At 57.1% G+C, this 140707-nt stretch overlaps 1 protein-coding gene and 1 long non-coding RNA gene across 6 annotated transcripts; one reads left to right on the top strand and one right to left on the bottom strand.

Annotated features, from left to right (window-relative positions):
• Positions 1–65019: 65019 nt before the first annotated feature.
• LOC123931034 lies at positions 65020–104487 on the bottom strand. 2 transcript variants are annotated; one of them, XR_006816205.1, is made up of 3 exons: positions 104214–104487; positions 102852–102981; positions 65020–65152 (listed from the first exon to the last, which is right to left on the bottom strand). It is a non-coding gene; the product is annotated as an uncharacterized LOC123931034 (long non-coding RNA). The 2 variants fall into 2 exon arrangements; XR_006816206.1 differs by lacking the exon at positions 65020–65152 and adding an exon at positions 100472–101111.
• Positions 99927–120312, top strand: LOC123931033 (serine/arginine repetitive matrix protein 1-like). Of its 4 annotated transcripts, none has more exons than XR_006816204.1 (9): positions 99927–100460; positions 113673–113748; positions 113851–113890; positions 114056–114233; positions 114381–114730; positions 115339–115441; positions 115646–115739; positions 115879–116071; positions 116300–116338. XR_006816204.1 is itself a non-coding variant. In XM_045987677.1 (9 exons), the coding sequence occupies exons 2-9, from the start codon at positions 113673–113675 to the stop codon at positions 117586–117588; spliced, it is 1386 nt and encodes a 461-aa protein (XP_045843633.1). In that variant the 5' UTR covers positions 99927–100460; the 3' UTR covers positions 117589–120312. The 4 variants fall into 4 exon arrangements, 3 of the variants coding, with proteins under 3 accessions (XP_045843633.1, XP_045843634.1, XP_045843635.1); XM_045987677.1 differs by lacking the exon at positions 115879–116071 and adding an exon at positions 117223–120312 and having other exon boundaries at positions 116300–116478; XM_045987678.1 differs by lacking the exon at positions 115879–116071 and having other exon boundaries at positions 116296–117207.
• The last annotated feature ends 20395 nt before the right edge of the window (positions 120313–140707 follow it).

Here is a 140707-nt window from a genome sequence, read left to right as displayed (position 1 = left end):
ATCTGGCATGCTCTCTGTGGGGACAACTGAGGCCTCTCAGGGAACAGCTTCCCAACCGAGCATCTCCCACGGCCCTTCCCTGCCTTTCCTTTCCTGGCCAGCGCTCCCCAGACCTCCTACTAATGAGGGGTCGAGGGGTCGGCCTCCTGGGGGGCCCTCCAGCTCCACACGTTCCGGAGTCACTTGCTGGAAGGTGTGCCTCTCTCCTCCCTGGGAGGTGGGGGGAGGGAGGCGAAGGTTCCTGATCGGCAAACTAAAGCACCGTTTTCCAAACCCAGACTGGGCGGCCTTGGGCCCAGACCTGCTGGGCTGTAATCCTCGTAGTTCAGAGAGAACCAGCACCCTGTGAAAGGCTCTCTCTCTCTCTCTCCATTATATTTCACCATATTTCCTACCAAACCCAAATTCTTTCCACCTCCACCCCGACCTGGGCAGGCCCGTGTTTCCTTAATGCTCAATTTCACCTGCCAATTTGCGAGACAAGAGCCCCCTATCCTGTGGGAGGCAAACAGGGCCTGCGGAGGCCCCTGCACACCCGCCCTCTCCCCCCGAGCGCCCCGCACGGCACACAGGCTCCTCTCAGGGGCGTCTGCAGAAGGCGCCTGGGATTTCCGAGCTCTGCTCCCGGGCAGGCAGGAAGAGCCTTCCTTTGCCCACACTCCGGCATTTTCTAAGAGGCTTTTCTTAGGGGAGTAATTGGAGCAGGCCTCCTCGTTTCCCCAGGAGCGGGCCGAGCAATTCAGAAAGGCTTTATTAGGTCAAACGGAGAATGCCAGGCTTGTCTGACGGGCTGGCGGCGCAGGGCTCCCATAATGAGATGCGGGAAAATGGTCGGGCTCCAGCCGGCAGACACAGCGTGTGATCAAAGCCCCCACCTCCCCAGACGCGGGCTGCGGCTGCCCTTGGAGGAGCCTTGCCCCTACTGTCACCTGGGGAGAGCCTGCGGCTCTGGGCCTCTAACCTCCCCCGGGGAGTTGGCCCCCTGCCCCAGCTTGGCCCAGAGGGCGGGACCTGGCAGCGGAACCCCTCCGCTCCCTCTACGCCGCCCTTCCCCAGAGCGGGTCCGGCAAGGTCAGAGGAGGGATCTTGTGGGCACTTCCAGGGCCCTCCTGCTTCTCATCCCTCACGGGTACGGGGACCATGTGCTTCCCGAATTGGCCGCCCTGGGCGTGCAGGGCGGCCGACTGTGGCTCCGTGCTCTGGGGGGAGCTCCCCTTGGCCTGCTTTCTGCCGCTCGGCAGAGGGTGGAGCTGCCTGTGGGCCAGGTAGAGGCTGTGAGCTGAAACAGGGCCCCAGAAGGTGGGGGGGTCCCTCCGTAGGAGTGAGACAGGCTGCCCCTGGCCTTCCCCTCATTAGCTAATTAGAGGAAAACTCATTTTTACACACTGTGCCGGAGTTTTCCGTTTTGTGCTCCAGGTTCCTTGGGGTTGGAAGGAGCGGAGAAACGTCACTTTGGTTTTTCCAGAATCCTGGTCAATTCCATAGGAAAGGGACCATAATCGGTCAGAATTGTCACCCTGGGTCACTTCACTGGGGAGCCTCCAACCTGAGCGGATCGGAGGGGCTTTAACACATCTCGTCCCAGTCTCTGCGCTGGAAGAGCCCGGGGGCGCCAGGAAGTGCCTGGGCAAGGGACTGGCAGCCCCCATCGGGGAGGACCGGCTTTGAGCGTGAGGTTCCCGCCGTCCTGGGGCTGTTTCCTGTCTGTACAACGGGGACATAAACCTTCTAGGTGGACGGAAATTAATAAGCCGATGACTGTAAAGCACTGTTGTGGGTTGGGCTCCCCCTGCAAGGTGTGTGCAAGACTGAGCCGCCTCTCCACCGTGTCTGTGAACGCGTCCTTCGGAGAAGCTGGGTGTTTGTAGAACCCCATCTGTGTGGTGTTCCTACAAGGCGACGGACATGCACAGAGGGATGACGGCCATGGGGAGAGGGGCCAGACATCAGGGCACTGTACCAACAAGGCCAAGGAGTGCTGAGGATTGCCAGCAGCACCCAAGGCTGGAAGAAGCAGGAAGGACCCTCCCTGAGGGCCTGTGAGAAACAGCCAAGACTGGTGACACCCCGATCTCAGACTTCTGCCCCCAGAATGGTTATCTGTGGCACCGAGGCAGTCGTCCTGGGGAACGAGCCGTGGGTGCCCTGGGGCCCCCTGCTTTCAGGGCCCGTAATTGCAACCAGACTCTCCTGTGGGCCTTCAGGGTGTCGGGGTGTTGGCTCTGCACAGAAGCCATGTGTCCCACCTCTGGTCCTTGCCGTGAGCAGAGTGCTGTGTCCAGGCCTTGTCCAGGGGGTGCCCAGACTCAGGCCGCCCTCTGCTGTGGGAGCCCAAGGGGCCGCACACAGCCGACCATGGAAGATGGAGAAGGACAGCTCTCCGTGCTCTGGGCACTTTCCCAGTGCGACTGCCCCTTTCTCGTGTGGGTCCGGGGAAGAAATCATTCTCACCAATTTTCCTTAGCATGAAGGGTCTCGGGGGTCATATAGGTGCGGCCCAAGTTCCAGAACCACATGGACCTGTATGGGCTCCAGGAGCCACGTGTGGCCACCGAGCACTTGTAATGTGGCCGTGGGACCCAGGAACTGACATTTCGGTTTTCTTTCATTTTAAGTAATTTTAACTTGAAAACGGACCCGACTCAGGAATGCCTATGCAGGTGTGAACCAGCTTGGCATGCGAATCTACCTTTTCAGGTGCAAATTTTACAAGCTCTAAATACAGATTTTTTTCCAGGGCTAATTTAGCATCCAAATGAAGACGTGTTAAGTGTAAAATACACACCAGATTTTGGACACTTAGACTGAGATGAAGAATGTAAAGTATATCATTATATATATATTTTTTAATTTATTTGACAGAGAGAGATCACAAGTAGGCGAGAGGCAGGCAGAGAGAGTGAGAGGGAAGCAGGCCGAGCAGAGAGCCCGATGCGGGGCTCGATCCCAGGACCCTGAGATCATGACCTGAGCCGAAGGCAGCGGCTTAAACCACTGAGCCACCCAGGCGCCCCTATCATTATATTTTTAACTTATGTTACATGTTGATGTTTTGGGTATACTGGGTTAAAGAATATATATTATTAAAATTAACATTCACACCCCCTCCTTTTTTTTTACTTTCTCAAATATGGCAGCTAGAGAGTTTAAAATTACACATGTGGCTCATATTATTTGGGGGGGGTGGCAATGCTGGTCCAGGTGGCCAAACTGGGAGTTTGAAACCAATCTGCTATCTAATTTTGACCAATAACAGGGCTCTGTGACCTTGGGAAAGTCCCAGGTCCATTTGAACCTCAGGTTCCCTTTAGGCAATTGAGAAGGTTGGACTGGACCAACCTGTCCTGCAGAGCCTCCTCGGGGCCCAGGGAGCAGGAGAGCTCCCCTGGATCAGTGGGTTTGGGGAACTGGAGGGAGTCAGACTTTCAAAACCACCAGACTAGATGACCTCATTTCCTTCCCACTATGTTTCTATGGTTGAGTTGAGGACTAGCTCACACCATTCCCACTCCAAAACTGAGCAAAACTTAAAACAGGATTGCTAGGCACAGTTGGGCAGGTTGTTGACTGCATAAGAGAATGTTTCTTGATTTGTCAAGATTTCCCCCAAGCATAGAATGATATATGCATAACATTTATTCAATTTTAAAGCACTCACCTATAATCTAGATATTAATAGAGTAAGAGCCCACAGTTTCCTGAGGCCACCTGAGAATCTGGAAAGAAGCTCTATAGGGTAAGGAATAAATTCACAGACGAGGAGGGAGGGTCATTGTTGGATGTGGCGAGTCAAAGAGAGTTTTCTCCTTCAGTCTATACTTAAAGAGACTTGAGGCTTCTAAACAGCGGCCTCAGGCTCCCAAACTTGGAACTGCTCCTCCTTGGAGCCGCCGATGGGCTGGTAGCAAGCGCCGCTGCTGTGGGATGCTGCATTCGGCAGACCGTGCCTGGTATTTAATGAGTCCTCTAGCACCCAGGGGCAGGCTGGAGATGCAGTGCTCTCTCCTTCCTGGGCACAGGGGGACAGCTTGCCACAGCCCCTTCCTCTAGGTGGGCCCAGGTGACCTGTTCTTACTGGAGGAGTGGGAGCTGAAGTAACGCGGGCCGTTCCAGTCCTCCTGGTTAAGAACAACGTGCCTTGCCCCTGCCCCTGTTTGCTGGCAGGACACAGAGCATCCTGCAGAGGAAGTTGGCCACCTCCAGGGACACTGAGCCACAGGTGGCAGGAGCCTGGGTCCCTGAATGAGCACGTGAAGCCATGCTGATGTGCCCTGGCTTATGTCCAGAGTGAAACATGGACTTTGGTTGGGTGAAGCCACTGAAATCATAGGGCTTGCTTGTTACAGCAGCAGGTGCACCGAGCGACACAGTCCTGGGGGAGGGCCGGGGCCACCCCCGCCCCATCTGCACTAGCAGGACAGGGGATGGAGGTGGGTGGCTCCGTGAACATATCCAGGTCTCTCCTGCAGAGGCTCCTCCGGGCCTAGGGAGCAGGAGAGCTCCCAGGCTTCCGGTCCCTGCTCCCTGTGACACTGCACACCCTTCTCAGGCTCCGCCCTGCCCTTCTCCACACGTGGGTAATTATAAGCTGCTGGTTAGAGGCTGGCCAGGAGCCAAGGCATTTTCTCTACATGGGAAAAGAAGAAAACAAGGTTATAAGTCCCAAGCCGTGGAAACCACCTAGAACTCCAGAGCTGTTTTGCCGAGCACTGTTCTTACGGAGTCTCAGAGGGACTGCTGGCCTCCAAACACCAGGATGACTGTCCTCCCTCGGTCTTCAGGCTCCTCGCTCCCTGTGGGCCCTCATTTGGCACAAGAAGGGAGGATGGAGGATGCCGGAGGCTTCTGGACTTCCCAGCGTGCAGAATTCCGGAGCCGGTGGGGGTGGGGAAGGAAGGGGGCTGGGCAGGGCCAGTGGGAGAGTCCCTGAGGGCCACCATTGCTGCACCGCATGGGGGGGGCTCCTGGAGGTCTCTCCCCGCGCCGGCACTGCCGCCTCCGATCAGCGTGTCACCGTAGCCACGTGAGCGAGCGGTCACAGTTACACAAGAGTGGACTTGTCGGGCGTGGAGCACGAGTCCAGGTTGGGAGGGTCCCTTTGTGCAGCCCAGTGACTTGCCTGAGTAAGTCCTAGGTAGGCGGCAGAGTCGGGGTCCTGGACTCTATGTCCCATGCTACAGAAAACACAGAGGGAGGCACAAATGTCTTCTTTCTTAATTGGAAAAGAAGTGGACGCTTGTACAGAGCCAGACAGCACTAAAGCCTGTCTAACACGGTGTGTGTAGAGCATGGCCCCCGCCTTCTGAGCCTGCGGTCACGGTCGGAAGGGATCTCGGGCTCCAGCCTCGTGACCACCTGACCGAGGGGGTGCATGGGCAGCAGGCTGGGGACCTCCGAGCTTGGGGCAGAAGAGCAGGCAGCTTCTGCTAGGCTCCGTGGGGACACTGACTCTTTGGGGACTGTCGTGCAGAGGGGCCGCTCCCGTGCACAGCCCAGCCTGGCTCCCGGAGGGTGGCTTGCGTGCCCAAGCCAGGCGACTCCCACGTCCCCGTGAGGCTTCCCCTGACCTTTGCGTGGGCAGGGTGCGTGTGTGAATCCATCCACTTACGGACTCTGTATCTGGTCCTGTCTCTTCAGGGAAAAGTGATTTTCGTGTCATGGGAATGAACACACTGAATGACCTCGGGTCAGAGAGCTTGGGGTTCACCATCCGGGGAGAACGCACCAAATTCACAACAACAGAAGAAAAGGAAAACCAAAAACCAGGCATGTGTTTTTCAGAGACTCTGGGCTTTAGGATTGTAGGCCAGACTGGATTTTCAGGCTGCCTTCCATTTCCGAAAGGTGAGAGTTGTTTCCCTTTTCTCCCGGCGATGGGCACTTTCCTTCCTAAATAAGATTCTAAGTTATAAGAAGTTGAGTGAAAGAAACAGATTGGATAAGCCAAGGATACAAGTAGCGTGCAGGCACAGGAACAGCGACAGTCTCGCTCAAATGACCTAAATTTAGGGAGGGCAGATCTAGCCCAGCCCCACGCTGACGTGGAGAGAGACCCAGACGAACCTTTCACTTCCGTCTCGTGGGAAACCACAGCTGATAGGCACACAGTCTCCATGGTCACAGTGGGAACGGTCCCAGGGGTTTTACCTGCGCTAACGCATCTAATCTTCATGGTCACGGTGAGGAAGGTGCTGTACGATCGTCCCCATCTTAGGGGAGAGGAGCCTGGGATGTCGCAGGGGAAACAGCCGGCCTGGGATGCTCGCCTAAGAAGTGGGTGGGTGGGGGGATGAGTGTGCTTACCCATCGCGCTGGAGCTCACACCTCTCACTGGGGGACAAAGGCCTTGGTGCTGGGGCACGTGGGGAAGCTGAAGCGGTCGGAGAGGACACGGCTACGCAGGTGGATACAGGGCTGTGTAGTGTGCACATGGACAGCGATCTAGAGCTCTACAGAGGGATGGAGGGACTGACACGTAGGTAGAGGGACAGATCTATCATGAGGCAATGGTTTTCAGTGATATGGGAGCCAACCGTGGCTGATGACGGCAGGGTGGGCAGTGGAGAGTGGAGGATGGGCAGGCTAAGACCCGAGGGGCTTGGGTGAAGAGTGGTGTCCCCGGGGGGCAGATGCAAAGAAAGGAGGACCCAGACCTAAGGGAGAGCAACTGAGAGCCTGTGACTGGAGTCTCTCTGGCAGGGAGGACCTACACCCTTTCATGAAAACTCGCCTACTGATTAAGTCAGGTCCACCCAAGGTAATCTTCCTTAGATTAATTGACAGTAAACTGGTGAGGGACTTCATTCACATCTGCAAAACCTCTTCCAGCAGAACCTCAACCAGCATTTGGCGAACAAGCAGGAGAAGGCGTGCACACTGCAAAATGACCACAACACCCCTCTGTCCTGGACTCTGCAGGAGACCATCAGGGACAGTGGCTTCTGGCCCCAGACCTGTGGGCCTCTGAGGCTAGTGGCAACGCCGGCCTCCTGTCTCAGCGCCACAGGGTGGGGTGGACACAGAGCTTTGCTTAGAAGCATTCCTGCCTTGTGGCGCCTTCCCTGACCACCTCTGGGCGCGTGGCCCTGGGCTGGCGAGCAGAAGGCACTGTGGCCACGTTCCCGAGAGTTCCATCTGCTCTGTGCCTGGACACATCAGCTCCTGCAGGGTCCTTCAGGAAGGCAGGCGTGGGCGGTTTTCCAGGTCTTTGTTCAAGCTCAGTCAGGCTGCATTTTTAAACGTGCTTTAAATGTCCACTCACATTTTACTGAAATAGCTGCATTATGGAAAATCGCACACTGTGAGGGCAGCGCTCAGTGACGCTCACCCAGGAGTGCGCGCCTGTGACACCAGCTTCCGGGCAAAGGCATGGAAGCTGACTCAGCCCCCAAGGCCCCCACACCCCCGCTTGGCCCCGTTCCCACACCCCCCATCTCTCCCCACCCCTCCGGCTTTGTGGCCAAGGAGCGGTGTCCCTGTGCCCGGCTTCTGATCACTATTACGTTTGTGGGTCTGTGGCTGTCGACTTTCGAGTTTGTCGTGAGTGTGCCCAGGTTCCCTTCTCTGTTTTGCCGTCACTGGGCGTTTGGGTAGAGCGGCGTGAACACGCTGGCGGGCAGCCCCACCAGGTCCCGGGTCGGGGTGCGCGTTCACTTCCAGGGATTCTGGGGGCCATCACCTTGTTCAAGGGCAGCTTCGGCGGCCCTGCTGCCTCGTTGCTCTGAAGACTGGCCGACCCCCTGCCGCCAACAGGCAGCCCTGAGAGGACTTTTCCTTTGCAGCTTTTAATAGCCATGAAAGTCTTGGCGACGTCAAGTATGCTCCGGAGGGGTTAAGAGGAGAGCCGTGTGGGTTCTTGTTCAAATAAATAGCCTGCCCTCAGAGCGAGAGGCGAGCTGCTCCTCACACGGCCGGGCTTTGTCCTCCGCCCCGGCGCCCTGTCCCTGTTTCTCAGTCCTGGGCGGAAATCGGGGCCCTGCCAGCCGCGTCCCACTCGCCGCGGGTCTAGTCCCTTCGGCGGTACTGGCTTTCCCGGGTCCCAGAGAAGAGACCGTACTTGGCCCGACGCCCTCTGGAACATGCCAGGCTGGAGGGGCAGCGGCCGGGCCGCCCGCGGGGGACAAGTCCAGGCTGCTCGCCACCAGGGTCGCCCTCCCCGCCTGCAGAGGAGCGCCGACTGAGGCTCACCGTGCAGCAGGCGAGTGCGCCGCACACGGGGTGCCCTGATGACCCCCTGCGGGCTGAGCGTGGCCCTATCAGGACGGCCCCAGCCCCCTCTGCCCCCCCCCCCACTTGGGCAATCACGCTCCCCACTCCTCACAGCCCCACGAGGCCGGCCGTGTCTGAGGTCCATTCGCGGGAGTCATGGAGCATTTACTCTCCCGTGTCTGCCCCTCCCCGGCGTCACGCCCCGGGAGGCACTTCCGTGTGGCATGTTGTGTGTTGGGACGGGACGCTCGTGTCCACAGGCAGCGTTGCATCCTGTGAACAGGCCCCGACTTATTTCTGATGCCGCTGTGGATGGCCATCTGGAGAGTTTCCAGGTGAGGGCCATTGGTGTCTGCACTGCAGTGAACATTCTAGAACGTGTCCTTTGGGGGACACGTGGGCGCCCTGCTGGGGGCAGACCTATAGTGCAGGTACCCTGCGGGGATGGCGCCCGTGCTCTGGGGCAGGAGCTGCGTCTGACCCAAGTCCTTGTACCCAAGCCGGGGGCTTCGGGATTGCTGGCCGTGTCCCTTCAGGGTCTTGGACACCCGGGTGGGAGACTTCCCTTCGAGTTCTCTGAGCAGAGGGCTGCTAATCCGGCGAGGACCCCAGGATGTGAGGGTCTGGCGGAGCCTCCCACGTGCTCGAGGGGTGAGGGTTTCATGGGACCTCACTGTCCCCCTCCTGTGACCTCTCTGCTCACTCACTGGCTCACACCACAGCCCGTTATCTCCACAATCAAATTCCTGCCTCTGAAGTCAGGCTGGGACTTTGATCTTCTCCTCAGCGAAGATCTGAGGTCCCGGGACGCCCTGGTGTCTGGACCAGCCTGGGAGATGACTCGGTCTGGTGGGCTCCCTAGGGAAGCGCTCAGGGCAGCGGACACAGCCAGCTGCGAGGCCGCTCTGTGCGCCGGCCCCAGGGCCCAGGCACTCCATCTAGGGGTGTCCTCCTTCCCCAAGTGCCAAGGTGGGAGGAGTGACGGGCGGCCCAGGCTTCTGGGGATCACCCCCCCAACCACTCCAGCCACATAGCCGGGAAGACCCTACCGGGGCTCATTCACGTGCTCTAAGGACCTCCGAGCGGGCAGAGTTCCGAGACAGGACCCAAACGACAAAGGCGGTGCAGGGGACTGCATCAAAATAAAACACCCCGGTGTACCAAAAGACACCATCAAGGAAGTGAAAAGCCGAGCCACAGACTGGGAGAAAACGTTCTAAGTACACATGTCTGATAAAGGACCCCGTCTCGGGTGCATGAACCAGGGAAACAGACAACTGCAACGAGCATGGTGTCAGAGCCCACAAGCGCACTTCCGCAAAGACACACACCGGCCAGGAAACACACGGCCTCCTCCAGGCATCGGCACTCACCAGAGAAAAGCGCATTCAAGCCACCGTGGGACCCAGCTCACCCACCAGAACGTCAAGGGTCGGCAACGGTGCAGGGGGCTGGAGCCCTTGGACGCTGCGGGGGGGACCTAAGCCGATTCAGTCATTCCCCTCCTGGGCATGTGCCCGAGAGACCTGTATGAAAACGTGCCCAGTGGCTTGGCCAATGAGACGGCCACACCGGAAGGAAGTGGTGTCCTGTGCTGGTGGAGGGACGAGCTGGCGGCGGGATGTTCTGACAGTGGGTTACAGCAGCAGCAGAGGGGACTGGAGAACCGACACCAGGGCAGGCGAGTCTCCAAACCCTCCCACGCGTGGCCACGGCCCGCGCGCCCGCAGCCGTGACCCTGCGTCGATGTTGCCCGGACATGCCTGGCGGGTGGGTGGCCCTCTCGTCCCTGTGAGCTGTGGGTCCTACAGTGGCTTGTGTGGCTCTGATGGACACTTTGCTCTGCCCAGACCCGGCCAACGGGGGCATGTGTGACCTCGTACACGGAGCCTCTCAGACCTCGAGTTGAACGTGGGCATCACTGGTTGTGAGAAAGGAAATGATGACTGGGAGGTCAGTCTGTTCTTGTCCCCACGGTCCTGATGGGGAAGAGGACATCGGGAAGCCTGTCCAGCAGCGTGTGGGCAGTGAAGCCCGTCTACGGCCCACAAGCCCATGCTCTCGATCTCTGTGTTGCCTTGACCTTCAGGTCACTGGAGGCCGGGGATGAGGGTGGACAGCCGGCCCAGGCTCTGTGTGGGAAGAGACCTAGGACTCCAGAGGGAGGAGGCCTCAGATCCCCAGGAGGGAGGGGTGGGGGGTGCCCAGGGGACTTTGCCACCAGGCTGAGAGAGGACCACGTCGGCACACGAGAACTCGGCATGGAGCAGACAGCCCTGGCCGGGGCATCAGGGGGGCTGGTTGCCGTCCCCGCCCTGCTCTCCGTCAGCCTTGTCCTGTAAAGCTGGGCTCTGGTGATAACGATGGTGAGGACGGGCAGCACCCTGGCCACGGGGATCGTTACGCCCTATTCGTGTCCTTGTTTGCTCAGCAAGTACTTGTGGGTACAGAAACTGTGGGAGTCTCTGTGGTGTCCTAGTTGGAGACATTTGCGGCCAGCCTGCTGCTCATCAGCTGTGTGACCTTGGATGAGACAGCAACCTCTCTGTGCCTTCGTGTCCTCAGCTGTAAAATGGGGATACAGAAAACATCACACACTCCCGTGCATCTGAGAGCCCGAGGGGCTGGTGCCCCATCCTGCGGAGGGAGCCCCTCTGTGTGCCAGGCTGTGGGCTGCAGGGAGACCCCCACGCTTAGCCGAGCCCGACTGCGGGGACGGCTCTGTGGCACCACCCACCATGCACCCGGCCGCCCGGGAACACCGCCCATCAGAGCAGACAGAGGCGCAGGAGGAAACAGCAGCAAAGCCTCAGCCCACAGCGTTTGCTCGTGCGCAGGTCAGCCCCGGGACAGCTCCGACCTGGGGGACAGCGCTTCTCCTCTGCCCCGTCGGGCTGCACTGGGGGCGCTCCCTTCTCTCCTGCTGTCTGTGTGGGCCCTTTGCTCGAATCCTCGGGCCCTGCTGAGTCTCCACAGGTCAGATAAAAAGGCGGAGAGTTCTTTCTTTGGATAAAAAGGTGCTGACTGTTCGCATAGCTCAGCAGAAGGAGCCAGTCTCTTCAAGGTGTGTTCATGGAGCAGTTCCAAAACTTGTCTAATGGGCGCAGCGGCAGCTTGGAATCACGCATATCCTTTGAGCATCATTTCCGTGCCAGGCACAGAGCAAGGCATGTGGGGCGAGCGGCCGCGGAGCCCCCGCCCATTCCTGGGTGTGTGCCCCGGGACCTCACGGCCCGACTGGGGCAAGGGGTGGACAGAGGCGGAGCGATGGTGGAAGGGGCCACAGAAGATGCTCCCACACTGTGCCCGTGTCCCCTGCGCTCACCCACATTCCCACGGCTGGCCACATGAAATCAGGTTTCTCCTGTTGGGACTTATGCCTACTCTAAATCCTGGGCTTGTTCTGGCTGATGGGGCGGCCCCTGGGCAGGGCAGCTCTTGGCCTGTTCTCTGGGCACCTGCAAGGCCCTCCGGGTTGAGACAGCTGTAAAAACACGGTGGCGGGGAGCGGCATCCGGGGTTCTCTGACAGGCACGTGCACGCACAGTCTGCTTGCACACCGTCCTCTAACACACCCGCCTGAACCACGTGTGAGTGTGTCCTTTCCGGCATGCGGCCTCAGAGCCCTGCCTGGGTCCTTCAGCAGGGCGTCTGGAAGGTGGGCCCTGCTCTGTGGCCAGCCTCACTTGCAGCCCTGCTGCATCCCAGCAGCAAGCGATGCCCCTCCCTCCTGGCCACCCTCTTCAAGACGCCCACAGAGCACCCCCAGGCAGGTACTCCTGTCTTCAGCGTCTCCTCGCCCCAAATTCCTGCAGCACGTCCCACATCTCGCTTGGCGACACTCCTACCTTCGTGCGTGTCTTCTCTTGCTTGGATCAGTGCAGTAGCCTCCAAGCCACTCTCCACCTCCACACCACTAATGATGATCTTTCTAAGCAATAAGCCTTTCACGTCACTCCTTGCTTAATAACCTTCCACGGCTCCCCGTTGCCTACAGGACCAAGCCCAAATTTCCCCACAAGCTGGGCAAGGCTCTCCAGGCCAGCTGAAGCTTCTCTGTCCCGTTTCATAGCTTGCCCTGCAGCCTCCCTCTCCGCCCTCCATTGAACCTGCTTCTTCCACCCGGAAAACCTCCTGCTCCTTCCCCAAAGCCAGTGTTTCCCCGCGAGGGCTAATTCTGCTTCCAGGGGACGTTCGCGGCTATCTGGAGACATTGCTCATTGTCAGAAATTGGCAGTGTGGAGCCTACCGGTCAAACGAGGGGTGAGGCTGCACAGCGATGGGGCACAGGACGGCCCCCATGACAAAGAGTATCTGGCCCCAGATGTCAGCCGTGCTGAGCTCAGCCTGATGAGCCCCAACCCGAGTCCATCAGATGTCATGGCTCCGTGGTGAAGCCCGGTCAGATCCCCCGGCGCCAGCAGCCCCGTCCCCCTCTGCCCCGCAGCCAGCGATCCTGTGGTCTGAGAGCTCGTGGGCTGCCGTTGCGGGGATAGCCCAGAGCTCCCCAAGGGTAGGGACCGAGTCCTTCTTAGTATCATCATGGGTTAACCTGGGGCCACTGGGAGCTTAGAAAATACTGGCTCCTTGGGACAGAGAATGCAACTTCCTGCTCTAATTAGAAGGACTTTGCTCTGGGATCCAGGCAGGAGGGTCAGAGAAACAGGAACCTCGGAACTGTAACACAGGGAGGGGGTCATGACTCTGGGCTCAGATCCAGGCTCCTCCACTAACCAGCTGTGTGACCCTGGGCCACCCACTTAACTTCTCTGTGCCTCGGCTGTGTCATCCGTGAAATGGAGACGATAGGGGTCCTCATCTATGGTCGATTTAAAATATGTCCGCGCACTGTCTGACCCTCCTCCCATCTGGGGGTGGGATCTGTCTCCGGCCCTCGAACCTGGCCAGGCGACTCCCTCAGAATGCAGGAAGCCAAGCTGTGCGACCCGAGGCTTGGCTGGATGAGGCAACATGGTCCCCGCCACCTTTCCCCAGAATCCGAGTTCTGGAAGCTTTCAGCTCCCCCTGAGAATCCGGCTACCCTGATGCCTTACCAAGGCCCCATGTGAAGACCTCTGGGGAGGGGGAGCCTATGCGCCCCAGGGACTCCCATCCTGACGACTGGTCTTCCCAGCCCGGAGGCAGACAGGTGAGCCATCGTGTTTTCGTGTGACTCAGCCCAGCCCCCACCTGCCAGGATAGCTTGCAACCCCACGGACAGGTGCCCCTGCAGCAGCCCCCACGTCATGAGGAGACGGCACACTTAGCCCGGCGGGTCTGGAGCCCCCCCCCCCCCCCAAACGAGCAGGTGCTTCGTGAATGCAGCTCTGGTTACTCATTCTTTCATCCAACAGGCATTTCCTGAGTCCGGCCGCCCGAGGGGCACAACTCTGGCCTCGGGGGACAGGCCGAGAACACGGCAGGAGCAGGTCCCGCCCTCACAGGGCTCACAGTGTAGTCAGGAGCGGTGGCCGGACACGTCTTGGTGTCCCCTGCTGCTCTGGGGGCCGTGTGTGTGCGCCCCACGGGGGGTAACGGGGCTGCGGTCACAGTCCTGTGGCCCTGGCAGTGCGGGTCCCTGTCCCCAGCTGTGCTTTGCAGACAAGGATGGCTGCTGGGACCAAACGGGGGACGTCCAGAAGCCAGCAGCCGCGTCCTGGCGGGCAGCCAGTATGCAGCTCACGGCGGCAGGTGCTCACTCTTCCCAGCGGGGCTGTGCCCACCCTGAGAGGCGAGGAGTCACCACAAAGAACGGGCTCTCCCGGTCACTGCCTCTGAGCTGCGGAGGGTGGCGGGGTGCAGTACCCTCAGGGCCCTTACGTTCCCAGCAGAAGCGGGGACAAAAGCCCCAGCGGCCACCCCATGAGGGCCAGGCCTGCGGGGCACCAGCCTGACTCCAGCCGTCGGGTGCACTCTGTGCCTCGGTTTCCCGCCTCTACGGGGCTCCCAGGAGAATCGGCCTCCTGGCCGTTTGAGAGGACCGGGGAGGTGGTGCCGGACAGGCTCCACCAAGGCGAAGGCTCTCGTGCTGGCGCGTCCTGTGCTCGGGGCGAGGTGGCTGAGATCAGCCCCTTTTGTTTCTAGGAAACTCGCGGGCAGCCGGTTCTAATACAGCTGGGTCAGCTGGGCCCCGGCGGGCGGGAAGTGGGGTGACCCGCGCTCCTCCTGCGGCCCAAGCCCCCTTGCGAGGCCTTTGGGGCCAGATGTCTCCCTGGCCTGGGGTGGCCCGCAGCAGTCCTGGGCGAAGGTCCCCGGGACCAGGGCGCCTGTGCTGGCCCTCTCCGTCCTCCTGGCTCTGCCCGTTTCCTCTTCTCCTGAGCCAGCTGCTGACATTGTGAGGAATTGCTCCCCAAGGCAGTGAGCAAAAACGAAAGGATGTACTTCAGCAGCAATAAATCACACTTTCTGTCCTCGGTCCTGCAGAGGATGCCGTGGATTATAGAGTTTTCTGGGGATTAAGGAACCTGATGACAGGCGGGGTCTGATGCTCCTGTGGTCAGCTGGGCCGACGGACCTCCACGGTCACGGCTCCGTGAGGGCCCCTTTCCCTGCAGCGCTGCAGAGGACGGATGGACGCTGAGGTGGGAAGTGGCTAGGCCTCCAGATCGCTCCAGGTGCCCTGGGGACCTTCCCCGCCTAGCACGCAGGAGAGCACTCTGGAGGGGAAGGGCCGTGTCTCTCTGCCCTCGGCTGACGCTACGTGGCTGGGCTTGAGGGTGACGCGTCACGGCGGAGCTCAGCCTCCCTCGGTCATCCGGTACCTGTGATGCAACCGGCACCCAGGGTACTAGGCTCCGGCACCTACCCTGGGGGACCGGAGCCAGCCAAACACACGAGGATACCCACACTAAGAGAATGAGGGAGAAAAACCGTACGGCCGTCTTGGTACAACCAGAAAACAAAGAATTCAAAACCAGTTCGTGGGGCGCCTGGGTGGCTCAGTGGGTTAAGCCGCTGCCTTCGGCTCAGGTCATGATCTCAGGGTCCTGGGATCGAGTCCTGCATCGGGCTCTCTGCTCGGCGGGGAGCCTGCTTCCCTCTCTCTCTCTGCCTGCCTCCCTATCTACTTGTGATGTCTGTCAAATAAATAAATAAAAATCTTAAAAAAAAAAAATTAAAAAAAAAAAAACAAACCAGTTCGTGATGAGAACTCTCAGCAAACTGGAAATGAGGAAGATTTCCGGAACCCGACAAAGGCTCGTGCACGAATGGGCGGAACAGGCGGACCGTGCCCCAGGGCCCAGCGCCGAGGAAGAGCCGCCCGCCACCCCCGTCCACTGCTGTCTGCCTCGCGACGCAGCTGGCGTGAGAAGGCCCCGCAAGCAAAGAGCGATTGGAAAGAAGGAAGAAAATGTCTTTCTTCATAAACAGCATGCTTGTAAACACAGAAAATCCAAAGGAGCTCACCAAAACACTCCTGGAAGTAACAAGCAAATGCAGCGAGATAGCAACGTCCTGGGTCACTTTGTGAGAAATTCAGTTGTGTTTCTAGAGTCGATAATTGGAAAATTAAAATCTGAAAGCACCACGTGGAATAATTTCAAAGCCACAAAACCTATTTAGGGGTAGGTCAGACCGTTAGGGATTGCCGCGTAAAACGACATTTATGGCTCAGAGGATTCACTGTTTCTAAGATGTTGGCCTTCCCCAAATTGACCGATCGATTTCATATAATCTTAATAAATCTCAACAGGCTTTAACAACAACAACAAAACGTTAGAAGCCGACTTGAAAATTAACACAGGAATGGAAAGAACTTAAGATGACAAAAACACATTTGGAAAGCAAGGATGAAATTGGAAGACTTACGTGGCCTCAATTTCAATGGGTGGCGTGGCCGTGGCACACGGACAGACATGGGGATCTGTGGGATGGTCCAGGGAGCCGCACACACATCGTCCGACTCCCGACCACGGTGCAGAGGTAAGCCGGGGGAAGAGAGCTATTTTTGACAGACGTGTTGGAACGGGTGTCCATGGGGACCACGGCTGTCCCCTGAGGCCTAATGCAAGCCACGTAGGTGATTTTAAGATCCTGGTAGCCAAACTGAAAAAGCAAAAGGAAATAGGCAAAATCAATTTAAATAAGTAGTTCCATTTAAGTCAATACATCTAAGACACTGTCATTTTAATGTGTAATCGATAAAATCATTACTGAGGCATTTTACATTTTTGGGGGTGGGGGTTTCCAAGTCCCTGACCTGTGTTGTGCGCCTCACATGGGCAGCCCATCTCAATGCGCACCAGCCACATGGTGAGGGCACAACCCCTGCCTGTGACCACGGGCTCCCATTCGGGACGCTGTAGATGATGGGGGAAAATCCACCTTGAACATGAACCCACACCACTTAGAAACTAAATTGAAATGCATCATACACCGAAATACCCAAGCCCAAACTCTAAAACCCTAAGAAGAACGTGTAGGAGAAAATCTTGATAACCTTGGGATAGTCAGAGACTTCTTAGGTAAAACACAGTCTAAACCACAGAAGGAAAACGTCAATAATTGAACTTAACCAAAATTTAAAAGCTCGGGCTCCTCAAAAGACACCATACGAAAGTGGGAGAGCCCATCCCAGCCACTGCTCAGGGGAAGATATTCACGGTGTGTGTATGTGACGAAGGACGTTATCCAGTGTACTGACTCCAACAACAGCACCCCCCCCCCCGAAACGTGTCATGCTGGATCATAATTCAGTCCCCTGGAAACAATGAGAAAAATCTTAGAAGGTACTTTACATAAAAAGATGTCACCAAGCACGCTGGAGATGCTCGGCGGCAAGCGTCCTCAGGGAAACGCAAATTAGAGCCACTGCGAGAAGCTCTCTGGTCAGGACAGCTAAACCAGAGAGACTGACAATACCAAGTGTTGGGGAGGAGCAGAGCACCTGGAACTTTTGTCGCTGGTGGGGACGTACGTTCTACGATCACTCTGGACGACAGTTTCAGAGTTTCTCCTGGAAGCCAGCGCACATTGGCTGCATGAACCACCAATTCCTCTCCCGCCTGTTCTCCGGAAGAAAGGAAAACCCGCGCCCACAGACGGGTTTGAACGTGAATGCTCACAACTACGTTGTAATTGTCACCGCAGACGGGAAGCCAGACAGATGCCATCACGGGGGGAGTGGGTGAACAGGGCGGCATACCCACACGGCGGACACTGCTCAGCTGTAAAGAGGGAAAACCCCACTACTCATATGCAGGAGGCGGGCTCGGCATCATCAAGCCGGGCGAGAGAACGCAGACCCACAAGACAATGTAGAGTGTGGCTCCACTCATAGAAAGGTCTAGAAAAGGCAGATCTAACTTAGTAGCAGAAAGCGGAGACTTGGTTGTTTGGGGGTGGGGTTGGGGGAGGGTGCAGGGGTGGTCCAAAGAGGGGCCGAGGGAACACGTTGGGGCGGTGGGTTGTTCTCTGTTCTCTTTGTGGTGGTGTTTCCACGGCTGGACGGACGGGTCAGACCCTGGTGAGCTACACCCTTGAACGAGTGCTCTCTTCGTGTATGCAGATCACACCCAAAGACGGTGAGGGCAGTTACCACTTCACAAAAAATTAGAGTGCGCTGATTAACGAAGTACGAGGTACATGCAGCCCTACCCTTCAGCCCTAACCCCGTAAATATTGTGCGGTAGGGCCAGGACGACCTCGTAGATGTTTCCTAGTATGTGTTTGTATACAGGCGGGGTTTGACAGAGTCAGAGTCCCGTTCCGTCTCCTAGTTGGTAGCTCCCTTGTTCTCTTTAACAGCAGCTGGAGGGTATACTTCCAGACCACTCCTTCCGTGGCCGCACCGGCGTTCACACGGCCGGCCCGGTTGGTGGCATACGTAGGCTGCTCCCCAGTCCTCGCTGTCGTAGACAGGCCGAGCTAGACGTCCCTCCTTGGTTGCTTCTGGGCAGCGGCCTGGCTGGGGGGGAAGACGCGGACATCACGAAGGCTGTTGATAGGACCTGCCCTCGGCGGCCCCGGTTGGGTCAGTGTGGGAATCTGGACGTCCTCCATCCACACGTGAGATGGCCCGGAGGGGTAATTCGGAGAGCTGTGGGATGTTCTCTTGTCAGTTCCCCACCTCTGGGTGCCCCCCACCCCCGCCAGTTCTGCCAGAGACAAAGAGCTCATGAAAACCTGCGCCTCCGCTATTCTCGGACGTGCGGGGATGGCGATGAGCTTGGTGGGGGGGGGAGGGCGCTGGCACCTGCGGGAGGCGCGCAGGCAGGCCCGTGGGTGGGAGGCCCTTCTCTGGGCAGGACTGGGCGGCTGGCCAGGCCAGGAGACACACTCCCGGGGCAAATACCAGCCGGGTCAGGCTGTTCCTGCAGCATTCGCTGGGGCACTGCCGGGAGACCTCGCCTGGGGCCGGGGCCGGGCGGGGGTGGAGCTGGGGGCCTGGAGCCAGAGCACACCCCGGACCAGAAACTCCCTCTTCCTCCCCGCCTGGTATCTGACAGGCGAGGGCAGCGGTCAGCATGAACGGTGAAGCCTTCCCAGGGTGTGTGCCCGCTGCCTCTCTACGGGGCTGGCCGCAGCAGAGGAACGAGGTAACAGAGAGGTCTCTGGCCTTTCCTAGCTCATTCCGATGCTCTCCCTGCACGGCGGAGGCTTGGCCCGGGATGTCTGCTGTGTGATCAAATGCGGACAAAATAAAAATAAAAATTTGGCTGCAATTTTCTAAGAGGCTATTTTAGGCCATTCCCCGTCTCTCCCCCTGCCCTTTTCCATTCAGGCAGATGCTAACGCTCCCCTCCCTCGGGGACAGACGTCTATCCTGTGGTCTCTGCCCTCCAGAGGTTTATATTAATTTTTCCATCTTTCAAAGTACTGTGAAGAGGTCACGACTGCACAGGGCAGAGGTAATTCGAACACCGACAAGAAGAGCAGGTGAAGGAGCTGTCCCCCCGCCGTCCTTGACTCTGGGCCCCCCAACGCCCCTCCCAGGCCAGGGAGTCCTTCCGGTTCCCAGGCAGGTGTGAGAAGGTGCAGACACACTCGCGTGTCACGGGGAGCCGGTCCATGTGCGCTCCCTCGGTCTCGCCGGGCTCACACCCCTTCAGCAGGGGCTCTGGCGGATTCTGAAGTCTTCCGGGGTCACAGAAACAGTTCCAGGACAACTTCCGGGCTGAGGGCTAAGTGTTGGAACACACAGCTTCCCCTCGCTGACACGTGGGCCCTTGCCTGTGCAACAGGGACGGTAACAGTGTGCGTGGCGGTGCCTCTGGTGGCCCGAGAGGATGCCCACACGCTCCTGGCATCAAGGCCGCTGCCGGAAGGTGTTGGCTTCTGTCATCCAGAGAGGGGGGTCAGGTGACAGCAGATGCCAGACTGAGTGGAGACTCAGGAGGAAGGACAGTGCAGGTGTCTCGGGGCCGCAGCTGGCTTGCTCTCCGGGGGGTGGGGGGAGGGGTCCCAAAAGTTTGAAGGAGGGAGGGCCAGCGAGGCCAGCTTCATCTACTTACATGAGACACATCTCTTGTCTTAAAAAGGAGTGAGCTCCCCACTCCTAGGAGCATTCAAGCTGGACGACTCAAGGATTGGACGAGGCATGCGGCTGGACTAGAGTCTGGCCAAGTCAGTTCTTCTCAGCGGTGGGTTCCCTCCGGGTTGCTGACATCAGTGTGGAGCCTTATTCCCTTTGTTCCGCTCCACGTTTCCTCCACTGAAAACACTAGTGGTACGGCCACGTGGAAAACGTCCACCCCTAAGTCTGTGCGCGCCAGGGACCCCGGTGGCTGTCCTGTGGGGGAGGGACACATGGCTCTGTCTTGGTGGGTGAAGCTCATCCTTTCATTTCAAAGGAGACCCCTCTGCCGACCCTGGTCACTGTCGCCTGCTCCTGTCTGGTGAGTGGGTGAAATCCAGGTGGGCTGCCTGGAAGGAGCAGTGGGAACATGGGACTGAGGGTGGCCTACGTGTTGGTGGAGGATGGGCTGGGGGTGACAGGGAGCAAAGGGCAGGCAGGAAGCCGGCCGCCCACCCAGACTGCCTGCACAGGCTGCGGTGGGCAGAAGCGGCTTCCTCTCTCACCCGGCGTGGGGAGAAAGGAACTACACTCAGTTCCTGCGTTGGGAAGGAGAGGAAGAGGCGAAGGTTGTGACCTATGGAAGGCGCTGCACTTTGCCCAGTGCCGGGAGCGACTTGCATGGGAACCCACGAGGCGGAAGCGATGTTTTAGCAGCTGCTTTCCAAGGTTGATGAACAGCAGAAGACATGGGAGTTAGGACAACAGACCCAGATCTCCGGAGCTCAAGACCTCTTTCCAGAGAAGAGGCCAACACTGCGTGTGGCACCTGGGAGTCTCCCAACAACATCCAGAGCTTTCGGGGGTGGGGGGGGGGTTGGGAACCACAGGCAGACCTGGCTTCCCACTGCCCTGCTAGCTGCGTGCCCGGGGGCCGCTCCCCTGTCCCCCAGCGCCGCACCTGCTTGCCCCCTATGATGGCATCACCGTCCGCGGGGCTTGTCTGCAGATTAAATAGAGAGGATGTGCGGAGGGTCGCTACCGAGTGTGATTTCAAATATCTGGGTCTTGGAACTGAATCAGACCTTTCTAAAGGCTTCTGGGAGTTCAGCCTACTCAGCTGGAATGAGCAGACCCGTTAGCACTTGAACAGCTTCCAGCAAAGTGACACCAATAACAATGTCACTTAGCGTTTGTACCTTGCTTACCACGATGTGCCCCACTGTGCTAAGTGCGTCCTACGGATGACAGCGGGTCGCCATGAGGATCCCGCAGGGCTGGGCTTATTATCAGATCTGTGGCACGGAGGACACTGCCCGGCTACTCAGCCTGCAGGTGCGCAGCCGAGATCCCCGTGCAGGCGGGTGTGCCCCGTCTCCCTCCACCAGATGCCGCTGCCATCAAGCCAGCAGATCTGAACGGCACGGTGCATGGTCTCAAAGGGGGGTATGGATGGATTCCTGGGGGCCCAGAACTGTACGCCAATTAATGTGAATATGAAGTAGTTCTCCCCGGAAAGCAGGTCCACTGATTTCGTCAGAGTTCTTAAAAGCCTCCTTGGGAAGGTAGCCAGTTGAGTGTTTTCTACTGGGCTCCCTACAGACAGGCCTGAAGCAGGATTTGTGTGCCAATGGTAAAGGCCATGGGCCAAGCCACTAGGGGTGAAGAAGGACGGAAAGAAAGGCAAGACCCCAGCCCAGCAGCGATTTCCAGCCAAGTCCTGGCATCAGCTTGATCCTGCTGGAGGCATGGGGTAGGGGGTAACCAGGCTGCCAAGCCAGGTTTCAGACTCCCCCACGGTAAGTCAGGGGCTCCAGGAGCCCTTGGAACCTCACGAGAGTGCAGGGGCACAGCCATCGAAGCAGAAACAGAGAAGCTGGGGGGAAGGACACCGGAACCATACGCCTGGGGGGACGCCATCCTGTTTGTAGGCTCAGCGGCTGGGATGTTGGGGTTCACAGGGCCAACACGCGTGTCCCATGGAGCCGCCAGGAGCTGGGCACACTTAGTACCTACCTGCTGGTGGCTAGGGGCAAGTCCATCTCTGATCTGTGGTTCCCCACGGGGTGACACACGCCATCTCCACCGACTGCGTGAACCCAGACCTGCAGCGGAGGGGTTCTAGCCGCTCTGGCTGAGAGCTCTGGGTCACCCTGTCCCCATTCGGCTGTGACTCTGTCCTAGGCAGGTCCCTCTAAGCCAGGTTTGGCTGGCTTGTGTCTACGGATGCTGTCGGGGGCATCGCCGAGGTCCTTCTTGCCAGGCAGGACGGGTGTGGCATGAATGCCAGGCCTCCGTTCTCTCCACTACGGTCCCGGCTCATCCCGGAGCTGAAGACGGGGCTACTCTGCCCGCCGGAGCCTGGTCCGGGGAGTGGGGCCATCAGGGTGCTCCGGGGACACCGCTCTGGAGTGAAAAGCTGAAAAGAACCAAGTGTGGCGCGCAGTCCTCCCACCGGGTCCTGGTTTAAAAGCCAGCCACAGAGGACGTTTTGGAGACAAATGGGGACATCTGAGTGTTGACCAGGCACCAGACGATCAGGGAATTACTGCGAGCTCCGCTGGGCGAGCTCACAGCACGGCGATACAAGGAAGTCTTTCTCTGATCAGGGATGTCTGCTGTGGTATTCAGGACCGGATCGGCGGCATGTCTGTGAGTGACTATCGGCCGGGCAGAAAACTTGGCAAAAAGTTCATCGCCGAGTCTAAGTTGTGGATATACAGGACACGTTTGCTTTTACTACTAATTTTCCCCGTTTGAACAATTTCATAACGCAGTCTCGGAAACGTGGAGGAAGGTGGAGGGCCCCTCAGCAAGTGTGTGCCTGTGCTGAGCGCTGGGCATGGGGGAGCCTTCTGATGCCCGAGTCCCGGCTGGCCAGGCTGCCCCTCTCCTGCCAGAGGAAGGGCCCTGAACCACGGCCACACCTCATCCCCACGGTCCCGCTGCTCCAGGGGCCGTCCCAGACCCCCGGCGGTGGAGCCAGGGTGTCTCAGGGCAGCGGCCCTCTTCCTCCCCGGCATAGTCATGCGTCAGCGCTTGAGAATTGCTTTCCTCTCTTGGGGGCCGCTGGAGAGTGCCGATGGGTGGGGGCTAATTATGGTCCCACTGTCGCCTGGGGGGGCGGGGCAGGGCCGGGGGCACTTCGGGAGCTGCGGTCAGCCCAGAAGGCCAGGTGCAGAGAGGTGACAGGGCGGGGAGGGCCATGCCAGCAGGTGGCTGCGGCCGGCAGGGCACACAGGGGCAGGGAACGTTTATGACACAGAGCCTGATTTTGCGGAAATGGTGGGCCTGGGACTCTGCATTTTCTCAGGTCTCTGGTGATGCTAATGCAGCTGGCTGAGGCCCCAGGATGTCCTCTGCTTTAAGGGCAAGGCAGCTGCAGGGGAGCCTAATAATGGGGTCGAACCCTGCCCTGCCCCCTCAGGGGGGCCAGCATGCCGAGCGAGTGCAAGCCTGCCGGTGTCCGGCCAAGCCCCGCCAATGCTGCCTGGTGTGGGTGCATGCCCGTGCCCTCTGACCGTGGGGCCAGGGGTCAGCTGTCCTCCATTCGTCATCATGACCTAAGCCGCAGGGAGGCAGGGCCCCTTCCTGAGAGGAAACAAAGTGGGGGCCGCAGTGGCCTTGGACCCAGAGGTCTTTGCTCAGCACAACAGGCCCGGCCTGGTGGGAAGGGGGGTGGGTGAGGGGCCGGCAGGGGAGTCCACGCACGGCACACCCCAAGAAGCCGGCCTCTGCCCTCCGGCGCTTGGAAGCTTCCAGAAGGCCGTGTTCTCTCCACTCTTGCTTTCCACAAGGGCTGCCTGCCCCCATGGGCGCCCAGGCAGGAATCCCTGGCCCCTGGTCCCATATGAGGGTTGGGTGTGGCTGACCCCACCACGGCCGTGCCTGCAGAGAGGCTGGACTCCCCGGCCCCGCGCTCCAGGTGCGCTGTTAGCCCGGCTCCTGCGTGACCCCGCCCCCCCCCGCCCCAGGTCTGGTCCTCAAGGTGAAGGTGTCACCTGCAGGTGGGGTGGTTTTCTGACCTGCTCGCTTGGACACGGGGCTGTGGGGACAGCATGTCCTGCTGCTTCACCTCGGTCCCTCCGAGCCGGGCCCGGGGCCTCCTGCTCTCCGTCCCTGGCCTGGAGCTCCGTCCTCCCCATCGCCGCCTTCAGGTGTGTGCTCAGAGCGGCTGGCCCACCGGCCGCCGCTTTCCTGCCTCGATGGTTTATCTCACAGCATTTACAACCACCTGGACGCTGTTGCTCGGCCTTGTCTGTGAATGCGTTAAATTGCTTGTTGTCCGTGCCCCGGCTGCCGTGGGCAACCTGGCGGAGAGCGGGTGCTGGGGAGAGACGGGGGTGGGGGGGGCGGGGAGCCCAACAACGAACAAGACGGAGCAGCCCTTAAACGCACGTCTGGGTTCTGAGCAGCTCTTAGGGATGGACGAAATGCAAACCCACCTGTGAGCAGCGCAGCCGCATCCAATCTGGGGACTGGGCCGGCTCTGAAACGTCCTCGAGCCCCGTCCAGAACCCAGGGCCGCAGACGGCGGTGCCCCCGTCGTCCAGCAGAGGGCAACCTGTCCCCGGCGGCTGGGCGTTCCCGCCATGCTCCCGGGGCTCATGGCCTCACTGCTTTTTTTTTTTCCTTCTCTTTGAACTTAATTTTTGTAATGGGAAATCTCTTTTTTAAAAATCCCACAGTCCACACGAGGGGGGAAATGACTTGGTCTGAGGCACAGGCAATTGGGAAATGGGTTCCCTCTAAGTTTCAGAGCAGCTTCTCTCTTTTTAGAACTCCAAGAGACCCGGGACGCGGGTCAGAGTTTGACTTGCTCAGGGACGAAGCCTGGCACCTAAGGACGTCTGAAAGCCCGGCGAGCCTGTGACAGCCCCTCACTACCGGCCTGCCTGCCAGCGCCGCGGTCGCGGAGCCCTGTCTTTGCAGCAGAGCGCCCCTGGAGATGTCTGTGCAGAGTCCAGGAGCCGCCCTGGCGGGGGAGGCAGGAAGCCTTGGCTGTGTGTCTGGTCTGGTACTAATTAGCTGTGTGACCTTGGGCAAGTCACTTAACCTCTCTGGTCTGTTTACTCTTCTGTTTAAATGGGGTGGCGGATTAGCTCATCGTGAAGTTCCTTTGAGCAGCGAAGTCGGGGGGGGGGGGCGGAGAACAGCCGTGGAGACGACTTCCTCAGCGCCATGACCCACGTGGGACACGGAGCCGAACGCCGTCAGTCTGCGGCAGTCAGTGTCTGGCTCTGACTTTGAGCACAGCTGAGGCCGACCCTTGGCCCCGATGCTGGCTCAACGCATGGCCTCTAGGGGCTTGTTTCTCCAAGCCTCAGTTTACCCATCTGCAGGCTGGGGACACGGTGCACCTTTGCAGGGGTGCTGTGAGTTTTCAGCGTGGTAGCGGATGACAGCCTGTGAGTGTGTGATGGGGCGGACCCCGGAGAAAGACTCTCGTTCGTAATCTTTTCTCTCATTGGGCCGAAGGTCACATAACACACAATTAACTATTTTAAAATGTACATTTCAGTGAATAATCTTTTAAATGCAGCTTAAAAACAGGAAAACAATGGTGCGAACCCACTGTCTGTCAGGGTCTGTGCCAGACGCTCTGCTCACGTCGTGTCATTTCATACAACTCCACGGGGAAGGGACGTGGCAGATGAGGAAATGGAAGCTCAGAGAGGTTGAGCAACTTTCCCCAAAGCACCCAGCCAGGAAGGGGGAGAACAGGAGTCGAGCCCAGGGCTCCGCGGCCCAGATGCAAGAGGCAATGCCCCAGCCCCTCACGGTCGGCCGCTTGGCCACCCTCCCCCTCGCCCCCCAAGGCCCAGCTCAGGAGCCCTGCGAAGGCGCGAGAAGGCCTGGGCGGGGCCTGGGATGATGGGCAGGACGGCAGGAGCCGAGGAAAGTCACTTGACCTTGTCATCCCTTCATTTCCTGCTCTGCCCAAGAGGAAATGTTTACACAGCGTCCCCACACAGACGCTCCGCAGGCCTGGACTTGCAGTAATTAGCCGAACAATGAGGGTCCAGCGGCTACAGAATGGCCCAGGCACTGGCCCGGGGGTCAGGTGGCCGGGGGCCTGGCTCCTCACTCACGGACTTGCCCTGTGACCCGGGCACTGCCGGCCCCGGCCCCTGCTTCTCCCGGTGGGAAAGGCAGAGCCCGGCGAGCGGGCCTCCCGGACCCCTCCAAGCCCTTAAGCGGTCAACGCACCTGGTGGTGACGAGGGGCCTGGGTGGCAGGGCTGTCCTGACGCCTTCAGCCACGGGGGTCCCCGAGCCAGCGCAGCACCTCCCCCACCGCTCGTGAAATCGCTTTTCCGGGTCCGCTCGTTCTCAGCTGGCGCACCGGCGAGCGAATCGAACGAGCGTGCTGGCGCAGAGTCTTCACTATATGTGGGTTGTGGAATATACATCAGTCTCTTGTGAGTTGAGTTATCAGGAGTCTTTGTGCATTGGGTCAGCACATTTAGGAGTCATGGTGTGCAAAGCTGAGACCCTCGCCTTAGGCAAAGGCGGACAAGGCAATGTTCATTGGTGACGCCCCTTCTTCCCCGGCAGCCGACGAGCCCATCAATGAGAGGCATCCCCGTCTGCACACAAGCCCTGAATCTGGGCCCATGTTCTCTGCTATACACCCCACCAGGCTCCCAGCAGGTACTCAGAAGTCTTTAAGAAAGGTTGAGCGAAGTTTCTCGGTCCCTGTCCTTGGAGGTATGTCCAGATGGCACGAGACGGTGTCCTCATTTCACTCCCGCACCAGGGGTAGACCCCGAGCTAGGGTTTGGGTGCTCGCTGCCTGCTTGTGAGGACATCGGCAGTGTGGTGGGGAGGTGAGACAAGGCAACCGAGACAGTTATCAAGGTGGTGCCCTGCGGGTTCCGAGAGCCGGGTCCTTCGGGAGAGAGTGTGACACCGTGAGGGGTGAGGCCCCGGGTGTGTGCTCACTGAGTCCCATCTCCCCTCTGCTGAGGACGGCTCCCGTGGGACGTTACTGTCCCTGACGGGCCACCTGCCTCCCTTTCGGGCTCAGCAGCTGTTTCCAGATGTGTAGGACGGCTGCCACACACCGGGGGACTGAAAACAGCGGAGATGCGTTCCCTCATAGCGCTGGAGCCTGCAAGTCTGGGATCGAGCTGCCGGCAGGGCCACACTCTCTCCTTGCCTCGTTCCTGGCTCCCATGGGGTCCGCTGACCCTCGGTGCCCTGGCTGGCTGTGGTGTGGCTTAGGAAATGGAAGTGAGTGGCCCGGCGTCCCCCAGCTAGGGTGTGGAAGAGCTGGGTTTGGTACCAGGTGGCCAGATTGTGCTCCCAGTTCCGGGAGCATAGGAAAAACCTTCCCTCTCCTAGAGAGGAACCCCGTCCTGTAGCCCGGTCACCTCAGCCAAGCTGGGAGTCCACTCAGTCTCAGGTGCCCCGGGAGCCTGGGGAACCCCAGCTACGGGAGGCAGAGGGACGCTGGGAGATGCAGGGAAAGCAGCCAGTACTGTCTGTTCGGGGTCTTTCCTTAGGTGAATAGGGCGTCAGGATCAACTTTGAGGCCAACTTGATATTCCAGAGGGGAAACTGCAGGCTCCCCAGGAACACTGGCTGATGGGGGTGTGCTGGGACCCGCGTGGGCTTGGCAGCAGCATGAGGTCACGTGCCACACAGACATCCCACACGGGCTCCTTAGCAGCACGGCACGAGGGGCTGCGAGGGCCGAGAGGCACCGTGCATTTCTCAGGGTGGGTTTGGGTCTCTCAGAAGCAGAGCCTGAGGCAAGGATCTGGGTACAAATGGGAAAAATTGTCTTGGGCCACCCGAGCAGGCACAGAGTCACCACAAGACCCTTGAAAGAAGGGAGAGGGAGGGTGAAGGCTGCACGGCTCCTGGCTTCCACCGATGGGGGGAGAGGCCACCGACCCAGGACGTAGCGCCTACAGAAGCAGAAAAGGACGAGGGAACAGGTTCTCTGTACGGGGTCCAGAAGGAGAGAGAGCAGCCTGGCTGACATGTTGAGTTTGGGACTTTTGTTTCATGTGGTCCTAAGTCAGGAAACTCGTGGTCACTTCTTGTCCACACAGAGTCTGGGTGAAGGCATGGGGAAGGGAGACAGGCAGGGAGTGAGGCCAAAGGGTTAGTAAGGAAAGGTTACTGATAACCGTGCAGGCTCCTGCACAAGCCCCACGGGGGGCGCTCGGAGGAACCATCCTCAGGATGCCCACCCGCGTGGCGGAGAGGTCCCGGCGCCCCTGGCTTCCCCCGGCGGGGCCAGCGTGTCCCCTGGCCCAGGCTGAGAAGCAGGGAGAGGTGGGCACCCACGTTGGTGGGTGGGACTCAGGGGGGCAGAGGGGCTGCGGGCGGGACACCGACCCAACCACCAGAGGCCTCGTCTTTGTTTTACATATTGTTTTACAGATACTTTCCTTTAAATAGCACCGCCATAGAAAACATTTAACTTTATAAAAGGAAACTCAGTATCAGCAATAATTCCTGAAAAATGACGAATTTGATACTTAATTCTGCATTTTTTTCTAATAAGCCTTGAAATAAATACATTTACCATTAAAATAAAAGGTTTGCCCACTGACCACCTGAAATCACTTCCCGTTACCGTCCAACGATCCCCGAGTTATCTGTGTCCCAAGAACAACCCATTTTGTGGAGAGGAGCTGGGGTCGGAGAGGTTAGGGGATTCTCTTAAAGACACACGGTAGGCGGCCGAGCTCCAAGGTGCCCCAGTCTCCAAACCTCTGATCTTTCCACCACCCCGCACGCTGCCTAAGAACATCACGGGCTCGTGGAGGCTTCGCGCCTGATGCCAGGCACTGTTCTAAGGCCTCCGAACTCAGCAAGGCTTCGCTTCCCCGCTGCAGCCACCATGGCCCCCCACAAGCATCTCGCGTATTATTTGATGGCACGGACGCGACTTCGGGCTATTTTGCTTATGGCCGCGGCGCATGTCACTACCTCCTCCTCTCCGAGGTGGGAAGGAAGGCGCAGAGAGTTCGAACCCACTGCCCGAGGGGACACGGTGTGGCTGGTCCCTGCAGGGTTCCAGGTCTCGCCTCTGTCCCCAAGACCCAGAGTTTCAGGAAGCAGCTCTCCACTGACTCCGCCCCGGGGAGGACCTCAGTCTTGTGTTGGGGGCGCATGGACAAGCGGCATCCGAGACCCCGCCACAGAGCTGGCCTGGGGTCCTCCGGGCGCCCCCGCCTCGAGCTTGCTGCTCTTGAGTACTGGGCCTCGTGAGCACGACCTGGGCTGGCCCCGCCCACGGCGCTGGTGGTAAGCATCCGTGGTGGCCCGCGCTCTGGTCATTCTTGCACACGGAGCTTTGTGTCCCCACGGGTGCGTTCATGCCGGGCATGTACCCGGGAGCACCAGCGCCGGTTCTCGGGCTGGGCACACACTCGGCTCCGGTGGAAGCCGCCGCACATACACGGGCTGTTTCCAAGACCCCAGTGTGACCACCCCCTGGGCCGCCTGACTCACACGGGGTGTGGGTGACGGGGAAGGCGTTATTTCTGAGAGCGTTTTGATGGGAGAAGGTCAGACCCTTGACAGCCAACAAAACCGCGCATGCGCTAGACAAAGAAGCAAGGACACCGTCTCGACGGGCACTTTGCCCCGTGACTGCGTGTTTGACGTGGGGTTGGACGCAGGGGTGGACGGGCAGGGGACATCGGACGGCTGGGCAGCCGAGAGCACCCCGAGGCTCCCGGGGCGTGGGAGGAGGGTCCAGGTCCCCACGGGGCTGGATGCCCGCCGTGTCGGGGGTGCTTCCTCTCCACGGGTAAGTCTTGGTAGGAGTTTGAATGTGCCAGGATGAGGGAGGGTGAGCTCCGCTGAGGTCACTGCAGTCCTGACACCAGGAAGTCAGGACTCTCCGTCTCAAGGGGCCTTGTCAGGACCGCTTATCGAGCCGGGCAGTGAGGGCCTCGGGCTGCTGACGGACACAGTAGTTGTGCAAACATGCGATGACGTGTCCCCCGATGGGCTGCAGGTGTCGAGGGGGCGGGCCAGGCCGCGTGGCCAGAGGCGAGGACGTGGGTCCGGCTGTGGAGGGACCGTGACAAGCAGAGCTGACCCCCCAGGGGAGCAATCAGGGGCACACCGCACTGGTGTCTTTGACCAGACTCACAGTTCCTCTTCTTCCTCAAAAGGACACAACATAAAACTTAGGAAAAGCGGACCAGGGTGGGAATGTTGCGGTGGGAGCAGCAGGTACTGGGACCCATGTGGGTTCCCACGTGCCCAGCCCTGCCGGCCGCCCCAGGGGGCTCCCAGCTCCCCGCCCGGACCGTCCGGGGGAGCCCTGCCCGGGGACCAGCCCACTTGTCCACACAGTCTCCTGCTCTGGAGGCATCCAGCACACAGCTGTCCCCTGGGGTCTCACCGCTCTGCCGGCTGGTGCTCTGGTCAGCCCCTAGTACGCTGCTGGCTCTCAGAGCCTGTGTCAGGGTCTGCCCGCGGGGAGGCTGCCATCTGTCCTGTGCAGGCCACCGGGCAGTCCCAGCCCACGGTCTGGAGCCCTTGTTCCCGTGGGGGCAGCGGGGCTCCGGCACCGGACACGCTGGGGGGCCATCGTAGCCGTCGCTGAACTTGGGGCTTCCCATGCAGCTTCCGGTGCCCAGACTAGCTTCTCCAAGGGCAAGAGCCACGCTTCGAAACGGGAGAAGCTGTAAATCTTTCACTGTGTTTTTCTGCCGGTGGCGTGTTTGTGCGGCGCTGCGGCCTGGCAGGTGGCCGGGCTTCTCCTCCAGGTGCCGGAGTCCATCCTGGGCCTCTCTACCTATCTCTCTTTTTCCTTGCTTTAACATTTTGGCCTCGGTTCAAATGCAAAGAAGAATACAAATCAGGACAGCGATGCCAACCACTGTGTCCTCCAATAGCCCAGTCCTCCCCGTGCTACAGACGGGGACACTGAGGCCTGGAGAGGGGAGGCCCTCCCCGGACCACGGATGGGGACACTGGGGCCTGGAGAGGGGAGGCCACCAGGGCGGAGCCAGGATGTGCACACGGGCAGTGCAGGCCGAACGTCCTGCGGGGCAATAATGTTCTGTTTGCATCCAGGTCTCTTGGACTCCGAGGCCAGTCCCAGGGTAGCTCGGGATCAGGCGGTCACAGGTGTACGGCGGCCTATGTCAGGAGGCTGTGTGGAGCCGCAGCTCCCCCGAGCCTGGCCAGGGAAGACGGGTCTCCCTGCGGGACGGGGCTGGTGCGATGGAGCCCTTCCTGCGCCACCGAGCCCCGGGGCAAAGGGACTCATGCCTCCCTTCCTCATATCCTTTCAGGGGAGGCGTGGATATCCCACCTCTCGGGGTGTGGATGCCACACTGTGCCTGGCTCCGTGTGGCCCACCAGAGCCACGAGCAGGGGCGGCCCATCAGCCCCGCCCAGCCTCCCCCCTCCCTGGACGGGGCAGTGCCAGCGAGGCGGGCGCGGGGAGGAGGGGAGGGCGGGCGGCGTGGCTCTCCGGGGGAGGCTCCCTCCTGGCGATCTGAATCCCTGGAGGCAGAGAAAAAGCTGACCCGGGGGAGGGCCTCCCGGGCGCCTCCTGCCTCGGGGCCCTGCATTCCTGAGAGGCCCCTGTGCTCCCCGGCAGGGTGGTCTCACCCCCCCACCCCGGGCCCCACGCCCACCGCACGGCTTGCTGGGTGACACCCCCCGTGCGGTGGGAGGAAACACGCGCACCCACCGCTCTGGAGGGGCCGCCGCGGGGGACGTCCTGGCCTCGGTGTTGCCGTCTGTGCGACGGAGCCGACGGTGCTTGGTTCACGGGGCGTGGCGGAGGCCGCTCTCACCTCCCCGTCCTCCTCCTCCGTGTCATCGTCACACCCCCAATTTTAAAGCAAGGGAACTGACCGTCCCAAATCAAGACTCTGGTCCCAGGCCCACTTAACGCCGGGCGTGGTGGGTGACCGGGTGCGGGCCAGCGGGTCTGACGCAGCGGTTCTGGGTCTGCCCGGCGCCGCTGCACGGCTCCCCTGGGCTGCGCTGTGGCGGGTGGGCTGCTCTGGGCCGCGGGGACGAGGACATGGCCCTCGTGATGGCCTGGCGCACCGTGGGTGTCGTGGGGCAGTGCTCGGCCTCTGTGCCTGAGGGAAGGGACTTCGGCCAGCTGGGGTCCCCTCTTACAGGCCCAGCCCTCTACCACCTGGGGCCAGCTCACGAGTTTTCTGCGCCTTGCCTCCTGTCCTTTCCGTGGCCGCCCCTGAGCGAGGTGAGGGCCACAGCCACATCCGCTCCGCAGGTGAGGAAGCCCAGGCCGAGGCTTGCAGCCACATCGCTAGTGCAAGCAGAGCCCTTACTAGGGACGCGGGCTGATGGTCCCCAAATGCCAGTCTATGGAGGGCCCAGGACGGCTTCCCCGGCTCACGGAAGGGCCGGCTTCTCCCTTGGGTGGCGGGGAGTTGTGACCGATAACTCTTTGCCCGTGGTGGGGTTTTACTGGACGTTGACTTTTAATGGAGCGAATTTTTTTTTCTGGGTGGATACCCCAAGAAATGTGGTTCTTATTAAGATGTCAGGCCGGTAACAGTGATGCGGCCTGCGTCTGACTGTCCTGGAGCTTCCTGGGAAGTCACACGCTCAGCCTCCCCCACCCCCCAAGCCCTGGTGCGGAAAGGTCTGTGTCTTCCGTGAGGAGACACTCGTCCTGCCCCTGAGTGGACCACAGTGTTTGAGCCGGAATAAAATCCAGGGGATGCTTCGGAAAGCACTTTACCGATGACTGCCACACGGAGTTTCCGCAGCCCCAACCCGAGTGTTTTTATAGCCAATCAGAGCCGAGCCGGATTTGGCTCAACAGCTCGGCGGGCCAGGAGCGAGGGTCGGGCCTGAGTCCCCGGCGGCGGCGCAGGCCCGAGCTGCCGTTGTGCGGCATCGGGGCAAAGCGCAGAGGGAAGGGCCGAATCGGGCCGGTTCCCCGTCCGGGGGCAGCTGTGCCCAGCCCTATCCTTCCGCTACGCATTTGCCTCTATTGTGTGGCTTCCCTGGCACACGGGCAGCCCTTGCTTGGCCACCATGTTCTGGAAAGGCGTTCTCACGTTTTTTCTTCCAGGATGGCCTCAAACATAAACAGTCCCCATGGTGGGCATCCGGCCTCCGGGGTCCCCTGGGTTCTATCCGGTGTTTGTCATTTCCCCGGAGACGGCTGGTGCCGAGGGCGGGGTGGGCGGCGGGCATGGATGGTCCGCGGGGTGGTGGGGCCGGCCGGCCGGCCAGCTCGCTGTTTATCTGGCGCGGCCCGGATCGCACATCCATCCCGTAACCGTGGCACGTGAGGCTCCTGTTTTCCTTCACAGGAAGTTTACGGCTTGGAGGTGGAGGGCTTGGCCTAGGGCTTCGTCATCGCCCCCCTGCTTTGACCGCCTGGAAGGGCCTGGGGGACAGGAACCCCGGCCAGCTTGTCCCAGGAAACAGGGCCCGAGACAGCTCGCCTCGCCCAGAATCGCTCTGTAGGTGCCCTGGGGCCTTGAGCGTGACCCCTGTGAAGACCGGCACAGGGTTAGTACGGAGCTCAAGGTCTGGCCGTGTGATCTTGGATAAGTTTCTGAGAGCCGGGCTTGCCAGGTGCCATGCGTGAACGGCGGCCGACGTAGCACGTCTGTGTGCGTGTACGTGCCTGTGCTCAGGTGTGGGGCCAAGCGTGCGGCGCTCCGGTCTGGGGCTGGGCATGCTCCCTCTCCCCCGCGAGGAGAACCACGCTGGCGGGCTAGCAGGTGGGCTCGGGAAGGCCCTGTGGAAGGTCTGCCGGAGGGGGTGGGCGGTCGGCTCCCGCGGCCATCCATCACCCGGCGGGCTGACGGGGTGTTAGCATGGCTTCAGCAAGAGATAGCGGAGGAAAAACGGCCCGCACAGACGAGGGCTTATCTGGCCCGATGTCTGCGAGCCCGTCCAAGCGGGGGCCTCCATCAGTCAGGCAGCTGCCCTCCGCTCCGGCCTCCGCATGCCCCGGCTCCTCTCCCCGGCCCCCCTCGTCCCCTGCCCGCCTGCTCAGCTCTGGGTGAGACTTTGTTGCCCAACACGGTCCCGGGGCTCATCTGTGCAGGGGCCGGACCAGTGACTCCAGTGACGGCTGTGCACTCGGACGCACCATGTAATCGAATAAAAGAAAGCAATACTGTTCCGTAAGCTGATCGCTACTGGCGGATGGGCCCCTCCCCCGGACAGTGGGCAAGAGCATCATCATCGTTATCGCCAGACTTCCCTCGCGTCCGACTGTCTGGTGCAGCGCCCATCGGGCTGAGAGGGACGACAGCGAACGGGCAACTAGCTTCCCGGTTGAAGAACTCCCGAGAACAAACAGCTGGTCGCTGGGGTGGGGGCCAGACCTTCAGGTGCAACTCTCAGGGGCCGGCGTCCCACACGGAGCACAGAGGGCGACGGGGGAATGGGCAGTTTGTAACGTGCCGAGTGGCCAAGGGGACCCAGCATCTGTCCTCCGGCTCGTTACTGGAACCTGGGTGGCGAGCATCTCCTTGGTGCCTGGTGCCGGCCTGCTGACGGCGGGGCGGGGAGGCGTGGGCCCCGGGGGAGGGTGGGACCTGCACAGCCCCCGTGGGACAGCTTAATCCCTGGGGGGTTTCTGGCCTCGGGCCGATGACATCGGCTCTCATGGGGACCATGTTGGATGAGCTCCGGGTCCCGGTTAGACTTTGTCTCCCAGGTGGAGGGCCCAGCCTGGGGACTTCCCAGCTGCCCCGCGGGGGACCTCCACCTGCCTCGAGCCAGTGTCACCCCCCGGCCCAGCAGAGGATGCTGCTAAGGAATCAACAGTGTGAGCAGCAGCAGACCCGCCGCAGACGCTGTCCGTCAGTCCAGCCCTGGAGGCTCCCCGGAGGGCGCTGGCATCCAGCCCGGGGCACAGCCCAGGGAGTGGGGGCTCTGAGCACGCCCCATGCCCAGCACCCAGCACCCGTGTCCCGGCTGCCAGGTGTCTGGGACGGGGTGCCTTGAACCCCCCGGCATCTCCCATCTCGGAGACGCAGCTTCTCAGCCGTGCCTGTGTGGCAGCCACCGCGAGGGCCATGAAGTCCCCGAGCACCGGCCCGGCCCCTGGAGTCACGGGTTCACGGAGTCCTGGGGGGCGGGGGGGTACAAGAATCTGCATTTCTAGCCAGTTCCCAGGTGAACCTGCTACGGCTGGCCCAGGGACCCCACTCGGGGGGCTCGTCTCTGAACAATTTAATGCAGACGGGGCAGTGGGTTCCAAAAAAGGTGCCCCTTTCCCTCCATCTTGGAGCCAGAATGAGGCAAACGCCATCTCCAGGGCCGGCCTCCTGCGGGGACTGTCTGTGGCGGGGCCTGGGCTGTGCATGGTTTTGAGGTCTGCAGCAGCACGGGCCTGCGAGACCGGACCCCCTTCCTTCCTTCGCCTCTTGGTTCCCAGGCCCGGGGGGCCCTCGTACGGGGGCGCGCAGAGATGCTGGGGGTCAGGTGTTGTGTGGGGTGTGCCACACTCCTCACGGCCCGCTGCTTCCAAAACACTCAGTTCCCGGCGCGCCAGGCCGTGCTCCTCAAACCTCTCCAGCTCCGCCGGCTCCCCGGCCCCGAAGCCTGTTCCTGAAGCCCCCACGTCACACCCTGGGCTGCTCCCAGAGCGCTCCCTCCGGCTGCAAGTCAGACGGGAGTCTGCTGTCAGCCAGCCCGGCCGTGGGGGACGACTTGCCGGTGTCTGCACCGGTCTCAGGGAGCAGCCTGGTGTCCTGGTGAGGACAGTGCTCCCTCAACGTCCACAGACATTTCCGGGCTTTGAGTCACGCCTGGCGGACCTGCCCTTTCTTCTCCGGATCGGACTTGCCCACCCGCGGGGTCGAGTCAGGAGGAAGAGGCTCAGAGGACAGCTGGGGTGACTCTGTCTGACCGGGGCAGGGCGCGGGGGCAGGACTGCAGAGATCACCCCCGAGTGGGGAGCCGGACTCGACCTACGGTGTCCTGACTCTCCTGCCTCCCTGGGGGAGGTCTGACGGGACTCAACACTGCGGCAGGGAGAGTGGGGACGCTGCTGTGTTGTCACTGCCCGTTGGCTGCTGGGCTAGAAGCTTCTGGGAGCATCGCCTCCCCTGACGCCTTGCCCCATCTCACTGATGAGCAAACCGAGGTCCCGGGAGGGTATGTGACTTGTCCGAGGCTGCTCAGGCTCTGGACCCAGGCCTGTTCCCCACCCGGAAGCCAAGCCTGCACCCACAGGTCACCTTCTGGGCGAGCTCTGGGCTTCCCGGGGCTCGTTCTCACGGTGCCTGGGGCCACACCCACAATCTGTGTCTGAAAGATGGGAACAGGGCGGACGCCATGGCTGCTTCTCCTGGAGAAGCCTCTTCGGGGTGGGTTTGGCCGCCCCCAGTCCCCGCGCTGCTCGGGCGATCCCCTCCGGGTTTGCAGTGGGAAGGCCGTCCGGAGTGCAGCAGCCCCGTCCCGAGGGGCAGCGGGGCTGTGAGCCAAGCCCCACTAACTTGACCCCGGATCGAGGCGCGTTATCAACCCATCTCTGCAGCCAGGGCGAAGCCTGCTGAGTTATGGCGGGGAGGTTATCGCGGACAGACGGTAGTTCTAAGCAGGGCAGCGGGGTCTCGGGGTTAATGGGCAAAGGTCAGCACCTACCAGGGCTCCATGTGGGATGGATTAAGTCACCCCCAGGCTTGGTGGCGGGTGGCCTGCGGGTGGGCTTAGCCACTGCCGGCCCAGCCTCTGAGAGGCCACCTCCCTGCAATTGCAGGGCTCAGGTCCAGCAGGGCTGACTTGATTTTCGTCTGGGACCGAAAAGCTCGGGGACTCTGCTTGGAATCAGGATGTCCCCAGTTCGAAGAGTATGCTGGTTCTGTCCTTGCCAACGAGGACCTCCAGGTCTCAGAGTCTCCAGGGTCTCAGTCACCTGACTCTCTGGTCCAGAGGGGCAGCTTGGAATCCTGCCCAGAGCTCTCCGTGGACCCAGGGAGGTCCAGGCTTACCTGCTGGAACCCCGTCCCTGTGGGTTAAGGCATCCTCTGACCACGAAGCTCCGTGGAAACAGGACTCATGCTTTCTAGCACCTGGGCGCCTTCGTGTGGGCAGCCCAACGCCCGTCCCCGAATCCCAACTTGCAAACCAGGCAGAGGCCTCAGGACAGACCCAGATGGGAGGGAAACGGAGTTGGCCAGGGCTCTGGCGCTCCTTTCCCGCCACCCCGGCGTCCAGTTAAGGTTTGTTCTGTTCTAGATGTGTCCACGAGGGAGTTGAGCTAAAAGGCCTGAGGATGACCAGGAATAGTCACAGTGCGGCGTTATTCACGGCGGCCCTGACCACGCTCACGGCTCACTCCACCGTCCCCGGTTCAGGCCAGGGGGCCCCCGGCGAGGGTTCTCGAGACCCCCGTGAGTGCGAGCCCCCTGCCCACGAGCTCCTGCCGCTGCCGGCACCAAAGCGGGGGCTCCCAGCCCCGAAACATGCTCTCCCGGTGTGGGAAGGCAGACCCCTGAAACCCAGGAGTCCCCCGGCTGTGCTCCCTCCAGAAGCCCCAGGGGAGGGTCCTTCCCACCCCTTCCAGCTGCTAGGGGCTCCAGGAGTCCCCCGGCTGTGGCCGCGTCCCTCCACCTCTGTCCCTCCCTCACGTGGCCTGTCTTCTGGGTCTCAGCTACTCCTCTGTCCTGCTAAGGACCCGCTACGGGATTCAGGGTCCACCGAATCTTTCAGGATGATCTCATCTCAGGATCTTTAACTTAATCACAAAGACCCTTTCCTCAGACAAGCTCCCATCCACAGGCTCTGGGACGTCATGAGGACGTGGACTCGTATCTTTGGGGGCCGCAAGCCCATGACAGGGGCTGAGCACTCTGTTCAAACTCTTCATCCTCAGAACGACCCTCACCCTCTGTGGGAGAGGAGACAGCTGAACCCGGGCACTCAGAGGCCTGCCGGGGCCACCGGCAGCAGGTGACAGGGCCCGGGTCCCAGGGACGTGGGCTCAGTTCACGCGCCTGCCGCTTTCCCCCAGGTGGCCCCCTCAGCCTCCCCGGGGTGTGTGCAGAGGTCGGAGGTGGGGGGCCCAGGCTTCTCCCGAGTTTCTCCTCCTCACGGAGCCCCTTTAGCAACAGTCACGAGGCGGCTTCGGCGTGGAGGCGGGTCAGGGAGACCCGCGGGGCAGCCAGGAGTGTGTGGCCCAGCAGCCCTCCCCTCCCCCTCCTGAGTCTGTTTCCTCACTGGCCGTTGGCAGGCTGTCACTCCCACCGGGCAGCGGGAGCGGGGCCAAGCGTGCGGAACGCTCCAGGACGTCCCTAGTGTGCCGGGCACACGTGCACGCGGGTGTGTCGGCGTCACGGCCCTCGGAGGACAGCCGTCGTGACGACGCAGGGATAATGATGGCACCGATCAGGGGCAGAGCAGCTGTGGGCCCCGAGTGCTGCTGGGAGCTGCGCATCTGTGACTCTGCTTTTGCGATGACCCTCCCAGGAGGGGCTGCCCTTGCCCCATCCCAGTCGCCGACTGTTTGCTCACTTCCAACTTTGCAGTCTGGAGAACTCTGCCTCTGTCCGCGCTTCATGCCGCCCCCTGCCCTCTCCCCTCGCCCCCGACCCCCCCATGCCGTGCCTGCTCCCAGAGCAGGTCTGATGGGCTCTTCCCACCCAGAGGGAAGCGACTGTTAAGTCTCCGCGACAAGGGCCAGTCTTTCGCATCTCCCGGCTGCAGGAATGGGTGCCTAGTCCCAGGGCGTCCAGCCAGGTGGCGTTTGGGGCTCAGGGGATTCTGAAACCCTGGACACCCTGCCCCAGCCAGCCGGCACGGGGACGCCCCTTCGTGGCTCTGCTGTTTCACTGACAGACCCACGCGGCGATGACATAAATGGGGAGTTAGGGGAGAGACGCACGGGGTCTGGAGAGCCTCTCGTTATGCTGCAGACCTGTCGCTGCGTCCACTGACCTGGGTGACGTCGGTGTCGACTGTGAGCCGCGGCGTTCTTCCCCACGCGGTCTTGCCCGCCGTGCTGGCCGTCATCACAGTGAGGACCGTGGGCTCGGGTGAGGCACAGCTCGTCCTGCCAGGATCGTGGGTGCTCCGGCCGGTTGGCTGCCGACGTTCCTCTCCCTGCCCCTACATCGCCAGGGAGGGCTGGGCCCCCTGCACAGGTAATGAGAAAAGAGGCGTCAAGACAGCGTGACCTGATTTCCTGAGCCGATGTGACCTGGAAGGCCTCCCTCACCCTACCCATCAGGCTGGGTCCTGGTGCAACGGCGAGTGACCTTCTGATCACGGCGGCTTCACCGTAGCTTCCTGCGAACCAGCTCTCCTCCCCCACGCTCCCCACGCAAGACAGGAACCCTTCTCCCTGCGGTCCCGCAGCGCCCCCGCTGACAGAGCAGACACCACCTGGACTGGCCGGCGCCCCTGCCCAAGGGAGGTGGGAGCCCGGGGGTGTCCCACCCGGAACGGCACATGTCACATTGGCCTACGTGGTGGTAGCCAGAACGAGTCATGTGACCCATCCAAGCACGAGAGTGCCACCCCGCTGTCTGCAAGCCACAGGATGGAGGGGACCAGAGTGTGGCAGGAAGAGCCCTGACGAGGGCTGCCTTCCCCGCGTGTGAACGCAGAGGGTTAGTGGGTGCCATGTGGAAAGTGGAGCACCAGGAACCAGCAGCGCCTGCGCTGCGTCCTCTGAGACGGGGGCAAGCCCCTGACCATCTCTGGGCACCCCAGCCCCTCCTCTGTAAACGGCAAGAATGGGGTCTTGTTCCTTGTTTCTCTCTTCTGTGGCCACGTTTGGATGAGGACAGGCGGATGAGATCCGTGGAAACAGGCCGAACACCACATCGGATGAGATGAACGTGGGGGGCGGGCGGACAGTCACAGGGACGACCGAGAATGCTCACCAAGGCGCCCTTTATTCTGGAGCAATTGTAGACTGACAGGAGAGTCGCAAAGAGAAATACAGAGAGTTCCTGTGTGCTTTTCACTCAGTGTCCCCGCACTGTCGCCTTTCACAGCCCAGGGACATCGACCAAAACAGCAGGATTCGCACTGGTACATGGCGTCCACTCGGCTATGGACTGTGTCCAGACTTGACGCGCTTCGGCATGAATGCTCCTCACCTGGCATCACCCGGTGCCCCACAGAACAGCTCCAGCACCCTCAGAATTCCCGCACGTGTCCCCCGTGTAACGCATTACTGCTCCGTCCCCAAGTCCCTGCCACCACTTCTCTGTTTTCCACGCTGTAATCTTTCCTTTTCCAGACTGTCCTAGAAACGCCATATATAGTAGGCAACCTCTCGCTTCTGATTTCTTAAACTTAGCAAACTGCACGTGGGTGATTCCTGCGGCAGGAAGCGATGACAGACACATTCCTTTTTGTTGCTGGGTGATGTGCCCCGGGACGGGTGTCCTACGGTTTGTCCGCCCACCCGTCTGCTGAAGGACGTCTTGGTTCCCAGTTTTTGGCAAACAAGGCTGCTATAAACATTCACATAAACGATTTTGTGTAAACAAGAGTTTTCAGTTCAATATAGTGAACGTACGTTTAACTTTATAAGAAACTGCCAAACTGTCTGCGAAGCTGACTCTGCCATTTTGCGGTGTCGGCAAGGAAGGAGAATCCCCAGAATCGGGGTTTTGGATTTTAGCCATTCTAACAGGCATGTAGTGATATCTCACTGTGGTTTTAATTTGCATCTTCCTAATGACAACTGACGTCGGATATTTTTTCAGATGCTTCTCCGTCATCCATCTATCTTCTTTGGTGAAGTGTCTGTTCAGACCTTTTGCTCATTTTTAATTGCTCTGTTTGTTTTCTTATTGTTGAGTTATAAGAGCTCTTTATATATTCTGGACACAAGTCCTTTTTTTTTTTTAAATCAGATATCTGATTTGGAAAAATGTTTTCCAAGTATGTTGTTTGTATTTTCATTCTTTTAATAGTGCCATTAAAAAGGAAATGTTTTTAGTTTTGATAAAGCACAATTTACTAATTTTGTTCTTTTATGGATTTTCTCGATGCCGTATCTAAACACACTGCCAAACATGAGGCGCTGATGTAGATTTTAACACTTTTTTTTCCCTAATGTTAGAGTTTTACATCTTACGTTTAGGTTAATAATCCTTTTTTTTTTAAATCTTAAAATGTGATTTTTAACTGTAAAAATTGTCTTTGGTAAATACAGTTCTGTTGACTTCTCTGCACACAACTCGGTTCAGATATACGGAGAGAGGACATACACAGATGCGATTGGTGCTGCAGAACAACATCAATGAAAGATACGTTCACCCTTAGCTTCAGGATGATTCCAGCCTTCTTTAGGCCATTGAAATGATCACCGCTGAGAGGAGAGGACAACACGTCTGTAGGCACCGGTATTCAGGGTTATGTTTACAAACCGTCTCACGAACTCCATATTACAGGGCAAAAGATCTCAAACAAGACTGTCTTCAGTGTTTCTTATCGTTGTGACTCGCGGGGTGTGGGGTTCACGGCCCACGTTCGGTCCTTTCTGGGTAAAGGGTGAGGCGTCTGTCAGTTCTTCACCCATCTCGACCTTGTGTCCTGGGGCCTTGCTAAGCTCATTTACTTATTATAGAACTTTAAAAAAAAGGATATTTGGGATTTTTCTAAATAGATAATCTTGTCACCTGCAAATAAAGGAGAGTTTTATTTTCCCCTTTCTGATCTGCATGCCCCTTATTTCTTCCTTCTTACCTGATCTCGTGGCGAGGGCTTCCAGGGGGATGTGAACGGGGGCGTTGAGAGAGGGACATCCTTGCCCTGTTTCCGCTCTGGCCGGACCCGCGTTCAGGCTTGCCCGAGCAAGTCTGACGTTACCTGTAGGGTTTTCAAGGGCCTTTGATTAGGGTCAGGAAGTCTCCTGTATTCCTAGTTTCCTGAGCGTTCCTTTCTGGCCATGCATAGATGCTGTGCTTTGTCAAATGCTTTTTCTGCATCCACTAAGATTATTATGGTTTTTCTTGTTTAACCTACTAATGTGGTAAATTAAATTCACGGCATTTTTGGCAAACAAAAAATGACATTTTTAAAAGCCTCATGTGCCCATTATTACTAATGGCTTCTAGGCCTTTCTGGCTGAATGACTTTGGATAAATTACTTAACCTTTCTGGGCCTCAGGCTAGCTTCTCCCTACTTTGGGGCGGTGGTGGGCTGGATGGCTGACTTCAAAAGGGCCCTGCCGTTTTGGTTGTGGGGATGCTGGGAACGTGGACAAGAAAATGCCTTTCCGTGGCTGTGCCTTCGTGCTGTCAGCCAGCGCGAGACTCTGCACTGGCCGGTGTCTGCAGTTTGTCAGACCCCAGGCGGGACCCGTGAGCGTTTCCTCAAATAATTCCTACACCAGCACTACGAGACAGGCGTTGTGATCTTCCCCTGACAAACGGGGAAGGTAGGACACAGAGAGGTTAAGCAGCTGATCATGGCCACACGTGCAGTGTGACAAGCGGGGGGAGGCAAGGTGGGGCACAGACCCACGCCGCCCACTGTGGAGGCCACTAGCCACATGTGGCCCCCCTCGCATTGGGACTGGAGCTCCCCGACACTGAGACGTGCTGTTGGTGTGAAAATACAGTCTGGATTTTGAAGAGTTGGTACCCAAAAAACAAGCCATGTAAGATTTCTCATTGGTGATATGTGAATATGGTTTCATTTGAGGGTAGTGTTTCGTATCAGTCGGGTTCAGTGAAGTGCAGGATGGTGCAAATTCCACGGGTTTCTTTCCACTTTTTCTACTGTGCCTAGTGGAGAGGGTCAAAGTACCTATGTCGCCCGGAATTTATTTCTGCCGCACAGACAAGGAGTCGACGGACGCCAGCACGTGCGTCGAATGCGGCTCAGCACCCGTCACTGTTCTGTTTCGCTGGTAGTTTTATTGGTACGTGGCCCGTCCGCTCACAGGCATGCGGTCCACGCTGCTTCCGCACTACGGCAGCTGAGCTCAGAAGGGACCATAGCACCCACAGAACCCCAATATTCCCTGACCGTCCTTCCACAGGAGGAGTGTGCTGACCTCTGCTCCGGATAAAAGCCGGGGAGGCCGGTTCCCAGAGCGCTGACCATCCCTGCAGGCAGGTTATAGGCGGTTTTACATTTTCTTTTTTCTTTTTTTTTTGTATTTGTCTTTTCTAAAGTTCCAGGAGTGAAAACATCACTTTTGATGATGAGGGAGAAAGCGCATCCGTGCTTTCTCACTGCCAAGTAATAAATTCTGAGATGGGGGACCCAAGGTGTGGTTGGGGCTGACCCTGAAAATGAGCCGTCCCCTGAGCCTGCTCCCCAGGAAGCCCTGGGAGGACCCCAGGAAGCCTCTGGCTTGGGCAGCGATCCAAACACACTCTCCTTTCGGGGCTGTTTATGTAGGGATGAGGAGGGGTGCAGGGGCAAAGGCAGCCAGTCAGCCGAGGGCCGACCCCAGGAGGCTGGGCCGCGCAGCGTGGGGGGCTCGGGAAGCCAGGCCCATCTGGTTTGCGTTAGGTTTATAAGGTTGATAGCAAATAAGGGTATTAGAGCTAATTTACTTATTTAGAGAAAGACGACTCAATCGCAGAAACTGATTGGGACGGAGCAGTCCCCTCCCCCACTGCCTGCAGAGATGCCCCACGGGAGGAGGGGTCTGCCAAGCCAAGGCCCTTGTGCAAAGCTTGGTATCTTTTAAAAAACAGCCGTGCAATCCCGTGTGGCCTCGGGGCTGGTCCGCGGACCTTGCCGAGCCCATTCCCCTGCCCCCCTGGCCTGGCCGCACATCCCTGAGGAGGATCGTGGCCCGCTTGGACTTGGGGCGCACGGCAGTCAATGCAGCTTACAGCACGACAACGAGGAGTAACAGCAGCGTCTCTCGGGGCCCAGAGCCCCTCACCCAGCCACCTCAGCCCCCTGGATCCCCGCGGTCTGCAAAAACATCACAAGAACCCCGGCGGCCCCCAGCCACACACTGAGGTTTCGGGAGCCTGCTGCGGCCGCAGGTTCCCGGGTCCCCGTCCGTTTCTCCCAAGCCAGGAATGATGTTCTGGGGACCGCCTGCACAGGCTCGCGCTCGGACCTGGGGCTCTGGCTCTTGGAGCTCAAGCTCTACTCGGAGGCAGGGCTCCCTCTGACCTCGTTTTCTGGGCTTCAGAATCAAAGTCTTTCCTCCTTTCCTCCCTCCCAACCTCCTCCCCTCCCTCCCTCCTACCCTCTTTCTCTCCTCCCTCCCTCCTACTCTCTTTCTCTCCTCCCTCCTTCCCTCTCTCCCTCTTTCATTACAATTGTTATAATCAGGATTTTGATTTGGCTGGTTTGTCCACCTGATTCTTGGAGCCAACAGCATATTCTAGATGTACAAGATTGCAGTCCTCCTTCAGGCTTCAAGGCTGTGACCTCAGCTGTCCCCACGGCAGCCAGCAGACCCTACTAGATCCCCTTCAGGACTCCCGTGTCCCTCATGAGAGAAAGGGGTCATTCAGTAGGTAATTAATACACGCCAGCCTCCAAGCTCCGTCTTCGGAGCTCAAGCTGCAGCCAGGAACAATTGTGACGAATACATACCGCCCTCCCAGATAAATAATAAATAGAAAGGAAAACGGACATTTTAAGGAGCAGGAGCGACGGGCACAGAAAGCGAACATCGGGGAAGGTCTACAGCACCAGCCTTCAGCTCTGGCTGCACTTCGGACGCGTGAGGAGGTTTCAAAGAAATACCCACACTGACCCATCCCAAACCCGATGGGTCAAAATCTCAGAGGTGGGGATGGGGACGGGGGCTCAGGTCGGAAGCGATTCATGTCGAGAACCTTTGGCTTCTTATCAACCTCAGTGACAAATTCTGGGTTTTTATGGCTCTGCTCTGGTCATTCTCAAAGTGGGGTCCCGGAGCAGCAGCATCTCCCAGGAACTTGTTAGAAATGCAGGTTCTCAGGACCCCCGGATCTGCGGAGTCAGAAGCAGGGTGCCCATCGGTGATTCTCATTCCAGTCTGAGAGCTCTGCCCTAGTCCACAAAACAGGTTCACTGTTCTTGGCTCGGGGGCTCCCCACCTCACCCCAGCTGGGCATGGGCCCCTGGAGTCCGGCCTCCCCGAGGCTCTGGGGCAATTACAGAGGTCTCATCCCCTACACCCACTCAGCCCACGGGGCGGCTTCTGAGAAGCAGCGTGCAGCTTTGCCCAGGAGGAGGGCGGAGATCAGAGCGCGGTGTCTGGTGTGGACAGCCGGGGAGCGGCCCGCTCAGGGTCTGCGATGTGCATTTCCAGGACACGTTTCCTTCCACATCTCACCAAGGAAAGCCCACGTTTCCTTCCACGTCTCACCAAGGAAAGCCCACGAGCACGGCCATTTGAAGGACCACGGACTGAGATTCCAAAGGACGAAGAGCGCGTCAGCACTGCGGCGCTCCCCCCGAGGAACGTCTCCTCCACCGCCCGCCCCCCGCCAGCTTCCACGGCCGCGTGACTTCTGTTTTTAATTCCTTCTCTCCTTTAAAATAAAATACATTTCGGGTTTGATGAGAAAAGGGATATATCTTCACGATAGAAAACTGGTAAAATGCTAAACAAAAAGCCATGAGGAATGAAATGAAAATTGTCTGAAATCCTGCCTCCCAGAAGTAATTCCCCGTTAACGCTGGTTTTATCCTTCCCGTTCCCGTTTCCCTCCTTGATGCCGGGAGAGGACGCTGACCGGTTTCACAGTGCGTCACCTCATTTCATTCATTTAAATAAATACAATGAGATGCTCGTGGCTTCACTGAGAAAAGGAAGGGCCCCGGGGTCATCAAGAAGCTTCAGGAGAGGACAGCACAGTCAGTGTGGGGGCCAGGCTCCTGCCTCACCCTTGTATGGACGAGGAAATGGAGCTGGAGAGAGGGGGCATGTCTCGGCTGCGGCCATGCAACTACCCGTGGCAGAGCGGCATCGCCCTCATCTGCCTGGGAGAGGCGAGGCTGGAGCCACAGAACCATCTTGGAGGAAGTGACGTCAGGATTCTATCTGCACATGACGTTCTAATGGGGTTGACTTGCCGTCAACCTGTGTCATGGGAGTCAAGACTCAGTTTTCAGTGTTAGAAACTCCATGTTTAAGTAATCAAAACTAGAGACTTTGCCACTCATAAAATAGAAGGTCCCCCAACCCAGGAGTTCAGGCATAGTTGGATCCAGGCACTTGGATAATGTGATGGTCTGTCCCTCTCCCTTCCCTTTGTTCTGCTCTGCTCTAGGTTGGTTTCATTTTCTCTGTGTACTGGCCTCTGGCAACTCTGGACTTACACATACCAGTCTGGTCAGGTAAGGGTGAAGAACGTGGTCGTTTCTCCACTGTTCCAGCAACACCACAGCGGTGACTCCTACAGGTCTGATCATGTGACATCTCTGAAGCACTCACTGTGACTTGGGTTGTCTGGGTCTGCGTTCACCCCTGAAACTGGCGGCTGGCGTCACCCACACCTGGACCTCGTGGAGTGAGAGGAGAGAAGGAACAGATCCCCGAGGAAACCAAGAGGCTAACCCTTGAAGCACGAGTTATGGAGGTTGGCTGGTCAAACGTGGGCTGTCCCATGCAGGGCCAGAAATTCTGCTATTTGATACATTTCCTTCAAGACTCTCTGAAGACCAGGGTCTGCTTCCGGTGTCCTAACCCTTGGGCTCCTCCGATGCGGCGGCGGGGGGGAGGGGGTATCATTAGCATATTAACAGGGATCGGGGTCCAACACTTGCAAGAACTTGAGGTCCTGGAACAGGGGACAAATAAGCTGGGAGGGAAAGAGAATTCTGGAGCATAGGAAGCCTGAGTGGGAGGCTCTGGCATTCAGAGGCTAGCGTGAGAACCCCTGGTGTGGGTGCTGGAAGTTTCCAAACAGAGAGAGAGGTTTATGGACAAGCTGCATGATTTCACAATTTTGCTCCTGGGTCAGCCCTGTCACGGCAGGACTTCTGAGCATATTCTCAGTCACTCCAGGCCAAGCTCTGGCTTCCATGTGCAATGACAGCTCATTCCAGGTGGAGCCAATTCCACGACCAACAGATGTGTCTCTGTTTATACTTGTTGGCTCGTACCACTAATCCTCCTAGGTTCAGCTTTCACGTTGGTCTCCTCCTATAGGCCGGAATTTCCACGAACACGAGGAGCATGTGTGGTTTGTCCATTATCGTATCTTCAGTGCCTGGCACACAGCTGGTGCTGGTACTCAGTGAGGGCTTGGATGGAAGATGGCTGGATGGCTGAGTAGATGCTGGATTGAGTGGCTCGGTGGATGGTTGGGTGGGTGGGCTGATGGATGGATGGATGGATGGTTGGATGGATGGATGGATGGTTGGATGGATGGATGGATGGATGGATGGATGGATGGATGGTTGGATGGATGGTTGGATGGATGGATGGATAGTTGGATGGATGGTTGGATGGATGGATGGAAGGACTGATGGATGGAAGGATGGACAGATGGAGAGCTGGGTGGGTGGATGAGTGGGCGGGTAGCTGGATGGGCAGATGGATGGGTACGGACCTGGATGGGTGGATGGTAGATGGTTGGGTAGGTAGATTGATGGTTGGGTAGGTGGGTGGATGGTTGGGTGGTTGTGTGTGTGGGTGGGTAGTTGGGAAGGTCGGTGGGTAGCTGGTGGACGGGTGATGGCTGAAAGGATGGTGAGAGGACAGATGGCTGTAAGGAAGGTTAACTGGGGCAGAATCATGTGACTGTTAAAAGCAGGGTCCTTGAAGCCAGACTGCCTGGATTTAAATTCCGTCTCTACCATTTGCTGGTTAGCTGACCTCGACTAAATTTTTAGCCTTGTTGGGACTCCATTTTCTGATCCATAAAATGTGGAGACCCACCGGCACTGTCCTCAAAGGCTGTTGGGGAGATGACCTGAGATGCCCTGTGCACAGCCCCAGACACACATGCAGGCTCAGTGACTGTGACCTCGCCTGTCCTCTTCCATTTGTTTCCCAGCAAATATTTACTGACCACCAGACGCCGTGTTGCTGGGCACTTTCTGGGTGCCGGGTCACAGGGGGCAGCGGTGGGCGGATAGCAAGGCACTCCTGCCCACTAAGGGCTCACATTATCATGGAATACATTTTCCCCGTTTGCTTTAAAAGCACTTATTATAATTCACATGTGTTTTTAAAATTCTTGTCTTTTTTTTTTAAGAGCTTCCCCCGCACTGGGCTGTACCGTCCAGAGGCAAGCGCCTTTACTGTTTTGTCCACAGCTGGATATCAAAGAGAATACACGACTACTCTCCTTCCAGTTGCTCAGGCCAAAAGCCCTGGGGTCGGCCTCCTTCTTCCGTCCTTCACAGGCCACATTCACAGTCCTGGTGCGGATCCCGCTGGCCCCGGACCCAGCCCCGTCTGCCACCTCCCTGTTGCCTTGGGTGGTCTAAGCCCCGCTCTGTCCTCACCCCGATACCTGCTAGCTTCTCTCTGCTTCTGCCCTTGCCCCACGCTCTGTTCCCACGTGAGCCAGAACGCTCGCATAAAAAGCTGGAACACATCCACCCAAACACCCTCCCGTGAAGCCAGCAAGCTTAGCACGACCGCCAGGCCCCCAGTGCCCGGCTTCTTCCCGCTCCTGTCCTTACACCCCAGGTGCCTCTCTGCTTCGGCCGTGTGGCCTGGCCGACCCTCCAGCGTGCCAGGCTCGCACTGGCTTCAGGGTTGTGCACATTCTATTCCCTCTGGAATGTTCTCCGCAGGTCTCTGCAAGCTCCTCCCTCCCCTCCTTCTGGGTCTACTCAATCACGACCCCTTGTCAGGGAGGGCTTCCGAGTTTATGACTACCCCTCTCCTGAGCTGTCTGTCCCTCACTTTGTCTTTCCTTCTTTTGCTATCGAACACGCAGGACATTTCATGGTCTGCTTCTCGGGTGAGAAGGAAAGTTCTGTCGGGAAGACACGTTCTGTTCTCGTGTAGCGCTGCGGCGACGTAAACGCTCAGTGACTACCCGATGGGCTACTGCTACTCCCGATACTGTTGTGACTAGTATTTTGAGCACTCTTTTCCTTTCCGGGGGTGCTCTAACTGGGGCGCTTGCCCCCACCCTGGATCTCGTGCACCTGCACCCCAGCTTCTTGTATAAATGACTTGTTTTGCAGCCTTGTTTCCAATTTGTAAATGGGAAGGGGGTTGGTGGAAGCCGCTCCAAGGTCTTGCCCAGCTCCGAGAGTCTAAGGCTATGTCGTGGGTTCAAAGGTGGCCCCCAAAAGATAGGACACGTCCTAATCCGTGGAATGTGTGACTGTGCCTTTATTTGACAAAGGGGTGACTATTTCCTTGTACAGCCAAAATATGCAACCAAGCGAAGGGTCTTGAGAGGAGGAGCCGGTCCGGGGTGACCCAGGCGGGTCCCAGCTCTGATGGAAGGCGCCCTTGCAGAGCAGCACGGAGGGAAAGAAAGCAGAGGAGGGGACCGGATGAGGGAAGTTGGGCCTGCGTCAGGGGATGCCCGTTTGCTGATCTCTCTCTACTGTGCTCAGGGCCTCTCGTCTTCCTGGCTGTGGGCCCCCTTCTCCCTTCTGGGAGGACAGGTGTCCGTGACCGGCTCCTGACTTCTGCTTCCTTCTGAGAGTGGCTCTGAGCACCCTCCCTGAACGTGTCACCCTGAAATCTCTCTGGCTAAGGAAGGTGAAGCCACAGACAGCAGGGAAGCGTGGAGAAGCTCCCCAGGGCACGGCCGGACCACGGATGAGGAGGCCACCACACCCACTTCCGTGGCTCTCTCCGTGGTCTCTCCAGGGTCCTTCACACCACAGACCGCCCTCCTCTCCCCGCAGGGTAACTGGTCACTCTCCTGTCCCACCTGTGCCCAGGAGCTGTCTGGTGAGGAGCGACTGAGCCTCACACTCATTTCTGCACCGCAGAAGGCCCAGGGAGGTTCTGTGACCCCTGTGGCTCACGGCCGTCTCTGAAAGCCGTAGTGCTGGCCCGGTGTCAGTGCCGCGTGACTGGCCCGCGTGGGGCAGGTCCCCATCCCTGGTGCAACCATCTCCAGCCAAGGGGAGCTGTCACAAGAGACGCGGTGACTCTGCCAGAAGCATGGGACTCCGACGGAGCTGGGAGGTTCCTAGCCCTGGGAGAGGCAGGTGCGCAGACCAAGCAAGGAGACCCCCGGCAGGCCAGGATCTCCTGCTCATCTCCACGGATCCTGTTCTGATTTCAGACCCGTCCAACTGGCCCTGGAGCCTTTTTTTTTTAGTCCAGGTGAGATACATTTTCGCACCCCTTCCCCCCACCGGTGACTCTGGATTTCTGCCTGGGGACACAACCTGTCCCACGGCTGAAACCTGGCCAGCCCTGTGAAGAGCCTTGGGATGAGGTGAGCAATCATGGCACCTGCAGGCCTGCGTTCGGGAGGCCAGGATTCAAGGAAACTAAGGGCTGAATCCAAAGGTCAGGAAGGACGCAGGGAAGAACGGAGGCCGGGGGCGGGGGGCACGCGCGTGGGGGCGGCGCACCTGCCCTTGTCCCGCGCTGGAGACTCAGGGGTGGGCCCAGCCGGTTGAAGGAGCAGGTGCCGGCCACTGGCAAGCTCCCACCCACGCCATTTCACAGGTCTGGGAGGTGTCCAGGCGCAGGGACACCGCCAGCTCCGGCGGTCTGGAGGGCCTCTAGGTCTAGGAGAGTTTAAATCCTACGATCCTTCCAGAAGGACGCGCCCAGCAAGCTGGGGTACGTGGGCCGTGGCACTGGCGGGAAGGGGGGACAGAGAAGGTTCAGGGAGCTTCCCGCCGGTGGGTGGGGGGACACAGTTACCCTGAAGCAGGGTCGCGATGCACACATCTGCACGTACGTTTCTTTGTAAGTCAAATTGACTGCGGAGTATTTGCCCGCAGCTCAGCGCGTCCGTGTCGAGGGTGCACCCTGACGACTCCTGTCGAAGGCACCCTCCTGGGTCCCCACAGCTCCCCGGCGAGCTGTGACGCAGCTCCAGGCTCCTGGAAAGCCCCTCCCGCCCGCAGCAGCCCTGCCACGCCCTGGCCGCAGGCGGCCGCAAGCTGCTTCCCCTCGCTCGGTAGTGGTTTTGCCTGTTCCAGATTTTCCCGCGATGCATCATACAAATGCCCTCGCCGGCTTCTGCTTTCTTTCCCTCACTGGGCTGTCCTGAGGTTCTCCCCAGCCGGCGCGCCCGAGTGCCGCCTACGTGTTGACTGTGGCCAGTCCTCTGCGGGGCGAGAGCCCTGCTTGCCCCTCTCTCCCCCTGCAGAGGGACCTCGGGGCGGGGGAGGGGTCCTCCAGGGCAGGACTCTCAGGATTGAGGCCGTCGTGAAGGTTTTGTGACTAGTCTTCTGTGCAAATGTTTTCATTTCTTTTGGGGGTGGAGTCCACCTGGCTGAAGCGGCAGTGGCGGGGGTCAGCCAGCTCTTCCCGACTCATTTCCAGCCTCACCCCATTTCCCAGTGGCCCTTGCCATCCGGTGAGGCCACAAGCCGGCCGGTATCCACGGAATGTGAGCAGAAATGACGGAGGCCACGTCCAGGCCAGACCTCCCCACCGTGCTACAAGCCCTTTGCCCTCCCGCCAGCCTGGGTCAGACCCACGCGTCGACCATGGAAGCCAGTGGCGAAAGAGGTGGAGCCATGAGGGGGGAGGGACACGGGTGCTCGAGCGCAGTTTGGATGTGGCCCACCGGGCCCGTCAGGGTCACGCATCTCGGACCCCCAAGAATAAGAAGCGGCCCTCGCCCCTGGAAGACACTCCTCCAAAACCAAGGCAGGGTGGGGTCAGAGGACAGAACTTAATGCGGACAGCCGCCGTTTGACCCCAGGTGGTGCCTGGCTAGGAGCGACCCCAAGTGTGTCCTTGAGCTTTCTGAACCCGAGTTTATCATCTGGAACACAGGTGGCCACCCCCGAAGCCCACTCTTTCCTAGTTTCTGGGAAGGAGGGTGGGGGGTAGGGGAACACCGAGGACTTCTCTGCTGATTTCTGGGTGTGGCCCAGCTGGGGCACCCGGGTTGATCCCGGTAGAGGCTCTCTGAGCCGGGTCCCAGGCTTGGCAGCAACAGCTGCACCTGGGAGCTTGCTAGGAACGCAGGCTCTGAATCAGAAACTCTGCGAGTCGGGCTGGCCATCTGCGCGTGAACAGGCCTTCTGGGTGACTCTGAAGGAGGCACAGTTGGAGAGCTGCTGGTCTAGGAGGTTCTCAGGAGCTGGGAGAGCACACTCCTTTCACCCCTGAGCAAGCCCCAGGAGACCCGAACAGGCCATAGAGTCTAGCATGGGCCCCTCTCCCCCGATGGTTTCCAGGGAAGCAGCGGGGCCTGGGAGCCTGTGGGACAGAGCCCTTCGGGAGGTTCAGAGGCTAGCGGAGGTGGTGGGCTCAGAGAGGAGCTGACGGGAGAAGGGCCTCCCAGTGGACCCTCGGCGGCCCCCACGGTCCCCCGCACCCCTCCTAGGGCTCTAGCAACAGAGTTGTTCTAAGCTGCATCCTCTCTCACTCGGCAGGTGCTCCTGTCCCCTCCCCGTGGTGGCCCTCGGCACACTAGGGTCGCCATCCGCACCTGTGGACAGGAAGGCCTGGGGTGCCCGTGCCTGCCTCCTTGCGAAGATGCATCTCTCCTGGGCTGTCGGGGGCTCAAGTGCCTGGGCCCAGGCCAGGCGGCCTGCAGGCCCATTAGGCCGCATCTGGATCGAATCAGCGGTGGGGCCTCCACGAGCCAAGGGCTGCCTTGATCATCCCCGGAGCAGAGTCCAGACGGGAGAGAAGCGGCTGGGACGTGCTCGGCTTCCTGCGGGGCGGGGAGGTGCCCCGGGGTGTCGCTGTGGAATCCGCAGTGGTTCACGGTGGGAGGGAGAGCCGGCCTGCATCCCCCTGCCAGCTGGCCTCACGTCCTTCCCGGGCCCCACGGGGTGGGAGTGACGATGGGGCGCGCCGGGACAGCTGGCGGTGCTTCAAGACACACGCCATGAAAACAGTTTCTGATTGCACCTGAAAGAGGCTGTGTTTTCTACTTAGAACCTTCTAGATCAGCAGTTCTCGGACCCTGGTGCGATCAGAATCTCGGGGGTTAATATGCAGACGGCCGGGCCCCACTCAGAGAGTTTCTGATTCAGAATCTGCATTTCTAGCAGGCTCCCAGGTGCTGCTGGTGGGGCCAGTCCTGGGGACCCACCTCTGAGAGCGTCTGCGCTCGACCCCCCCAGGCTCCCCAAATGGGCCGCACACAGGAATCACCCGCGGCCTGGATCCCGCACCCTGGCATCTAGCTGGCAGTAGGTGTGCACCGGCTGGAGCACGGGGAATGTTCAAGGTCACGAGGTGATTCTAGCGCACGATGGAGTGTGAGACCATGGGAGTCATTCCTCGTAGGTGTGTCCTGATCGGCGGGCGCTGCGCCAGGTCCTCCTGCTCCGGACGTGGGTGACAACGAGGAGAGGTAACAGTGACCCCGCACTTCTGTCCCGGGGCTGCTGATGGGACACAGGCCGCTCATTCACCCCCTCAGCGCTCGCCCGAAGCACAGGCTATAGCCACCCCCGCCTTAGTGATGGGGACACTCAGGTGGAAAGAGAGGAGAGTAGCTTCCCGAGGTGACTCAGTGACAGTGACCCCCACATGGGCCACCCGCTGCAGCATGGGGCGAGGGGCTCCCCTGGGAGCTGCAGTCGGGCGGGACAGTCTGCTCCGGGCCCCTGTGCACCGTGGGGTCTCAGCACCCGCTGTCAATGCCGCCGAGCCTGACAGCCAGTGGTCGGAGGAGGGGCAGGACAGACTCACAGAGCCGTGCTCGTTTCACCACGAAAGCCCTCCCAGTCGCCGCCATCCACCTAGTTTTTGAGGTTCCTCGTTAACGCAGCAGAGCTCATCAAAGTCAGAAGCCCACGGACCCTGTCGCAGCCGGCATCCCGCAGAAATAGAGCCGCACCCGAACAGACAGGAACTTCTCTTCCCGCTTCTAACCAAGTGTCAAAAGTAAATTGAAAACGTTCCGGAGTCGTCACCATGGGTTCAAAACCCAACCTGTGCGGCTTAACGCTGGCTGTCGGTACTGGTCCCACAGCCCTGCGCTCCCAGCTTCCGGAGACGCTGACATGGACGGACGGATGGATAGACGGACGGGCAGCCAGAGAGGCCAGCAGCCTGCGGTGAGGGCCTGGGGGCCAGTTAGCAGTCAGCATGGGGCCTTTGTTTGTTCGGAAATTCCTATTCAAGGGTGAGCACAGGAGAAGGAAAACTATTGCCTCAAGGGAACAGCAGGCTGGACCACTTCCTGGAGGCAAAGCCCCAGAGACTCGGAGGACAGCAGCCCACCTTGCCGAGGTTCCGCACCTGCTCCTCTGTCCTGCCTCTGATCATCTCACTCCACCTAACACGGGCACCGCGGGGTTTTTGGGTTTTGTTTTCCCGCTGTCTCTTCTCTCCAGAGCGTCTGTGCCCTGCGGGCAGGGATCTCGTCTGCTTTGCTCCCAGTGCGATGAGTGACGCGTGGTCGTGGAAGCCAGCGTACTGACCCACGCTCACAGCCGTGGCATCTGGAGAAATTCAAAGTATGTCCCAAGCCCTCTGAGAAATGTGCAAGTCATTTTGGGAAAAAAAATTTCCATAAAAATGGTTGCAACAAAAGAAGTTTTGTTGATTAAAGCGGCACAAATAACGTGGGGGCCTGATTAAGTGGCTGTCGGCGCGCGGAGCGGTCACGGCTGGTTCCGTTGCCCGGGAAACCAACCACCAGGCTTGGTGGCCCAGGTTACACCCTGTTCCGAAGTCAGACGCTGAAGAAAACAACACGCGGCATCCCCCTGGTTCGGGCTGGGAGCTGCCCACGGGCTCAGCTCTCGTCTCTGCCTCCTCCGCCGCTCCCTCCCTCCCCTTCCTAACGGGAACCGGGAACCGAAGGTGCGTCTGGTGTGACCGTGACCGTGTCCGCCCCAGCGAGGCTCTCACCGCAGCAGCAACGTCAGCCGGGCCCCTCCTCGAATGTTAAACGCAGAGTGTCAAGGTAGCATATGGCTTTTTGGCTGAAGGTCACGCACCAGATTTTAGCGAGGGAAAGAACAAAAACACGACCCATCCAGCGGCATCAAATTGGGAATTTCCTCTGTGTATTTAAAAACATATTCTGAGGTCATGACCCTCTTGGGGGTTCATATTTTTCTTTGCCAGCCCCACATGTGGCATTAAAGCCCGCATTTGCAATGAGGACTGGAGACCCCAGGGCCACTTTCTCACACGCTCGAACCAGCGTCTTCCTTCTCGGCCCCCTCCTCCCCCTCCCCTTCCTCCCATCCCCCCTTCTCTACTGCCTGGTCCTCCACTTAGATCTGGAGAGCGGGGGGCCCGGCTCAGGTCCAGGGTTGCTTCTGGTGACCAAACGGTGGTGACGAAAGCTGACACCGGCCGAGCCCGCGACGCTGGGTGCATGGAAGGCTCGCGGTTCCTGCAGGAGCCAGCTGCGTCCGTTATCCGCGTTTTTCGAAGAAGGGAAAGGAGATTCGTCAGGTCAGGAAGTCACGCAGCTCGGAGGTGACCGTGGACCCCAGAACTGGTGCTCGTGGGGCATCAGGGGGAGGCAAGGTGAGCGCGTTCCCACGCAGTGTTCTTCAGAGCTGGTGGTGTTCTCGGACAGCCTCCTGGCCGGCCACCTCCCGTAACAGATGACAAGGCTGGGGTGTGCGAGGTCTGCCCGCGACCAAGGGGCGGGGGGGGGCACGCTGGGTTCCCTGACCCCGTCTGAATCTTAGCTCCTTGGCTGGGCTTCCTTGACCACCTTCCCTGGCCCTTTGTCTCTCTGTGCTCTCCCAGGCCCGGCCATCAGCTTTCTCCTCTTCTCCTGTCCTCAGGGTGACCGTCAGAGCTGCTGGAACGGACACGCTTGTGCTGAGGCCCCGGGGGAGGCCGCTCACCATCGATACGTTGTCCGGGCACAGCCCAGCATGTGTCCCCGGTCTCCAACTCCTCTTCTGCAAGACGAGGCTGGATGGGACAGGCTGGGGACAGTCCTCAGGTCCTGGCGGGAGAAGGAGAGGAGGACCTTGCTGCCAACGGTGGTGGGTCCTCCCAGGCTGGGAGCCCGCTGATGTCCCTGGATGGGCGAGCTGAGGACGCAGGGGAGCCCTGCGGGTGCTTCTGTGCCTTCCCCATTGGCAGACGTCCCCTTCCCCTCTTCTCCACTCTGCAGGCCACCCACAGTTTCAGGCCCTGTCCAAACGGACCCAACCTGATGCCATGTTTCCAGAAGTTTCTCCAACCTCCATTCTACCACACTTGTCATGTGTCTGCCTGGATGCCTGCTCCCCTCCCTTCTCCCTCCTGGCGTGGGCCCTCGGAAGCTGCTCCCTTCCCTCTCCATCAACAGCAACCCTGCTTCTGTGGACGGAGGCAGGCAAGAAGTCAGCGTGAGGGCCAGGATGAGGTGTGGAGTGTCCGCAGGGGCTCCCCAGGCTGCCTGTGGCTCTTCCTGCCTTGTGCCTCGTGTGCTGTTCCTGTGGGCAAGCCGGGAGTTCCTGGACACCTGCTTCCCAGGGCTGCTTAGGACTCAATCAGGGGAACAAGGAAGGGTCTAGAAACTGCCCCGTACATGGTACCTCCTCAAAAACCAGTGTCAGCTGTGAGTGTCGCTGTTGAAAGAAGGTATTTGGTCTGTGCTAGGAGTGGAATTCTGGGTCACAGGATTCCTCCTGGCACCTGCCCAAGAGAAACACAAACCCACGTCCACATGGACACTTGTACACAGACGCTCACGGCATCGCTCACAGCAGCCCGAAGGTGGAGACAACGCTCACGTGCATGAGCGCGTGCGTGGAGAAGTAACACGTGGTCTGTACACCCGGTGGAGGATCACCGAGCCGGGAGGAGGAACGAGCCTCCGACACCTGCCGGACGTGGGTGAACCTGGGAAACATCAGCCGAGACACACAGGGCAGCTGTGGACGCCGACGTACCACGTGTTCCACCCACAGGAAGGTCCAAACCAGGTATGTGTGCAGAGACGGGAAGGAGGCTGGCGGTTGCCAGGGGCCTGGAGGGCAGCGATGGGATTTGTTGCTAGTGGGGACAGGTTTCCTTCTGGGGTGATGGGAATGTTCTGGAATCAGATACTGGTGACAGTTACACAACGCTGTGAATGCACTAAATGCCCCGAATCGTTCACTTGAAAACGGTTAATTTTCAGTTACATGCATTTTACCTCAATGACACCATATGGCTTCAGGTCACTGTCAGGCTCACGCCATCTCCACCACCAGAGCTGGGCCCCCAGAGTCCCCGCTGCTGCCCAAGACGCCAGCCCACACCGCCTTTATGTTCAAACGCTCCTTCCCAGAGCCTCTGGGTCTTCCCGCCACACGGAGCCCTCACTCTGCACCTGTACTAGGAGAGCACTGTGCACAGGTCACCTGGGACCCGGCGTCCTCCTGACCCGGGCTGAGCGCCCGGCAATTCTGCTTGTGATGTGGGGCCCCGGCACGGAGCATCCAGAAAGCGCCCCCCAGGCACTGAAGCACGCCCAGGGTGGAGAACCCCGCTCCGGAATCCGCCAGCGCTGGACGTCGGGCACCACTGGGCCACTATTTCCACATCTACAGAATTCCTACTCCCATGTTTCTCCAAACAGAAAACACTTGGAGCAGCAACATTTCAGTTAAGATAGTGTTATCTTGGGGCGCCTGGGTGGCTCAGTGGGTTAAGCCTCTGCCTTCGGCTCAGGTCATGATCTCAGGGTCCTGGGATCGAGCCCCAAACTGGGCTCCCCCACAGCCAGCCCGTGTGGCCCATTAGCTTCGCCTGAGCTGTGGGAGAATCTCCTGCCTGGCTCACGCCTCCCCGACTCACGTTAGGAGAGACCTGCAACCGCGGTCTACACACCCCAACATCTCCGTCCTGCCACGCCCCAGGGAGCAGACCCCTCTGGGTCCGGGAAGTTCTGGGACAGAGAAGGTGTACTTGCTCTGGCATCTGCTTTATGTTTAAATCCCAGCTGTGGGACGTCGGCGAACACTTGTTGCCTCCTGAGCCCCAGAGTGTCAGCATCTGTTCGTGGGGACACTGCCCACTGCAGAGACAGGCGGACATGGAGGGGTGGGGACGGGGGGTGGGGACGGGGGGTGGGGGCAGGGCAGTGAAAGGCAGAGACACGACAGCTCTCAGCACGGGGGCGGGGCGGGGCTCCCAGCAGAGTCCTAGTCTCAACCGTCCGCCTGGACCCAGGAACGGGAGGAACTGGCCATCCCAGGACACCCCCTGTCACAGAGCGGCTTGCAGGGCGGGTTAGGATGCGCCAAAGGAGACCTAACAGAATCTGATGGAACTGTAACCTTCTCTCCACCAAAAATCTCCAAGGCAATAAGCTTGGGCTGCAGACCGAGGGTTCTCGGTGTTGTTTGATGAGCAGACACCCTCTCGGGCCAGTTCGGGCAGGTCTCCCACGGCCCCCAGGCCCCAGCTGGAGTCTGTGTCTGTCACAGGACGGCACTGGCCACGCCCGCATCCATCGGTGGCCACCCCAGACCGGCACGATGCACCTTAAAGGGGTCTGAGTCTTTACAATTAAAACACAAAATAGGGGCGCCTGGGTGGCTCAGTGGGTTAAGCCTCTGCCTTCAGCTCAGGTCATGATCTCAGGGTTCTGGGATTGAGCCCCGCATCGGGCTCTCTGCTCAGTGGGGAGCCTGCTTCCTCCTGTCTCTGTGCCTGCCTCTCTGCCTACTTGTGACCTCTGTCTGTCAAATAAATAAATAAAATCTTTGGGACACCTGGGTGGCTCAGTGGGTTAAAGCCTCTGCCTTCAGCTCTGGTCATGATCCTGGAGACCCGGGATCAGGCCCCGCATCGGGCTCTCTGCTTGGCAGAGAGCCTGCTTTCCTCCTCTCTCTCTGCCTGCCTCTCTGCCTACTTGTGATCTCTGTCTGTTAAATAAATAAATAAATAAAATCTTAAAAAAAAACAAAAACACAAAATAATTCTTTTCTCCCTGACAAATGCACCACTGAGAAGATGGCAGTGGGGAGCGGGGAGCCCTGAGCCACCATCTAGACTGGAAGGAGGTGTTCCCATCCTCCCTGATGGCTCCCGTCACACGGCCACCTACAGCGGCCGTCCTGCCCGCGAGTGCTCCCATGGCCCGCAGGAGCACGGCGTTGGTCAGTATCGCGATCCTGAAGGTTTGTAAAAGCCTTTAAAACAAATGCATACGCTGGAGGGAGACCTAACAGAAAAGCAGGCAAGGGCACGCGCGGGAGGTTCGCAGAGGATGCAACCAGACGTTAATACCCCGCTGAAAGGTGTGCGTTCTCCCAGGCAGACAGGAGGCGGGTAGCGGAGTCACCAGTCACTCCTCAGGCTCATCTGCGGTGGGACAACACCGTGGTGAGACTGTCGCTTCGAGCACGCTTGCGACATGCGATTCGGCCAGAGCTAGTAACCCTGCAGACGGGCAGCTTCAGGACACACTTTCGGCTCCTGGGGCCATGCCAGCAGATGCGTGCTCCCTGTGTGTGAGCGTGTGGGGAGAAGGCCCACGGTCACGGTCTGCCCGTGGAACCGCCGGCCACCTGTGCCCCTGGACAGCTCCTCACCCTGCCCGCTTCCGGGAACTCACAACGGCTTATCCGCAGGAGACTTCGTGTGCGTATCCACAAACCCCCCAAACAGACTTCGGCATAAAATGGAGAAGTTCCAAAAGGAAATGTCAACCGGACGCTCTTAACTCCTTTTTGAAAACACAAAATCGAGCTCCACGTTGTTCTTGGACGCCCGTGAAAGGAACGGTGAGGTGCGCAGTGAGAAACAAAAGAGCTTCTGGGAACGACAGTGGGACTTTGTCGGGGGGGAGCGGAATCCGAAGCTGCTGGGGGCAGACTGTGGGGTTCAGCGTGCACAGCACGTGGGGACCGGTGCCCGGCGCTCGGGCCCACGAAGAGAAGGCTCCCTCATCCTTCCCCGGTGGGCGGGGCTGCAGTGCGGGTCCTCGGGCCGGATGGAAGCTGTTCCACGGCCCTGGCCGAGCTTTTGTGCTCAAACCGGTGCCGGGGCAGCCCCCCTTGCTCAGACCTCGCCAAGCCCTGGCGGTCAAGGTGGGTGCGGGTGGCCCGGCGGGCGGCCACCAACCTGGAAAGGGGCCGTGTTCTCCCAGAAATGGTCTCCAATGGAGCGTAAATAGCCAAATATTAGCCTGCCACATAACAGGGGATGAGAAAATGTCGGTCTGTTTCTTGTATTTGATGCAGAAAAACTATTTAAATCTATGAAACTTGAAAAAAAAGCCCGTGTGTGTTAGAGGGGAGGGAGGGCGCATGTGTCTGACGGCCAGACTTCTGTGCGTTGCCTTATTGTGGCTGCTTGAATTCTTTCCAAATGGGCCTTTCTTTCCTTTTCCCCCCAGCTCCCCCCAGCCCCCCCCCACGGAAAAGGGCCCCTTTTCATATTTTACATGTTGTGATTTCACTGAGCCCTTCCAATTGGTCGTCAACAGTTCATTTGTGCCAGGACCTTCTGTAAACTCTGCACGCGGGTCTCCCGGCCTGACCACCCACCGAAACAGGCTGTCTAAACAGCGTGTGTCTGGGCCTCAGACACAGCAAGTGAGTTAAAGATGGATCCTGTCCAAGCGTTTTTTTTTTCCCCTCCAAGCAGAGGTGGGGGTTGGGTGGGAGACCCTGGTAGCACCGGGCCCTACTCAGAGGCGGCCTTTTGAAGTTGGAGGGAAATGGTCTTTTGTCATTTTTCTCCGTGGAAGTCCTTGAGCTCAGACGGATCTCTCTCACCTTTTTTAATTTGGGGAGTGGGAGCCATCTCTGTGTCGGGAAAAACACAGGGACTGCACCTTCTTTCAACCTCATCCCAAATACCGTAGGATCAGGGCATCCCCTCCACCCAACTCCTGACTTCCCAGGCTATAACCTTCAGAATACACTTCCCTTTGGGTCCTGAGTGGACTTTGCCCTGTGGTTGGCAGCATCAGAAGTCACCAGGGGACACGGAGGCAGCCCTGGCATGTGTCAAGGCCCTGTGGCCAGTGCTTACGCTTGCTCATGTTTGACCTTCACAGCAGCCATAGGAGCGAGGCACTGTCAGCGTCCATGATACAAAGGAGGAGAAGGGAAGAGCAGAAAAGCAAAGCTGCTCATGTAGGTTGACATGACTCATACCCAGAGGAGGGATTAGGGTCCGGATGTGTCTGAGTTGGAGACCGTGTTCTATACTTGTCACTCAGTTCTCCTGACCAACCCTGTTCTCCAGTCTGCTGGAAGGACAGGGAACGTGCTCCATGAACGTTTCCAATGTGATTGCTGCGTGTGTGTGTGTCTGTGGGGACATCTTTATGGAGGTATCATTTACGTACCGTACGGCTTGTTCATTTAAAGTGCACGACTCAGTGGTTTTTAGTATATTCGCACAGTTCTGGGGTCCTCAGCACTTGTTCTAGAATATTTCTACCACCCCCAAAAGAAGCCCCATACCCACGCATGGTCACCCTTCCTTCTTCCCTTCCCCCGTCTCCTGTAGCACCGCGAGTCTGCTCTCCGTCCCCCTGGGTCTGCCTGGTTGGGCATTCCCTGCCCACGGAACACTCCGACACGTGGCCTTTGTAACTGGCTTCTTGACTCGGCATACAGTGTTTTCAGAGGTCATCTATCCCGTAGCAAGTATCCGTACTTCATCCCTTTTTACAGCTGAGTGGTACTCCCCAGTGTGGACGTGTGGCATTGTCTGCCTGTCCGTCGGCTGGTGGACATTTGGGCTGTTTCCACTCTGGGCTACAGATACGAGCTGTAAAGGGCATAAATTTTGCTGCCGTGAACATCTGTGGACAGACTCTTGTGAACATGTGTGTTCACTTCTCTCGGGTAGACACACTGGAGGGTAGGATTGCCGAGTCAGATGGGAACGTGGTCTTTCACTGTTTGAAGAGCTTCCGGATTGTTCTCCAGAGTGGCCGCCCCATTTTGCACTCTCACCAACAGTGTGTGGGGTTCTGACTTCTCCCCGTCTTCTCTGACACCTGTTATTACCTGTCTTTCTGATTCCGGACAGTCTAGTGGGCGTCCGGGGTTAGCGACTTCACTGTGATGGGGTTGGCAGTTCCCCTAGTGACTAATGATGTGGAACATCTCCTGCGCTGATTGGCCGTTCCTGTATCTTCTTTGGAGAGACCTATTCAGATCATTTGCCCATTTTTGTGTGTGTGTGTGTGTTTTGTGTGGGGGGTATTTTTAAATTTTACTTAAATTCAATTAGTTAACAAAGAGTGTATTGTTAGTTTCAGAGGTATTCAGTGGTCGTCAGTTGCACAGAATACCCAGCGCTCATTCCATCACGTGCCCTCCCCAATGCCCATCCCCCAGTCACTCCATCCCCACGCCCACCTCCCCTCCTGGAACCCTCAGTTTGCTTCCTGTAGTTAAGAGTTGGGCTGTCTGTGACCTTCCACTGCCGTCCTCCCCCGTGTCATGGTGGACAAAGCAGCCGGCTCCTTGAAGAGAGGTTTGGTTTCTGCTTCTCGACGGGATGCTTCCTGATGTCAGATCTGGGCCACAAAATCTATCCTGAGGTCTGGTCGCAGCCCAGTTTGTAGGCTTTTCTAACCTGTTTCTGGAACCAAAGTTTCCTGACTTTGAAAGGCCCTGACAAGTCTCAAGTGATTTCCACAGGAAAGAAGGGGAGTGGGAAGCAGAGATCGGAACGGCTGGCGGGCTGGTTGCCGGGGGGAGGGCGGCTCGGGTGAGGGTCCCTCGGGCCGGCAACTCCGGTGTGGGGGAAGACACGGGTCGGCCAGTGCTCTAGGGCAGCCCACAGCGGGCTCATCTCACCGCGCAGCAGACACGAGGTGGGGTGTGGGCAGTGAATGCCGAGCACCTAGGCTTGGGCACTCGGGCTTCCGATCCACCACGTGGAACTGGAAATAGAAAGATCTGGTTCTTCCCCAGAGATAGTCTGGGAACGGCGGATGGCATGGGCAGGTCACATTGCTGTAAACGTGTCCAAGCAGACCAGCGCTGGTGCCCCAGACACCGGCCGTGTAACCTCGGTCTGGAGAAGTCGGGAGGTCAGCCCGACGTTGGACTGTGTCCTCCATAAAGATGTGTCCCACTCCCAATCCCCGGTGTGTCACTTCACTTGGATCCGGGGTGTGAGCGGATGTAATTCAGTTAAGGTGAGGTCGTACAGGACTGGGGCGGGCCCCGACCCCGTGACTGGAAGCCTTATGAGAAGAGGGAAATCGGTGCAGAAAGAGGCAGAGAGGCGTGCGTCCGCGAGCCAGGGCGCCGACAGTGGCCGGCGACGCCAGAGGCTGGAAGAGGCAGGAGGAGGGAGCATGGCCCCGTTCACACCTGGACTGTGGCCTTGGGGCCTCCAGACTGCGGGAGAACACATTTCTGTTCTTTCAAGTGCCTTCTCCCCCCACTCCTCGCCCCCACTTCCCCCGGCTTGGGGTCTTTGCTATTGAAGCCTTGGGAAAACAGCTACTTAGTGACTGGAACTCAGGTCTCACGGACCCCCTAGGTCCTCCCTTCTCCTCAGCTGTGAGGCCCCTGGGGGCAGTTAGGACAGATGGCTTGGGGGACGGGTGGGCTTTGCCACATCCCTTGGGTCCCTTTTTGAAGGTTTCACATGGGCCTGGTGCTTAGATCATTCTCCTTTTGCCTTGAGCTCTGTGGGTTCAAAGCCAAAACCATAAGCAGTTTAATCATGGTCTGTCCTGGAATTACCCTCACCAGCCAAGCCAGGACCGTGCTGGTCGTCCAGCCCGCGAACCCTTTGTTCTCCTTGAAAGCCTCTTCTTAAATGCGGTCAGAGGATGATTTAGCCTTGTCCCAGGAGGCATGACGGTTGCCTTCCCCGCCCCCCGGGCACCGGTCACATGAGGCTGGTATTCCTGACAGAGTCCTTGCGGCATCCTTCGCAGAATCATGTTTTCCGATGCAGGCCCCCCCCCCCACTCTAATTGCACACATCTGCAGGGCCTCTGTGAACAGGGGCAGCACGGGGTCGGGCAGCGGGGGGCCCGGGTTCTCCACGGCTCTGGGATTAAGGGTGAGAGCCCCCACGCATGCTCTGAGAACACCGAGAGCAGGTGGCACTTTCAATGACGCTGAGGTGTGCCCGAGGTCAGAGGTCAGAGCTGATAGACCTTCCAGAGTCATGGCCTAAAGGAAGGACGAGAGGCCTGGGGCTCATGAGGCTGGAGATGAGAACAATAATGTCTGCCGCACGGACTTAGCGAAGAACATCAATGACATCGTGCCTGTGAGTAGCGTATGCCAGGTCTGGCTCGCGTTAATCCCTAGCAGTGGTTAGTGGCCGGCACACCAGCCACCCCCAGCCCTGCTGCATGGCCCGAGTACCTTCCCCCTCTGCCCTCTGCACCCCTTCTCACCCCCGACAGCTTTCTCGAGCATTCGGGGAGCTCTGTTGGTGTACATGAAGGGCGGCCCAGAAATGCCACGATGTAGTCCGTCCAGGGGGAACCCTTGATTGGCGAGGGGCGGGATCTGGCGGGTAACTTCCCCAGACTGCCCATCCTTCCATAGGACAACTCTGAAGTGTGTTGCGCCTGGTTCCTCAGAGGATGGACTTCTATTTTCTCTTCCCCTTCCCTGACTTACTTCCCCACCAGCTGACTTTCGCTTCCTGGGATCCCTCTCAAACAATGTCAATCCTTGTCTCAGGCTCTGCCTTCCGGGGGACCCACACAGGAGACAGCTGCTATGTGGAAGCAGGGAGTCAAACATTGGGCAGAGAAATGACTATCTCAAGAATTCAGAGAGCAATGGACAACATTTTAAAAACAAATTAATGGCAGCAAAGAAAACACAAATTCATGGGCTGGGAGGTTGGCCCACATTTCAGGAGAGCGAGACCCAGAAGAGGTGAAGAGGTTGCCTTATCACTGCCTTTCTTCCTGCCGAGAGCTGCTCCCTGTTTCTGGAGAAGGAAGGAACCTCTCTCCAAACACAGTTAGGCTGAGCTGAGCTTGTAGACATAAATGTCGGAGAAAATCTCTGACATCGATCCTTGGGAGATGGCCTTGAGGGGTCCTGGGGCTCATTTCTTTATTTGACAAGGTCCTTTGGAAACTGCACCCTGCCTTGTGATTTTTTTTTTCTTTTTTTTGCCTGTGCTAACTAAACATCCCTCAGTGGGATAAGATTTCATGTCTTTGAGCCCATTTTACCCCTAGTCATGTGCGCCTTTATTTGGCTTCCTAATTCATATTACCCAATGATAATTTAACAAAGTTAGTCTTCTCGTGTAAAGGAGACCTTTCCCAAATGTGCTTTGGGTGGGAAAATCGTGAAAGACGGCTTTTATGTTGAAGGCAAATCCCAGAACCCCCTGATTCAATCCGATATCCCTGTTTTACAGAAGAGGACAACTGAGACCCAGAGTGGCTAAGCGGTCTGCTTTACGTTACGCATCTGCACAACAGAATGAACACTCACACACATTTCAGAGCGAGTTTTCAAGGCAAGGAGACTGAACGACGGCATGGAAGAATGAGTATTTATTTCTTGCTCATGCATCTCTGAGGTCGGCTGAGACCGGACGAGGTTGGGCTGATACAGGGTGGGCTCAGCTGTGCCAGGCTTGATCAGGACATGTTTGACTTGTGGGCAAAGGCAGGACTGCAAGAAGGAAAACCCAACAGTGTGAGCACATATCATGCCTCTGCTGGTGTAATGTCTGCTTAATCTCTCGGCCGGAGCAAGCTGCATGGCCCAGATTAAAGTCAAGCTCCCAGGGTACCTGGGTGGCTCAGTGGGTTTAAGCCTCTGCCTTCCACTCAGATCATGATCCCAGGGTCCTGGGATCGAGCCCCGAATTGGGCTCTCAGTTCAGCGGGGAGCCTGCTTCCTCCTCTCTCTCTGCCTGCCTCTGCCTACTTGTGATCTCTGTCTGTCAAATTAACAAATAAAATCTTAAAAAAAAAATAAAGTCAAGCTCCCATGGGGGCTGGGGCTCAGGAGGGAATGAACGTGCGACGGGCAATGATCTACCGCGGGGGTGAATCTCATGAGTACAGAGGCAGCACGAGGCACACCCCGCAGGCATAGGTCACGGGACGGGGGCGTGCCTTTCTATCCAAAGCTTACCCAGGGCTTCCTAATCTAGATTGGCTTCCTCCTTCGCCAGCTTCCTGCAGCCATGACGGCTCCCTCTTCTGATGAGAAGTCTGCGGGAACCCTCACCTGGAGCGCCTCTGAGCTCAGTGTGTCTTCTTCCCTCTGCATTTTCAGTTTCATACTTTAGGTCGCTGGTTTTCAGCAATTTCATCAGGACGTGCCTTGGTGTGGGTTTCTTTGTGTTTATCCGACTTTAGTTTCATTCATCTTCTTGGATGAGCGGGTTTATAGTTTTCATCAAATTTGAAAAAATTTTGGCCATTATTTCTTCAATAAATTTCTCTCTCTTTTCATTTTCTCCTTCTGGGGCTTCAATTACACGCACATCATTGTGTTTCATGTTGTCGCGGGGAACTGTTTTGGCGTATATGGTCTGCCCTGTTATATGGTATGGCCACAGGTTCCCTGATCTCTTCTTCTGCAGCAGGAAGTCTCTAGAAGCCCACCCAGTGGGAAATTTCATCTTACAAATGGTGTTCTCCACTCTAAACTTCCTATCAGTCCTTTCTCATGCCTTCTGATTGTTTCTCCATTACGTTCACGTTTTTCTTTAAATCCTTTAGCGTGTTTATGAAAGCAGCTTAAAGTCTTCCATGCTAATTCTAACACTGCTGTCACTCTTTGGCTCGGTTTCTTTTGACTGATTTTAATTCCAGTTAGAGGTCACATTTTACTGCTTTTCACATGTCTAATAATTTTTGATTGGATGCCAAACATTACAAATGCTTGTTATTGAGTTGTTGGATTTGGTTGTCTTCCTTTGAAGAGGGTTGAAATTTATTTTGGCAGGAGGTTAAGTTACTTGAAAGTCAGCTTGATCCTTTTGAGACTTGTCTTTAATCTTTGTTAGGGAAGGTCTAGAGTAGCTTTGCCTCTAGGGTCCCTTTAGCCCTACTGCTGAGGCATAGCCCTTCTGGAATCTCTGCTGAGTGTTCTGGTTTACCCATGGCTCCAGAGGACAGCCCAGAGTTAAGAGCCCTGGATTCTGACTCAGCCTGCAGACTCGCTCTGTCGTGTTACCCAAATGACCTCACATCTCTTAGTCTTACTTTTCTCATGGGTCAGGTGTAGAATTTGGTCTCGATTAGTGGTTTTCATGCTGGTTTATTCAGTACTTGGGGTTTGCTTGGAGGTACCTGAGCAAACGCTATGCTGGGGAGAGGGGAAATAGAAGTTTCAACCAGAACTCCTCCCTCACCCGATTTCTATCAAAATGGCTTCATAGTTATTGGCTTCACATACTGAAGTTCTACACAAGGCTTCACAGGATGAATTGTTGTTAAGTGAAAAATCTGGGAAACCACTATATAAATACGTGTGGGGTGACATGTCAGCTCTACGGGGACATCAGCAAAATCAGTGTGTGGGTCTGTATGACTTTGAGGATGCAGGCAGCCCTTATGAGCTTTTTAATATCTAAGAGGTGTTGAGGGTAAGTTCTTCTATGAGCTAAATCGATCCTTTGTACATGAGAAATGTTATGTCATCTGAAAATGTTAAATAATCGCACTGTAAAAACGAACAGCGGTGTACCACTATCCGCTTTCCCTGGATAAATGAGCTTGAACCATTTTTGCATCCATCCCTTGAGGACTCCTCGATCTGTAATATCTTTATTGCTGACATTTGGCGATTCTCTCTCAATTCTCGGTCAGGTTGTCTACTCTCAGAGAAGAAATTGCCTGAAGTCACGAGTACGTTAGGAGATCTGGAGCTACTCCACGCACATCTACATGGGTAATGTTCAGCCCAACCCAATATCCATGCAGTCACTCAGTAAAAACTAGTCTCCGCAGCCCTCTTTTACTCTGAAGTCTTAATTTTTAGAGGGCAAAGTATGTTTTGGCATAGACTCCTAGTGAAATTGGGTATAGCTTGGATATTCCCAGTGGAATCTGGTTACAGCCACTTTAAGGGTAACATTAGCCTTTGGGGTTGGAGTATTTGCAATGTAGCATATGAGAAATCTCTCCAAACAAAATACGTGTCTCTTGTAAGAAACCAGGAAGCTTTCATGGACATTCACTTGAATTGATAATGCATGAACAGAAACCGAAGGGTGGTTTGGAGAGGGGCCTCTACGCCAAACACACCAGGTTTCGTGTTTGATAAGGGAGGGCAGTGGGGTGAGGGGTAGGAACGTGCCAAGTCCACCTGGGTTTGGGTCTGTCTCCATTCCTTTCTGCTTAAGTGACCTTCGGTTCTCTGTGCCCATCCACACCCCTCACCCTCGCTATTCAAGCCATGCCAGAGTCCCACATGCCTGCACCATGTCTCTTTGCCCGAGAGCTTTGTCCAGCTCTCAGAGCCGGTTCTACCCGCACGTGCAATCAGCCATGTGGGAGAATCCCTCGGCCAATGATGATGGGAGCTGGTGAGTTGATGGGCAACCCCTCAAGTCTCAGGACCCTCAGAACGGGAAGCTCTGGGATGCATGTTCTACACTGCTCCATGGAACTCCCCAGAAGGATTACTCTGCAGGACAACCCCCCCGCCCCAGGGCGTAACTTCTTTGACAAGGGCCACGGCGGCGGCCTCCTTGCCTTCCCTGCCTCACGTCCTCACTCCCCTACTGGTGTTTTCGGGATTGCCTCCCGATCATCTACGTGCGTGCGAGTCCTTGCCTCAGGCCCTGCTTGAGACACCCGACCTGAACCGGGATGGAATGACTCCACAGGAGTAAGTCACTGGCAATGTAGTCTGTGCTCCAATCATGTGATCAACTTCTTCCTTCTGTCTCTGAGTAGGTCCAGGAGCCGGAGCGTGCCTAGCTCGTGGGTGGCAATGACAGTCACCCCAGATGCAGGACAAGGAGAGATGTGAAGACACAGTGGGGAAGCCTTGATTTTATGCATCTGTGTCCCCACCAGCAGCTCACCCTGGATCCCCTGAAGGAGGTCATGTGTACACAGCTTAGACCACAGAGGTGTGAGCTCTGATGCAGAAAGGCCTGGCGGCGGGAGGGGAGGCGGCAGGAGAGCTCAGAGCTGAATTCCAGCATGCTGGCTCAGGTGGAAGGTGTGGGGCGCGGGGGCGAGCTCTGCAAATGAACCATCGCTGACTCAGTCTCCTTCATCTGTCGCCCGAAACGGTGTTATTTCCTCCCTTGAAAATGTCTTCGAGCAATGCAGATAAAACGTGAGTGTTACTTATTATATTAATTCCTTCCCCGCTATCGCGCCAGCTCGAGCTACTGAGATTCCGTAGGCACTAAGGCAGCCTTTGCGCCGGCCTCCCCCTCCTCCCGCGTCCACTCCCGCGGACCAGAGCCCGGAGACGCTGCCAAAGCTCCGGCTGGGCCGGCCCGGAGGGAGCCGTGCTATATTCACTGGTACTCGAGCACTTAAAAATAAACCCGCCGCCGGCCAGGGAGTGCCTCCTCGGCCGACAGGAGAAGCGCTTAGGTTGAGTGGGCCCCCGACTGCCCAGCCCGCCGCGCTGGGGTCTTCCCTGTCACGCCGGGAGGGTCAGCTGGAGGCCCGAGGGACTCTGGGGGTGTGGAGAATCTTCTTAGAGGAGGCCCGGTCCTGCTTGGGGCCAGCGGATTAGAGGAATACGTAGAATTTCCAAATTTAGCATTCAGGAATTGCTTCTTATAAACAAGGGCTGCTTTCGCCGGGAGATGCGAAGTAGATAATGCCAAAAAAGTCCCCCTTTGCGACTGAATTCCGTGATTCTGCAGCTAACCTCCGAGTCGACTGTTGGTGCAAATGAAGGGCTGCTTCCTGCCTGTCCCTCTGCATGGGTGGTCGAGCTTAAAATGAAATATCCAGGCTGACAAATGCTTTTACAAAGGCCAGATTATAAACTGTAAACCTACTGTCAGCTGGGCAGAAGAGAAAGCTAAATGCCTCTGTACCATTTAAAGGTTTGGTTTGGCCACAAGAGGAAAGCTCTGCTGTGCCGCCGTGCCTTTGTGCACTGAGCTCGGGCCGCAGGGAGCTCGGCGGAGCGCCTCTGTCTGCCGGGACACAAACGGCCTTCCCTGTGTGTCGGGGGTCTGCGTGTTGTTACAGGGACAAAGCTCTGGAACAAAGGAAGGCCAAACCAACTTTCTTGGGGGGTCAGAATCTAGGAGGCGTCCATATGTGGGCAGCACCCAGGTTCCTAGAGAGTTTCCAAGGGTGAATGACTTCAGGGGAGAAGCTAGACCCAATGCATAGACCGGGACGTTCATGCGAAGGGAGGGGACGTAAATTCTTGGTGTCCTTTGCCGTGTGTGTTTGTGGGAATCCGAAGCCTTGGCTTCTCACTAAGGAGGCAGCCTCTCTCCCAGAAGTGAGGAAGGCAGGTTGGGGGCGGGGGGGCATGAGCTGATAGATTGTACAATAACATGAGTTCACCATTCCCAGCTCTCCACTTGACTCAGAAGGCAGTGGCGTCCGGGAAAGGCTGGGGAGAGCGGGTTGGTGGGGGTTGGTGGGGACTCTCCAGGCCGAGCCCCTCCCACTGCCAGCCTACCGCGGCCAGGTGAGCGGCACAAGCATCTTCGTGAGCCACATAAAGCCAGGATGCCTGGGAATGGGCGGCTTACTCTCTCAGACCAAAGCCCCCATCTGCTCGGGCACAGGAGGGTCAGGGCATCTGGGATCCTGGGAGCTAGAAAGACCCAGGGCAGGCTGCATGGGGCACACGGAAGGGTCAGGCCATCCTTTTTCAGACTCCAGAGCAAGAGTTTTCACAGTTTTTTTTTTTTTTAATTCAACAAATATTTGTTGAGTATCTGCTACGTGCCAAGCACGATCCTAAAAGCTTGAGGGGCACGAATGTACAGAACGGGCAGGGGTCCCTGTTCTCATGGGGCCAAGCTTCCAGACACTGAGCGAGAAACATAGTTAATAAGGACACGGCACAGAGGGAACTGCTGGTGCAAAGGCCCTGGGGCAGGAGAGGTGGCAGAGCAGGGAGGAGTCCAGTGTGGCTGGAACGGACAGAACGAGGGAAAAGTCGGGGGATGAGCTCGAAGTGATTCAGGCTGGGGAGGGGTCGGGAAAGATGAAGTCGTGATCTCCGATGTGGCCCCTCACGTTTGTTTACACCAATTACAATAAAATCGACTCCTCAGCCGTATGAGATGCATTTCAAGTTGCTCAACAGGCATGCACTGAGCGTTTAGCATTCAGGTGCGGTGGCTGGCGGCTACCATCGTGAATGGCACAGATCTAGAACATTCCATCTACTGGGCAGGGCTACTCTAGGGCCTTGTAAGGACGATCGTCAAGAGAGCTGCAGCTTCTACTCTGACAGACACGGGGAACTGTCGGAGGGTTTGACCAGGGGACGGACGTTTTCAAAGGGTCACTCCGGCTGCCAGGTGAGAAACAGCTGTAGGGAGAAGAGGGAGAGACTGACGGACGTGGTCCAGAGACAGCCAGCGTCCTGCGCAGGGCCACCCTGCACGTGAACGGCGGAGCCAGGGAGAAGTCAGGCCTCCTGCCTCTCAGTCTGGGACTCTTCCCAGGAGAAAGGGCCTTGCTCCTTTACACATCAGATTATGTGCGCACGTACCTGCACGTGTGATGCACACATGCACATGACGTGTGTCTGTGGGTGCGCACACACGTGAGCACACACGACACACACGGGCGCGTGCACACGCAGATGCGTGCCTGCGTGTGTATAACACGCACACGAGTTTATACGTCCACGTGTACAGATATGTATATGTATTATCGGCTGATGTGATTTTTCCAACGACAGAATTTTTTAAACAGCCTTACTGAAGTCACATTTGCATACCACAAAGCCCACCCGGTTTATCATGCATCGGCCTTTAGCAAATCGGTCGGGTCATGCAGCCGTCAACGCAGTGCAGCCCCGCGTTTGGAGAAGGGATTCAGAGCAAAGGGGTCCGTGCCCCCAGCCTGGCTCAGGTCGGTCTGAGCTGCAGCCCCAGCTGCAAACCGTCCTCCCCTCGGGGTCACGGAGGTACACACGTTTGTCACGGAGCATCACTCACGTGTGAGACAGGCGAATCCTCAGACGGAGCCCTTCTAGAGGACACGTGTCCCATCTGTCCTGGCCCCGCCCCACCCCCAACACCCCTCTTCCTTCCTTGGCAGGAGGTCTCTCTCCATCTTTTCCCAGAATCTCAAAGCATCTTGCTTTACTCCTGGGTTTTCCAGCCTTCTGGCCAAAAGTATACACAGAGAAAAATATACAGAGAGGTTAGGCTCCTTTTCCCACTGAGCTAATATTTAGGGGAAAGAAGATTAAACAGATAGTCCAGGGTTGGCTTGTATTACCACATTATCCTTTAAAGAGTAAAGAATTTTAGGAAAAAACAGTCCAACGAAGAGGGAAAAAGTTCAAAGCTCTTTAAGAGAATTGATCACAGTTTATGTCCAAGTCACAGACTAGAATTAATTGAACACCTACTGTGTGCAGGGCATTGGGGTTACAGAGATGAGTCGTCAGGTCTCTGCCTTCTAGATGTGACGCAGTGTCCCAGGTCTGTTCTACAGAGACGAGCGAGGGGTGGTTCCTGCCTCTCAGATGCCCGCGTCCACTTGAGGACATGATGTTTTGATGGAATTTTCATTCGTGTTGAGGAGTCTCCAGCTCAGGGCTGTTACTTGGAGGACGACGGCATCGGGGTCGGATGGGGAAGGGAAAGAAGACTGAGACTTGGTGACTCCCCCTTGGTCAGGCTCTTCCACCGAAGTCTGTGGTTTGGCTGCTGGCCGTCCTCCTGCAGTTTTCTTACGTGGAACAAGTCCTGCCCCCATACTCAGTGGCCCGAAACAAATGACTTTAACCAGGCTCGTGGCCTCTGTGGGTCAGGAGTTTGGACGCAGCAAAGTGCAGAAGACTTGTCTGTGCTCTGCCCTAGCTGGGGCTTCAGCTGGGAAGACTTTGGGGCTGGGGAGGGTCTGGGAGCTTAAATCACCTGAAGGCTCCCGCCTGGGCTGGTACCACCCCGAGTCTCACGGGCTCCTCCCATGTCTTGGGCTTCCTCACAGCACGGTGGTCCAGGGCCCCATGCATGAGTGTCCCGGAGAAGGTGGAAGGGACAGTGGCCATCCTGACTGGCCTCCACCATGTTCCCATGGCTGCCAGTGAGTGACAGCCCCGCCCAGACTCAGAGGGAGGGTTCAGGGACTCCAGCCCCGCCACCATAGGTGTGCGTGGTGGAAGGATGGACGGATAGTGCTGTCGTCGTCTCTGGAAAACGCGATGTGGACGACAAATAGGGAAACTGGCGTACAGAAAAGGGAAGCAAACTGCCCACGGCATGCAGATGACTCAGTCAGTATCTGAGTCTCAGTTACCGTCCTCCCTCCGTCCAGATCACCGCGGGCAAGGACGGTCAGGAAGGCTTCTTGAAGGAGGTGGCACGCATGTCCCCAGGTTTCCCCCTCGCCTGACCACCTTGCTTTCTCTTGGCTGCAGCTGTTTCTCTGACCCACTCCTCCTGTGTTCCTCATCCTGTTTCCCTCCCAAGGCTGGCAGCTGCAGCAGAGGGGACGGGTCCAATGGACCCCGAATGTCTGATCGTTATTATTAATACTGCCCCACTCCCCCATGGAATTCCTTTCCCATCTGGTCCCTTAACGTGCCTGGACTTGAAGCCACAGCTAAAGGCGAAAGGGAGCTGCCCCATCTGGAAAGCTCAGACCGAGGGGAGAACGGGTGGGGAGGTACCGGCTGGTGACCCCGACAAGTAGATTGAGAATCTAGGGAAGCGAGAGGTGCTGGGAAAAGACATTATGGCTATTTTCAAGACTGCTGTGCAAATTCTGAGATTTAAAACGGTTAGTGGACTGGGTCACTCAGCAGAGCATTATACGGCGGGTAAAACGGAACGAGACACAGACACACGCAACAGCATGGGCCTTGAAAGCATTTTGCTAAGTGAAAAAGGCCAGACACAAAGGACCACTGAGTGTGATGCCCTCGACATGAAATGTCCACAAGAGACGGAGGAGGCCCCGATGTGGGAAACAGACTCGCAGGTGCCCAGGGCCGCGGGGAAACGGGTAGGGACGGCGCGCACACGAGCCTTCCTCCCGGGGTAAAGGAAACATCCCAGTACTGCGAGCGGCGTTGGCTGCCCTGTCCCCGAGCGGACTGAAAATCACTGCGCCGCTCACTTCAGTAGTGTGAGTCGTGTGCTCTGTGAGTTACATCTCGACACAGCTGGGGAAAGTCTATTTCCCTGCTTCTCATGCTGCCTTTTCTTGGTCCCTGTTCACTCCAGAAAAATGAAAAGAAGAAAACAGAAAACGCCACCTACGGTTTAAAAATAAGCCACGTGGGCAGCCTGGCCCGCATTACCTCAACGCGCTGGCCTCGGGGTTTTTTTCTGCCGCTTTGTTTTCTCGTTTGTTTTTGTTGTTGATGTGGCTGGTTTGTAACACGCGGAATCACTGTGTGGAGAGGGTGTTGTGTCCTAGAAAGTCTTTGGAATATCTCTCTCCTGGACAGAGCAGCTCTAACGAGGCTGGGGAGACCCCGTAAACACCGCGGTTATAGCGTGTAGCCGTGAGACCGCTGCAGGGACGGAGCCTGCCCGGGGATCTGGGACGTCTCCGCCCGGCGGCGGCTGCATTTGGGTTTCGTAAACAGTGGAGTCGCTTCGATGGTTTCCAGATCTGAGCATCTGTCCCAGCAGCGGGGACCCTGGCCGGGCCGCCCGTGAGCTCTGCCGGGGGACCTGCCGGCGATAGTTCAGGTCACCCCAGGGGAGAGGGGGCCGCCCAAACAGCAGGTTTTGCCCTTGAGGATTTTAAAAACCCACTACCGCTCTTCATCCATCTGCCTGGCTTAAGTTTGACAAGGTGATCTGTGCACAAGGTTACAAAGATCAGCACGCACAAAGAGGAGCAGAGAGAAGAAATCCTTCCCCCTCTTCCGAAGTCTGCATCTCCACCGGGGCCCGCCAGCACTGCCACGGCCTCACGTGAAGTTACGACGGGTCACACTGGTGTGAGCATCCTCTACGCCTGCCCCTCCCCCGACACCCGACCACAGACACAGAAATACACTATTTACTCTCCTCTCCGCCTGGCCTTTTCATTTATATATCATATATATCACATACACATGTACACGTAATACATACATGTGTGTATGTACATAAGTATATGTAATGTATGCGTATATGTGTATATTAAATATATGCGTATATTAAATGTATTATAATACATAAATGTAACATATTAAAATACAAAATATGTATTAAATATATTAACATATAATAGTATGTCAATAATATATATCATACATATTTGTGTATTAAATATATAACATATATGTTACATATATATATTAAATATCTGTAGTAATATACAAATATATATTAAATAAATATATATAAAAATTAAAATTAAAAATGTCTATAGATCTCTTGAAGATGGTTCTGTGTCAGTACATACAGATAGGCTTTACTCTTTTTGATGGCTGCATAGTATTTCGCTCTACCGATGTGGCATGATTTATTTATTAAAAAATTGAAAAAATATTTATTTATTTGTGAGAGAGAGAAAGCACACAAGCAGGGGGAGAAGCAGAGGGGGAGTACACACGAGTATTCATGCTCATGGGCTTGCCAGCGGTCCTGGGAACAGTGGGCGGGGATTCCCGAATGGACCGGGTGTGCCATTTCTTGGTGATCACCAGGCAGGTTGGAATTCGGAGGCCAAGCTGCCTGGTTCCAGCTGCTCCAGGAACCAAATCACCAGCCAACAGCTGGAGCAAACACTCATAAAAAGTCCCCCAACTTCTGCCCTCCATCTGCTCTCTGGAAAGTGTTCACAGCCTCCGCCCACACCAGCAACGCGGATCTGATCTTTCCCATCAAGCTCCTCCGTGGCAGAGCCTTGGAGATCCTGAGACTGACTAAATCTTTGGCTGTTGGCTTTGAGAGTTTCTGGAACAAAAGGAAGCCGGATGGCGATTAAAGCCACTGAGTTTCCTCTCTGTGCTCTTGGTTCCGGGAGGACTCCTTCAGTGGGAGAACTCCTTCAAGCAAACGGGCAGGATATCGAGTCCAGCGAAGCCGGAGTTAGAAGGGCTCAAAACACGGACAGAGAAGCACGTTCGCACTTAGTTAACGGACATTTGCTTGGAGCTTTTCCTGAGGAGCTCCGTGCAAGTGGCTGATGGTCCCAAATGAAGGTGGCCTCACTCTCAGGGAGGTGACCGTCACCTGACACAGACACGGGATAATCATAAACGGCAACTGTGACGGGAAGGGTGCCCGGAGGGTTGAATAACCTCCCCTCCCCCATTCATGTCCACCCAGAACCTCCAAATGGGGATGGGGCGCCTTTGGAGACACAGTCTTCGCACATGTGTTTAAGGTGCGGATGGAGATGAGATCATGCCGGATGGGGGGGGTGGCCTAATTCCATGAAAGCATCTTGTAAGAGACACACAAGGGCACACAGACACGGAGGACAAGGCCTTGGGATGGGGTGGCGGAGACAGGAATGGTGCACGCACCAGCCAAGGACTGTCACAAGTCTCAGAAGCTAAGAGAAAGGGCCAGAGCCAGTGATGCCCTTGAGCCTTCAGGGAGAGCAAGGCTCCGCGGACACTGATTTCAGACTTCCCGCCTCTCCAACCAGGAGGGAAAAGCTTATTTTGTTTTAAGCCACTGATTTTGTGGCAATCTGTTAAGACAGCTGCAGGAAATGACCACGGGTGCGTGAAGACCACTGCGCGTAGAGTGGGAGGTGTGTCTTCTCCTTCCTGCAGGATCAGGGCGTGCTTCGAGGAGGAGATGACAGCTGGGGTGAGCCTGCGGAGATGAAGCAGCAGCCGGGCCGACCGGGAGGAGATGGGCTCCCGGCAGAGGAACAGCTCACGAAAGCACGGAGACGCCGACGAGCACAGCTCGTCGTGCTGAACGCGGCCGAGAGGAGCTAACGTCGTGAAGAGCCTTTGTGTCTTGCTAAAGAAAGTGGCCCTTCTCCTGGAGGCAGCGGGAGCCCCTGATGCCGGCAGAGCGGGGAAGGCGTGTTCTCATTTTCAGCTGAAGGTTTACAGGCATATAAGGAAGTGACTGCTTCTGAAGGGCACAGCTCCGTGGATTCTGAAAGAGGCATACACCCGGGTCAAGGCACGGAACATTTCTAGCACCCAGAGACAGCTCCCTGGGGCCCCCCTCCAGCCAAGGCTCAACCCAGGGGCAAGCACTCCTCCGACTTTCATCGAAGTCCCAGATTCGTTCTGGCTGCTCTTGAACCACACGCACTGGACCATACGGGACCGCCGGGCATGCGCGGCTTCTTTCACTCAGCAGCCAGCCGTGTGACTGCAAGTGCTGGCGCTTTCTTCCTCCTCCCCCCGGAACGGTATTCCAGAACACGACATGCGACAGCGTAGCTCTTCACCTGTTGGAGGGCTCTAGTTCGGGCTCTCACGAGCAAAGATGCCATGAACGTTGTTGTATCCGTCTTTAGGTGAACACCTGCTTTCATTTCCCTGGGCATGTACCTAGGAGTGCAAGTGTTGGGCCCCCGGATAGCCGTGCAGCCAGCGTTGGTGGGTACCTGGAGACATTTTTAAGTCCCGTGATCAGGGCTGGGAATCCCCGAGAAGCTCATACTGACGGTGTCTGTCCTGACTGCTCGCTCTCCCATCCTGACGGGACAGTTCCCGGGTCGTGGGGGCAAGCACACTCCTGCTCCTGAGCACGGCTAAAGATGGGCTCAAGGAGGAGGGGAGAAGGAGACCGTTTAGGAGAACATCGCTGAGTGACGGGGACTCGGGAGATGCAATGACTTGGGCAGGCGTTTGGGTGGCGTTCTCGGTGACCAGTTGGCTGCGGGCACTGAGGGAAAGAGGTGACGTGGCCCCAAGCGTCCTGCCTTACTGGCGGGCTGGGTGGTGATGAAAATCTCAGGACACAGAGAAAGAGCTTAGGAGGAAGAATAGGTTTGGGGGAAGAAAAAGGTTCAGTCGAACACCCTTTCATCCCCAGCTGAAGCTGTGGGGGACAGACACCTCTTAGGGTGGCTGATGGTTTACAATCCCCCTTTCCGAAGAAAAGCCCCTGGGACTCAGGTCTGGGCCCCAGCAGACCCGCTGGACCGGCGAGCCCCGTCACTGGTGTTCTAGAGGAGCCCAGCTGACTCTGGCGAGCCATAAAGATCTTTTTCCTGGGAACTTGAAACTTGGAGCTGGCAGAAACAGAATCTGAAAGTACTGAGCAGAGCCACGCTATGGAACATTCCAGAGAGGGACTCCATGAACTCCCACAGCGCTCCTTCTGCCTTTCCTGGTGTTTGGTTGCCTCCACAACTGGATCCCTTCAAATCAATGCCCCTGACTGCCTGTATCAGTCAGAGCCAATCAAGTGTAATGATTCATAACCCCAGCGTCGCAGGGCCTGCACCCGATATGATCTGTTTCTTCCTCCCTACCTCTGCAGGGGGCTTTCCTCCATGCCAGCATTCAGGGACTGGGCTGAAGGCGTCTGTGGCTGTGCGCCCTTCCGGGTCCCTGGACAGAAGGGTGGCGCATGGAGGTGTTGATAAGCCCAGTGTGGAAGGGGAACGTGTTACTTCTCCTCCTCTGCCGTCAACCACATCTAACTGCAAGGGAGTCTAGAAAACGCAGCCCAGTCTTGTGCCCGGGAGGAAGGGGAGAGCCGTTGTCGAACACTGCCCCACACCCCCCCGCGACACTGTCCAGACCGGCTCTGATACTTCTGCCTAAAACATTCTCAGCAGGCACAGAACTCAGCTGCCCGCGGCCCAGGCTCTGAGCTAAGGGGCATTCGCTGTTTCTGTTCATGTTAAGATCATTTGCTTTTGTATATATCCAAGCCGTAGGTGTCAGGCCTGTTAACCAGATTCCTGGAAATTGCTCAAACACTAAAAGAAAGTGGGTTTGGGTAGGATCCCACTCTGCCTGCCTCAGGCGACTCCTGCTCTCTCCTCATCTTCGCCCTGTTTTTCTTGACGACGAGGGGCCCTTCAGCTAAGCACAGTCCTCTGTTCCTCTCTTTCTCTGTCATTCCTGCACCTTCCCCATCACCCGGTCTCTGCCAGAGGAAGGAACAGGAGGAGATGTACAGTGTGCTGCCTTGCAGCTGTGCTCAAAACAAGCATGTCCTCAGGGCCGGAGTCAGAAACTTGCCTTCTTGAGTCAACATTCAGCAAGACGGCTGCCTGCCTAATACGCCCACTGCAGTCCAGGCTGGTCGGGACAGGAGGGCTTCTCTTCATGAAGCTGTCTAATGGTTGCCAAGTAAGTTACAAAAGCCTAAAGGAGAACCTGAGGATGTCTCCTCCTCAGCCTTGGGGCAACTGCTTCTCCTCCCAGGGAAAGGTCCAGAAAACACCCAGCTGCAACCTCACAGTCAAAGGGAGAGAAACGGCCCGCAAGGCTGAGAGCCGTGGTGGAGGGGACGGGCAGCTGGGGCACAGACTCTGGTGTTCTCAGATGCTTGGACATCGCTCAGGGCCTCCTCCTATTTTAGGGCTGAGCCAACTGACTTGCAAAGCAAAGCCACTTACCCAAGTGCGTACCAGAGCGTAAGCATATACCCTGTTTGCTTTGAAGTCAGCGTAATCCCAGTTAAACATGGCCGCCGTCAATGCCGCCCAGTGGCCTTGGTGGTATTAGTGTCTACTGACTCCTGCTCAGGGAAGTGGGAGAGACCTCAGCCCGGACGACTGTGTTCTCGCCTGCAGGCCTCCTCTTCCGCTGGTTCTGCAGATAGTTTTCTGGAGGCCCCACACTTCCTGCATTTACACTTGCATACATTTCTATCCATTGAAGCCAGAGTTTCTTCTTCTGTCCAATGGTAATTTCCTCTTCTCAGAATGTTTGTGAAAAGTGAATGCAGAGAATACGCGTGTCTAGACCATGATGGGCCCTCAGTAATCATGACTACTGGGTGGCAGCGGAAAGGGTGATGATGATGATGTTGATGATGATGATGGTGATGGGGTAGTGAGATGGTGATGATGATGCTGATGTTGACGATGATGGTGATGATGATGGTGATGGTGATGATGGTGACGTTGGTGATGATGGTGGTGATGATGATGATGATGGTGATGGGGTAGTGAGATGGTGATGATGATGATGATGTTGACGATGATGGTGATGATGATGATGGTCGTGATGGGGGTGATGATGATGATGATGGTGATGATGGTGATGATGATGGTGATGATGGTGATGATGGTGATGATGATGGTGATGATGGTGATGGGGGTGATGGTGATGATGATGATGATGATGATGGTGACGTTGGTGATGATGATGGTGATGATGATGGTGATGGTGATGGGGGTGATGGTGATGATGATGATGATGGTGATGATGATGTTGACGATGATGGTGATGATGATGATGGTGACGTTGGTGATGATGATGGTGATGATGATGGTGATGGTGATGGGGGTGATGGTGATGATGATGATGATGGTGATGATGATGTTGACGATGATGGTGATGATGGTGATGATGATGATGGTGATGATGATGATGATGTTGACGATGATGGTGATGATGATGGTGATGATGATGATGGTGACGTTGGTGATGATGATGGTGATGATGATGGTGATGTTGACGATGATGGTGATGATGATGATGGTGATGATGATGATGATGACGATGATGATGACGGTGATGATGATGACGGTGACGTTGGTGATGAGGATGGTGATGACATAGTTTTGGTTTTCTGTCCTGAAATCGTCATTAGAAATAGGCCAAATGAGGCTTTCTTTGTTTCCATCCAAAGGATTCTGTCTTTACTGACCTGAGCCATATTAGAGCCTGTGACAATGACAAAAATTAAGAATACTGATCTTCTATTTAAAATATTCATATCTTTTACTATTGGATTTTGCATTACTTTTTAACTTTTTGAAATCTGGTATTAAAATGTTCTTCTTTGAGTACTGAGTTCTTCATGGCCCCTTAAATGGCGCGGGCGGAGCAAGTACCTCGAGGATCCCTCCCTGGTTCTGGCCCCGGGCTCTGGCGGCGATGCTGACCTTTCTTGCCATGCGTGCTGCCACGGCTCCACGTTGCCGTTGCCCCGCAGGCCGCATGACCCTCTTCTGGGGCCTCTGGTCTTACTGCCGCAGGGCTGTATTTGGCATCTTGGTGTCTCTGACCTTGCACAGCAAAGGGAAGTTCTTTTTACATACTCCAGGGCTAGAACAGGGATTTCCTGACTGGGGTCCGACTTCTGACACAAGCTCTCCACTGAGTCTGGAAAATGGACTCCCTGTATTTCCCAGGCAACACAAATTTCCCTCCATGTCTCAGCTGTGTGGTCCCAGGGGCATTTCCGATGACACCGTGCCCCGTCCACTGTCATGTGGACTAAAGCCTGGCTGAGCCCTTCCCCTGGGTCTCTGAGAGGAACGGACGCTGGGCGGCCCCAAGGCCCGCGAGAGCACTCCGGCAAGTCGTCGGCTGGCCGAGCTGGCTCCCAGTTCTGCAACCAGACACGACACGGAGCGGAAGCTGGGCCTCATCGAGCGGATGATGTGGGGATGTTTATGGTCCGACAAGGCTCCACATGTTGCAGTTCTCACGTGATTCTGGAAGTTTAGATCCTGAAATGATCTTGGAAATTGTCTCGTCTCCAGCAGTTTTCAAACTGTGCTCAGCAGAACACTGAGGTTCCAGGGCCGGGAAGGGCCTTCGGCGCTGCAGGGGCGACCCAGGGCTGGTTCCAGGGCCGGAAGGTGGTAGGAAGAGAGGCCGAGCGGGCAGAGCTTCGGGCCCCTCTCCGGCTTCGCCCAGAACAACTGCGTGTGATCTGTTCTACACGCAGGGCCTCTCGTGTGTTTGTTTAAAGAAAAGAATCTCTGATTAAAAATAGTTTTAAAACCATGAACCCAGTTCAGAGGCTCTCAATCCTGGCGGTACACTGGGAATCATTTCAGGAATTTTTAAAAATTCCAAGACCCAGGCCCTCTACCCGAAAATTCAGATTTGATGGGTCTATGGTGGTGTGTAGGCATCAGCACTCAAAACCGTCTTCCCAGTTGACTCTGATGGGCCACCAAGGTTGAGGGCCACTAATCTGGGCCAGCATTCTTCTTTGTACACACGGAAAACTGGGGCCCCGGGAGGCCAGTGGCTTGTGGAAAGCAACGCATTCGTTTGTCCGCAGGCTGGATTAGAACCCTGATCTCCTGGCGATTAGTCACTGTTTCTTGGACTCCACACACACAGGAGAAGATAATCCAGTTATCCTACACGCATGGGACCCTCAACAGTTTCATTTTCACATTTGGACAAATATTTTTAGTCCAACATTTGAGTATCTGGGGGGAGGAAAAACCTCAAGCAGGGAAGGACGTTGATATTTATACTTCTGCTGGGAAAGAGAGGCATCGAGGTCACAAACGAGTGGCCCCCAGACCACACAGATCCCGTCGGCCGTGAGGAGGCCCGGAGCGCCCGCTCCCAGGCCCGCAGTCTGGCTTAACCTCTTCATGCCCCGAGCTCTGCGCTCCCTCGGGAACGCCGCCCAGTTGCCATCTGGTTGATGAAGACAAAGGGGCGATCCCGGGCAAGCGTTTCAAGGTCAAGCTTAGTTTCTCCCCACCAAGAGGAGAAAAAGGAGAGAAAAGGGCATGTGGACTTGGCCTGTCAGGGTACACAGTGCACACCACTAACCGGTAGGGCGGCCCGCCGGTGATGGCGGTGGGAGAGCAGCTGAAGTCACAGCTGGGAGAGCCTGGGGACAGCTCTGTCCCTGCTCACAGTGGGGGCGGCCGGTCCAGGTAACCCCAGCCTGAGGCCTCACACGGTGTCCACCAAGCAGGAACAGAGGCCACAGGACGTGGGAGTTCAGTGGAGACGGTGCACTGACGTCTGGAGTTACAAATTCTTGGGGGTCCCACGGCGAAATGTGTGCACAGAATGGGGGACACGTGCCCTGTGTCTTAAGACGTCTGTCCGAAGCCGCTGCTTTCACGCTCGGAACACTCTCCCCGGGAGCCTGTGGCCATGCCGTGAGACGTCCAGGCTGCCACCCAGGGGAAAACCAGGCCCGGGGAGGGGGGGGGCGGTTCTCGTCTTCCACCTCCGGCAGCCCTGCCACCCTGTTCTTTGCACCCAGCCCGCCCGCCTCACCGCAGCGGGGATGGCGCACGCCTCATCCCCCGGAACGCTCCCCGTCGGCCCCTCCGCACGGCCCGCCCTCCACCTCCGCTGGCACATTCCTTCCACGTTTTTAAGTTCGAATTCTCTGGACCCTGAGTGAATCAAATGACCTTTGTGAACATTTTTGAGGTTAGAGCTTTCTGGCCCGCTTATGAATTATTTTTCCTATGCGTTAAGTGCTAAGCCCTGAGTAAGTCAGCTGTGACCAGGGTAAGGAAGCCGGCGCGTGGAGGGTGTGGGATCCCCGGGGCAGCGTGTCCTCCTAGGAAGCAGGAAGTTTACAGATGTACGTATACACGTAGACCTGCACATCTCTGGTATGTCTCTCTCTGCACATGTACCCACACCTGGGCCTACACCTGCATCCGTATGCAGACCCAGGCCTACGCACGTCTTCCTTTTCCCTCTATTCCTTGGATCTCGTGGGGAGAGGGTTGCCTTATGGGACCATGCAAGACTCTGTCTTATTTGTTTGCTTGTTTATTTCCTTCTGTCTTCCATCCCCTTCCCGTTTTCTGCTCCCCATCCTTCTGACGGACTCAACGCAAACGTTTTGTTGCGGTGTAGAGTCGAGAAGGGGAATTCTCGGCTTTGAGTCCCAGATCGGACATCGACGAGCGGCGGGGCTTGGAGCGCCCCTGCCATCGAGGGTTGCGTGAGCGCCTAGTGGAAGGCTGCGTGCACGGGCATGCGGAATAACGTAGGCCCTGGCAGACCCAGGACGCTACCCTGCCCGCGCACTGAAGCGGGTTAGCGACCTGGTGTGTTCCTGCGAGAGAGACACGTCACTCTTGAGCCGGCGTGAGCGGCGTCCAGTCACGTGTCTCGTTCTTTCACTGGTTTCATGAAGCATGTTTCATTCCATAAGAATTATTACTAGTTTTTCTTGGCATTAACTGTTTTTCACAAAGATGCTTCTTAATAGCTGCATGATTTGTTTTTTTTTTGGCCAATTTATCAACTCTGTATCACTGAACATCTAGGTCGCTCCCGGTGCTTTGCTGTAAGAACAAAGCTGCATTTCGCACCCACGGATGCACACTTCTGTGTGATCCCCACGTTCTCCGTGGACGGCACCAGTGGACGCGGCCCAGCGGGCACGCTCACGGTGGAGGACCTGGCCACGGGCTGCCAGCCGTCCCTCCAGGCTGGCCGCACTAATTCACACCCCTGTAACCAAACAGAAGCTGCTTGTTTCCTCTGTATTTCCTCTGTGCCCTTCATCGTGCCCAACAAGGTGCATTTTCATGGAGAAATAGAAAACCTCTGGCCCTGAGATCTTGACCTGCGGTCACACTGGAAGCGGAGTGAGCCTTATCCAGAAAGGCGATCATGAGCACCAGAGAAGAGGACAAGGCCCAGAGGAAGACAGCTTCTCTCACGGCGGGAAGCAGGAGAACAGCACAGAAGGGGCAGAGAGACTTTAGGTCTCTGATGTCATGGGGACCTCTGCTGAGCACAAAAGCAAGAGCTGGTGATGGAAGGAGGCTGGCAGGGCCAGCCGGGGGGGTGGGGCGGGCTCTGCCGCCTTTCCTGGAAGCGAGCAGCCCCCTGGTTACACATTACGTTCATTGTGATTGTAAGTACGGGTTTGCCTTCCCTAATGGCAGGGTTGGGTAACGATGTGGTGATGGGGCATGCCTTACCCAGGAGGATCCGGGCTGCAGATGCCCGACTCAGACGGAATGCTTGGCTGTTTGAGTTTCAGCTCCCATCATTTGATTGTATTTATTAAGCTGGGAATGCGGGGAGGCTAACTCTCTCCAATTTTTTTTTGTTGTTGTTGTTGTTTTTAATTTGGGAATGCAGCTGGGGAACAGACCCTGCCTGTTATTCCCACTGGATCAGGACCCCTTGACAAGGCATGGGGTGGAATTTGCGGTGGGGTTCTGTAGGAGAGAAGCAAAGGCTATGGGTTGGCTTGCCTGAGATGATCTGGGGGCGAGGTTTGGGTCCTGGGGGCTCTGAATGTGAGCCAAGGAGCTGGATCTCACTCGCACCCCCCACATCCGCCAACAGCCACCGAAGGGATGGGTGTGTTACAGGCGCTTCGGTGCTCAAACCGCGTATCAGTTTGGAATGCTGTCGGCTGCACGTAACTCACTCAAGACGAATCGCAAGCGAAGAGTAAACATGGGAGGTCGTCTCCCCGCCAGTGAGGGGGAGGAAGCAGTCAGCTAAGCAACACCAATGCTCTGAGGTGGCATCTTGGAGATGTTCTTAGCGTCTGCCCTAAGCTAATGGGATGTCGGAACATCCCATTTCTTGCCATCCCCAATCTCTTTCTACTAAACACCCTCCTTTCATTTGTTACAAGATTGCTCTGTCCCGGTTCCAGAGAGTCGCATGGCAATCTCGAGGAGGGGCACCAGCTTCAAGCTGAGGGTGGCAGGAGCGGATGGCTGTGAACCCAAAGGAGGTCCCCCTGTGTGTCTCACTGCTCATCCCTGCCTCACCCTGGGGCAAGGGAAGCTGCCGAGCAGCCGGCTTGCCTGGTTCGGGTTCCAGGATCTGACAGCTTGCCTAGCCCCTGCCACAGGTTACCCCCGGACAGGTGGCCAGCAGCAGGACACAGGCCCTGCCTTGGATGCTTGGATGTGACCTTGGGGACATCTGAGCATGTCTCTGAGCCTCACTTTCCATCTGTCTAATGGAGATGAGAACGCATCCTCGAGAATTGGGAGGTGTAGAGGCAAAGTATGAAATGTCCCCAGTACTGCTCCCGGTACAGCGGGCTAAGTAATCGGTCACCTCTTGTCCTGATTCTTGCCGTTGGAGGGGGCGGCAGAGGGGCCAGTGACTCTCCCCTGAGGACATGGACGAAAAGGAAAAAGGAGATGTGATGGGACTTGCCTTAGATTTTGCTCCCACGGGCTAAGTGTGTAAGCTTGTGCATGACGTGCCTGCTGTGGGTTCTAGAACAGCTTTCCGCGTGCAGCCGGGTGCTCCGGATTCAGCCCGCCGCACCCGCGATGCAGGTGTTCAAGTCCACTACAGGCATCGCAGGAGACGGCCTGGTCGAGATCTTTAATCTGCAAAGAGGCTCTTCTTACCGGCCATGTGAGTGACGATGAGCAGATGTGCTGGAACGCAGGCAAATCGGTACGGACTCCTCTGACAGTTACCACCAACCCACCAAAGATTCTGTCTTCCTGTCACAGAACGAGAGGACTAGGGACTTGGCCTCATGGAGAAACCACCAGACACTGCAGCCTTCCCCTGTCTGTAAACCACTGCCTCCGGCATCTTGGGCTAGTCAAGAGGCCCCGCTCCAGCAGTCCTCCGTGGGCTGCTTCTTTGGAATGAGCTTCTGGAGCAATTGTGGGATCACCGGCAGTGGCGGAAAGTAAATAGATAGAGGGTGGGAGAGCCGGTTTTAAAAAGAAAGCCGCATCTGCGCGTCTGGATTGAATCTGACGAAGAGCTGGCAGTGGAGGGGCTGCTACAATCCCCTGAGTTTAAACTCCTCATAGGACAGATGAGAAAACTACAGGCTAGAGGGGAAGTGACTTGCCTAAGGTCATGCAGCAAGGCGGTGGTAATGCAATTCAATCCATCCCTCCCTCCCCCCATCCATCCGTCTGCCATCCATCCGTCCATCTACCCTCCCCCCATCCATCCGTCACCCTCCCCCATCCATCCGTCTGCCACCCACCCCCATCCATCCATCCGACTGCCATCCACCCACATCCATCCATCCGTCCACCCACCCCCCATCCATCCATCCGTCCATCCACCCCCATCCATCCATCCGCCATCCATTACTCTTCCTTCCATTCACCCATCCACCTCTCCCTACATCTGTCCACCCATCCACCTACCCACTTACCCATCTGCCCATCCACCCATCCACCCACCCTCCCTCCCTCCATCCATCCATCCATCCACCCACCCATCCATCCACCCACCCATCCATCCATCCACCCACCCTCCCTCCATCCATCCATCCAGCCAGCCAGCCATCCAACCATCATTCAACTAATCAAAGATACATGCTTAAGATTTCTGATGTGCTAGGCACCATACTAGGGCACCAACAAGCAGGTCAGATCCACATCCTCAGGGAGCCTACATGCCAGTGAAGGAGAGGGAGGGGTTCCAGCAAATCATGTATTTAATTTCAAGTGGGATCATTGTTATGAGGACAAATTCAGGGTTCTAGGACGGAGGATCCTGGGGGATCTGGAAATACTCTCTAAGGAAGTAATCTTCAAACTGAGACCTGAAGAAGTAGTATGAGCCAGACAAAGGAAAGAGTGGAGGAAGAAGGGAGCATTTCAGGCAGAGGGAGTCTCCAACAAGAGGAGCATGGGCAGAAAGAAAATGAAGGAAGCCTCGAAATGCTGGGAAGGCTGGCAGCGTGAGAACTCAGGCTTAGAGCTTCCTGGCTGAGCGCTCTTTCCACCATACTCCACAAGCCCTGCTTGTACCTTGTAGAACCAGTCTCTTCTCTGATTCGCACGTTTGGAGAGATTTGGTAATGAAAATGCTTAGCCGATTCGCTCTAAAGAGGATTCATTCTAGACTGGCTTGGGGCTTAAGTGTTGGAGGAGAAGCCGATTTGGCTTATAAATATTAAAATCCAACTGTGAGAGCACACCTAATAAAGAAATAAATTCTCTCCCCAAATAAGAAGTCTGGGGTACTCCATCCTATGGTGGAATGAATTCCCTAGTGATCCCAGGACTCTGGGTGGCGTAACTGACATTCTCCAGACTTTCTAGCATAGTCACAGGCAGCTAATACCTATTTAGGCATCATATCATAGCACGATGGCTTCTAAGGGCAGGTAGATGGAGAAGCAACCTCACACCTTTTCTCAGGGAGAAAAACTCTTTTCCAGTTTTACAATATACTTCCTTTTAAGGCTCATTGGTCAAACTGGGTCGTCTGTTCACTGCTAGCTCTAAGAGGGGCTGAAAAAGTGGTTGCCTGGGGAGGTAAGGAAAAGAGGTTTGCAGATGGCTGCTGGACGACCAACTGACACTCTCTGTCACACGCCTTTAGCTGTTAGGGCAATAAAGCCACCCAAAGGGGTGAGTCCTCTTTCCATTCCTAGTTATGTGGTCCTGGTGATTCTGACCTGTTTCTGCAGTTCAGGTTTGTTAGCATTTCAGTGCGTGACATGCTGCAGAAAAAGCGTTTGACACAATTCAAGACTCGGCAAGTTGTGTCAGCGTCTGAGGAGGGAAGTGCCTCAACCTGGTGAGAAGCAACTGGAAAGCCAAGTGGGAGGAAAAAAGGAGCCCCAATCCCTACTGCACAGCGTACACAAACATCGACTGAAAACGTACCAAAGAGATAAATGCAAGAGCTAAAACTATGACCCTCTAACCTTCACAAACTTGGGGCAGGCAAAGATTTCCTGGACATGAGAGAAGACAAACGAATAAAAAATTGACAAATTGAAATTCAAAATTAAAAATACTGTTGAAAATGAAAAAGGAAGCATTGGGAAGCAAGAACGTAGTTACAATACATACACTTAGATATTGGCTTGTATCCAGAATATGTAAGAACTCCTACAACCGACTCGGTTTTACAAATGACCAAGACCCTTCACAAAGAAGGAGACTGTCTAATGGACACACAAGATGCTCAACGTTCCTTAGTTGTTAGGAAAAACACCTGCTAAACCTGTAGTGTGGCAGCATTCCAAGCCCACCCGAATGGCGAAAATTAAAAAGACTAACACTACCAAGTGCTGGTGAGGATAAGGAGCCACTGGAACTCTCGGGGACTGGTGGTGGGTGTATACAATGGACAGCCACTTGGAAGGACAGCTTGGCAATTTCTAACAAAGTGGGAGAAATCAAAACACAAGCTCACAAACGGACTAGACGCCAATGATCAGAGCAGTTTTACTGACAGGCTCAAAAGCTGCGTAAAAACCCTAAAGTCCACCAACAGGGCAAACTGTGATAAAACCATATGATGGAGCAGTCCTCAGTCATAAAAGGGAGCGAGCTCCCCATACATGCAACAGTACTGATGAAGGCTAAAATATTACTTGGTGTGGAGGAAGTGAGACAGAAGAGTACATACGGCACGATTCCATTGAAATGAGGTTCTAGAACAGGCTGAATCAATCTGTGGCTGAAGACCTCAGAAGACCGGCTGCCTGGAGTGGCAGCTGATTGGGAGGGGCGACGGGCATTTTTGCGGTGATGTAAGTGAAGAGATACACTGTATCTTCACTGGGGTTATGGTTGTGTTGTGTATACATTCGTCGAAATTTGAAATGGATGCATCTTACTGTAAATACATTTTGCCTCATAAGATTGATTTCAAAAAATCTATCCCAGAGCAGAAAAATGTGTCTTCTCGTTAGCCTCAGGCTAATGGAAATGTCTACTGGGCTCTTAAAATAACGGTTGCATTTTAATCTCTGTGGGAGGTGTAGGAGAGTCGAACTCTTTCCAGGGCCGCTGCAGCATCCTAGTTGGGTGTTGGGCAAGAGCTCTGAGTGTGGTTATTACTGGGAAGATGTGTCTGCATAATGCAATCAGGGGCTGCTGGAGCCTCAGCCTCATTATGAGCTTTGGTAAAGCAAGAGTTGGGTAATCTGGCCGCGCGCGCGCACACACACACACACACACACACACACACACACACACACCAGTTCCCTCCACCCCAAACACAGAACATAGATTTATCTGTTCTCTGTGGACAGTCAGGCCTCTGGGGCTGGAAGATGAGACCTGCCGCCATCATCCTGGGTTGTTACTGTCGTTAAAGGGAGGGCGGCCGTGGATGGAGCACGAACTTCGTGCAGGCCCCTCACTGCTCCCGCTGCACTGGCTAATCCAAGCCTGTCACCAATACTGTGAGGTAGAGAACTGTCTTCCAGCTACGGGGGAGCCCGCTGAGTCTCTGGGAGGGTCACAAACCTAAGGCTGTGGATCCTGGTCCCAGCTGTTCAAGCCTCCCTAGAGCCCTGGCCATGGGTGTGACCTGGACAGGCTCCCCACCCTCCCCCGCTGTGGGCGGGGCCACAGGCTCCACCCCTGGAGCCTCACCCGCAGGACTGGCTTTGGCCAGCCTGGTTTCAGCACCGGGAAGGTACCAGCTCCATATCATTTGGGCTCCCGCTCAGGAATGTGCACCCCTGTGACTCTGCCAGGCCACGAGGATGTGAGTGGGCCAGCTAGACACGAGAAACAATGCTGACGAGTTGACTTCCCACTTATCCTGGCTGTGGCCAGCCCAGATCAGCCACAGCCCACCAATCCCAGAAATGTGCGCAAACCCAGCCCAGACCAGCAGGGTTGACCCCTAGCTCACCCCAGATACATGAGCAACAGACATTTACTGTCCGTAGGACCCTGAGGTTTTGTGGTTGGCTCTTATGCAGCACTATGACGTTAAGCGGTAACCATATGCCTTCATCTCTGAGCACACTGAAGACCTGTCTGGGGCAGCTCCCCAGGGCAGAGCTGTGGGCGGGCGGCAACTTCTCCCGACGGAGCACCTGAAGCCCCAGGAATCTAGCTCCTGTGTCCCCCGCCAGGTAGGTGAGTCGCCCCCGGCTCATGGATCACAGACGAGTGGTTAGTCCATTTACGGAGCAACAAGCAAATTACAAAAAGATATAAAGCTCCAAAATGGAAACAGACAGGACCAGTGCTTCCCGACCATCGGGGGCACTGACTGGAGACTCGTCCTGCGGGCGACGTGACAGACGGTCACTGTGCAGTCCTGAGCGGGCCCTTGGTTCGCGTGGGTGATGCTGCCCACGCTGGTGGTCCAGGGACCACACTTTGAGAAGCAAAGGACGAGCTGTCCAGCGAGAGTGGAATGGACAAAACATCGGGGTCCAAGGCCTATCGCAAGAGTACGTCTACTTTTCTGGACATTTAATTCAAGCGTGTGTGTGTGTGTATTGGCATGTGCACGCGTCCAGTAAAATGGGGCCCAAGAAAGTGAGGAACAGTGAACTACAACCAGAAGCAGGACTCGTGTCCAGACACAAACACGCTCAGGTGGAGTTCGGCCATGGATCATTCTGACTATATTTTAAACACCGAAACGTCCCTGTAGGGGACATACGCCTTATCTAGTCCCACGGAGCTTCCATTACGAAAATTTGAACCCGTGCCATTTCCTGTGGTGAGGGCTTACACAGAGGGGTGAGAAGGGCACATCTATTTTGGATTCTCATTTCAAAACCTCCCAGTATCGCCGAGATCAGCTGGCACAAACAGCGCGCTTGGGAGTTTCTTTCACAGGAGCGCACCGGGTGCCTATCAATGAGCCGCACACACCCGGGCGGAAGGGCCCGCCAATGGCCGCTCCATCAACTCTGGCAGTGTGTACATTACGCCTTTTGATCTCCGAGGATGCTGTATTTAGATGACATAATGCGCCTCTCGTTATCTTTCTCTAAGGTAGAAGGGACGTAAGCAGATATCCACTTTTGCAAGATAAAATTAGCACCTCTTTGCTGGAAGATAAACATTTTCAGCAGGAAAGCTCTGATGAAAGTACAAAGCAGCCGAGGGGTATGAGGCTGTACCCCTTTGAGTGAAATTCCTATTTATAATAAAAGGAAATAGCATTGGTATGACATAGGGCACTGAGACGCGGCCACGGTCCCCAGCGCTAGAGCGGTGGCCCCAGTGGCTGCCGTCCCGCAGGGGACAGCACAGTCGGGGTCCAGAAACTGGGGCTCAGGGTAGGAAAGGGGAGTAGGGGCTCCATGCCGACCCCTGACTCACAGCAAGGGCTCCGCTGGGCCGCGTGCTTTCTGTCGCACCTTCCGGGGCTGCGGCGAGCAGCTGTGCGGTCTGCTCCCCACACCTCTGCCCTTGGCCAAGGGGGGTCAGTGGGGCTACTGTCCCCTCGCCCCCCCACTCACGCCGTGCCGGGCTTGGTCTGCCCCAAAGGTGGTGTCACCCTGATTGTTCTCCCAAAGCCACCGCGCGGATGAGCTATGGCGGCCCCGTTGTTCCCCCAGGGGGATTCCCACGTACGGGCTTTGCCCACAGACCCCCGGCCCCAGACAGTCTTTCCCTCTCCACGTTCCCCTCTTCGTGGAGGCGGCGGGACTGTGCGTGGAAAGAGTCCGGGGCTGCTCACGTCTGGAAAAGCGACCACGCCGTGCACATGGTCCTAGACTTCATCTTCCAGGAAATGTCAGCTCGGGGAGGCGCCGCCGAGCTGCGTCTTCTCTCAGAGACCCCCGGTGGGCCGGGAGCGACTCCTCCTGTGTTGGGGCAGCCCCCTCCCGCCACGTCTCCAGCAAGGATCTGCGCTCGTCTGCTGGGGGCCCAGGGCAGGCACCTGTGGGGACCAGCTAGGGCGTGGCCCTGTCCTCGCCGTCCAGCAGAAATGACCGACCAAAGTGTGGTGAGGGTGACAGGAAGGGGACACCGTGTAGACAGGCCTGAGCGACTCTTGGATTCAGTATTCAGAGGCAGCCAGAGGAGAAGGGAAGGCAGGTGAGGAGGAACCTGTGTGTGCAGTGACTCAAAGACACGGCGAACTGAGGGAGGCCTGCTTGGCTGGGCCACAGAGAAAGGGCAAGACGGTTGTGGACCAAGGAGATAAGACCAGACCACCGTGGGGCCACAGAGACAGGGCATAATGGCTGTGGGCCCAAGACCCAACCACGGGAGTGCTGTGAGTCACGTGGATGGTTCCGGCTGATCTTCATGGTGACAGGTGGCCACACACTCCTGTCTGTCCCCAGCAGTGGCTGTTGTCCCCCGTGCGTTAAGAAGTGTCCAGGTCTGAAACAGTAGAGGACACTCCCTCTCTGAAGGACGTCTAGCAAAAGGATGACGCGCTGAGCTTGAGGAGTGAGAGGCCACCCCCGGCTGCTGCGCGAGACTGGCTCAGAGGGGCAGGGGCGCTGGGGGAAGCGCAGCAGCTGACCAAGGCGACTGCCTTGGAGAAAAAGCGACCAGGTCTTTGGGTGGCCCCCTCGACGCCGGCCCAGCACTGACATTAACCTGGGAGGCCCACAACGTCACGGGGCCCAACAGTCCCAGGAGGTGAAGGGATTAGTGGGGTTTTAGCTCAGATATGTCCAGTGGGTCCCCCAACCTGCCTGTGGTCACTTCCCCCATTCTGGAGGGTGGACGTGGAGTGGACATGCTCAGCGGCGGGCAGCACCCTGGGGGAGGGAGCGCAGGGGAGAGGAAGGGGCCTGTCTAAGGGGACCCCAGAGCTGAGGACAGTCATTCTGAGTCCCGCGCAGCCCAGAAGTGCATACTGTGTGGAGGAGGGCGGCCTCCCCCTTCAGAGTTGCCCCTGGGCTCACCCTCCACAGGAGCTGTGGGGGCTGTGCTCCCACTTCCGCTGGATGGCCTCAGGAGAGGCGCAGACCCTGCCGACACGCCCTGGGCACCAGCTAAAAGGGACGGCAAACTTGTAAGCGTGCGTGACTTGCTGGCATCTTCTGTGTTCACAATGACATTGACCTGGAGTCGGCCTGTGCTCTTGTTAAGGGCTGCGGATTCACAGTGGGCCCTGATTTGGCTCGGGGCCCGCTCCTCCTGCTTTGGAGGGTCCTCCTCCTCGCCCTCCCCCGGTCAGAGCTCTGGTGTCCCAGAGCTGGGCATCCGTTCTGGCTTTGGGAAGGGGCCTGCAGGAAATCCCCCACACTTTGGTACGAACTTCCATCCCGGCATTTCCACCCCTCCTGCGGGAGGCATTTTATAAATCACATCTCATTGCCGATGACTGAGACTCTTTCCCAGGAGCAACCTTCAGGGAGGAGAGGCAGGGTCAGGAGGGTTTTCGGGGTATGCCTGGCCCATAACGTTCAGACTGCCTTTGATGCCCTTCTCTGAGCCACGGTGAGCTCCTTGCCCTCTGTTCTCTGGCCTGCCAGGCCCCTGGAGTCACACCTGCTCTTCCAGGGAGAGTTCCTAGAGACCCACGGCCCCGCACCTAACACCACCTTCACTCCGAGCCTCTTTCACGGCGGGCACACGTGCGGAGGGGCTGGCAGTGCGGAGGTAAGCAGTGCCCGATCCCTTCACGTCTCTGAAACCCGCTTCCCAGTCATCACCTGCTCTTAGCTCACCTGGAAAATCAGGCCCCTCCCTGGATTCCCTCCTCAAAAAAAAAAAAGAAAAAATTTAATTAAAAAAAATTTTTTTTTTAAAAAGGGACTTGAGATTTAATACATCAAAGAGAAAAAGAAAAGCTTTGATGTGATATTGATTTTACAGTTTAGTTCTGATTTTCTTTTTAGCTCTATCTTGGTCAGCCTTGTTCAGGGCGTTGGCTTAATCCGTCCCTGGCCACCTCCTGCGCTCTCCTGGCTTAAAACCTCTGAGAGTCTGTGTCATCAGAAGAAGTATCCCCCGCCAGGTCCGCAGATATTGGCTGATCAGTGTCAACATTAAATCTAGCCCAGGGAGACTGAGATAAGCCCTGAGAAGATTACGGGGCTGCCCCTACGCTTGTATGAGATTCAACACAAAAGCAATACTGAACTGTGTAAAAAACACAAGGAAATGCAGCAAAGAGCTGGTGGTTGTCTCTTGCAGTCAGCGTATTTGATGTGATTTGCTCCATTGGCTCATCTTTCATTAATTGCTTCTCTGATTTTTCCAGCGTTTTAGTCATGCACTTCCCGTTTTCCCTTCTACTGCTTGTCATTGTCTTGTTAATCTGCAGAGGCTCTTTCTGTTTCTGGGCTTCTGTGTTTTTTCTGTCATCTCACTTGTTATATAGGTTTATCTTTCTTGGCTTTTAATGTTTTTCTTCAGGTTTAACTTATATCCAGAAAGTATACGGAGTGCAGAAATCTTACTTTTATAGCTTGCTGAGTTTTATGTACGTGGTCACCTCAGTAGAAATACACAAAACCCCCAGGACCTGGGGTTCCCCCATGAGGACTGCCCCTTCTCAGCCTATACTTTCCCTTGAAGACGGCTTTTGTTCTGACTTCTACCCTCGAAGTGTGTTTGGAAAAACACCGAATTCCTCAATGCTCTTCTTGCTTTGGATACCCTGACTTGCTGGGACCTGTTACCCCTGCCCTTGGAGCAACCCTCCGTGGGCTGTACCCTTCCTGAGAACGTCTAGACCCCAACAGTGGGGATCAGTCTTCCTGGTCCTCCTTCCCAGCCTGGACGAAGGAAGCATCTACATCAGCTAGGCACTGGCGAACCCAGGAGCTTTGAAAACGTCCTCACGCAGGGTCGCACGCATGAGGGCTCTGGTTTAATCAGTCTGGGTTACAGCCTAGGCACTGAAGTTTTAAAGAATCTCCCCTGGTGATTCTAAAGTCTAGTCGCAGTTGAGAACTCTTGCTCCAGATCAAGGAGCTTGGGAAGCAACTCCCACTGAGCCCGTAAAAGCAACAGTCGCTCGGTGGGTCACGGACCCGCAACTTGGGGCATCCCCAGGGCGCTGGTTGAAGCCGGACAATCTCAGCCCCACCCAGACCTGCTGAACCGGAACGAACCTGCCCTGCAGCCAGCCCCAGCGAATAGCGGGCATGTTGCACAGAAGGGCCTGAATTCTTAGGTGCTTTGCAGCCCTGACATCCTGTGGTTTGGCTCCACCCACCCCCCTCCATCACGTTGGGGTGTGGGTTTAAGAGACGACACCTTTCAGGGACTGTCTGTTCTTATACCGTCATGGCGAATTGGGTCTCTCGTTCTTCTCTGTTTCTTTTAGATGCGTCCTTAATCAGCAGAAATGGTTTCTCCGTAGTCTCTGTAAATACGTCTCTTAATACGGATCTCATCTATGAAGTTATTCTCCCCCAAAGAATTTGTGACAATTAAAAAAAATGTCTTCCTCACCACGTCTGCTTCTCAGTAGAAGGCTGAGTTCACGCAGGTTCTTTCAACCCAAAGGCAAGGACCGAGAGGCCGCTTCTGCCAAGCTTTGACCTGTGGGGTACTACTTGGGCATAGGTGCTTCGTGTCCCCTGGGGGGCTCCTCAGCTCCATTAAAATGTATCAAAGGTCATCAAAGGCTAGTTGCCTTTGACTCTGTTCTATTACAATTGGAAATTTATCTACCTCCCCACTCAGTAAACTGAAATACGGCAAAAAGTTTTCTGGGTAAAATATTCCTGTTACAGAGATAAACACGTAACAGAAACATGAAGTCATGCAAATACCCACACGGGGAGGGATGTGGCCCGGTAAGAACACTGTCTGCACAGTGAGGTACGCGTCGGGCGGCAGGGCTGTGCAGGGGCAGGGCACGGCTGCCCCTGTCACCATCACTACGAGCCCATCAGGAGAAATTCATAGGAGGGGTTAGGAAGAGATGATACAAGACTTTGATCAGAGATATGTCATGGAACACATCAAAATAAAAAGATTCTGCACAGGGAAGGAGCTAAAAGACGACTGACAGCAGGGGAGAACGTATTTGCAAATGCCGTATCTGATAAAAGGGCTAATATCCAAAATCTATAAAGAATGGATACAACTCAACACCCCAAAACCAAATAATCCAATGAAAATGGGCAGAAGAGGGGCCCCTGGCTCGCTCCGTCGATTAAGCGTCCGACTCTGGATTTAGCTTAGGTCATGATCTCAGGGTCGTGGGATCGAGCCCCGCGTCAGGATCCACGCTCAGGGCTCATTGCAGAATCTGCTTGAATTTCTCTCTCTCTCCCTGTGCCCTTCTTCCTTTCCTCCGTGGCAGGGGGGATGGGCAGAAGACATGGCCAGACATTTCTCCAGAGAAGACATAGATGGCTAACGGGCACATGAAAAGATGCTCCACGTCAGGAAAACACAAATCAAAACGGCAACGAGATATCCCCTCACACCTGTCACACGTACCTGTGTTTATAGCAACAGTATCTAGGAGCAGCCCAAGCATCTACTGACAGACAAATGGATAAAGAAGGGGTATTATACACACAGCGGAATATTACTCAGCCGTAAAAAAGAACGAGAGCTTGCCGTCGGCAACGACGTGGATGGAGCCGGAGGGGACGATGCTGAGTGAGATAAGGCGGTCGGAGAAAGACAAACACGGTAGGATCTCACCCAAAAGTGAAACTTAAGAAACAAACAAATGGACAAAGGAAAAAAGAAAGAAACCCCAGAGCAGACTCTTGACGACAGCAGACACTGCTGGTCCCCAGAGGGAGGAGGCGGGGCCGGGGAAGCGGGGGATGGGCCGAAGGAGCGCGCCTGTCGTGAGGAGCCGCGGGTGACGTATGGAGGGGCCGAGCCACTGTGCTGTAGCCTGACACTGAGATCGCTGCCAGTTAACTCCACTGGGATTAAAATGAAAAACTTAACATAAGTGAAGAAAAAGAGAGAGATGTTAGGAGAATCGCCCATGATCCCACCACTTGCAGGTTTTTATATATTTGCAAACTATCAGCATCACTTTCGTTCCGGGTGTGGGGCCTCTAAGTGGCCAGTGTGGCTGAGAGCACGGGCTCGTGTCAAGGTCACGTGTCAGCTGCGGCAGGTTTCATTGGCCGTTGGAGGAAGAAGGTAGGGAGAGAACGTGGGATCGTCAAGTGACACCAAGCCACGCGGCACCACCACTGGCCTTCCCGCTCGCTCGGCTGGCGGTGCGGTCCGACGTACACAGCAGTACAATAACGGATACTTAGTGCCCACCAGCTCTGGGATCCAGAGGAGGCGAGGTACTTGCCTGAGCAAACACAGCTCACCGGGGGCAGGGGCGGGACCGGAACCCGGTCTGCCCGACGCCCGATGCCCGATGCCCCGGCCACCACGCGGCCCGGCCTCTGCGGGGGGGGGGGGGGGAAGGCCCCGAAGCCTGGGGCAGACAGGTTCAGGACGCAGCGCTGTTTATCGTCCCTGCGGCGCTCCGCGCAACCGTCAACACACTGTTTGAAGGCTGAGGCCGGCGCACTTTGAAGAGAGTGGAGAAGGAGGGCTCCCGCGGGGGGCTGCCGTCCAAACAGATGCGACAGAAACCAGAGGGCGGCCAGGGTGGCCGAAAGGCTGATGGGTGGGCGGCGAGCCTGCCGGGGGTCCTGGGCCGTCTCCCGATGGCATGTCATGTGACCGCCAAGGCCGGGCCTGGGGCCTCTGCACGGTCCCTCCCTATGAGGGCTGGGGCCCCGGGCGCCGTGTCCATCCTCCCAGCGGGCACTGAAGCCGTTTGCTGCCAGCCGGGCCTTCCGGGGGCAGACACCGGGGACCACACTCTCTGCCCCCAACAGCTTTGCTATCCCGTGTTCGAGACCGTGGCCCTGTTCCCAGAGGGGTTCCTGAAGCGAGTCTTGAGGGCTGTGACCCACTGTGTGAGCCGAGAGGCGGCCTGGTCGTGGGGCTGGGGTCCCAGACCAAGCTCCTAGCGTCTGCCGAGCACTGCGGACGTGAGGGGCACCTCCCCTGCCCTTTGACGCAATCCCGAGCAGCTCTGTGTCGTGGGCCCGTTGCCACCCCACTTCGCAGGTCAGCACTGGGCGACTCCGGAGGGTCAAGCGACGTGCCCAGGAGACAGGCTGGGGCTCGACCCCGGGCGGTGTGACCCGGGCTTTACCCGGTATCACAGCCCAGAAGCGACGTTCCGCGCCTGCGGGAAAACGGCAGGCTCCCGACCCTGTGATTTGGCCACTGTCCCCTCATCGGTCCTCAGGGCCTGACGTCTTTCTGCCTCCACAAAGTGAGGGCAATGAGCCTCTGCTTCCTGGGTCGTCGTGGGGGTCAGACGAGCCCTTCCTGCGAGCGCCTGCGGCGGGGCAAGGTGCCCGGCCTCCAGCGTCGCCTCCGTGAGGCCATCACCGGGACCGAGCAGCCTCCCCTGTGGCGGCGGCTGCCTCTCCCGTTCCTGCCGTTGCCCGCGTTGCAGGTGACGACGGTGCACGTGGGTGTCCCCGAGGAGGGGGAGGCGATCCGGATGAACTGCTGCAGACAGCGCGTGCTTCCCGCCCCCTGTGCCCCGGGCACGTTTGCAGTCGGCCGCGGCCGCCGTGCTGGGACGTCCCGCCCAGGCCTGGGCGCATGTGGCTCTGTCCCCCCGGCCCGCCGGCGACCGGCGCACCGCTCCCCATGCCGAGCCTGCCCGCCGGCTGCTGGGCACGCGGGGAGGGCCCGAGGGGTGCTGGGTGGGAGGGAGGCCCGAGGGGAAGCTGCCTGCCCCTGCGCCCGCAGCAACCTTCTGACGGAGGGGAGAAGGGAGCGGCTCGGGAGAAAGACCCTTCCCAAAGTCGTGTGTTTCGGGAGCGCGTCCATTCAGGCTGTGCCCCGAGAACAGGAGGAGAGAAGCGTGCATTTTGCTGAGTTTTAGTCGGCGTCCACGGGGTCCAGCGGGGCCTGGGGAGCCATGGTTTGCGTTGGTCCCCGTGGCCTCTGTGCAGATGACCGTTCCGGCCACTACCCAGCTGGGCTGTCCTCATTAACCCGGTCACAGGGGCTGATAAGCCGGAGAGGAGGGAGGGCGGAGCTGAGCCCCCACGAGGGGGTGCGGGGCGGGGGGCGTCTCTGGGCTCTGCTAATTGGGGTTCTCTTCTCCTCTCGATTAGGCTCTGCTCTTTGTCTGAGCAGACAAGATAAGGAGGAAGCTCGGCTTCCCTAACGAGCCCGCCTGGCAGGGCCGCGTGGTCACTGCCGAGCCCCTGGCCTCTGCAGGAATCCTGTCGGGTTTGGCTGTGGAATCGCTCTCCTCAGGGAATGCGGACGAGCGGTCGCTGTCGCCCTCACTGTTGCTGTCGCTGGGGAGCGGGACGCCACCCGGAGCCCCTCGAGGGCCACCGGCGGAAGGCGGACGCCGCCTCAAGCTGCCACGTCTCCCTCCTTCGCCCAGAGACATTTTCCTTCCGAGCGGCTGACCCGTTTGCTCATCAGAATTGCTGAAGTTCTGGGCGCCAGGGACTCCCCAAAGCCACGGCTGCCCTCAGGCCACGGGGGAAGCGCCAGCGCACGGGGCAGACCGCAAACACCCACCAGCGACATCAAGCCGGGCGCTCCTTTTGCGTCTTTTCACCAGGCCGTGAGAAGACAAATCGTGATTCATCAGCACCTGGTTTTTTTCAAAAATAGAAATAATACCCACCCCTCCCCGAAACAAAGCTTCACTCGGCGAATTTGTAAATTAAAGCAGGGAGATGCTTACTTTAAATTTTTAAAGGCCCCACATATCCGATAGTCCCAACCAAGAATAATATTTGGCGCGGACACGGATTTTCCCCTCCTATCTGAATATACAAAGTATTGTATGTTATATTGACATTCGGGCTAAATCTTTCCCTTATAAGGTGTTTGACATAAATAGCTTTTATTATGTAATTCTTCAATGGAAGGAAGACACACATTCCTTAAAGGTTCCAGCTGTTATTGTTATCCTTCGAGATGTGGAATTGGAATCCCAACTTCCAATATCAAATTTTAGCACAAACCCTATAAAATCTATCTTGTCAGAATGTGCCAGAACCTCTAAGCCCTTCTCGGCCGAACAAGCCGCAGCTGGGGCTTCATCCTGACGGCAGAGACCGACTCTGCGTGTGGGACGGAGGCAGCGAACCGGCCACGGTTTTCGCCCGGCTGCCGGCCGGCTGGGGGAGGCATGGGTTTGGATTAGCCGTGTCCCACACCGCCGGACGGAGTGACACGGGTCTGGAGGCTGAGCCCGGGGCCTGGAGATAGGGCCAGCCGGCAGGAATGCAGGGAATGTTTTTCTTCGGACCCTATCGAGGCACACAGACCATGGGGATTCTGTCCGTGGTGACAGCCTTAACATTTGCCAGAGCCCAGGACGCCGCTGCACAAATGGCATTGCCCACCCTGGAAGTGAGAAGGTAACGTTTATTTTTGTATTTTTTTCTCTCTCTCCCATATACAGACTGTAGAAAGACCACCAAGCGTGCGCCATTTTTTTTTTCCACCATGATGTACAATTCACATTTGTTAATCAAAAAAAGTGCCCGAGGTCATCCACCTAGACTTTTTTTTTTCCTTCTTCTTCTTAAACAGGAAACGGGTTTCAGATGTTTATATGTTAAAAAGTAAGGCTACTAATCTGTTTAGCCATTTACCAGATCCTGGAGAACTCCCTCGTACATTTCAATGTTCAGACCCCGTCGAATGACATTCATTTGATCCCTCTTGTTATTTAGAATGAAAAACAAAATCTTTCGATAAGTCACCTGCTTTTCTGGGACGGTTCCAGCAGAGGTAAAGTAAATGAGTAAATGAATCCGGGAGCTCCGCGGAACCGTGCTCACGGGGGTGTTGCTGTTGGGTCGGAAAATCCAACATTCTCAGGCCATTCTTCACAACGGACCGTGGTCACACGTATTTCCGTGCGTCTGTCCTCCTCGGATTCAGAAGGAGGTTCACAAACGCACACGGTTAGGAAGTCTCCAGCAAGGGCAAACGAGTCCTTTCAAATGTCAGAGCTCTCTCTTTGAATCAGCAGGGTATTTTCCACGGTGCTTCTCGAGATCAGGCTGTGAACGGTAACAGAGAAAACCCATTTTCCTCAGGAGTCCGTGATCACTTGAAAGGACTCCGGCCTGATGTTTAGAAATCAAGGTTTTTGTTTTATTGCTGGAATTTTTTTTCTTGCCCCGGGGCTGATCATTTCAAACGGTTGCTGGGGAATGTGTCCCTGTTTAGTGTGGCCAAGTCAGTGATATTTTTCTATGGTGGGAGGTTTCTGTGTTCATAAACCAGGAGAGAGGAGCACAAACAGGGGAGGTTTGAATGCTTTTTTAGTGAATTTGTTAGTATTCAAAGCACTGGCCGAAAAGACGGTTTTAAACATGGGACTCAGAAGGAATCCTATCATTTGCTAACCTGGGTCTCACGGCCCCTACTCCCTACCCGCCTGTGTGTGACCAAATGCTTTACGTCTGCAGATTGTGAGAGGAGGCAAACGACGGTTTTGGAGACATTCTGTCAGAGAGAGAGAAATGCTAGATTGGGATGAACTCTTAAAAGAGCTCCCTAGTTTCTGGATGGGTAAGAAAGGTATTTTCAAAAATTAACATGCAAAGAATCATTCTCAATTCCCTTACTGGTCTCCTCCCCTACCCTCACCCCACTGTTATTCATTATTCATATTTGATACGAATATCATATCATATACTATTGTTAATAATAGAATATTATTAATATTCACCATACTATAGAATCTATATATGCAGATGTAATAGTCTACAAGGTCAAAGTATAGTTGTTTTCTTTTTCATCAAACCGGCAGAGGTCTGATGTCTGAGGTACTTGAATGGAGTTGGGTTGGATATGATTAACACAATTGAAAATGTGTGATTTTTGGGCAAATGAAAAAACCATTTTGATTTCCTGGGGCACATTTTGACTCAGCGTTCAGAGGACACAAGGCTGCCCCGGGATGGGCGTTCGGCACCCCCAGCGCAAACCCGGTGACAGACGGTGTCTGTCCACCTGCACCGGACAGGAGCGAGAGGAATGGCAAGTGATCCTGCTGAGTGAGAAGCTTCTGTCGAGCGGGTCCGGCCAAGCATCGGCACCGCGGCCGAGGTTGGTCCACGTGGAATAAATCCCCACCTACCCCAGGCTCCCTCTCCAGGACGTGTCTGCTGCACCCAAGGACCCCGAGTCTTGCCCAAGGACAGCCCTGCTTCAGGAGCCCTTTGCGGCGCAGCAGGGTGCTGGGGGAGCAGAGGGGAAGCAGCATAGCGTCTGTGCGCTCCTGGGAGGCCGAGGAGCGAGCGGACAGAAGGAATCAGTCTGAGGAGGGGGCAGACTCGGGGCCGGGGAATTTCCTGCGTGGGGCAGGATGTGGGGCGTCGGGCTGGTGCTTCCTCCCGTGTGAAAATCGCAGGACACGAACCACTCGGCCCAGCACCTTTTTGTTTTTTTGTTTTTTTTTTATCTTAACCATCTCTCCGGGTCCTGGACCGTTAGGAACAGAAAAAAATGCCTAGGTCTGCAAATCCCGGGCGATCGCTGTGTCAGCCCGGAGCCGAGATGTTTCCCAAATGAACACCTGGGCGGTGTAAATCAGCACAGCGGTAAACACTTCAGGCCCCGCAGGCCGTGGGCTGGCGGGCGGCACCCTCCCACCCGGCGGGCTCATAAACCAGGCTCTGGCCCGCCACCATAAACGTCCCTCTCGCTGAGAAAGACCGCTCCCCGGCGGGGAGCAGAACCCCTGCGAGGAGGCCACGCAGATAACGGACGGCCCTCGCCGCTGTCCGGCTTACCCTGGGCGGCCATCCGGAGTAGCTGTCAGAGGTCTGTGTCCTTACGAATGCTTCGTGACACCTAGAGAGGTGACCGGGGCCGCTGGCTTCAAGGTGGCTGTTTTTGAAGGTGCCCATGCAAAGATAAAACCTAAAAAGGAGAAGAAAAAAGGCTTTATTTTTTAGACACTGGTAACAAAATCTTCACAGGAGCAGTGACAGTAAGCAGGAGACCTGCACGGAGTGTCCCCCAAATTCACAGAAACCAAAGTGCCATTCCCTGCTTGAGAACGTAGTGAATTAAGACATTGAACGACACCTCTTCTGAGTGCTGTCCTAGCCTCTTGCACGCCCAAGGAGTGCGCGTGCGTTTGGTGTAAGCGATTGTTAACAAAAATCCCTGAATGGCGGAAAGCAGATGGCGAAACGCGCCCGAAAAAGATCACCTCCTTGGGAATTTCTTTAGATTCTGATGCTCTTCTTAAAAAGGAGAAATCTCTCCTTATAATTATCTGATTAGGATAAGTCTTTTAAATGACATTTTCTGCCTTCAGCCAGACAGATGGGAGGACAAGCAACATAATCTTTATAAACGCGGCCTCCAGTTCAGGCTTTTTGCGGCTTTCTACCCACAGCACAGAGTAGAGAAAAGGAGGGAACCCGAGAGCAGTTTCCCTGCCTCTGGGATCGACCTTGCACCAAAGAAAAATAACCCGGAGAAATGTGTCTGCAGCCAGGAGCGAAGCCGGGATCGAATGGTTGCTGATCGGAGCAAATATTTAGACGGGATAAGTCAAATCGAGCATTATTAAATAAAGCTTGTTTAATATGTCTCGAACAGAAAATGTCTTTTGAGGAGCGTTTTCAACGTGGTCCTGGAGATCCGCTGGGGGCCCGTCTCGCACTTCAGTGGGGCAGTGTTCCTACGACAGACTCACCGGCGTTTTCCCTTCACAAAGCGTTTCCCCCCGTGGGATAAAATGAAAGCAGGAAAGGTTTTAGGTAGCTCGTCAACACTGTTAACACAACACAATCAATAGGAGAAAACTGGCCCCTGTTTTCAAGTTTATTCATCAAGCGGAACGCAGCCTGGCCGCCTGGGTGACCAGGGTGACAGGGGTGACGGGCAGCAAGCCGAGGGCCCGTGTGGTGGGGGGGGTGACGGTTTCCCAGCTCGGTGCAGCGGGGCAGCAGCGGACCCGCGCTCTCACCAAACCTAAAACCACTCTCTAATGGGTTTTACAATATTTACATTTTCTATTTTATTTATAGGATGCCAGATGTCTACATTCAAATGAAAAAAAAATCATTGGGGATATAAAGTCCCACCCCTTCCCCACATTTGCTCGCTCATGAGACGTGTGTGTCCCTGCTGCGGCGTACCTGCATGTGCTCGCCACCTCGGACCGGGCCTGGGGTCTCTGCAGGGGACCCCAGATGGGGCGTCTGCTCCCACCGTCTCTGCGGCCATGGGCGTATCTTTAATTCTGGGCCACATTTTCTCCTGCTGTAAACAGCGAGGGGGCTGGGACCCTGCGGAGGCTCGTCCCGGCTCGGGGATTCTTTGCACGTTCCAGTGACCACCCTCTGGCTCACGGCCCTCTCCTGGCCCTCCTCCCGAGCGTCCGGGAACCGGCTCACAGCTGGGCCCAGAAGGGCCGGTCGGGTCCGCCCCGTGCCGCAGTGTACGTGTGTGCTCGGGTGGGTGAGCTCTCACGTCTTTCTTCCTCACCCTGAAAGCCAGCCTCTTACTCACTCGGTTGTTTTCGTCGCCAACCGACTTGACCCACAGAGTGGACAGGGGACCCGCCACCCGCAGCCCCTGTCTGATTTATCCGCTTGAAACGTAGCTACACGTCCCCTCGGGCAATTCGAGATCCCGCAGATTTCCTTTGTAAAACCTAATCTCTCCTGGGGCCCTGGCTCGGGAAATTTTATTCCCTGTCCCAACGCAGACAGATGAGCGGTTTGCCTTTTAGCTCAGACCCAAGGCCCATGCGGCCACCCTGGGCTGCAGCGTGGGAACGAAAGCCCCGCTGAGACGAGGGTGCGGAGTGGCGGCCCCGGGTGCCGTCCTTCGTTCCTGGACAGGTGCCACTGCCCCCTTCTTGGCAGACACTGGCGACGCCTGTGCATGCTGGCCCGGGGGAACGGGGGCCCTGGCGATGGCCTCCCAGCAGGACGGCAGGCAGCCCAACAGCAACTCCTCTGCTGAGCTTTCTGGGCCCTCGTCAGGTCATAGGGTTCGGGACAGCTGGAAACGCTGGCGGGGAGGTGCTCAGAGTGTGGTCTGAACCACACTGTCCCAGGTGGACAGGCAGTGGCCTGGGGGACTGAGGCCAGAGTTGGAGCAATGCTCTAGAAAAGTCTCGTGTGCCACTCTGGTTGGTCAATGAGAGCAACTAGGAAGCCTGGCTTTCCGTCCCAGCCTGGGGCCGCAGCCCTGCCCCTCTCTGGCATCAGTGTGGGAAGCCCCGAGGCCGGGAGGGCAGGAACTAGAAGACCGGGTGTGTGTCCTTCCCAGGACGCAGGGCAGAGAACCGAGGGAAGGGTGACAGGTGGGTGGGGGGGGGAGGGAGAACCACGCTGTAGGGTTAGGGGTGAGTGGGGAGGAGAAAGGGAGGCTCTGCTAGCAGCTGGGCTGGAGCCCCAAGGAGAGGCTAGGGGAGGGGCTGGCGAGGAAGGGGCAGGATGGACCCCGCATCACCCTCCCCTTCACGGTCTGGCCTCTCGGTCAGCTGGCCAGAGCTTGTCTCCTGCTGCTTCCACCCTAAGCCTCCCAGCCCCTGGTGACTGTCCCTCGGGGTCCTCTAGAAAGCGTGGACAGTGCAGATGCCTGGTGCCATGGTGGAGACTGGGGAGACGCTAGGGCTTCTTATCAGCCCCTGCGCAGTTCCGTGGCCGCTGGGGACTGAGACCCCCTGCCCGGACCCTAAACTTCCGAGGCAGCTTCTCGTGTGAGCTGCCCTGCCTGACTGCGGACAGCAGAGGCTTTGCTGTTCGTTACTGCACCCCGGAGACGCCCCGTGGCGGGGACCAGCCTCGGCCCAGGGGCTGCAGCCGCCGGGAGGACCCCCGGAGCTCCCCGGGCTGTGCGTTTGAGGGAAGCAGAGACACACGCAGCAGGGGGAGCCTTTCCCAGAGGCTTGCTTCTGCTCGGTCTGCTTGTTGCGCGGGGCTGTGGGCAAGCGAGGGTCCCCTCGCTAACGCACATGCCCTGCTCCCAGCCCAGGGCCTCGCCGTCCACGCTGGGGAAACAAGGAGGCTCTGAGCCCAGGACGGGACTCCCACAGAGCTCCCTCATGTCCCCATGCGGCTTTTTTCCCTCCTCGGTAAATGTGGCATAAGACAAAACAAAAAGCACAAAATTTTAAAATTTTCTAAGAAAAAACTGCAAATCCTGATGGACTGGAGCCTCCACGCCTGTTTTGTGTCCTCGGTGATTCTGGTGCCCCGCCGGCCCCCTCGCTTTCTGGTGAAGCGCAAGCCTCGGTAAGGAGCGCTGACCCGCAGAGAGCGTTTGGCAACTGCGCGCTGTCTGGGGAGCCTCACAGGGCCTCACTCGTGCCCTCTGGTAACCCCCCCTGTGGGGCCGACGTGCCCATTCTGCAGATGGGGCAAGTGAGGTGCGGGTGGCCTCCCTGCAGCGCATGGATAGCACGAGCCCGAGCTGGGATGGGGACCTGGGGGGCTCGGCTCCCCCGTGGGCAGTCCCGGGAGGAGAGGCTGGCACCGGGGAGCTGGAAGATGTCATGTTTTCTCAGACAACCTCTTAGTGTCAAAACAGCGGCCTGGCCAGCTCTGCTGCTCTCGTGGGGCGCTCCTGCTTCTGAGGCCTCCGTTCGCTGCCCCACAGAGGGGCTCACCGGGGCGGTCCCGCAGGTATACCGCCCGCCCGGAGCCCCCAGCTTCCAGAGACGGCACGGCCCGCCACTTCCTCCTCCGTCTCTTCTCCCGTGGGGATGGCGACGCGCTGGGGTCTGTTTGTTCTCAGGGAAGAGAAGAACCATTTCTGGAAACACCAAACTTCTCTTTGCCAAGACGAAGCTCGGCGCTCGAGACTGGAAGACAGTGGGGCAGGCTTGGGAAGCGAGCAGGAGTGCCGGCTGACCAGCAGACCCTCCGCTCCCTGACGCAGCTCCAGCCTCTCTGTGAGCGGGAGCCACGCACCGCCCCCAGCTCCGCCGAGACGTGGGCATCTCGAAATCACAGCGGAGCTCGGAGGGCAGGGTGCCGCAGTGCTGCTCTGGGGGGGCTGTGGTTTCTGCAGAACCAGGCCCCCCCCCCCCGGGCCAAACCCCCACAGCCTCGGAGCCCAGGAGCCGTGCCCCCTCTGCCCGGGCCCAGGAGCCTCCCCCTCGCCCTCTGAGCGCCACCGGCCCCGCCACGTAGGCTGTGAATGGGTCTGGTCCTGCCTCTGAAGTAGGGCTGTGAGGATTATGTAGGGCGATGACCCATGCTCCTGAAAGGCCAGCTCAGAGCCTTCTAGAACCTTCTACAGAGTAGTAACAATAAGAAACAAACGGCACAGGTTGGGTACCGACCCAGGAAGGTAGGGACCACCTCAGACGCATTTTTCGGATGCGAATCCTAAGGCACAGAGTGGAGCTGACCTTTGAGCCCGGGGGGTCTGGTGGAAGGGAGGCCAGCCTCCCTCTGCAGCCTCACCACACACCTGACAGACGGCAGCCGTTATTGTTATTATTTGGGGGGGGGTGTGGATAATTTTGTGTTTCTTAAGAAACGTTTTCTTTGGAGACAGCCGTAGATGCTATGCACTGGTAAGGAATGGCCTGGGACGATCCCTGAACCTTCCCCCCGGTTTCCTCCGCTGGGGACATCGGCACAGCTGCAACGTGACGTCACAGCCAGGACAGGACATCGGCACACCCACGGTGTCAGGCAGGCCAAACAGCAGCCGGGAGGGCTAGGTGCGCACTCAGACCCTGTCCACGCGCGACCCCCGCCCTCCCTTTCTTTTACTGAACGCGACCAGACGCTTGTGTATCTGGTGTTCACCCCCCCCCCCCGCCCCCCGGGAGACGCAGGTTCCATGAGGTCGCAGGTTTGTCGATGGGTTTGCTACTGTTTCCCCTGCCGAGAACAGCGCCCGTCACGTGAGGCTTTCGTACGTATCTTTTAACGGATGGATGAATGGACGACGTTTTCTCACGGAGCCAGACAACCTCTCTGAGCTCCCTTAACAAAAAATCTGTAAAATGGGCTGAACACTCCCCACCAATGGGGTGTGATGAGGACCCGGCCACATAAGGCGTGTCGTGCATCCGGCCCTCAGTGTCAGCAGGGTCTCGGCCCGGGAGGTCGAGCCGTGTGTCCTCCCACACCCAGGAAACTCCCCCTGCGTCCCTGGCCTGTGTCGCTGTCCTCCAGGGCCTCTGGGGTTTGTCAGGCCCCGGAAAGGGCCTGCGATCTTTCAGCAGTCAGAGCGTTGCTAATCAGAGGTGTGCGGCCCTTGAAGGAGGCAGGCCTTCTGGAGGGCGGCATGTGCGTCTCAAGTACCTGTGTGAAGTCTGCTAATTCTGCTCACTCGGAACAATAAACAGTTTAACACCTGCCCTCGTTCTGGGCCCTGGGGCCCCGGGGCCCTGCTGGGATTCAGGGGACGACGGGTATTTCCTCCACTCCATGGGGACGAGCCCCTGCTTAGTACCAGGTCTGTAACCCAGTCAGGACCTACCAACCCCTAGGGCTCTCTGCAACCCACACCGCCCCCCACCCCCACCCCGCGGTGTCCCGTAGTGGCAACAATGTAACATGCCTAATCCAAGACTTGTCTGCCAGTTCCCGTCTGCCTGTGTGGTTCCCAACTGGCAGGGATTTGAAAACTAGCATGTTTCTTCCTATTGCAAAGTAAGTATCTTATGTGCCTTATACAAGGAAACATTCCTTACAGAAAGCTTACTAATGAGGACATGGACACATGGAAGGACTAATTTATTGCTACCCAGAACCCGGCCGTGTAGGGATTAGCTGCTTTACGTGTTTTGTTGTATTTTCTCGCTGTCTCTCCTTCTCTATGTATATATATATAACATAGTTAGAATTATTATATAATTTTAGATCTTGTTTTTCTCATTAGCATCTAAAAAAAAGACTTTATTTATTTGAGAGCGAGCGAGCGAGCATGAGCCGGGGGAGAGCAGAGGGAGAAGCAGGCTCCCCGCTGAGCAGAGAGCCTGCCCGACACGATGCGGGGCTCCATCCCAGGACCCCAAGATCATGACCTGAGCCGAAGGCAGAAGCTTAGCAGACTGAGCCCCTCAGGAGCCCCTTTTATCATCACTTCCTCATGAAATGTTTCCATTTCTTTAAATATTATTTGGGAACATGTATATTTTAAGTTAAAAGAATCGAATCCTGCAGCAGATGACAAGGAAGACAGTCAGTGTGGACAGAGAAGCCAGGACAGGACGCAGTGGGGATGTCCGGAGCCCCAGCCCATCCCCTCCTGACTGGCACGAGGTCCGCTCCTGGAGATGCCCCTTCCTGCACGAGGATGAGGAGGGGAATCCTCGGACGATCGTGTGGGCCTGCCTGCGTGTTCCCCTCGGTCCGCTCCGGGTGGAGGAGTGACCGCTCCGCGGGTGTGGACGCTTCTAAGCTCCTGTGTATACACTGACAAATCGCCGGGGGGAGAGGCTGTAAATTCTTTTACCCGTCCATCAGCTGCGCTCACAAACGCCTGTTACCCCTTTGTCAACACTGGGCGCTAAGACCTTTCCCTTTCTTTTCTTTTCTTTTTTTTTTTTTATTTTGTTTTGCTGATCCGAGGAGCAAGGATGTGAAGTCAGCCCTGTGACTCTGACACGGCCGACTTCATTCCTAACACTTTCATCCCAACCCGGGCTCTGAAGGGAGCTCCAAACCCAGCAGCCAGAGCACAGGGAGAGCTCCAGCTGGGTGTTACGGAAATGGAGAAGCTCCCAGTCCATGAAAGCATCCCGCTCCCTCTGCAGAGCTCAGGGTGGGGACGGGGGCTGCCTCTCCGGGCAGCTATCAATCTTGGCTGCCTGCAGGGAATCTGCTCTCAGAGGGGCCTACCCAGGAACTGGGAGCTGGAGGAAGGGGCACAGAGCCTTCTCATGAGACAGTCCCCAAGGAAAATGGTTTGCAAACTCTCCCCCGTGGCTGAAGGAAGCTTGAGATAAGGAGCCTGCCCCTTGTAAAGAGCAAATGGTCCCAGTTGAGAACCTTCTGGAGCCTGTGGTGGGGGATGGGGACGGGACTCCTGGCTTCAGCGGGCTGATATCTCATGAGGCCAGTGGGGGCTTCTGGGGCTGGCGCCCCAGTGCCTGACCGAGCTGCCTGTCACTGTGGATTCCAATGCCGTGATGACACGGGGCACCGGGGCATCGAGAAGGGACAAGGGACTCACACTGTGTGCAAAAACCGAGAACAACAAAGTATCTGGCAGGCGGTGCTGAGCCCTCCTGCCGCGTTCCCAGGGCCGGTTACCTCACCGAGGGCCTGACTGTCTTCTCTTCTGCTGGCACCGGCTTGACTTTCCTTACATGGAGGAGAAAGGAACACGTGTAAAATGAGCCACGGAAAGGACACAAACCCGTGGCACTGAGCACACTCGCTGCGCTGTGAACATCTTTATCATCCCCGGAGAAACCCGACCCAGACGTCGGCACTCCCCACTCCCCTTGTGCCGGCCCGGGGACTACTCGTCTGCCCTCTGGCTCATTTATCACCTGCCCATTCCGGACACTGCATGTCCGCGGAACCCTACCCGACGCGCACCTGTGAGCTTGCTGCTCTCCCTCCGCCCGGCCCGGCCCAAGGGCTGCCAGCCATGCGCCCGTCCGTGCCCCCTTTCACGGCTCAGCAACATCCCGCCATGTGCATGGGCCCCGCTCTGTCTCCCAGTCACCTGGTGACGGACACTTGGACCGTTTGCAGCTCTGGCTATTGTGAACAGTGTGGCTAGGGACATTCTTGTACAGGATTCTGCTTAGGGGCCTGTTTTCACACTTTGGGGTACGAGGCCAGAAGTGGGATTGCCGGATCTCCCGGCAACTCCAGGTTTAACCTTCGGAGGAGCTGCAGGCCGGGTCCCTTGGCAGGTGCCCCGTGGTGGTGGCCACCAGTAGCTCAGGCGGGTCCCGACCCCTGCAGCTCAGTCTGACCCTCACCGCGTCTTCCCAGAGGCGTGGCCTGTCCTCCCCACCTATGATGCAATAATCTGAGCAACGGCGGAGCCTCCTCCTGCGTGGTCACCCCGCCCGCGGTCTATCTGAGACCCCCGATGGACCGCGGTCCCCTTTCGCGTTCCGATGCCACCGTTCCCTGACCACCTCTCCACCTCTCAGGCCTCAGCTTCTTCCTTGAGAAAACGGCGGCTGGAGCTGGTCGAGGGGCTGCTTGGAGCCCAGCCGGGCGCGCGGTGGTGTCGCAAGAACACAGGCTGGGAGGCCCCATGGGAAGGCACGCAGGGTGCTGTCGGAGGCTACTGGGGGGACCCCAAGCCTGTGTCGACTTCACAACTCACTCTGTTGCTATACGTAACGCACAACGGATGATTAGAGTCACAGCTAAGGAAGACAGGCAAGCGCTTCTGATCCGTGAAGAAGTTCCCGGGGCGGGTGGATGGGAACCAGGCGGGTTCTGGTGTCGCTGAGGTAGAGGGGGTGGTGTGTCCGGGGGCAAGCCCCGCTCCGAACTGCTGACTGTTAGGAGACTGGACGCACCAGCTCTGTGACCCGGTGGGGCTTGTGTGCAGCCCTTCACGGGCCCAATCAATGCAGTGATTTACAGAGAAAAGGCCTTTCGGGGACCACCTCCGGCACCGAGGTCTGGGGACTTAGGGGACAAAGCCAGCATCCATCTTCAGCTGTGACATGTTCCTGTCAACAGTCACTCTAATGGAAACAGGACCCAGCGGGACAGTGTGGCAGCCTCCTCTCTACTCCCCAAACCCTGCTCTGCTTGGGTAGTAAAGGGGAGCGGAGAGCTGCAAGGCTGCAGGGCAGGGGCAGGGCAGGGAGAGGGCATGGGGGAGGGCAAGGCTGCAGGGCAGGCGGAGGCAGGGGGACGGCAGGGTTGCAGGGCAGGGCAAGGGGAGGCAGGGGGAGGGCAGGGCTGCAGGCAGGGAAGGCCCTGCTTTATTTCCTCAGTTGTCTGGGCCCCCATGGACTACCAGGAGTGGAACCAGCGTCCCCTGGAAGTCTAGCCTCCCGCAGGGAGCGAGGCTGAGCACCATGCCGAGCCTCGCAGGCCCAGATCTGGGAGGCCAGGCAGGGGGGCTTCCGAGGAGGACAGGGACGCGCCCTGACCTTGGACAGAGGTCACGCTCTTTCCAGCAGGCTGCGCTCTCAGGCAAGTCTCCCGCCTCTTCCAGGGCTACATTTGTACCCGCAGAACGAAGATGGGAGGTCTCCACCTCACGGGGCACATGAGGCAGACAAAGCCTCGCTGACACGCGTCAACAGTTTTGCGAGTGTGGAAAAGGGGGAAGTTTTGGCCCGTGTCGCCCAACACAAGTGTAACTCAAAGTGCACACGTGATTTAACACTTTCGAGTGACACGTTTAGGAAAGATGCAAAAAAGAAACAGGTGGGGTTGAGTTTAAAATATTTTAACCCGGTATGCCCAAAATATTACCCCGCGATTAACGTAAACACGGAGCCATCTAAAATCCCTTCCTGCCGCGTTTTCGAACTATGGCCGCATGTCTCCGTTCGGACCAGTTCCAGCCCGTGCCCAGAAGCCACGTGCAGCTGGGGGCCTGCGCACCGGGCAGCTCGGGTCTACACCACCACGGCCCCGACGCCGTGTTGTATCTGCCGGACGGCCCGTCGGTCCTGACTGGCCTGTGGCTCCGTAGCGGCCCCCATGCGCGAGCTCCCTGAAGTGGGGGAGGGTGCAAAGGCGGGATCCGGTAGGCTTTTGCGATTTCCACCGCTTTCGGGTCCTCCACATTTGGGGAGGGGTTAGTTTAAAAATCTGTTTGTAGGGCGCCTGGGTGGCTCAGTGGGTTAAGCCGCTGCCTTCGGCTCAGGTCATGATCTCAGGGTCCTGGGATCGAGTCCCGCATCGGGCTCTCTGCTCAGCAGGGAGCCTGCTTCCCTCTCTCTCTCTCTGCCTGCCTCTCTGCCTACTTGTGATCTCTCTCTGTCAAAAAAAAAAAAAAAAAAAAAAACTTCTTTAAAAAAAAAAAATCTGTTTGTAGACAAATAAGATGGTGACATGGTTCGGCAGGAACCAGGATGCTCGCGGTAGTGTCATTACAAGAGGGGGCCGCGACAAGAGCCACGTGGCCGCAGAAGTCGGTCACGTGGAGGTAACCGGTGACCTTGACGAGCGTGGGCCAGTGACATAGTGAGGGGGGAAGCCAGACTGGAGTGGACTGGAAGGGCAGGCGATGCTATTTCTGTGTTTTAAGTAAGAAAATCTGGATGGACACTCACCAGACTGTTAGCTGGTTGTCTCTGGCTCGTGGTGCACGGTGGTTCGTCTCCTTTTCGTCTGTATGTTCTAATTTTCCCACAGCAAACGTGTTAGTTCAGGTATTATGAGGTCTCAAAAATGGACGTGATATCCTGGGATGGTAATAACGTCAGCTTTTGGGGTAGGTACATGGAAAAGGGGCTGGAGGCATCACTGACCGTCGTTGGGGTGCGAAGGGGTTCTGATTTCCCTGAGGTTCCGTAACGCCGAAGCTCTCAAACCCCCGGCCGACCCCCCAGTTAGCCTCACGTCAGCTTGTGGGGTCCTCCCTGACACCCTGCCCCCACAGACTCTAAGCAACTTCGGGGAAGGGGGAAATTTTGCCGCATCTACTAAACGCCTAGCACTCTGCTCGTCTTTATCTTACAGATGAAAACAATGAAGCTCAGAGGGGGCAAGACGGCCGGGAGCCCGGGGGCGCTCAGCCTCTGGGGTGCAGTGGCAGGTGAGTGACGGGGACAGTAAGCCCACGCGGGGCTTGCTTTGTGCTGGGCTCTTTGACAAGCATGGAACTAACTCGTGTGCATTCGTCCTCCCCTCCCAACAGCCATCAAGAGGGAGGCGCTCTTCTTGTCCCCAGGTTACAGGTGAGGACTAAGCACAGCAAGTAAGTCCTCGCCTGGGCTCACGCTCCTGGTGAACAACGGTGTCTGGGTTTCGAAGCCAGACAGTCCTCCTCTGGACCACGTGTCCCTTCCTCCCCACGCAGACCACGGCTCCTTCCTCTCTATCACACCGCCCGCTCCCTGCAGGGCGGACTACACCCGTATCTCCGAGGCTTCTGTGCCTCCCTGCGGGTCCCAGCGTGGTGAGCACCGGAGTTGGACTGCCCCCCCCACCCCCCGCCGCCGACCCCCGCAGGAAGACCCGGGGTGTGCTCTGGGCTCTGAACAAAATCAGGGGAGTCTTAGGATCGGGACCGGAGGAACGGTAAAAGGAGAAGCGTGAACAGCAAAGAAAACAAATGTGTGTGTGCACACGCGTGTGCAAGCGGTGGGAGTGTGCTTTTGTTGGGGGGAGGCAGAGGGGTCCTGTTCAATTTAGTCAAAGGCTGAAGCTGGTTCTTGCCGTCAGCAGGAAACCCAGACGAGGAGAAAGGAAAGGTCCCCAGGGACGCCGCACACCTCGAGCCCTGCTTCCCTCACGTCATCCTCACCCCCCAGGCACCGTGCGCCCACCAGCATGGGTAGGACGCCCGTGCCGCGGGTGCGGTGCTGGCCCAGGTGTCTACTTGGGGCCCCCGGCAGCCAGCAGGAGCCGGCCGTGTCAGAACTGCACCGCCGCTACCCACGTCTGCCTGCCCCATCAGCTCCCAGCCCGGGCTCTCCCCATTTCTCAGATGGGCACCCGGGTGCGGGGACGGAGCTCCCCCTCAAGCATGCGGAGTGGCCCACGAGTCCTGCGTCGCCACACCAGCTCCGCGGACGGTGAGCCGGGGAGAAGCGGGCCCTCGTGGGAGGGGATGGGTTCCCTTTAAGGAAGAGGCAGGGATTCCCCGTCTCTCTGCCTTCACTGGCCTGGGGGGGGCCGGGCATGTCTATCTGGATTTGTTTTTCCATCACCTCCGGTGACTGTCACCGGGCCTGCCTTGCAAAGCTCGGCCCTAACCCGCCGCCCCTCAGAGTGAGTCCCCGTCGGAAGGGCCCCACTGGGTTTAATGCCCAGCTGTCACCATCTTGAAATTCTGAGTGAGGGGCCGCTCCCCCCACCGGGGCACTTCCTCCCACAGACCCAGGCTGCTGGCTCGGTACCTGAGGCCAGCACGGGCTTCCCGGCTGTTGTAAAATACAGACGCTGCTTGGAACCAGCCAGGTTACAGAACGAGGCCGTCAGTCGCATGAGCAAACACAGGGCAGAGAATCAGAACCAGCCACAGCATGAAGCCGGCCGGGAGTGAGGCGAGGCGGGGAGGTCACCTGGGGTCTGACTCTAGCCACCAGGGTCCCGCTTTCAGAGGCTGACGGCTGCGCACCTCGCTGACCCCCCACTGCCGCTCCCGGCCCGAGCTGTCCCTCTCCCTCCTCTGGTCCACCAGGCTCCTCATGCCCTGTCACCGTCTGTGGTGGCCCCCAGAGCGTGTCCACACCCCAGGTCCTGCAAGCTGCGGATGGGACCTTCCGTGGAGAAAGGGAAGTCAGGTAAGACTCCCCGGAGGAGATCATCCTAAATCCAACGGCTGGCACCCTGAACCAGAGAGGAGGCGGCAGAGGGTCCCCAGGAGCTGGAAGAGGCAGGAAGGACCCCCCCCTTCAGGCGTTGGAGGCTGTGGCACCTGGATTTTGGGCTTCTGGCCTCCAGAACCAGGAGAGAATTCACGTCTGTTCTAAACATCTGCTTTGTAGCAACTGAGGGCAGCCCCTGGAAACCCGCGCACCACCCGCCTTCCTCCCTGCTTTGTTTCGTGCAGTCTTCCCTCTGGGCTTTCCCCCACCCACGGTAGGTACGCAGGGCGAGGCTGTGTGTGTGTGTGTGTGTGTGTGTGTGCACTGCTCACAGCTGTGGTCCTGGCACTGGCAACAGGGACAGCCTAAGCCTCCCAGAACCAGGGAGACAGAAGCATCGCTTTGGTCCCCAGAGCCACAGACCTGTGGAGCGGCAGGCTGCACAGCCCCGGACCCCAGCCGGCAGCCAGCCCCTGGGGTGTGTGGAAACTGAATCTACCCCAGCCTCCGCCCTAGGAATTTCACAAGCCCGCCCTGTGGTTTAGGAAGCTCTGGAAGACGCAGAGAGGGTTCCCAGTCCCTCGTCCCATGCTCCCCGTCATTGCCGTGAGTCCTTTGTCTCCCTGGCCCCCAGGTCACGGGGCCTCAGCTGTAGGGAGCCAGGTGCTGCCGGGGAGGGCCCACTCCTCTGAGTCATGCCTGGAGACCCTTGCCCCAACAGCAAGATAACCCACGCCCCCGCCGTCCCAGCTGTCCAGCGTGCTCCCCCTTATTGGTGGCCCAGGACGTGATGGTCAAGTCGATGCAGACGTTAGTCTCTTTGTCTTAAGTTAGATCATCCCGATGGGCCGTTTCTCAGCGGATCAACTTCCGTGTGCCCCTCCGGATCCACTCCTGCCTTCCCTGCCCTCTACGGCCCTGCTGGCCGACCCGCACGGACTCTGTCACCCATCCTGGCCTCTGCTCCTGGCTGGAGCTGGCAGTGGGCGCTCCGTGGATCCACAGACAGTGAGGTGAAGGAGGCCAGGAGTTCTCGCTCCCTCCCTGCTCGGACACCTGGTCGACCATGTCCCCGACCTATGGTCACAGCTCCTGTTGGGGTCCTCTCCATGTGGACAACCTACCTAGGTGTCCCCCCTCCGTCCCCTCACCCCTGCAGTCCCCCGCTGCTGCTGCCCTCCCTCCTCCAGCCCCGCAGACCTTGTGCGCCCCTTGCAAACGCTGTCCTTATTAAAACCCTTTCAACTGAAAGCCCCGTTGGAGTGGCGGTGTCGTTCTGACCCGGCAGGACCCTGACTGATCCTGTGTCCCTAACCAGGCTATTACTGATGACGCAGCTACCCTAACGGGAGGCTCCCAGGAGAAGCTCCCCACCGGAGAGTGTGCCCGGGAGGCCAGGGGCTCTGTCTCGCTCTCACTACAATCCGTACTGAGGTCATCGCAGAGCCCCGCGGAGCTGCAGGAAGTGGTCCAGGGACATCCCGCAGGGGCGACGTTTTGCAAAACTGTAGCACAGTGTTATACGCAGGGTATTCACACTGACAACCCACCCGTCCCTCATAGCTCTGATGTGTCCGTGGCCACGCGTGTGCTCACGGCTTTGTCACGCGTGTAGAGTCACGCACACACGTGTGCTCCGGAGCATTTCCAGCACTGCGAGGATGCTGTCCGTCTGACGTCTCTGGAGGCTTTTATTTTACCCCGATTTTCTCAGAAGTCTTTAAAAAAATCTTGTTTTCTCACCACTTTGTTCCCAGTGCCCAGAACCATGCCTGGCACGTGGGAGAAACTCAGAACATCTTTACTGGCTGGACGCGGGCTGCGTGTCCTCCTCCCGACAACCCCTGTGTGCGGACCAGGAAGCGGGGCTTAGTGACGACGGCACCGTGCACCCAGGCTGGGCACCGAGTTGGAGACTCCCCGGCGCTGGGGGCCGCAGTCGGGTTCCCTGGGCTCTCCCTGCTGCCCCCCGAGGAGCAGCGCTGCTGACCCTGATGCAGGAGCCCCCCCACCCTCCGTTCAGTCTCAGCATCTCCCCGGCATCTGCAGCCGCCGAGCACATGCTTCTAGTCTCGCTGCACTGTGCGTCCTCCCCGCAGCTGTGCCGGGCAGCCGTCCTCTGAGCTTGTCCAAGGCTGATAAAAGCACTGGGCAGGACGCAGCGGAGCCTGGAGCCTGGCCGGCCTGATAACTGGCTTCTCTTTGATGTTTTTCAAGTTCAGAATGGACCCAGGCCCCTTGGCTAGCGTTGCACGCTTGTTTATTTTCGTCGCCGTGCAGGCTTTTGTGATTTCCCCTTCCCAAGTGGGACAGCTATCATTATTCCTGTCATTACCCTATTGGAAATGTTGCTAAACGCACTCTCCCGCTCCGTCCGACCCCTCCTTCCAAACGCCCGAGGAAGACCACCCACAACGGCAGACCTTCCCTCCATTTAATTTCAGTCTCAGGATGTAAGTTTGCAATTTCATCACAATTAAAAAAAAAAAAAAGCCCCAAACCAAAAATGAGACTGGCTTTCCTATCCCAGACCTGCGGACCATCCCTCCCTGACAGGCGGGCTCAGGAGCCGCCTAGGAGTCCCCAGCAACCGCGAGCTCTCAGGGCCGGGGTTGGGGGGCCCCGGAAACAGTTTCACAAGAAAACACACACAGTGCTGTCCTGCTAAGTCACGTTCCAAGTGCGCTAGGTCAGAGCAAGACAGCTCAGCGTGTGCCTCTCATAAATACCAGCGAATTACTCAGAGGGCACAGGAATGTGGGGCACTGGAGAACCACACCACTTCCTCCCTGGGAGCGTGGGTGCTCTTTGGATCGGAATGTTCTAGATTTAAGGACCCACCTGGAAAGACCCTCAGTTACTGGCAGAGTCCCTTGCCATGTCTCCCTGCCTGCTCCCTTCCTGAACATGACGTTTGTGTTTAATTTTCTTGCTTTCTTTCCTTTCTTACTTACTCTTTGTCTTTTTAAGTCCATGTCTGAAACACACGCGTAGACGCACACACACGCTCAAGCACACGCTCCTTGCCGGCTTCCCGCCCTCTGCTCGCAGCAGATTTCCTTTTTCAGCCTTTTGGAAAGTGTTGCAATGGGGTTTGACTGGAACGAGATTCAAGTGGGTGATGTGGCCCGGGGTTGCCGCCAGCTCTCAGAGTGCACATTTCTTTCTTCTTCATGTTCCTGGTCTCCTTTCTTGTTCTTTTGCTAAAGCGGGAGCCACAGCACGGAGCCCGCGGTGGGGCTTGAACTCACGACCCTGAGACCAAGCCCTGAGCTAGGATCAAGAGTTGGACGCTTCACCGGCAGAGCCGCCCCCGCGTCTCCCCCCACCGTCTCCTTGTAGAGTTTGTTCCTTCCTTCCGAGCAGTAACAGAAATGTTTTCTCAGTGAATGGTATTTCCCCGTCTACCCTGCATGAGAACACCGGGAGAGAGGAGTAAACCTGTGTGTCAACCAGCACCTGAAGTCTCCAAATCGGAGGGAAAATATTTTAGTCAAAGGAAAGGCAGTAGAAAGGAGTTTCAATTTATAAAATGATGCTCTACTCTTTATCGAAGGAAAAACAAATTCTAACCACAATTAGACTGTCTTCCCAATATCTCAGGGCGTGTAGGTGCGCCCACACATGCCGTCCACGGCACAACCTCGGGGGGCGCCGTTCGCAGGGGTGCGGCGCTGTGCTGTGGACAGGACGGGCGGTGTGTGTGCTGGAGTGGGGGCGGGGCTCTCACATGTAGCTGGCGGCAGTGGGATTCAAGCCCTTTGAATGGTCACATTCAAACAAATGACATATTCAAACACAAACATGATGGTCACTAACAAAATTATGCAGGCGATTTCTCTGGGGCCCTGCCATTGCACTTTTTATATTTTGGTTTTTTTTTTTAAGATTTTATTTATTTATTTGACAGAGAGAGACACAGTGAGAGAGGAAATGCAAGCAAGGGGAGAGAGAGAGGGAGAAGCAGGCTTCTTGCTGAGCAGAAGCCTGATGCGGAACTAGATCCCAGGACTCTGGGATCATGACCTGAGCTGAAGGCAGAGGCTTAACCCACTGAGCCCACCCAGGTGCCTCCCTGCAACTGCGCTAAAAATTATTTAGAGAGACCACACGTGCACACAGGAGGTAGGGAGCAGAGGGAGAGGGGAAGAGAGAATCTTAAGCAGGCTCCAACCTAGCATGGAGCCCAACGTGGGACTCAATCTCACTGCCTTGAGGTCATGACCTGGGCTGAAATCAAGAGTCAGACGCGTCCCTGAAGGAGTCCCCGGGCGCCCCTGCACTTCCACTCTCGAGCGTCTGTCCCGCCGCGGGAGCGCACACACTTCTTCAGAAGCCTGGGCAGTTTCTCCACCACCACCTCCTGTCCCTGCCCCGCAGAGCCTGGACACAGCCTAGAGGCTGGTTCGAGGGGCCAAGCCAATAAGCTAGGATCTTCCTGAAACGGAACGCGGCGTAGCCTCCGGAATAAAGAGGCCGATTCACGAAGGCAGCAGTCCCTGGGACATGTCGCTCCGTCGGGGGGTGGGGAGGATTCCAGTGCAGGAGACTCTGCACGCCGTCTGCTCCCCGATGAGCCCATGATGTCCGGCAGGTTGTCCAGCCTCCTTTGCCTCAGTTTGTCCATCTGCGCAGTGGGGATGTGGGAGAGATTCCCTGAGTCGGTGTGTGTCAGACACTTAGGACGGCGCCGGCGTGGAGCAGGGGCTGTGCGACCCTTCCTTCTTACTACTGTGTCATCGCGGTCGTCAGAAAGAGGCCACCTCGTGCTGAACGCCCTGGAAGGGTACCCAGAATCACAGGTGCCACAGACTGCGGCTGCCACAGAAACCACGAGACTGAGGGCAGGGCGAGGTGGAGGAACACCTACCGATAAATTCTGTCTTTTGAATTTCTATCAAACGTCTCTATTCATGACTTTTTCAATCTTTTCAATGAAAATTTCTAAGCATGCAGAAAGGTTGAATAACTTTACAGTGAACACCAATGTGTCTACTACCTCAGCTCTGCAGTTAGCACTTTGCTGTACTTGGTTTACCATCCATCCACCCACCAGCTGTCCACTCATCCGTCCACCCACCCACCCACCCACCCGTCTATCCATCCACTCATCCATCCATCCATCCATCCTTACATACATATATCCATACATACATCCATTCATCCACCCATCAAGCCTTTCACTCATCTACCCATCCACCCATCCATCCATCTACTCAACCATCCATCCTTCCATCCATCCATCCATCCATCCATCCATCCATCCATCCACCCATCAAGCCTTTCACTCATCCATCCATCCATCCATCCATCCATCCATCCATCCACCCATCAAGCCTTTCACTCATCCATCCATCCATCCATCCATCCATCCATCCATCCACCCATCAAGCCTTTCACTCATCCAACCATCCACCCATCTATCTACTCATCCAACCACCCATCTATCTATCCACTCATCTATCCATCTTCTCATCCATCCACCCACCCATCTACCCATCCATCATCTACACATCCACTCACCCATCCATCTACCCATCCAATCATCCATCCATTCATCCACCAACCCTCCCATCCACCCACCGACCCACCCACCCACCCACCCACCCATCCATCCATCCATCCATCCATCCATCCTTCTGTCTTCCATCAAACCTTCTCATTTTTTGGATGTAGTTCAAAGTAAACTGTAGATATTAGTATACTTTTTCCCAGATTCTTTCACGCAGGTAACAATTAGCTAGAGTTCAGTATATCTATGGGTTTTGTTTTTTTTATGCCAATGTACAGAGTCAAATGCACGGGTCTGCAGTGTCCTGTTTGATAATTTTGATGATGCTTTATTTATTTTAAAAATAAATTATCTACAAATAAAATATGGCTGACTGGGAGAGAGAGACCAAGATAGAGAGAAATTGAGACAACGCAAAATAGCACTTTGAACCCACAGAGAGGGAAAAAAAAAAACCCATCATGAAGTCAACGTGATAGCTTATCTAGGGGACAGGGATTTACAAGCGATAATGCTTGTTACAGATGGGTCTCTGTTGTGGACAGTTTCTGTTCCCTGAGAGCGTGCATCCTTCGGGATCTCAGAGCTAGATCCCTGGGCAGGAAGCGTCATTGTCAGGGCGTCTAATCTCAGCCCCTCTGCTGGCTGGCCCTGTTGCCTTGGAGAAGGCACTCAGCTCATCTTGGCCTCAGCTCCCGCCTCCGGGAAGGATGCTGCTTCCACTTCCTGGGTCTCCGGGGAGGGCTCTGGGAGCCGACACACAGCGTGTTTAGAAGGGCCTCGGGCATCTAGTGCGTGCTCCGTGGCTGTTGTCTCCTACGATAAATCACACATCTCTCTATCTTCGCTTTTCATTTTTTTCCAAAATTGAATTGGAAAGAACCAAACAATGCAAGTTTTAAGTTTTTCATCCTTAGGGGAAAAACGTCATCTCTCCCTACAGCTTCGCCGCCCTCCCCATCCTCTGCAAAAGTCCAGGGAAATGAATCAGCCTGCAGCCTTCTGCTTCTCTAATTCTTTGATTACTACATGATTGCAGCATCCACTCAGGCCGGGGCTAAAAATCGAAAGAAAACAAGAATTCTTGAGTTATTTCCAGATCCTGAATCTGACACCGCGATTCCTCTCTCAGTTTTGGCAAAACCTACAAAATGAGTGACCAAGAAGGGTAAACAAGTTTAGGTAAACACTCTATATACTGATTCATGATTTAAGTACATCAGTTAACATTTAGCTTAATTTACCACAGTGTTTTAATGTCATTAAGAATGTAACTTCTTAGGAAAACTAAGAAAGTCTGTTTTTAGCCCAGACATGCAATTAGGGGAATTAGTAACGTGATACGTCGCCCTCAGGAACTGCGATAGAGCAAGAGAGCCCGGGCGGCCCTTTATAAAGGCGTTCCTGCAGCCCGCGCCAGAGTTCACCGAGCCTCGATCCGAGGGCAGCCGGGAGGGAAAACACAAAAAGAAAGAAGGGAGTCGCTGCCCCCGCGCCGAACAGCAGTAAGGAGAGATTCGCGATCGTGTGCAGATAGGAAATAGTCAGAAAATCGGGTCTGCGCTGGGGAATTGGCTGCTTTCCTGTCTGGGTCAGAGTCCCCCCCAAGCACTCGCTGCAGCTTTGGAAGTGTCCATGTGTGAGCTGGGCGGTGGGTTTGCTGGGGCCCGCACGGGGAAAAGGAGGAAGGATTTTTCTTTTTCCTTTTTGAGATCCTGAAAGAGAATTCCACTTCTGATGAGCTTCGGCATTTCCTTAGTTTCTGGAAGCTCGACGCCCACTAGATCAGGCGTCCCCTCACCACTGCTGACATTTGTGGCGAGGTCATTCTTCGTGGGGTGCTGGGGAGCGCCCCACGCTTCCCCGGCCTCTACCCCGTGATGACAAAAGCCCAAATGCCTCCAGACTCTGTTGAAGGCCCCATGGGGGCAAAGCCACCGTGAGAACCACTGTTCCCAGTGAAGCCCTCCTTCTGCAGCCGGGGAACTGCAAGGAGGTAAGCTAGAGGCAGGCCAGGAACACGGGCTGCAGGACGGGAGGAGGCACGGGCTGGGCGGATCTGACTGCAGGGAACGAAGCTCGTATCACCGCTCAGTTGCTGCAGGCAGAGGCAAGGTTCTCGGCCTCCCTGAGGACCCCTTCCTTCTGGACTCTTGCCCTGGGGTAATGAACAGGAGCCGTTCCTAGAGATGGTCCTGGACGGAAGCCCCGGGGTTAATGGTCACGGGCGCCCTTTCTGGTGGGTGAGATGGCGCAGTCCTCCCTACCCCTGCACACCGCGGTCCCTCACCCGGACAGTGGTACCGCCATCCCAGTGGCTCTCCCGCAGCAGAGTCAAACACAACTGTGGACACAGACTCTCAGCTCAGGGGCTGACACGCGGTCAGGGTCAAGTCTCTCAGCTATTATTACCGTCATCGAGGTTGTTGTTGGGGATGTGGAGGGAATACAGGCAGAGCCAGGTGTGTCTGAGGGGCTGGACTGTTGGCCTGGCCAAAACTGGCCGCCCTCTCGCCCCTTCTCTGCTCTTCAGGGCCCACGGGCCCCACCCGCTGCCTGCTGGCCCCATCGCCCTCAGAGCCCCAGCCAGAGCCGACACTGGCCTCTCAAGGCAGCAGAGACAGTGACCTCGACCGAGTCCCTAACTTCCCTGATCTCGGATTCCTCACCTGGGTAGGCGCACGAGAACAGAGGATCCCGACCTTCTGAGAAAAGGCCTACCTACCACCATGTTTCTTTGTAACCTCGACCCTGGGGGCTCAGCATGATTCTGAGCACATGGTAGGTAGGCGCCCCGTCAACACTGGACATAAGAGGATGCAGGAATGAGAGGCTGGGTCTCTAGGTATGTCTGGGTGGTCTGTCCACATCTTTCCAGAAACAGGAGGTGAAAAAGACAGGTTGTTGCTTGGATTTTACGTGGACACAGCAAAGACGACCTTCCTGGAAGGGGAAGGTGACCCATCTACCGACCCACGCATCCACCTGTCTGTCCGTCCATCCATCCTTCTATCTATTCACACACGCATGCATCCATCCATCCACCTGTCCATCCATCCATGCATCTACCCGTCCCTCAACAATGTATTCCAGGTGCCAGGCACTGGTTGGTCTGGGCTTTGAGGACGCAGAAGTGTTTCCGTCCCCGCTGGCCCAGAGGAGGTACCGCGGCATGTTTGCTGCGTGAATGAACCGTCTGGTGAAGGAGTGACCAGACGGACGGGTAGAGCGATGCGTGCCATCGGGGTAGACTCATTCCAGGAGTCCCCACCACTAGCTGGACTCGGGTTCGGTGCACGAGTCCCAGAGTCCCCAGGCAGAGGGCGCGTGGTGTGAGTAGCAGGTGGAGCGTGTCGTCCCAGACAGGTGCAGCTGTTTCTAAGGGCGCCGGTGATCGGGGGACATCTAAGGGAGCCGGTGATCGGGGGACATGCTCTCTCTACCCTCGTGAGCGCTTCCCCGAGAGACCTGCACCCCCGCCGCGTGGCTTCATCCTCCTCTACGGAGACGCTTGGTTATCGGCCCGCATCTCAAGTATCAGTGTCAGGCGTGGCTCTGGGGGCTGGGCCCCTGGTCCCAGCTTGTTCTAGGCCCTACTCTGCTGGATCAGAATCTCTGTTCTGTCATCAGGAGAAACAGGAAGCAAAGCTGACCACAGTGCACCACTTGTTAGTCCTGGGACCCAGGCTTTCCTTGGCATTCCGGGGGATGGTGAGCGGTCCTGCGGACCTGTCCGTCTCTGGCCTGTAACCTTGCGAGCACACACAAAGGGGGAGCTCAGTGTATGCAGACGGATGATTATTAATGTCACTATCCAAGTCACATCAAGCGACAGGCTGAATGGGGCAGGCTTGGGAAGGGTCTGATCAGGACAAGCCGTGTGCGTGGTTCCTCCCTGCTCCCCACCGGCCCCAACGCGGGGGAGTCTGGAGCAGCGGGGTGCCAGCCAACTCGTTTCCAGGTCAGACGGGGCGGCTGCCTCCTCCACCGCTCCTCCGGGAAGTGGAGAGCCCAGGCTCCCCGACTACGGACACAGATCCTTCACAGGTCAGCTGCAGACAGGCGAGGCCCGGGATCTGGGAAGAGACCCCTCCGGAGCCGTGTCTGCTCCTGCTTACAGGGTTTGTATGAAGCCGAGTCACCGCTTTGGTCCGGCACCACGTTAAGCACCCTGCATGGGTCAACTCGGTCGTGCCCCACAAGATCCCAGGGTGGGCGCCCAGGGTGAGCGTTATCACATTGCCATCTTGTTCCCGGGGCCACTGAGACTTAGCAAGATCCAAGCAAGTCAACGGGTCACACAGCGGAGCCAGGACCGGACCCCAGTCTAAGCAGCCCCCAATGATCTGTGCTGGGACCAGCTGGGGCTGGTTGGCTCCCAAGGGCTTACAGCTCCCCACGCTGGAGATGCCTGGGCCAGCCGCCCTCCTGCAGATGGAGTGCCCGGGGCAGGTGTGGGCAGGGGAGCTCGGCCAGACACCCCACGTGCTGCGCCCCCAGGGAGCGGACTGCCACCCGTGCGTCTAGAGTTTCCAGGGACTGGAGGAGAGGTTGGCAGAGAAGCATCTTTCTTCAAACTGGAACCGGAGGTCCGGGAGGACAGGTCTTGGGAGTTCTGCCATCGTATGGGGATTCCAGTGTGTTTACAGTCTGCATTGGGGTCCACATTTGGGCGTCCCCTAGCCCTTAGCTCTTGGAGACCGTGTCCCATCCACAGCGGGGAGGACTGGATGCCTTCCGAGCTATGGCAGGAAGATGGCCCCCGTGCCAGGACAGGAAAGCCTGGTGTCAGAACACGAGCGACGCCTTTCCAAGGTGAGTGGATTTCTTCAAACCGATACATTATTTTATTCTTCTTCTTTTTTTTTTCTTTCATTCCCCCAAATGTCAACCTCGGGATGGAAGATCACTTCAAATCTCATTTTATAGTATGGAATATTTTTCTGGTTTCCTAGCAGAGACCAATTTTGGATGAATAACTTGCGACCACAGAAATACAACACCAAAGCAACAGCGCTGGGTGGCAAATTTCTCCGTTACCACAAATATCCTTTCTCCTCAAGGACCAGATTGGAAGCATTTGGGGCTGTTTGGGCATCCCATCCTCAGTCAGGCGGAGGAGGGGCTGCCCGGTAGCAGCAGCAGCCCAGCGCCCTCCGCCTGTCACCAGATGCGCGTTTCCAAAGTGCGGACAGATTCCTTAGTCCTGGGTGTGAGATTCTCCGCCTTGTGCAAAAGGGGTGGTGCCCGCTAGGGATCCAAAATACCCTGATTCCACCAATGACCTGACCGAGTGCTGTGAGGACTGGATGGCGATTACCCAGGGCGCCTGTCTCCATTCTCTAATCTCCAGTCTACCCCGGCGTTCTTAGCCTTTGATGCCTGCCCTACCAAAATGTGGATCCACTCTGGAAGTAAAAGGGGATCACGCTGCATAATTCCAGAGGCACTGTGTTCGGGCAGTGGTGCAGTGACAAAGCGTTCGTGAATAATAAATATTCATTTAAATATTTCATACGTGGCCATCCTCGTCCTCATCACCAGCAGAGTAGTGCAAAGTACAAAGGAAAAAAGAAACCGAACGGTGAGACGTGCAGACGTTCCTTAGCCTCCGGTCATTTTAATCCGCTCAACGTTGTATTAGAAGAAATTTCAAACATACAAGAGTTGCCCATCGTGAAAACCCATATAATCATCACTGAGATTCTAGGATTGTCAATATTCTGTGATTCATGCTTTATCACTTAAGCTTCATCCTCTTTCTCTTCTTTCCTTCCATCTGCCCATCTATCCTGCCATCCATCCATCCATCCAGCTATCCTGTCCTCCTCCCTTCCATCCACCCATCCATCATATCATCCATCCATCCGTCCATCCATCCGTCCACCCATCCATCCCGTCATCCTCCTGTCCATTCATCCATCCTTCTAGCCAGCAGTCATCCTATCCTTTTTAATAGGCTATTTCTTAGTTTTAGAATCATAGAAAAATCGAGAAAATAGTAGAGCTCTCCCATACGAATACCCCATTTCCCTATTGTTAACATCTTACATTAGTCTCATATGGTTGCTACAGTTACGTATTACATACCAATACTGGTATGTGATTATGACGCTGTTATTAAGTAAAGTCTGTATTTTATTCAGATTTCCTTAGTTTTCACATAATGTGCTTTTTCTTTTCCAGGGTCCCATCCAGGATCACATGACAGTCAGTTATCATGTCTCCTTAGGATCCTCTTGGCTGGGACAGTTTCTCAAACTTTCCTTGTTTCTGACGACCGTGAGAGTTCTGAGGAGTGCTGGTCAGACGTTTTGTAGAACGCCCCTCTATTGGGATCTGTCTGGCGTTGGCTCGTGATTAGACTTGGGTCCCTGTCATTTTTCGATGGAGGTCCGAGTCAGTTTATGAGCTCCTTTTGTCAATGGAGAAGGAAGAAAACGGTCTCTTCTCTGTATCAAGGGAACATTGTGTATCAGTGGGGAGGGCTACTGGTACGGCCTGGGTTCAAATCCTGGCTCCGGCACTTATTGATGGGGACCTATGTTCCTCAAGCCTCAGTTTCCTTCTCTGTAAAATGGACATAAATGGACCCTGACTCAGAAGGTGCTTTGAGGGTTCGATGCAACCCTGAGCACAAGGAGCCCTAAACTGAGATCTCCTGCCGTTCTTCACATTCCAAGTGTCCAGCAGAGAGGACAATCACCACAGGACCTGCTGGCGGAGGGAGGCCGGACCTTTCAACACTGGGACAGCTGGAGTGGATGTGACCCCTCTCAGAGCCAGCCAACTCTTGAATGGAGGGGCTCAGGGCACAGGGGTAGCTGGGGAGCCAGGGGAGCTGGTCCTCCTGCGCAAGGAGTCCCGCCTGACTGGCTGGCAGAGCAACACACACACACACACACACCACACACGCGCGCACATCCCACACACACCACAAACATCACACACTCATATCACGTACCCCGCACGCGTGCACGCACACACACACACATCATCGAAAGCCGTCCTGCTGGATGTCTGGCCAGGAGCCTGTTAACCTTCTGGCTGCTCCCCCATCAGGGAAAACACCCTCCTAGAGTTGGAGGGAGGAACACAGTTGCTCCGCGGGCCCGTTTTCTCATTGCTGCAAGTACTATTTTGTACCGGCCTGCGAGGAGATAAGCTAGCACGGAGGAAGCAGGGACGCCGGGGCGCGCACCCCTCCCAGCCCCACGGGAATCCAGGCTTTGCCCAGCGGCAGCAAGCAGGCTCCGGGGGAGGCTCCGTGCCGTCTTTTGGCCGAAGGCTGACTGCGATAAAACCCAAGTCAGGCCTCCCGAGGCCACGCGGGGCTGTCCTGTGGCTTCTGGGCTGGAGCGGACGTCCTTCTGGAAACGTCTCTGCACGCAGGGGGCCCGTGACGCCGTCGCCAGACACATGTGACATCTCATGTGCGAGCTGACTTGGGTTTCCAGCGAGCCCAAGTGCCAAAACCACGTCTCTGCAGAGGAAACCTGACCTTGACGGAGAGGACACGGGCCGACTCGTGTTCCCCGGCTCTGAGTTCACGGAGGAACTCGGCGCGGATGTCAGACTCTGGATGTCGGGGCCGGAGGAGCGACCACCCCTCCTCGCAGCGGCTGACGTTTACCGCCTTCTTGCTGGGGCGTCGCTGCTGAACGTGGCGCGGGACGCCTTATCGCCACAAACCATCTCCTCCCCGCCAGCTTCGCCATCCCCATTTTACGGACAAGGAAACCGGAACCCGAACAGCAGGCCCCTCCCCCGAGACCCTCGACTAGAAAGTGGTGGAGCCCAGATGCAGGTGCAGGCTGTGGAACCTCCTTCCTAACCCTCGGCCTGGGGTCTGTGGGCCCCTCTGGGCGTCCCGGGATGGGCTTCTGGGAGTCCACCAAGACCCCACGATCTCCGTGCAAAACGTCACACATTCGGTTTGCTGCGTGAGGACCCACAGCGTGTTGGGGTGGGCCACGCTCTCACGAAGGTGAGGACCCCCTTATCCCTCCTTTCTCAGAACAAGTGAGACGTGGGTCTGGCCTCAGGCAGGCCCCCGCAGCCAGCCCACCGCCTTCCCTACCGTCACCTGGTGCATAAATACACCGTCCGGCAATTTCTGTTGAGTTCTCTATTCTGCATGAAGCACGTACAGAAAAGGGTCAGGTTCTGTGCGTAGAGCACAGGGAACACGGCCGTGTACTCCCCACCCGTGTCAGGGCAGAAGCTGGTACCCGAGCCCCAGCCGGTCCCCGCATCTCCACCCCCCTTCTCCCCGGCATCCCGGAGCAGGTCCAGCCATCTGGAGCATCGGGTGGGTAGGATCCCAATGTGTGCACTCGTACTCGTGGCCTCTCGGCCCCGCACCGCTGGGATCCACCTGCCGCCGCGCCGGGCTCCATCTTCCCTGCTGCGTCCTCCTCCGCGGAGCCCACCCGCCCACGCTCTCATGTCCCCACCCCTGCGCAGGGACTGTTGAGGCCTTCCAGCGGGGGGCCTGATGAATAGGGCGTGTCCGCACATTCGAGGGTGCGCCCAAGCCTGACCTTCCTGTCCTGTGTCCCTGGGAGCAGGACTGTCGGACCATCCGCCGGGCCTGGGGTCTGCGTTTGTGTCCTCTCGCACTGGGGAAGGTCGCGTGTCCACAGCGGCTCCTCGCCTGCTTCCGTTCAACCTTAGCCCTGCCGGTGTGAGGGCACAACATGCATCTTAACATGTTAAACAATCTCCGTGCTCTTCGACTTCCTCCTTTAAGGAGATTTCTCTTTGTCGCTGTCACTCCTGAGCTGGAGGCCAGGGCGGTCGTGGAGGTGTGACTGTGAGCCGTGGTCCTCAGGAGCCCCAGGGATGGGATTCCCTCCCTCCCACCGAGGCTGCACATGTGGTCCTAGGGGCCAAGCAGGTGCCGATTCCAAGCAGGCGGTCTTGGGTGGGAGAGGCTGCCTGCTGGAACCGTCTGGCTTTGGTGAGACCCTCATGGCGTCTCTGACAGTGACGAGATGCGCTGATGGATTTAACTCTTGCGTGGGCACTTCTGTCTATAACGATCGAGTCACCAGCACTGGGGCATCACTAATGGGGGGTCCCAGGCCATTGCCTGTGGCTGCTTGAGCCCAGCTCCCAAGAGCAAGGGGCAGCTGTGGTGGCCGGTACCTGTCCCACGCTAGAAATCTGGTCAGATCTCGACCCTTCATGTGACCCCCGGCCAGCTTCATATCCATTAGGAACAGAGAGACGGCTGGCTGTAGGCACAGCTCTCTCCGTGGGTGGCCGGGGAGTCCTGGTATGTGGATGTCTCCCCCCAGGCCACCCACATCTAAGGGGAGGCGGGGCAACAGGGACACGGCAGGCTGAGCTGCAGACGATGGTACCTGGCCATGGTCACTTGGAGGCACCCCGTGGGCCCCCCAACTGCACCCCAGCCCCCGCCACTCCCCGCAGGATGCACGGACACTGAGACTGTTTCTACCCCTCACGCCCCAGCCTGCTCAGACGGCAGGAGAGCGTCCCTGAGCTGACCAAGAGGTTCTCGGCCACTGCACCCCGACCCTCATTCCGTACTCTCAGCCACCACTCCTGCTCCAAACACTGCCCGCCGTCCTCCCCTGTCCCCTGCTGGGGAGCGCAGGCTGGACCAGAGCGCCGCTGTGGAGCCTTGCCCAGAGGTCAGAGGAAGGCACTGACTTTCTCTCTCTTTGCTGCGAATGTAGTAAATTTGGGGCCACGAAACCTATAGGGTTTGGAGTTCCCTGTCACGTGCGTCCTGTGTCTCTCCTTCCTTTCCTGCCCCACTGGGCCGCCTCGCGTCTCCCAAAGGATGCCCATCACACACACACACAGTACACGCACACGGGCGCACACCCGCACACGCCACACACACACCCCCCCATGGCCCATGTGCAGCAAGTTGCAAGCGAAGCAGAAGGTGGCTGGGCCCTTCTTGTGGGACGGGGCGTCCCGTGGACACGTGGGGGCGGAGCTAACTGGAGAGCGCGTGGAGGGAGGGGCCGGGGCCGGTTCCGCCTGCCCGAGATGATGAACGAACACACGCGTGGGTAATGGACACCCACACACGCCGCTCACCCATGTCGCGTGGTGGTAGGGCGCGCGTACTTACACACATATTCACTTGCAAGATGACCCTTTATCATCTCGGCGAGGACACCTCAGGGAGCAACAGGTGCCGCTAGTCTCGGTCCCAGGCCCCAGGTGTGAGTGGGGCGGTCCCGCCTTGTTTGTGGCGACGGGGGGACCAGCCCAGCCGGGCGCCAGCGACCTGGTACGGGGCCGGGCGACCTTGGGCGACTCACTCCTTCCACACAGCCGGCCAGAGCCTCCTCCTCCCTGCAGCCGGCGGGCTGGAGCATCACGAGACCGTGGAGGACGCCCACATCGCTGCCAGCTTTCCTTGTCACACTACAGAAGTACTTCACCCTGCACCCAGGACGCCACAAATCCACACTGAAGACACGACTGTTCAGTCAGTCCCAAGACACGTTTTCCAGCAGCCGCGGGTTTCACAAAGCCTGACGTGGAGACAGGCGAGGAGCATTTCTCCCTCGTCCCCGGGTGTGTCCGTCACGCCCGACGAGGAGGGCTGCGACTCTGGCATGGCTTGCCCAGCCGGGTGTGCGGCGGGACGGGAAGCCGGCAGCCGGCAGGTCCCTCCCCGTCCTGAGGGAAACCCGTGTGCAGTCCTCGCCGGAAGACGGCGTCCGTCCCGTGCTCCGGGGGTCAGCTGATGGTGCTCCCCTGCAGGAGGGGCTTGCGTGTGCCTGCTCGTTGGCTTCAAACGGCGTGCGGACCCGGAGAGGCTGACCGCACACGTTTCTCTGTCATGACAGTTACACGCGCCCACCGCCTGCACGAAGGGGTCTAAATCCTGAGACCCCGAATGCGGGTGTGGCTACTAACCCTATTCAAGTTGACGATCGGGTCTGAGCTATCACAAATCCTTTCCGCTGGTTTGGCCTGTGCCGCGTCTGAGTGTGAGCTGCTCCGCAGACTCTGCGGCCTCCGGCTCATGCTGCGTCCGCGCCGCCAGCACCGCTAACAGCACACCCGGGCGCGCGCCGCCTGCTGCAGAGACCCTGCTCCCGCCGGAGACGACTCTGCTCCCGAGTACGCAGGGAGAAGCGAGTCCTTGAGGGACGACATCCACTTCAAGACACGTTTTTCAGAACGGCTTTGCCAGCCACAGGTTCTCTTTTCACAACTGCAGCTCCTGTGAGCCGAATGCCGGCCGTGGCGGTTCTCGCTGGAGGCCGAGGTCAGGCAGGGGGACTGCGCACGAGGCCCCGCACAGACACGACAGGCCCGTCCACCTTGCTCCTTGCTGGCTCCCGAGCAGGGAAAGGCCGGAAACCGCGGCGCGCGGCGCTCCAGCGCTCACCTCTGAACCCACACGACACGTCTCAGTGATCTTTAGGGTTAGTCTCCTTATGGGGGACAGACGTGCGTGTACAGCAGGCTCGCGGCATCCTGCGGGAGCAAGGATGTGCGCGTCTTGCCTTGGTGGGCACGTTTCTGTTGGGTTTAGGTTACGAGAACGATGAGGTCTTTGGAAATTTCACGGAGGTGACTTTTTCCCTGAAGACCTATTTTTGCCTCTAGCGATCTTACCCGGGCGTGTGCGGGTGTGTGTGAGAGAGAGAGAGGGGGAGAGAGAGATTGGAGAACTTCAAAATTAAAGGTTGAGAAACACCAGACGAGGGGTCCTGATCTCTGCAGCTTCTATTTCCTTGAAAATGTCCCAGGACATGTCCTTCCTCTTTGCAGGATGTAGCTTCCCCACAAATCCTGAAACTCCTTTGTTTAAAACAAAAACAAAACAAAACAAAACTTGTGGCTTTTCTCAAAATGACAAAGCAGACGCAGAATCTGCCATCCCAGAACACAGCCCGGACCGTAGACCTTCTGGCTCAGTCTGCAGGGTTTAGGGGACCCCAGGAAGACCGAAAGGAGCAATAAACAGCCAACGGCCTCTCCCGGGCGGCGGTGTCTCGGGGACGGCCCACGTCCAAGGGAGATGGAGCCCAAGCTCATGCAGTTTTGGTGATTTGCGGACAAAGCGTCGGAGCGGCCATGATGCCTAGGCTTCCTCCCCGTGGTCCGTGGGCAACACGGCCGAGAGGTGTGGGTGGCGCACGTTCATCCCAAAGCATTCCCGGCCTGTGCGTATTTGGGGTAAACAACGGAAGAAATAATACAACCCAGTAACTAGCCAACCGGGTCGACTGGCGACTTCTGAGGACGTGAACCATGAGGACACCGAGGGCAGAGGCAGAGGGATGGGACGTGTCTGAGCCCGCGCACGGGCACGCACCCAATACTTGTGATGGACACAGACAGGCCCCCAGGCCTGGACTCTGCTCGGTCACTTGCACCCACTCGACGCTGGACAGGTCACCTCATGAAGCCTAGTTCTGCAGCCAAAATGGGGGACATTCCCTCTTTGGACCCCCTCTCCGGGGTCCTGGGAAGCGGAGCAGGGACAGACAGAGCAGTCAGCATGACGCTTCAGTGAAGGGCTCTGGGAGCCTGCCGGCCTCCAGAGAACAGCCCTGCAGCCCTGAGCACAGGCCGCTCCCCCACCCGGCCCTCCTGCCCCCCGTCTCTCCTCTGCGGTCAGCTCCTCCCAAAGCCCCACACGCTGGCCGCCTTCTTCCCTCCTGCTTTCTTCTGGAAGGGCCCTGCCACCGCTCCTGGGGGTTCCAGAAATTCCCCGGATAACCGGCAGTTAGCACGGAGGGAGAGGGCGGCCGGCCCCGGAGCACGCCGGCCTATCCATAGTCACAGCCTTCTCCATCCGAGGTGCCCGGTCTCTACACTCTGCTGCACACGCCCGTGCACGCTCGCACATGCCCAGACACACACGTGTGCATACTCTCTCCACGTCCAGACACTCGCGCACACTCACACACAACAAAAGGGACGAGGTCCCACGGCGTGAGCGCCACAGGAGCACGGCTTCTCCTGACGCCCCTGCCTGGCAGGCCGTGGGCAGCGGGCATGGGCTTCCACAGTGTTTGAGACTCCAACACCATGCCATGACCCCACGGGGTCTGCCCTGCGCAGGGTGAACGGCCAGCGGGCTGCGCTCGCTGTGCTCACTCCTTTTCATAGACGCTCATGTTCCAGGGCCAGACAGGCAGCCGTCCGAGCGGCTGGCGCCAACCCGGTAAGAGACGGGTCTCCATGTCCCCCCCCCCCACAGCCAGGCTGGAAGCGGGGTCTCTCCATCACCCGGAGGCTCCAGGCGGAGAGAGCCCGAGAGGAGCCAGTGGCAGGAGCTGGGTGACAGCTGTCCGGTCAGGGCTGGCATCGCAGACACGCATCGGCCCCTTTCCCGAAGCGGAGCTGGCTCCTGGAGAGGTTTCCGGGGCACCGTCTGCAGAGAAGCTTGTAGCCCTGGCGCAGAATCAGTCATTCCCTGAGCCGGCTCTTGCACGGCTGGGACCCCCACAGAGGGGGCATTTAATGTGCAAAGCCCCCCAAGCATCTGTCCACAGGGTTGCCTTACTTCTGATCCCTTCGGCGTGGAGGGAGCCTCACTGCCTGCATAAGGCCCGGCCGGCAGAGAGACGGGGAGAGGGTCCGAGAGGCAGGGAAGGAGCCCGCTGCACAGCCAGGAGGCGAAGCTGTGGGCTGGGACTTGGATCACCGCCCATCGCCTGCCCGTCGGGCAGCCCAAACGCTGGGGCCATGATGGCACCCAGGACAAGTTCCCCGTCCTGCCGGGGGTGGGGGCAGAAGACGGACGGGAGCACGAGCCAGGGGACGTCAGGTCGTGGTCAGAGCGGGTTTTAACGAGAGAGCGAGATGGGGGGCGTGGGAGAGGGTCTCAGAGGAAGGAGGTCATTAGCTGGCGGTTGGGAAGTTTGAGGAAGACCATTCTAGGGTGAGGGGACGGTTGGCGCACGGGTGGGTGCGCATCGGTGCCTGGGGAGGCGGAGGCCCGTGGGCTGGTGCTGTAGGGAAGAGAGAAGCCAGAGGCGCGGTCGGGAGGCAGGTGAGGAAGGCGGTGTGGGGCTGGGGCCTGGGGCCCAGTGAGAAGGCTCAGTTCCACGGGGCTACTCGGCTGACGCAGCCACGCTTAACACTAAACTGTAATTCCAAGTGATATAGTTGCATGGGCGTTTCTCACTGTGAGGAACTTCTTCTAAAGTTAACAAAAAGTCCTAGAAAAATGCTGAGTGCTAGGACAGACGCAAGCCGCTGTGGCTGTGGCATGGGGGGAGGCAGGCATCACTGGCGTCGAGCCCGAGAGCCTCCAGGACACGCCAGACCCAGACCCCGCCCCCTCCTCCCGCAGCACCACCGAGTCCTGCCTCCCTGGCCGACCGTCCCACACCCAGCCATGGTGGTTCCAGCACAAAACCCAAATCCAAGACATTTCCAAGAACAAACCTCAGTCACACTAACTACACGCTTACATACGCCAAACACGGCTCTTGATGTTGGAGACAGTGCGCCCGATTCCCGCCTCCGTGGACTTCAGGTTCAAGAACCTTCTGGAACTTTCTAGTGACCTGTGAGGCAGGCACTTGCACTTGGGGTTAATACCTTTAGGAAGTTCGATGATGTGTATTTACGTCTCACCTGGATATTCTCACCATCTGTGGGGAGGCTGACCGACTCCTCTGAAAAACATTTTTGGGGTGAGGCAAGATGATTGGAGGCCAATAGTGGGGATGGTTGTCACTGGGGGAGGAAGTCATGCCCTGAATTACACACTTAGAAATGGCGAAGACTGAAAATTTTATGTTAAATGTATTTTACCACAATTTAAAAAAATAGGTTAATAATAACCTATACCTAAACTCTCTGAATTATACACAGGGCATGATACCTGACTTTATACCTCAATCAAGCTGTTTAAAAAACAAATGGAAATCAATCGACTTTTATAAAAATAGCTTTTAAAAATGTTAAAGCCCAGAACGGTTAAGATAAAACTATCAATTGTCACAGATCTTGTGGGAAAGAATCTTACGCTTCTTACTAATTTTTGTTTCTTATTGACCAAGGCAGCCAGAGGCACAGCAGAGAAAGGCTGAGGCCCGACTGAGACTTGCCGGAGAAACCCGTGCTCAGTCGACTCACAATCAATCTCACTACCACCGACAAGCGAGAAGGTCGGACAGGTTCTCGAAATCTACAGCCTCAGAAGTAACTTGATATCCCACAGGCTCAGTCACTCTGCTCTCTCCTCTCTCTGTATCCCACTTATGATGACTTGATTTTTTTTTTTTTTTAATAATCCTAGAGCTTACAAGTGCCTCTCTGCAGGCGAAAACCCCCACAGAACAACCTTCGGTGCAGTGGAGAAATAATCCAGTTTACCCCTTAAATGCTGGTATCCCCTTGGGTTGTTGATTCAACCAACTGCCCCAAGAACTCAAACCCAGACCCCAACAAAGGTGAATTGTGCAAACCTCAAAACGTGCAGTGGGTGGGATCAGCTCTGACCCCAGGCCGCGGGGGGACTGGAGATGGCAAAGGGCCGGGGTCAGCTCCCCCAAAAGGAGCCGTGTGGTCTCGGTTTGGTTTCAATTAACTCTAGGAATGATTCTTTCCTGTGCTGCTGGCTTGTGTGGAGGCAGAACAGCCCCGGCAAATGGCATTTCGGGTAATTGGGGCTGATGGTCACCAAACCCGCAGGGCAGAGACCGGCACCCCGAGTGCGGCCGACTCGGGTGAAGTTGAACGGCGTGGACGTGGCCACGAGCGCAGCCGACAGGCGAAGCCCCGGATGGGCCGGTCGGCAGCCTGAGCAGAGCAGAGGCGTCGCGTGCTTCAAATCAGGACCAAATGCAAGCCCAGTCTGGGCTCTGCTGCTGGTCAGGGCCCTGGCGTAGAGGACGGGGCCTGAAGGACAGTGCATTTCCTGAAACCAGAAGAGTCCTCCGGCAGCAGGGCTGAGCCCGGCCGGCGAGCCCAGACAGCATGCAACTGCCACGCTCCCGGCTGACACGCGGCAGGGTCGATCATCGATCATGACGACACTGTTCCCGGGGGACTCATACCACACGGGCTCTTAGTGTGACCGCGTTTCCCTTCTCCCTGGTGTTGACGGAGAATTCTTCCTCAGGTCCCTGCCTCCAGGGTCCACACGAACCTGCAACACACGGCTCCTGCCTGAATCCCCAGCTACGAGGGACTGAGACTCCACGGACGCTTGGAGGAAGAAGGCCTGATGCAGCCTGAGAGGTCAGGGGAGTCTTCCTGGAGGAGGTGGCAGAATCGTGAAGAACTGGAGGGACTCTCCGAGACCAGGGGAGAGCACCGTCGCCAGAAGGAGCAGATGCGCAAAGGCGTAAACGCGGGAAATTTACCAGGAGTCCCTGGGACCTCCTGGTCCCTAGGGCGGTGTCTGCACAAGTTGGGGAAGGGGTTGCTGGGGAGGCAGGAGTGGGAAGCTGAGAGAAGCCCAGGGCGCCGGGCCTGTCGCTGGGTCTCTGTCCTGCAGGCAGGGGGCCCAGAAGAAGTGATCAGGACACCTCTCAGCCTCTGGAAGGGGGATTGGAAGGGGATGAGGCTTCCAGTCCGGAAGCTGTGACAACAACCCAGGCAAGAGACCATGAGGGCTTGGGGTGGATGCCGGTGGTGGAGGGGGGCAGCGGAGCCAGCAGGATTTAGGGAGCACGGAGGAAGATTTAGGACGTTGCCTTCCGTGTCTCCGGTAGACCTGTCCCTGCAGTCCTTAGCTCCTGTGCCCCGTGAACCCGAGCTGACCACACCGAGGCTTCTCCGTCCAACTTCAGGGGGCACTGGGAGACTGGAGCGGGACAAGGGCCAGGGGTCCTCTGTTCCCCTGGGGCTCGCCCCCAGGAGGTCACCTCAGACTGGCCTGTGTCTCAATCCAAAGTCACTGTCCCCTGCCGGTGGTCACTTGTGCATGAATCTCTCTCCCTCCCCCTGTCCCCTAAGACCCAGGGACAGCAACAGCTCTGTAGTCACCGGCCCCCACTTCTTAACCTTCCCCGGAGACCCCCACCCCATCCCACCTGAATACAAACCCCTTTGAACACAGACCCTCTGGAAATTGTCCTGATGCCGTGGTCTGTCTGGTGCCTGCTGGGACCCTGACCGAGACGCGGCACTAAGTCACTTCCCGGAAGCCCTGAGTTGCTTCCCAGGGATTGGCTCTACCAGGGACTGAGCAGCAAGCGGTCCTGGGAGGTGGGGGGCTCTGATCCCACGGATGTCACAGTGCAGGGCATCCTCAGGGCCTAGCCCCGGCGTGGGGAGTCAGACCCTCAGAGTCCCAGAGTCCCAGAGCCAGTGAGACTCTCTAGGTCCGGCCCCTCCCATGGGCCACGCACGGCGCTCGGAGCTGCCAGTGCGGCTGCTGAGTTCCGGGTCATACCGTGCTTGACGCGTGACTGCGTCCCAGCCTGGATGGGGCCCTCCTCACCGGCCAGCGCCATGGGAGGGGCTGGGACGCAGGCCATCCGGACTAGGGGTTCAAGACTTGGCAAATCACCCCGAGCTGCTAGGCAGGTTGTAGCTGATGTGTTCATTTTTCCCCACTACGGTTTCCTGCCGTTGGTATCTCCAACCCCAGGAACCACCCGCCGCAAAAGTAATGGTAATAATTTGGAGTTTGTGGGGGTGCCAAGCATGTTCCCACGCTCGCTCTGTCTCTTCCTCTCTCCCTCCCTCCAAAGCAATCGCAGTAGCAAGGCTGCTGCATGAAAACCTGTGTTAAGTTGTAAAAAGAGAAGTCGGTGGCCATCAGGTGTCTTATTTGGAAGCTGCGTGTCTTCTCTGAGCAGCGGGCAACCTGCACACACTCGCTCGCCAAGAGAAGCGTGACGAGCGGCGTGGGGGGACCCGTGGCTCTCTGGAAGGAGGCAGAGCCGTGTGCCCCTTCGGTGGACCCCCCACTCGGACTCAGGCGCTTCCCACCCGTCCAAGATCTCCCGGGAACCTGCCCGGCGCCCTGTGCTGTGTGCCGGCCGCGCTGGGGGCACAGAGACCGTCCGGTCTCACACCGCCGCACCGTTCACCACGCCCTTTATTTGGAGACGCTTTATAAAAAGAAAACAAAGCGGGGCCTTTTGCATTCCCTCGCTGGCGGGACGCAGCATCCAATAAGCCGCAGTCGGTAAAAGGTCTGTGCCACTGACGGGAATTCCAGGACACAAGATAAAAGCTCTCATGTGCTTTCCCTTCGGATTGGATTTCCAAATGGGTCAAACATTTACAGAAATGGCCCAAACTGTACAAATAAACCTTAGGTCTAGTGGGGTGGGCCGTTTACATTACTCTGGGTCAGAGGAGTATGGGAGCCACAGCCCTGGCCCTTTGCAAAGCGCTTTGCACGGCGTCCAGGAGCTCGGCGCCCCGTCTGGGGTCCCTCAGGCCCATCACAAAGCTTCGGGAAGGGCATCACAGTCCCATAAATCCACGGACCCATTCCCACTGCCGCTGGGCGGCTCTGTCCCCCACCAGCTCAAACAAATAAGGATTTTAGCCCGGAATCCCCGGACGCCCACACAGCCTTCACGGGTGTCCCTTCCCCACCTCGTGTCTCTGCAGGTCATGATCTCAGGGTCATGAGATTGAGCCCCGCGTCGAGCTCTGCACTCAGCAGGGACTCTGCTTGAGGAGTCTCTCTCTCTCTCAAGTGAATAAATAAATCTTTACCAAAAAACCCCAAAGAGAACAGGTGTCATCTCTGGAGGCTGGGGATGGGAGGGAAAAACCCGCCGTCAGGGCCACTGCCTGTGACTTGCTATCTGGTGGTAAGTTACAGAAACAGACTGTCACAGGACGGTGCTTCTCCTTCTGGCCAATTTCTAAACGCAAAAGCTACAAGTTCTTTGCAGAAATGGAGAATGACCTCAATCACCAGCCAATGAGCAACTAAAAATTAGTAAGTCTTCCCCCACGTCCACATCCGTGATTCAGACGCAATCACAGCGTCCAGCTCACAGCACTGTTGTGCGTAGATGGGCCACACACGTGGATTCATGAGCCCATCAGTAAGGCCCACGTAATAAAACAGATTATTTTTAGAATTACCGATGGTTTCTGCAACTTCTCGCACACTTTCCTTGTCGCCCCTCACTAGAGTTATTATGGAACAAGATTGTTCAAGTCACTGAGAAGCCTGATACACTCTTTGTTTTCCAGTTCTAAATCCTGGTTACTTCGAATTCACTTTTCTGCATTAAATTTGGGAAAAGGGGCAGCATTTGGAAAGTCCCATAGAAGGGACCAGAAACTGGAAGTTATAAAATCCCGAGCCGTGACATCAGGGAGCGGCAGCGTTGTTTACAGAAAGGCCGTCTTTTCCAGTAACTGAGGCTCCTGGTCATCAACAACAGAGGCCAAAGGAGGAAAAGTTGTAGAAATCTGGAAACCAACCCCAATTTTCTCCTGATTCGTGTCCACGCTTGGGATTCAGAGACGGGTGCGCCCAGGGAGGGACTCGGAGCACCTTCCAGCCCACCCCAAAGGCAGCACGGGCTCAGTCGGAAGGTGGCCGGGATCAGAAGGGAGGATCACGCCTGAACTTAATTAAAAAGGCTGGGGATTTTTCAGGATGAAACTGTGCATTTCCTGATTGTACGGTTTCCCCCAGCGCCCCTCCCAGTGGGGAGTGCTGGCCTTGACCCGTCACTCATTCCACACAGAGAGAAACGTCTGGCTGTTCCGCCCCTAACCCACCTTCGTCATTGCCCAGTCCTGGTCTCCCGTCATGAATGGCTCTTGGAAACCTC

The sequence above is a fragment of the Meles meles genome, chromosome 19 (assembly GCF_922984935.1).
Source record: "Meles meles chromosome 19, mMelMel3.1 paternal haplotype, whole genome shotgun sequence".
In the NCBI taxonomy this organism is placed as follows: domain Eukaryota; kingdom Metazoa; phylum Chordata; class Mammalia; order Carnivora; family Mustelidae; genus Meles; species Meles meles.
This window is presented reverse-complemented; position numbering and strand designations above follow the sequence as displayed.

Excerpts from the sequence above, each read along its gene's own strand:
- LOC123931033 (XM_045987677.1), top strand. The coding sequence starts at position 113,673 with ATGAAAACAATGAAGCTCAGAGGGGGCAAGACGGCCGGGAGCCCGGGG. Across the intron at positions 113,749-113,850 it reads CCTCTGGGGTGCAGTGGCAG|CCATCAAGAGGGAGGCGCTC; the intron begins GTGAGTGACGGG and ends CCCTCCCAACAG. Across the intron at positions 113,891-114,055 it reads TTCTTGTCCCCAGGTTACAG|GGCGGACTACACCCGTATCT; the intron begins GTGAGGACTAAG and ends CGCTCCCTGCAG.